Source organism: Erythrolamprus reginae, chromosome Z (genome assembly GCF_031021105.1).
Source record: "Erythrolamprus reginae isolate rEryReg1 chromosome Z, rEryReg1.hap1, whole genome shotgun sequence".
Lineage (NCBI taxonomy): Eukaryota > Metazoa > Chordata > Lepidosauria > Squamata > Dipsadidae > Erythrolamprus > Erythrolamprus reginae.
The window spans coordinates 130,010,261-130,154,439 of record NC_091963.1 but is presented as its reverse complement, the minus strand read 5'-3'; the positions used below and the strand labels follow the sequence as shown (position 1 = coordinate 130,154,439).

Genomic DNA, 144,179 nt, shown 5'->3' with positions numbered 1-144,179 from the left:
GGAATTAGGGTGATTGCAAGTAGGTATGTTTTTCATATTGTTATTATTAATTTTTATTATTAGATTTTAACTTTTTATTGTTGTTGTATTTATTCTGATTGTTAGCTGCTCAGAGTCCGTTTGGAGTGAGCAGCATATAAATACAATGCAATACAATACAATACAATAAATAAATGGAAGGAAGGAAGGAAGGAAGGAAGGAAGGAAGGAAGGAAGGAAGAGACGGAGATAATGAGACAAATGTAAGTCTCCCAAAAGTTAAGATAAGGAAATATGACAAAGGGTATATAGCGCTTGGCTTCACTGTGACTATGGTGGGAGACGAGGAAAGACTGGTATGTTAACTGTATCTAAAAAATGTTGGCAGCGGACAGCATGAAGCCAAAAAAATTAAGGCGTCCCTTAAATACATTACACCCCAAACATACTGATAAGCCACTTGATTTTTTTCAGTGAAATGTGCTGAATATTGCAAACAATTGTCCTGGTGGAGAGTTGGGGGGCCGTGAAATGTTTTCTTTCTTCTAGGGGGGGGGGCTAACAAAATAATTGAGAAGCACTGCCTTAGACTATTTATAATTGACCTCTCTCCATTCCTAAGAGGTCTGTAAGGGGAGTGCATAAGCCCACCATAGTGCCTACGCTCCCTGTCCTGCTGTCCTATTCTCCAAATTTACCTGTACCTACTTTGCTTTTGTTTATGTTTAGACCATACCTGCTATCTTATACATGTTTTGACAAACAAACAAACAAAATAATAAGTTAGGCCAGCATAAGTAAATTTTCTCTTAAAACAAATGTGTCAACTTTAAGGTTTGTGGAGTTCAACTCCCAAAATTCCCCAATCAGCCAGCCATGCTCACCCAGGAGTAAACAAACCAAATTTTAGCTGAAGATGTAATGTGAATTCAGCCACACAAGATAATCTTCCATCAGCAGGAATCTTTCCACCAGCATACCTCACAGAATTGTTTTGCATAGGTTGAAGGGATGACTTTGTGTGATTATACACAAATAAATAAATGTTTAAATTGAAGTGACCTCTGGTAATCTCTCACAAAAATATTGCTATTGATTATTTAGTGTGCATTTGTTTCTTCTTAACAGGCTCATGCATCGTATTATGACTTGAATGTCTGAATTGTTCAGTATTTAAAGAGTTGCACATTACCATAAACATGCTAAAAATTAGCTTATTTATTTATTTATTCGATTTTTATGCCACCCTTCTCCTTAGACTCAGGGCGGCTTACAACATGTTAGCAATAGCACTTTTTAACAGAGCTAGGCTATTGCCCCCACAATCCGGGTCCTCACTGTACCCACCTCGGAAGGATGGAAGGCTGAGTCAACCTTGAGCCAGTGATGAGATTTGAACCGCTGACCTTCAGATCTACAAGTCAGCTTCGGTGGCCTGCAGTACAGCACTCTACCTGCTGCACCACCCCGGCTCTTCAATTAGCTTAATTAGCTCCACAAGTCTTAAAGTTGCCAAGTTTGGAGAACCTGCCCTAAAACATTTTTAGCAGACATGCAGGAAATATTTTATTATTTATTTATTAGATTTGTATGCTGTATTTGTATCATATTTATTAATATGATCTTATAGTGGTGAATTTGTTAATTTTTGTAGTGTGCTTATGATATGTACAATGATATAATTTGGCCAGGGGCCATTTCAATTTAAACATTTATTTATTCCTATATAATCTTCGGAGAGGGGCGGCATATAAATCTAAGTAATAAATAAATAAATAAAATCATCACTCCAAACTATGCAAAACAACCCTCTGAGGTAGGCAGGTGAAGAGATTCCTTCTGATTATTTCATGGCTGAATTCACATATCACTATAAGCTAAAATTTGGTTTGTTTACTTCTGGGTGAGCACAGCAATGCATCCAGGGTGCCATGTCTGCATACACAATATAGAGAGACACACCAAAATACATTAAAGAAGCTTGCTTTGAAGGATGATAACAAAAGACTTAAAGGATAATATGTTCCCACCTGTTCTTATATAAGCCGCTCTACCAGTCTTTTGGAGAATGAGGGAGGGAGGGGAGGTAAAACAGCAAGATAAATTGCTTCAAATAAATCTGAATTTCACATGCCACAGACCTTGCAGAAGCAGTGTGAAATGTCAAAAGTGGATTGCCTTCCCGACTCTGTTTCCAAATTGGCAGTTACAGGTGTGACATTCGCGATTATGATACTAATAGCCTAAAATGACATCAGAAATGCTATGGCTTTTAGACCTGCCTTAAAACCTGCCACAGCTTGTTTTAAATGCTGCTTTCTTCTCCTCTACAGAATCGCACAGACAGGTGAACCCACCCACAACGGGCAAACATTTCTGAGGTTACCTGGACATCCAAGGAGAGTCACTAAGGGTAAGCATGACTGGCACTGTCGGTGCTTTGCAAGATGCTATTATTAGAAAGAAGCTTCTGAAAAGTGCAGGTGGTCCTCAACCGACAACCATAATAGAGCCCAGAACTTCTGTTGCTAAGCAAGAAATTTGAGTCCCATTTTATGACACAGCTGTTAAGTGAATCAGTGCAGTTGTGAAATTAGTTACACAGTTGTTGGGTGAATCTGGCTTACCCATTGACTTCGTTTGGCAGAAGGTTGCAAAAGGGAATTAAATGTCCCTGGGATACTGCAACTGTAAGCCAGTTGCCAAGCAGCTGAGTCAGGATGCGCCCATTGGGATGCTGCAATGGTCAAGCGCATGAGAAACAGTCATGTCAATTTTTTTTCAGTGCTGTTGTATCTTGAAATGGTCACTAAATGAACTGTTTTAAGTCAAGGACTACGTATAGACAGAGGAGAGAGAGAAGAAAGGAAAAAGGAGAGGAGAGGAAAGGAATAAGGAAAGGAAAGGAAAGAAGAATGAAAGGAGGCAGAGGAAGGAAGAAAGAAAGAAAGAAAGAAAGAAAGAAAGAAAGAAAGAACGAACAAGGGAATACAATCTGAAGTTAGTTGGGGGAAAGATCAAAAGGAACATGAGAAAATATTATTTGACTGAAAGAGAAGTAGATGCTTGGAACAAACTTCCAGCCGTGGTTGGTAAATCCACAGAAACTGAATTTAAACATGCCTGGGATAAACATATATCCATTGTAAGATAAAATACAGAAAATAGTATAAGGGCAGACTAGATGGACCATGAGGTCTTTTTCTGCCGTCAGTCTTCTATGTTTCTATGTTTCTAAGAGGAGAAAGAAAAGGAAGAAAAGAAGGAAGGAGATAAAAGATAGAGACCTAGACAAAGGATATGTTATTATTATTTTATTATTTATTAGATTTGTATGCTGCCCCTCTCCGTAGACTCAGGGCGGCTCACAGCATACAATAAAACAATTCATGACAAATCTAATAGATTTTTTTAAAAAAACATTTAAAACCCCCATTATTAAACCAGACATACACACATGGTATGTCCATACATAAATTGTATAGGCCCGGGGGAGAGGGGGGCGGGAATGCCTCAATTCCCCCATGCCTGACGGCAGAGGTGAGTTTTAAGGAGTTTACGGAAGGCAAGGAGGGTGGGGGCAGTTCTAATCTCCGGGGGGAGCTGGTTCCAGAGAGTCGGGGCCGCCACAGAGAAGGCTCTTCCCCTGGGACCCACCAGACGACGGAGAAGGCCAACTCTTTGGGACCTAATCGGTCGCTGGGATTCGTGCGGCAGAAGGCGGTCCCGGAGATATTCTGGTCCGATATATATGTTTTTTCTTTTTTTAAATCATGTCTGACTCTTGGAAACTGCCCCCAAAAATATCTCTGCTGTTTTCGCCGCAATTGTTTTTCAGTAGTTTTGCTTCTTTGACTCTATTTCCTCTTTCTTAGGGTTGAGTCAAAGTAACTGGCCCAAGTGGCATTGTGCTAAAGACAGAGCAAGAATTCCTGGTCTCCCAGTTTCTAGCCTGAGGTTTTAAGTAATACAGTGATCCCTCTATTATCGCGAGGGTTCCGTTCCAAGACCCCTCGCGATAATTGATTTTTCGCGATGTAGGGTTGCGGAAGTAAAAACACCATCTGTGCATGCACGCCCTTTTTTTCTATGGCCGCGCATGCGTAGATGGTGGAGTTTGCGTTCCCCGCCGCCCACGCAAAGGGGAAACCCGATTCGGCTCCTCGCTGCTGCTGCGCTACTGAGCAGATCAGCTGCTGGGCGGCCAAAGGAACCTTCCCTGGGTCTTCCCGGCCGCCCACACAAAGGGGAAACCCCGGCTCCTCGCTGATGCCCCCGCTCGCCCGCCCGCCGCCCGCCAGCAAGAGGGGGAGAGATAGAGAAAGAGAGAGAAGGAAAGAAAGAGATGAGAGAGGGAGGAAGAGAGTGTGAGAGAGGAAGAAGCAAGATAGAGAAAGAGAGAGAGAAAGAAAGATGAGAAAGGAAGGAAGAGAGTGACGTCATCGGGTGGAAAAATCGCGATATAGCGTTTCGCGAAGATCGAGATCGCGAAACTCGAGGGATCACTGTATACCAAAATAGTTCCTTATGGGATAGATACTGTATTTGCATATTATTATATATTTACAGTGTGCACGTATGTGGTTATGTATTCAAGATGATGGGGAGAGATAGAGAAGACAGAGTTATGAATAATGTATTTTTCTTGTTCTTTCCCCTTCTCTCATTCCATCCGACCCGCAAGATGGCAGAAGAGTGAGTAGTTTTGTCTTTTGAAAGGCATGTTAGTGGGAGTTGTCCTACATTATGTACCAGAGGGAAGGGGGCACGGGGGGGGGGCACCCTGGCAAAGTTCAGTGAGCAAGACATGGGTTCAAGATCTCCAGGAGGAAAGTGCTGTTCTTTGAACTGGCAGACAAGACTCACTCCTTAGATTAAAAATAATCCTACCAAAATGCTGACAGCAGGGGGGAAGCTCGGAAGCAGCTTAAGGCCCTGAAGGATGTGGGAGCAATCAGGCAAAAAGAAAGAAAAAGAAAAAATAATTATTCAGTCTGATTTGTATCTTTCTGTTGTTGTTTTTCCACAGGGAAGAGATCACCGTAAGTACAAGTGAAGCCGTTTCACCAGAACTGATAAAGAACAGTGTTCTTTGTTTTATACAGGCATCTTTCTCTCTTTTCTCAAGAGCCTTTAATAAATTAGGAAAAAATGTCAAGGTGTTCCCTTCATATGAGTTGAGTAGAAGGTAAATTATCCAGGGAAATGTTACTGTACTGGAGTGGTTCGGGCATTGCAGGCAAGTAAATACCGACACCTTTCACACCTATATGCTTTCTGAAAAGTATTGTGTAAAGCCAGTTTGGTCTACTGGTTAAGAAGCAATGGATGGAAACTAATTAAGGTGAGAAGCAACCTCAAGGAGAAATATCCTGACATTTAGGCGTTTGTTTGTTTGTTTGTTTGTTTGTTTGTTTGTTTGTTTAATATGCTGCCCCTCTTTGAAGACTCGGGGCAGCTTACAACATATAAAAACAACAGAATACAGTAGTTAAATCCAATTGATTAAAATTAAATAAACAATCTAAAATCACCAGTTATACTAAAAAAAAAAAAAAATCAGTCATGCCCATTCAAACAACAACCATACAAACATTCATCAGTTAGGGTCTGAGATCTAATCGGCCCAAGTCTGGCAGTATAAATGAGTCTTAAGACTCTTGCGGAAGGCGAGGAGGGTAGGGGCGGTGCAAATCTCCAGGGGGAGCTGATTCCAGAGGGCCAGGGGCCCACACAGAGAAGGCTTTTCTCCTGGGCCCCGCCAAATGGTATTGTTTAGTTGATGGGAACTGGAGAAAGCCGACTCTGTAGGACCTAACTGGTCGCTGGGATTCATACGGCAGAAGGCAGTCCTGCCAGTAATCTGGCCCGATGCCATGAAGGGCTTTATAGGTCATTGCTAACACTTTGAATTGTGTCCGGAAACCAATCAGCAGCCAATTAATCAGTGGAACAACTTGCTTCTGGACATGTTGGGCGCTCCAATACTGGAGGTTTTTAAGAAGAGATTATACAACCATCTGAAATGGTAGAATGGTAGAAGGTTTCCTACCTGAGCAGGAGTTTGAACAAGTAGACTTCCAAGGCCCTATCTAAATCTGTTATTGTTATTTAAATTAGGTTAGGAGCCAGGGGATTATGAATTCTAGTCCCATTTTAAGCATGAAAGTTGGCTAGGTGACTTTGGACCAATCACTAAGATACTTCTAGATCAGTGTTTCCCAACCTTGGCAACTTGAAGATACCTGGACTTCAACTCCCAGAATTCCCCAGCCAGCATTCGCTGGCTGGGGAATTCTGGGAGTTGAAGTCCAAATATCTTCAAGTTGCCAAGGTTTGGAAACATTGTTCTAGATCCACCTTAAATATGAAAGCCGCGGGGTGACTTTGGACCACTCACCAGGAGACTGTGAATTCTAGTCTAAACGTGACTTTTGGCCAGTCACTTTCGCTCAGCCCAACTCATTGGGTTGTTCTGGTAGTGAAAAAAAAGGAGGAGAAGGAGTTATTCCTTTTGAATTACCTACAAAGTAATAAAAGATTTAAAAAATCTAAATACATAAATAAATGAGCCCTACATCAGGTTTTTTAATCTTGCCACAAGGAACTTGTCTTTCATCACTTAGGATAAACTTGACAAAAGCTTCTTTGTCCAGTCTAAACAGATATTAGCTCCTTTAAAAATTGTTTAAGATAAGCTTTGCAAAATGTCACCAGTGTCACTTCAGATTAAAATCTATAAATAGTGCTTGTTCCTTCATTAAAAAAAACCCCATCTTCATACATGGCAAATTGTGCAGACTTTCCTGTTAACATATTTAAACATTTCATTTCTTAAAAGAAATTATCTCTGCCCAAGCACTCTTGAATTTCCCCTACCCCTGCCCTTCCTATTTGATATCTAGTCAGGGATGTCCACAGATACATAAAAATAATCAAAATGGCGGCTGGGCTTCTGCAATTTAGTTCCTGACCTTTACAGACAACATATACAAATGCTACTGATGTGTTGAGTGCACGGCTCCGTGTCTCCAGCAAGCATGGGTGCGTGTCCAAGTGAGATTTTGCTTTTGCACATGCGCATGAAGCAAAATCTTGCAAGGGGATGCGTTCATGAGAGAGATTTTAGCTTTTTTTTTTTTTGCTTCTGCACATGCACAGAGGCAAAAAAATCACCAAAATCTCTCTCACCGCACATTTCCTCACTAGATTTTGCTTCCTGTGCATGCACAGAAGAAAAATCTCGCTCGGATACGACCCCGCACACACTAGAGATGCCGAGATGCCAGTACGATGGCGTCAACCGTACCAGTAAGAACCTGCTATTGAACATATATAAAAAGGGACACCAACTGAATGTTTAGCTTTTCATTGGATGACCCCAGATATGTTGATCTTCAATTGCCATCCTGCCTAGCTAGTGTGGCCGCTATTAGTGGTAGATCATGCTGGCTGGGAATTCTGGGAGTTGAAGTCCACAGGTCTTAAAATAGGCGAGATTGAGAACCCCTGCTATAGAGCAGTGTTTCTCAACCTTGACCACATTAATAGAATAGAATAGAATAGAATAGAATTTTTATTGGCCAAGTATGATTGGACACACAAGGAATTTGTCTTGGTGCATATGCTCTCAGCGTACAAAAAATAAAATATACATTTGTCAAGAATCATGTGGTACAACACTTAATGATTGTCATAGGGGTCAAATAAGCAATGAGGATGCAATATTAATACAAATCTTAGGATATACGCAACAAGTTACAGTCATACATTCAACATGGGAGGAAATGGGTGATAGGAATGATGAGAAAAACTAGTAGAATAGAAGTGCAGATTTAGTAGAAAGTCTGACAGTGTTGAGGGAACTATTTGTTTAGTAGAGTGATGGCGATCGGAAAAAAACTGTTCTTGTGTCTAGTTGTCTTGGTGTGCAGTGCTCTGTAGCGACGTTTTGAGGGTAGGAGTTGAAACAATTTGTGTTCAGGATGTAAGGGGTCAGTAAATATTTTCCCCGCCCTCTTTAAGCTGCATGGACTCCAATTCCCAGAATTCCCCCAAGGCTGGCTGAGGAATTATGGGAGTTGAAGTCCACAGGTCTTAAAATAGGTGAGATTGAGAACCCCTGCTATAGAGCAGTGTTTCTCAACCTTGACCCCTTTAAGCTGCATGGACTTCAATTCTCAGAATTCCCCCAAGGCTGGCTAGGGAATTCTGGGAGTTGAAGTCCATGCAGCTTAAAGTGGTCAAGGTTGAAAAACATTGCTGTAGTAGAGCAACTGATACAGAAAACATTAATGGGGCAAGGTAGCTCTAGTATACCTCATTTTAGGCCTACAGAGAAAATTCACACTGTATCCACAAGCACCTTTTTGTCCATCACTATGCCCATACCTGATGAAATCACAGCAAAAAAATTGTTGTTTGTTTGTTTATGTGCCGCTCATTCCAAAAAAGACTCAGAGCGGCTAACAAGTAGGATAAATACAACAATAGTAAAATAGAGAAATAGTAAAAAACAATCAGAATAAAATCAATAATATAATAAAACAATATCCTAAAAGAACCATACATACACTACAGTCAATCTAATTCCAGGCCTGCTGGAAAATCCAGGTCTTTACAGCTTTCTGGAAGACCGGTAGGGAGGAGATAGTGCAGGTCTCTGAGGGCAGTTGGCTCCAAAGGGTCGGAGCCAACACAGAGAAGGCCCTTCCCCGAGGTCCCACCAACCGACATTGTTTGGTGGACGGGACCTAAAGAAGGCCGACTCCATGGGCCTTTACTGGCTGCAATGAGGGAAGAGGAAGGAGGGAGGAGGCAGTCCCGTAAATAGTCTGACCCTGAGCCATTTAGGGCTTTAAAGGTAAAAACCAACACCTTGGATTGCGTTTGGAGATTGACTGGCAACCAATGCAGCTCACATAAAGATTGGGTAATGCGGGTGTACCTTGGCACACCTGTTATTGCATGCACCACTGCATTTTGCATCAGCTGAAGTCTCCGAACACTCTTCGAGGGTAGCCCCATGTAGAATGCATTGCAGCAGTCAAGATGAGAGGTGATGTAGAAGCCATTCTGAGGAACCATGAATCTGCAAAGCCAAGAAAAATATTGTAGTTAGTTGAGTCATCAACTAACAATTCATTTAGTAACCATTCAAAGTTACCTAAATGACTTATGACTGTTTTTCACAATTACAATGCTTTGCAGCATCCCCATGGTGGCATAATCAAAATTCTGATGCTTGACCACTGATTCATACATGACAGCTGCAGCGTCCCAGAGTTATGTGGTCTCTTTTTGCAAGTCAATGGGGAAGCCAGATTCCCTTAACAACCAAGTTACTAACTTATCAACTGCATTGATTCACTTAACAACTGTGGCAGGAAATGTCACAAAATGGGGCAAAACTCACTTAACAAATTCTCTCTAAATAGCATAAATTTTGGCCTCGATTATGGACGGAAGCTGAGGACTAACTGAATCTTCCATAATGAATCCAAAATTGAAATTCCGCTCACTCAAGCGCCATCTAGTGGCAAAAATCAGTCTACGCGGAGTTTGAGAAAATAAAGCTACGCATTATTCTTGTTAGTAGCCTTTCTGACTTTTCCATTTTAAAAAAAAATTCATTCTTTTTCCACATGGTATCTGTAAGTACCGTAAAAGGATTTGACAGGAAAATATTGGTAGTTGTCCATTTGCAATCATTTGTTTAGTGCATTCAAAGTGACAAGGGCCCTGAAAAAATGGATTGACAACTGCTCCTCAAACTTACAACAGTTGTTTGTTTGTTTGTTTGTTTGTTTGTTTGTTTGTTTGTTTATTTATTTGATTTGATTTGATTTGATTTGATTTGATTTGATTTGATTTGATTTGATTTGATTTGATTTGATTTGATTTGATTTGATTTGATTTGATTTGATTTGATTTGATTTGATTTGATTTGATTTGATTTGATTTGATTTGATTTGATTTGTATGCCGTCCCTCTCCGCAGACTTAGGGCGGCTCACAACAAAGTGAAACAATTTACAACAAATCTAAATTACAGTTTAAAAATATTTTTAAAAACCCATTTTCTAAACAAACATACATACAGACATACCATTCATAAATTGTATATGCCCGGGGGAGATGTCTCAGTTCCCCCATGCCTGACGACAAAGGTGGGTCTTAAGGAGCTTACGAAAGGCAAGGAGAGTAGGGGCAGTTCTAATCTCCGGGGGGAGTTGGTTCCAGAGGGTCGGGGCCGCCACAGAGAAGGCTCTTCCCCTGGGGCCCGCCAACCAACATTGTTTAGTTGACGGGACCCGGAGAAGGCCCACTCTGAGGGACCTAATCGGTCGCTGGGATTCGTGCGGCAGCAGGCGGTCTCGGAGATATTCTGGTCCAGTGCCATGAAGGGCTTTAAAGGTCATAACCAACACTTTGAATTGTGACCGGAAATTGATCGGCAACCAATGCAGACTGCGGAGTGTTGGTGAAACATGGGCATACCTAGGTAAGCCCATGACTGCTCTCGCAGCTGCATTCTGCACGATCTGAAGTTTCCGAACACTTTTCAAAGGTAGCCCCATGTAGAGAGCATTACAGTAGTCGAACCTCGAGGTGATGAGGGCATGAGTGACTGTGAGCAGTGAGTCCCGGTCCAAATAGGACCAGGACTCGCCACAGCTGAAAGATGGTTCTCTAATGTGAGCTGTGGATCGAGGAGGACGCCCAAGTTGCGGACCCTCTCCGAGGGGGTCAATAATTCCCCCCCCCCAGGGTAATGGAAGGACAGATGGAATTGTCCTTGGGAGGCAAAACCCACAGCCACTCCGTCTTATCCGGGTTGAGTTTGAGTCTGTTGACACCCATCCAGGCCCCAACAGCCTCCAGGCACCCGCACATCACTTCCGCTGCTTTGTTGACTGGACATGGGGTGGAGATGTAAAGCTGGGTATCATCAGCATACTGGTGATACCTCACCCCATGCCCTTGAATGATCTCACCCAGCGGTTTCATGTAGATATTAAATAGCAGGGGGGAGAGGACCGACCCCTGAGGCACCCCACAAGGGAGAGACCTCAGGGTCGACCTCTGGCCCCCCACTAACACCGACTGTGACCGACCGGAGAGGTAGGAGCAGAACCACTGGAGAACAGTGCCTCCCACCCCCAACCCCTCCAGCTGGTGCAGAAGGATACCATGGTCGATGGTATCGAAAGCCGCTGAGAGGTCAAGAAGCACCAGGACAGAGGATAAACCCCTGTCCCAGGCCCGCCAGAGATCATCCATCAACGCGACCCAAGCAGTTTCCGTGCTGTAACCGGGCCTGAAACCCGACTGCTGGGGACCTAGATAATCGGCTTCTTCCAAGGACCGTTGGAGCTGGAGTGCCACCACCTTCTCAACAACCAGTTGCAGCATCCCCACAGTCAGCAGGCGGCGGTTCCACTTACCGGCCACTACCGGTACCCCCTCCAAGATCGTCGTGGGAGCATGCATGTCCAGCAGCCGCGCATGTGCTAGTGTGCTCAAGATTTGATTTCTGCACATGCGCAACAAGCAAACTCTCACATGAGGATGTTCTTGCGCATGAGATTTTGCCTATCTCCAGGGCTTTCTTCACTTCCGTGCATGCACAGAAGCAAAAACCGCCGAAAATCAGCAAAATCTCACGCTTGAGAGTGACCTCAGCCAAATCTCACATGTGCACGCAACAGGGACAAGGAAACGAGTGCGCATCTCAATTTCCACCATCGGAACCCCGAACCCAGCTGTATCAGCTGCAACCCATTACTGACAATCACTTAACCAAAACTTAAAGTACAGTGTTCCCTCGATTTTTGCGGGGGATGCATTCCGAGACCGCCCGCGAAAGTCGAACTTCCGCGAAGTAGAGATGCGGAAGTAAATACACTATTTTTGGCTATGAACAGTATCACAAGCCTTCCCTTAACACTTTAAACCCCTAAACTGCAATTTCTCATTCTCTTAGCAACCATTTAGATTATTACTCACCATGTTTATTTATTAAAGTTTATTAAAAAAAATATTTATTAAAGGTGGACGAAAGTTTGGCGATGACATATGACGTCATCGGGTGGGAAAAACCATGGTATGGGGAAAAAAAACCGCAAAGTATTTTTTAATTAATATTTTTGAAAAACCGTGGTATAGCCGTTTCGCGAAGTTCGAACCCGCGAAAATCGAGGGACCACTGTACTTGGCAACAGGTGTCTATTTATGACAGTTGCAATGTCTCGGGGTCATGTGGTTGCCATTTATAACCTTCCCAGCTGACCTCCAGCAATCAAAGTCAAGCTGGATTTGCTTAACGACTTCATTTCACAACTGCAGTAATTCACTTAATAACTGTGTCCAAAAAAGGTTATAAAATCAGGCCAGTGGTGGGTTGCTGATGTTTCGGACCGGTTTGCCTGTACCATTGGTGGAAATGTGCACCCGCTTGCCAAACCAGCAGCGATGGCCAGATGTCCACACCCTTCCAACCATTTCTCCAGTTGCCGGTGGCTGGCAAAGAATTCTCCGCGCATCCACAGAAATTTTTGCACGATGCAAACCAGTAAGGAAGGTAAGTGGAGCCCAGCCCTGAATCAGGCATGACTCATATAACAATCCCCTTGCTGGGCGGCACAGAAATAATAAATAAATAAATAAACAAATAAACAAACAAACAAACATTCTTTTTCTTTCTCTTTTCCTTCCTCTCTTTTTTCTATCTGTTTCTCTCTCTTCCTCTCTCTCTCCTTCCCTCTCACTCCCTCTCGGCTTCTGGGCAGGTTTGGAAAACTCTGAGTTGATGATGATTTTTAAGTGAGCGATTGCTCACTGCTCAGCTTGGAAGGAACTATGGTGGTCATAAGTTGAGGACTAGCTGTAGGACAATGAAAATCAGCAATTAAAATGCAAAGGACTTAAATGAACAGGAGCAAGTTTGTACCATTTCCCTCACTTACCTAAATACCTTGTCTCAAAATCTGGAATTTGGGGGCCAGAGCAGCAAGGGCAGTTGGTCTTTATATGTCTTAAAACATGGCTGCAGGAAGCATTTTGGAAATAATACATTATTTAAATCTGCAGTATGAGGAGGAAGAAGAGGAGGAATACATAGAGGAGGAAGCACAGGAAACCATTGTGGAGACAAAAAAGGCACCGGTGGCTTCTAAACCCGCCCCTCCTCCTGCAACGGTGCCTCCTTTACGCCGAAAATCATCTGCCAATTACCGGGCCTATGCCATTGAGCCACATGACAAGGTAAGTGCCAGTCACCTTTCAAGTTCAATTGAAAAAGAGAACTACAGAAATACCCAGGGCAAGATTAAGAATGAAGGGCTCAAAAAAATCAAAGGGAAACCCAAAGGGAGAAAAAAATGCAGAAATGGCATTAATAGAACACCATGTGTTTGTTTGTGTCTGTGTATCTCCGTATTTTCGGAAAACAATGCAAATTTATCATCATGCATGAAAACAATGCACCTAGATGATGTCAAGGATTAGTTCAATCCTAGGTGATATTCCCTTATGTTACCATATAAGGTAAAAGAAGCATGTTAAACAGTAATGAATGCTGAGTCATAGGCTGTAAACTGCAACCTGATTGGGCCAGAGCATTACAAAATTCAAAGCAACTTTACAATGATCGTTAGTTGTTAGCTGTTGGCTGTTGGTGTTCCTTAATTGCCACACTATAAATTCTGATTATCTTGTCAAGTCTTGCTGTGTAGCTCTGTATATCCAGACAGATGAAGTCAGGATAAATTTGCATGTCTCTCCCAGTGTAAGCTCAATGTGCTATTTAGAAGTTGGTCTGCTTTGTCTCAGATCCGACACTCACCTTTGTGCATTTTCTGACACAGAATTGGGTGTCCAGTCTTCATGCTTAGCATCTCAAGTTTCCTTCTCATTTTAGGATGTTTCTGTTCCTTAAAATCTGTTCAAATCTTTCAAAAACATAGGGGCTATGTGAGACCTTTTCAAAATTGTCCCTGTTAGAAATTGAGTAAATACAAGGCACCTCTCAGAGCAAATAAAAAGTACAGTCACTATACGCTTTACTGCTCAACTATATAACTGTAAGAGGAAACTTTACTCAGAACAAAAGAGCATGGAGTATATACCATAGATCCAAACTTGTAAATAACGCCATCTACTGTCTGAATAGTACTGTAATAATTGCATAGAAATATATTCCAACAATGAATTCTCAGAAGGTGGAATTCTGGGTGTCAATTAATCTAAACCAACCTTGGAAACTTTAAGACTTGTGGACTTCAACTCCCAAATTTCCCTAGTCACATTGGCTGAGGAATTCTGAAAGTTGAAGTTTATGGGTCTTAAAGTTTCCAAGGTTGGACACACTTGATTTAAATTGATTCCATCTATTATTTATTTAGAAATAAATTAAACCCATTGGAGAAATCAGATTATACTGTACAGTGTTCCCTCGATTTTCGCGGGGGATGCGTTCCGAGACCGCCCGCGAAAGTTGAATTTCCGCGAAGTAGAGATGCGGAAGTAAATACACTATTTTTGGCTATGAACAGTATCACATGCCATCCCTTAACACTTTAAACCCCTAAATTGCAATTTCACATTCCCTTAGCAACTATTTAGATTATTACTCACCATGTTTCTTTATTAAAGTTTATTAAAAAATATTTATTTAAAGGTGGACGAAAGTTTGGTGATGACATATGACATCATCGGGCGGGAAAAGCCGTGGTATAGGGGGGAAAAACCACAAAGTATTTTTTAATTAATATTTTTGAAAAAACGTGGTATAGACTTTTTGCGAAGTTCGAACCCGCGAAAATCGAGGGAACACTGTATTTTATTTCCTAACTCTTGTTTCCCCTAAGCTATTGTGGTTCTTCCTTTGGAAATGTGTCACTTCATCTGCGATAACCAGACCTAAATCAACGATTCCTTTCTCTCCTTATCTTTAAACTACTCCCCATGTTATGAGCAGGATAAGCAGTTATCACTCTAAATTTAGGAAGTTCCCCTGAGCACCATCCTTATGGAGTGCGAAATATTCCTCTTAATCTCTCTTCTTTTCTTTCACCACAGATAAAAAGCAAGATATCTGCTTCTCGGAAGTTGCAGCTCAAGGTAATGTGGAAACAGTGAGCTTCTGTGTATTGGTATACTTAGCAAAGAGCACAATGTGGTAAACATTTCTGCCAGCACATTGGGCAAGTTTCTAAGAGAAGATAAAACGTAGTACACGTAGCCCTTGATTTACAACCATTGCTTTAATGATCATTTGAAGTTACAAAGCCATTGAAAAAAAGAGACTCTTGCTTACTTTTACAGTTTTTGCAGGATATCTGTGGTCACATGATTAAATTTTTGATTTTTGGCAACTGGCCAACTGTATCTTTGACAGTTGCAACCTTCTGACGGTTCCACATAAAGAGCTGATAGATAAATTAGTGGAGATTAATCCCTGGATAGTTCAATGGATTTGCAGCTGGCTGAAGCGTAGACATCAGAGAGTAATTGTTAATGGCGAGTATTCTGAGCAGGGACAGGTTACAAGCGGTGTGCCACAAGGGTCTGTTCTGGGTCCTATTCTTTTTAATATGTTTGTGAGTGACATAGGGGAAGGTTTGGTAGGGAAGGTTTGCCTATTTGCCGATGACACTAAAGTATGCAATAGGGTTGATATTCCTGGAGGCGTCTGTAATATGGTAAATGATTTAGCTTTACTAGATAAATGGTCAAAGCAATGGAAACTGCAGTTTAATGTTTCCAAATGTAAAATAATGCACTTGGGGAAAAGGAATCCTCAATCTGAGTATTGTATTGGCAGTTCTGTGTTAGCAAAAACTTCAGAAGAAAAGGATTTAGGGGTAGTGATTTCAGACAGTCTCAAAATGGGTGAACAGTACAGTCAGGTGGTAGGGAAAGCAAGTAGGATGCATGGCTGCATAGCTAGAGGTATAACAAGCAGGAAGAGGGAGATTATGATCCTACTATATAGAGTGCTGGTGAGACCACATTTGGAATATTGTACTGTGTTCAGTTCTGGAGACCTCACCTACAAAAAGATATTGACAAAATTGAACGGGTCCAAAGAAGGGCTACAAGAATGGTGGAAGGTCTTAAGCATAAAACGTATCAGGAAAGACTTAATGAACTCAATCTGTATAGTCTGGAGGACAGAAGGAAAAGGGGGGACATGATTGAAACATTTAAATATGTTAAAGGGTTAAATAAGGTCCAGGAGGGAAGTGTTTTTAATAGGAAAGTGAACACAAGAACAAGGGGACACAATCTGAAGTTAGTTGGGGGAAAGATCAAAAGCAACATGAGAAAATATTATTTTACTGAAAGAGTACTAGATCCTTGGAACAAACTTCCAGCAGACGTGGTAGATAAATCCACAGTAACTGAATTTAAACATGCCTGGGATAAACATATATCCATTGTAAGATAAAATACAGGAAATAGTAGAAGGGCAGACTAGATGGACCATGAGGTCTTTTTCTGCTGTCAGACTTCTATGTTTCTATGTTTCTGACAAGCAAAGCCCATAGGAAAGCCAGATTCACTTGATTGATTGATTGATTGATTGATTGTATTTATATGCCGCTCACTCCAAAACGGACTCTGAGCGGCTGACAGTAGGAATAAATACAACAATAAAAACAGTTAAAATCTAATAATTAAAAAAACAATACAATAAAGCAATAATAACATAAAAAACCATACATACTTGCAATCAACTTAATTCCAGACCTGCCAGAAAAGCTATGTCTTAATGGCTTTCCGGAAGACCGGTAGGGTGGAGATAATGCAGATCTCTGAGGGTAGTTGGTTCCAAAGGGTCAGAGCCACCACAGAGAAGGCCCTTCCCCGAGGTCCCGCCAACTGATACTGTTCGGTGGACGGGACATGGAGAAAGACAACTTGTGGGCCCTTACTGGCCACAGTGAGATATGAGGGAGGAGGCGGTCTCACAGATAGTCTGGCCCTGAGCCATGTAGGGCTTTAAAGGTGATAACCAACACCTTGAATTGTGTTCGGAGACTGATTGGCAACCAATGCAGCTCATGTAAAGTTGAAGTAATGCGGGCATACCTTGGTACACCTGTTATTGCACACGCTGCTGCATTCTGCACCAGCTGAAGTCTCCGAACGCTGTTCAAGGGTAGCCCCATGTAGAGCACATTGCAATAGTCAAGACATAACAGTCATGGAAACTTCAGATCGTGCAGAATGCAGCTGCGAGAGCAGTCATGGGCTTTTCCAAATATGCCCATGTTACACCAACACTCTGCAGTCTGCATTGGTTGTCGATCAGTTTCTGGTCACAATTCAAAGTGTTGGTTATGACCTATAAAGCCCTTCATGGCATGGGACCAGAATATCTCAGGGACCGCCTTCTGCCGCACGAATCGCAGCAACCAGTTAGGTCCCACAGAGTGGGTCTTCTCCGGGTCCCGTCAACTAAACAATGCTGCTTGGCGGGACCCAGGGAAAGAGCCTTCTCTGTGGCGGCCCCGGCCCTCTGGAACCAACTCCCCCCAGAGATTGAATTGCCCCCACCCTCCTTGCCTTTCGTAAGGTACTTAAAACCTATCTCTGCCGCCAGGCATGGGGGAATTGAGATACCCTTTCCCCCAGGCCTTTACAATTTTATGCATGGTATGTCTGTATGTATGTTTGGTTTTTTTATTATAATGGGTTTTAAATTGTTTTTAGTATTGGATTATTGTTATGCGCTGTCTTGTTATTGCTGTTAGCCGCCCCGAGTCTCCAGAGAGGGGTGGCATACAAGTCAAATAAATAAATAAATAAATAAATAAATAAATAAATAAATAAATAAATAAATAAATAAATAAATAAATAAATAAATAAATAAATAAATAAATAAATAAATAAATAAATAAAATATTACTAATTTAATAACTGCAGTGATTCACTTAACAATTATGGCAAGAAAGGCCATAAAATGGGTCAAAACTCATTTAGGAACAGAGGTTTGGGGTTTCAGTTTATTAATCGAGGACTATGTATCGAACTTTGTAGAAAAGACGCACAGTAGATCAGATTCCAAGAGAAGAGAACAACACACATCCAACACAACCATAACCACCTGTGTTTGATGTAAATACTCATTAGGAAGGAACATCTGAGAAAATGGACATGCCCAACATGAATGCCCTCCAGATGTGTAATTCAACTCCCAGAATTGTGGATTAGTATGACCACTATTCTTGGGGTCCATACTCTTGGGATCCATCCGTACTTCTGCAGAGTCCCTTGGAAGGGAAAAGCTATCTTAAGCCATGGTATATTTATTTGTTTGAGGGTTTTTTTTTTTGTTTGTTTGTTTAGTTAGTTAGTTAGTCCAATACATAATACATATTGAAGAAAATAGATATGTAGTAATATAAATAAAGAAAAGAATAGAAGAAAAGATATAAAAGTATAGGTGAACAAATTTGAAAGGAATAAAAGATAAATGAGATAAGGAGAGACAATTGGACAGGGGACGGAAGGCACACTGGTGCACTTATGCACGCCCCTTACTGACCTCTAAGGAACCTGGAGAGGTCAATCGTGGATAGTCTAAGGGAAAAATGTTGGGGGTTAGGGGTTGACACTACTGAGTCAGGTAATGAGTTCCATGCTTCGACAACTTGGTTGCTGAAGTCATATTTTTTACAGTCAAGTTTGGAGCGGTTAATATTAAGTTTGAATCTGTTGCGTGCTCTTGTGTTGTTGCGATTGAAGCTGAAGTAGTCATTGACAGGTAGAACGTTGCAGCATATGATCTTGTGGGCAATACTTATATCGTGTTTTAGGCGACGTAATTCTAAGCTTTCTAGACCTAGGATTGATAGTCTGCTTTCGTAGGGTATTCTGTTTCGAGTGGAGGAGTGAAGGGCTCATATTCATGGTGTTTAAGGAACGCAAGCAAGCTATAAACCTAGTCTATTGATGTCAAACTCTTGTCTTTTCAACCAGTCGCTGATGCTCCAAGTGGCTATGAGAGAAATGGAAAAGGAAGAAAATGACCGCTCCCAGGACAAAGAGCGATTTCTCTCTGACCGCTGCATCCCCTTAGAAGTGGCAGGACTCAGCCCCACGGAACTGCAGGTCAGCATAGAAGTGGGGAGAATGGGGGAGAGAGAAAGCAGACCAAACTGGAGAGGATCTGCTTCGTGGGTTTAGTGAAGTCAGTCTTCTCTTGACCGGTTGCTCTCCAGATGTGTCTCTAGTTTGGAGAAAGATAAAGAAAGGTGCCGGATAAAAGGAAAACTCTAAAGTGTATCTTTGACCTTCAGGATAAACCTAGCTTTGAAACAGTGCTTCTCAATTATTTTCTGTTATGCCCCCCAGCAGGAAAAAGTAAATATTCCCCCTCTTCCGGGACAATTGTTTGCAATATTCGGCAGGTTTTCACTGAAAAAACTCAAGTTCCTTATCAGTGTGATTGGGGTGGAATATGTTTAAATGATGCCTTAATTTATTTAGCTTCATGCTGTCCACTGCCAACATTTTTAGACACATTAAACATACTGGACTTTCCTCGTCTCCCAATGTAGTCACAGTGAAGCTTCATCATATTTTCTCATCTTAGTTTTCAGGAGACTGACGTTTGTCTCATTATCTCCGTCTCTCTCCTTCTTTCTTTTCATCCCTGTTAAATATTTTTTCCATGGTGTCGCTTAAGGGTTTGTTATCTGCACTTCCTATCTCCTACTCTGTGCTGTGTGCTATTGTTCGGTGCAAAAATTACCTTCTTCCTGAAAAAGCACATTCCCTGGGGTCACTCACCCCCCTGGCATCGCTCCACCCCCCCCCAGGGATCCCACCCATGGGTGGGCTACTGCCCAGAGGGGATGAACACAGTAGGGTAGCGAAAATGAAGCTCCACCCCAGAGCACCCAATTTGCACTGAAAGATGTTGAAAGAAAATGTAGGGCATCCTGCCTAAGCCACACGGTCACAGTGTGGTAGTAAAAGTTTTGGTAGCCCTTACTCTGGTACCACCCCACTATTTGAGAAACACTGCTTTAGAAGAAGCCACTCCATTAAAATTCTCATGTAAGCCTATATTCCAAATTAGCTTTCTTCAAACAGTTGCACTCCAGATGTATGAAATAGACATGAGGTTTGAAGAACAACACAACTGGAAGGGCAGCTGATTGGAAAAGACCATTCTAAGAGACGTTTTAGCTTTGAGAAAAATATATAATTGTGGATATTAATGGGAACTAAATCTCCAGCATATCTGGAGATATTGGATTGTTTCAAAATTGTTGTCTTTTACATTCTCCTGTTGGACTATTCTCATTCGAGTGGTTAATGTCTAAAAATGTCAGCACTGTGGCTCATTTCTCAATAGCCTTGAAAAATGCACTTTGCATTTTTTTCAGGAATACCCTGCTTTTTATTGAATTTGATGATTGATTGGTCTTAAACAATGCCATCTGGCCGGATCTGGGGGTAGAGCCTTCTCTGTGGCGGCCCCAGCCCTCTGGAATCAACTGCCTCCAGAGATTCGAATTGCCCCCAACCTCCTCACCTTCCATAAGATGTTAAAGACCCATTTATGCCTCCAGACATGGGGGGACAAATCCCCTCCCCTCTATCTTTTCTGACCCTAGCATTTGAGAATGGTGTGGTTGTGCAGAATTGAATGTTTTTAGTAATAATGGGTTTTTTAATTAGTTTTAATATTGGATTTGTATCATATTGCTTTAATATTGGATTTATATCATATTGTATTTTGTTGCTGTTGTGAGCCACTCCGAGTCCTCGGAGAGGGACGGCATACAAATCTAATAAATTATTATTATTATTATTATTATTATTATTATTATTATTATTATTATTATTATTTTTGTTGTTGTTGTTATACTACCTTATTTACTATAGGAGCTATGTCGGCAGTTGCATACACAAATCGACAAAATTGATGAGGAGCGTTATGACACAGAAGCCCGGGTCAATAAGAACATCAATGAGGTGAGCTTCTGAGTATGGGCCTTGGGTGGGACATGGGCCACAATTGTCTTTACAGGGTACTTGTGGGTCCTGATCATGGGACCATATCTCAGGGACCGTCTTCTGCTACACGAATCCCAGCGACCGGTTAGGTCCCACAGAGTGGGTCTTCTCCGGGTCCCGTCAACTAAACAATGCCGCGTGGCGGGACCCAGGGGAAGAGCCTTCTCTGTGGCGGCCCTGACCCTCTGGAACCAACTCCCCCAGAGATTAGAATTGCCCCCACCCTCCTTGCCTTTCGTAAGCTACTTAAAACCCACCTCTTCCGCCAGGCATGGGGGAATTGAGATGCTCTTTCCCCCTGGGCCTTTACAATTTCATGTATGGTATGTCTGTATGTATGTTTGGTTTTTTATATTAATGGGTTTTTAATCTTTTTTAGTATTTATTGGATTATTATTGTACATTGTTTTATTATTGCTGTTAGCAGCCCCGAGTTTCCGGAGAGGGGCGGCATACAAATCCAATGAATGAATGAATGAATGAATGAATGAATGAATGAATGAATGAATGAATGAATGAATGAATGAATGAATGAATAATATAAAATAGAAAAAGAGCTAAGTGTATTTCTGATTAAGGCTTTAGCCGATGGAATTTGGCATTTTAATGGCAGTAAAAGGGAAATGCAAAACACAGCCTTGTCTTTTTCCCCCAGCTTAAAAAAAAATCACTTAGGGAAAAGTGGAACATGTGCTACTCTGATGTTCTTGGGAAGAAGGGTGTCTTTTAAAACAACTACAATATGCCCATTGCACCAGGTTTGCAAAGTGCAGAAAAGGAGTAAAACATAATAAGCGAAAGAAACAAATGACACGAGATAAGAAGAATAAAAGGGAATCTAGATAAACCTTCCCATATCATTCAATCCAGGCGAGGTAGATCCTAACTTGCCTTTCATGCCAGGGCACTTCCTCCCGCACTGCATGAGTGTGGCTCAGTGCCAATTAAAAAAAAATTCCAAGAAAAGCCAAAAGCAAAGTTATGACTCATGCACAGTTCCAAAAACTTGGCTTCTGTGCATGCGCAGAGGAAAAAAACATAAACATGGATTTGTTGTCGTTAAAATTAGCTGTACTTTAAACCTAGAGGTTATATAGTGTAGTTGTATTGCATAGTTTTTTTCTTGTTTACATTTTGTGTATATGTCTTCTTTTGTTGTTTTTAAATATAAATAAGTCAATAAAAACTATTTTTTAAAAAAGATACTAGAATTCCCAGTCGCAATAACCTAATCTATGTACCTGGAGAGCATCCAGTTGGGGAAAAATTGTGAAGCGAATTTTGGTGCTTGGCTACTAAATTCCAAAGGTGTTAACAGGTTGTCTATTCTGATTCCAGATCCAAGATTTGAACCAGAAGATTTTTGACCTGCGAGGCAAATTTAAGCGCCCTGCTCTTCGCCGGGTGCGTCTCTCAGCTGATGCCATGATGCAGGCCTTGCTTGGCTCCAAGCACAAGGTCTCTATGGATCTGCGGGCCAACCTCAAACAGGTCAAGAAAGATGACACAGAAAAGGTGAGCCTGGGAGGATCAGCAGCCAAGAATGTGAGGGAGGGGAGAGGAAGTGAGCAGATAGCGGCTTCAAAGTCATTCATTTCCTTCATTTAGGAAGAGACTGGGCAATCTTTGTTAGCTAGAGCAGTGTTTTTCAACCAATGTGCCGCAAAGAAGGAAGCTCAGGTTCCAGTCTCACAACTTTTTGCTGAGAGCGCAAAGAGCAAAAAGTTGTGAGACCGGACACTAAGCTTCCTTCTTCGCGCCTTCCAAGTTTTCCTGCAGCTGCAGCACCCTGCCCGGCTGGAGCTTCCCTGGCAGTGGTGGCAGGTGAACTTTGGGTCCGGAGGGAGGGCGCCGGCAGCAGTGACACTGGGCAGTAGCCACAGGGCGGCGGGTGCGAGCGGTCGGCAACAGTGTACACCACGCCAGCAACAGCAGCATCGGGCAGTAGCCAGGGGATGGTGGCAGGGCGGTCGGCTGCGAGCGGGAGCTCCAGGGCAGAGGCACCGACGGCGGTGGCTGGACGTGTTGCTGGACGCCGTACATGCTGGCGCTGCTGGGCTGGCACTGGCCCGCTGGTTGGGCTGGGACGGATGTGCCAGCCCCGCGCCCATGCCCAGCGTACTGGTTGAAAAACACTGTCTTAAAGTGTCATTTTGTGTCATTTTGGTTGGTGGTGTACCCCAGGATTTTGTAAATGTAAAAAATATGCCGCGGTTCAAAAAAGGTTGAAAATCACTGAGCTAGAGACTTTGAAGTTGGTTTGGGTTTTTTAAAAGTGGATTAAGAGTCATTTAAGCTCCCACTCACCCCTTGAAGAGCAAAATTAGTCCTTTTGGATAATTTGAATATTTTTTATCCCTCGAACCTCTTCTGTGGAGTCTCTGAAGACCATAAATGGGGTTTTACATCCCCTTGTGGCCTCCAAAAATTTCCCATTCCTGGCCTAGGATTGGTGTGGGGTGACTGAAGTTCTGAGATGACTAAACTGCCCAAACTTTGCATACAGTACAGTACTTGCCTGCTTATTCACTTACAGCCTGACTGATTATTAATTGGAGGTGAATAATTTCCAGGCACAAATTTTCCATCACTGACGTTGTATGTCAAAGTGTTAAATTTAGTTCTTGGCACCTTGGGCTACATTTTACCACCATTGCAGTAGCAACCTTTTATTTTTATTACTCATATATAGCAATCTAAAAGTTCACTTGGGAAGAAGAAAGTTGATTTAGATGGCCAGGGAACCCGTTCTCCAATTCCTGGTTTTCGTAAAAAGTTCAACGCTACTTCGAAAACCGCAGGACAGTTCACAGGGAAGGGGTCAAAAATGTCAAAATGGCAGCCAAAGCAAAATACAAAAATTTATTTTGCGACCATGATCACATCTTTTTTAAAATTATTCCTTCCTGGAGGACAGCCTTGCAAAACTTTTTTTTTTCTAGGACATTACTTGCAAGTGTGTAAAGGAGGGTTTCTCAACCATAGCAATTTTAAGATATGTGGACTTCAACTTCCAGAATTCTCCTGCCATTTTCATGCTGGCTGGGGAATTCTGGGAGTTGAAGTCTGTTCATCTTACAGTTGTCAAGGTTGGGAAACTCTGGTAGAAAGGAACATGTATAAAGTCTTCTTGGGAAAAGGGGAATAGCTGGGCTGATTTTTAGTTTTGAAAAACCTCTGCATTTCAAGAACGCATGTAGTAGTGCCACTCCTTTCCTCAGTCTGAGTATTTGTTCAGTCAAGACTGCAGCTTAGACAATGTGGAAAGAATTCTCATAACAACAGAGATACCTCTGGTGTCATCCGGAGAACTGAACTGTTGGAAGAAATATCCAGGTCCAATCCAGGAGAAAGGCACTGGAGACAAAATAGAGACTGGATGTTGATTGGAAAGAGGGTCCATTTATTGATGAACAGAAGCACATGTTTAAGGTTCTGGTGCAGCTGAAAACATGAAATTAAAAGTGGGGGGCTTTTGTACATTCTCTTGGCCTTGAACTTCATGTTCCTGTGCAAGAACATGTATTGTATTGGCTGTTATCAGACTCCCATGGGACCCTGTTGAGGGTCATGTTTGTCTGAGCTAAGAATGGTTGAAGTTTGGACTGCTAAAGCAATGTCTTTAGGAGATTGTGCCAGGTGGTGAGCTCTGCTGCTAGATGGGTTAATCCTATTATGTCCTGGAGGGTCATGTCTTAATCCCATCACCCTGCAGCAGGAGGTCTTTTGTCTTGAGAATAGAATAGAATAGAGCAGAGCAGAGCAGAGCTGAACAGAATAGAATTCTTAATTAGCCAAGTGTGATTGGACACACAAGGAATTTGTCTTGGTGCATATGCTCTCAGTGTACATAAAAGAAAAGGTACATTTGTCAAGAATCATGAGGTACAACACTTAATGATTATCATAGGGATCAAATAAGCAAAGTCTGGGCCAGACTTTCTTAATGGGCACCAAATACCTGCTGGGAGCAGTGAGTTCCTTTCTGTATTTAAAACATGTTTCTTTTTATTTATTTATTTTATCATCCAGGGAAATATAATATTATGGCTTTTTAAAATATTTCCAATAGATTGCTTTTCTGGAAGAAAGGAAACATTCTCAACAGTAAGAACCTCTCCTAGCTGTGAAAGGAATTCCATTCATTAAAGTTTCCCATGGTTTGCTTTGGTGATTCCAAGAAGCAAGAGGGAACCAGGGCTTCTATGGAATAGTGGTCACAGTGGTGTATTAAGAGCATAGAAATCCAGACTCTAGTCCAATCTCAGCTTTGAGACCTGGGAACGGGCCACGGTCTCCCAACAAATCACATGAGGTTGATGTGGGGAAGAAAATGAGAAAGGAGAACTTTAACAAATTAACAGAGTAGCAGAGTTGAAAGGGACCTTATGGGTCATCTAGTCCAAGCAGGAGACCCTACACCACTTCCGACAAATGGCAGTCCAGTCTCTTCTTGAAAGTCTCCAGTGATGAAACTTCTGAAGGCAACTTCTATTCTATGGGTTGATTGTTCTCACTAGCAGAAAGTACCTTCTTATTTCTAGGCTGAATTTCTCCTTGATCAGTTTTCATTATTCCTTGTCTGGCCTTCAGGTGCTTTGGAAAATAGCTTGATCTTCTCTGTGGCAGCCGCTCAAATATTGAAAGACTGCTATCATGTCTCCCCTGGTCCTTCTCTTCACTAGACTAGCCATGCCCAGTTTCCTGTAACTGCTCTTTAAATGTTTTAGTCTCCCATCCCCTAATCATCCCGGTTGCTCTTCTCTACACGTTTTCTAGAGTCTCAACATCTTTTTTTATAGTGTGCTTACCAAAACTGGATGCAGTTTTGTTATTGTTAAGCTGCTCTAAGAAATAAAAACATACATGAGCTAACAGGACACAAGTTACTCCTCCCACAAAGCCTGGGACTCCACTGATTTACTGGCCCTTGGTCTCTGTTCTGTCGGGCTCTCTGGTAGACTCCTCCCAAAAATTCACAGGTACAAATTTCAGACACACACATGTTTGAAAATTCAAAACAATGTTCTTTATAATGAAAATTCACTTAAACCAAGCCCTCTTTTGGTATAGCAAAGAGCACTCGTCTCCAAACAAACTGGTAATTTATACAAGTCCCTTATCAGTCCTGTGATGCTTAGCTTGCAGTGTGAGGCAATTCACAGTCCTTCTTCTTTCACAAAGTGAAACACACTTTGCTCTGGTTTAGTTTCAAAGCAGGGAAAAATCAGCACACAAAAAGTCAAAGTAAGTAAAGCAGTCATGAAACATAACAAACGATCAGATAATCCTCCACAATGGCCAAACCCAAAGGCTGCTCTTTATAGCAGCCTCACTAATTACCACAGCCCCACCCAACCACAGGTGGCCTCATTTTCTTTGATAATAATCTCTCAGTTGTTGTTGCCTCTGCATTGCTCTCCGCATGCATGGCTGTATCATTAACTTTTGTTCTGAATCCAAGGAGGAGCTAGATAATTGATCTCCTTCTGAGCTGTCTGCCACACTCTCCTCCTCCCTGTCACTCGAGTCTTCGGAGAGGGGCGGCATACAAATCTAAGTAATAAATAATAAAATAAAATAAATGTCTTCTTGGTCAGAGGAGCCTTCATCATCAGATTCCACCGGGGGCAAAACAGGCCTGCAGCATGTGGATGTCTCCCCCACATCCACAGTCCTTGGGGCAGGAGCTGGGCCAGAGCTAACCACAACAGTCTCTCTCTTCCTTCTCTCTCCAGGAGAATCGGGAAGTAGGTGATTGGCGGAAGAATATTGATGCTCTGAGCGGAATGGAAGGGCGCAAGAAAATATTTGAGACTTCAGTGGCCGGGCAAGCCTGAGGCATGCAAGGTGAGAGAAATTCCTTCGGGATGTACGTGTGGAAATACAAATAGTCCTTAACTTACAGCCATTTGTTTAGCGACCATTTGAAATTACAGCAGCACCAAACAAGGCTATTTACAACTGACCCTCACACTTATGACTATTGCGGCATTCTGGAGTCATGTGATTGACATTTGTGACAAACCCATGATTCACTTAACAACTGCAGTGATTCAATTAATAACCATGGCAAAAAATAGTTATAAAACAAGGTGTGATTCACTTTACAACTGCCTTGATTGGCAGCAGAAATTTTAATCCCAATTGTGGTTATAAATCGAGGAATATCTGTTGATGGGTTGCTTGCATGTGAAAGAATAGATATGATGGCTGGTCTAAGCCAAGAGCATCGCTGATATTCAGAGATTGCAACTAGAAAAAGGTCTTTTTCCCTCCCCGATGATTGTCTCTATGTTCAAAGATTGATATGGCCACTCACCTGGTGATACATAATTCACAAGCAATAAAAATAATACAATCAAGAATCAAGAAAAATCTGCTGCCCGACACAACAACTACACCCGTTCATTTCTACAATATTTGGGCTCCAATCTTAATATTTTAGCCCCCGGGAGCTGGAGACCTCTGCAGTTCTTTAACAGTGATATAACATGGGCAAACTGAGGGATGGCCAATACAGTGTGAGCTGCCAACTTAGGACCAGTTGCAATTTCCAAATGGTCTCCATGGGCAACTCCATGTAAAGATTGTTGTAGTAGTCCCAGCAGAAAGTCACTAAGCCATGAGTGGCCATGTTTTTGGTTGTTCAACACCAGCCTTCCAGAATTCAGTCTCCTCCAAATAGGTTGGCCACGACACTTAAAATTCCTAAACTACTGATAGTCCTTGACTTGCAACAGTGCATTTACTCACTGTTCAAAGTTATAGCATCACTTAAAAAATGACTTATGGCCATTTTTCACTCTTATGACCATTGCAGCATCAAAATTTGGATGCTTGGCAACTGATATTTATAATAATTGCAGTGTCCTCGGGTCAAGTAATCATCTTTTGAGATCTTCTGGCAAATAAGGTCAATGGGGAATCCACATTCACTTAACCAATCCTGTTACTAATTTAACAACTTGCCGTGATTCACATAACAAAGTTAGCAAGATGGTCATAAAATGGGGCAAAATTCACTTAACCACTGTCTCAGCAACATAAATGTTGGGCTCAGTTATGTCATAAGTCGAGGACTACCTATATCTTTATAGTCCTTATCATCCCCAACAATTTTTGCTATGTTAATCCAATTTTGCACAATAATTCTAAATCTGAAGGACTTTAGAAAATTGCTTTTCTTCTGGATGTTCCAAACAGCTTCCTAAACTTCCTCCTATCCTTGTCTCACCCACCCCCTTTTTTTCTTCCCCCTTTTTCAGGTGGTGATACCTGTGTGATCTCTGATCTGTAGATGCCATTCAAACCAGTCCCTTGTGAAACCTTGTCCACTGACCACATTCATCATTGGAGCAAAAAGTTCACCATGGAATTTTGTTGTGCAAAATGTAATTTCCCTTTCTGTTTCTTTGGGGAACATCTAAGCTCTGACCCATGCCACAAGAACAGTGAATTTTAAATTTTAAAGTATGCATTCTTGTATGGATAGTACAAGGACTAGCAAACAATTCTTCTCAAGGGCACTTTCTCCAATTACTGCCAAAAGGAATGCAGTTGGATCGTGCATTTTGCTTCCCGGTTCTGATCACTTTCACTTTCTTGGGAATTCCCGTCAGTTTATTTTGGGAAAACCAATCAACCTTTGGTCCCTTGGCAACAGCAGTTGGCTCTTTGTCTAACATGGCTCCAGGGCATCTCCCTTGGCACAAGCCAGCTTCCTATACCACACGAGTTTTGGAATTAAGATTTATTCAATGCTAGGTAATTCACAACTGTTTCTAGCCTCATTTCTATCCGCAAAAAAAAAATATTCCTTGGGCCCTATACCAGGGCCCCCCAATCTTGGCAACTTTAAGACATGTTGACTTCAATTGAAATCCACAAATCTTAACATTGCCAAGTTTGAAGATCTCTGCCTTATACAGACAACATAAATGGTGGCTGGTCTAAGGTCTATCTTAGTTTGGAAAGATGTCCCCACCTCCACCCAGAGAGAACCAGCATTAGAAACTGGTTTAGGAGAAGGGGGATCCAGCTTCAAGTCCACTCTCAGCCCTTCAGTGGGTGAATTTGAGCCATTCTCAAGGCTGTTGTGAGGGTAAAATAGAAGAGGGAGCACTGATCATGTCATCTTGAACTTCTGAGGGACGGAATTCCAGCCGATAAATAAAATAAAAGACTAAAGTGAACTGGGAATATTGTGGGCCTTTCGTGGAGGCTGATAGGAAGCAATTTTGTGAAAGCACCCACAAGGTGTTTTCCCCAGCTTACACAAGACATATTCTGAAAATTATAATGGGTTGGAGGAGGATCAAACTGTAAATGTTGTAAACTGATAAAATGATGATCTTTGGATGTTAGAAACATTTCAGATCTTGTGTAAGAGCTATTGAAAGCAGTATTGAATTGATGGAATTGAATTCGGACTGGTGACTTCTGAGTAACTGCAAAGAACCCTGCCTGGGAGGGTTTGTCCACCAGAGTGAGTTGCAAGTGTCAAAATGGTGGCTATGATGGAAACCCCGCCCCTTTTTAACATATCTGATACTCCAAAAGAGTTGAGAATTTCTTGCACCATTGGGACAGTCTAACTTTTTTTCCCCTCCCTGCTGACATCCTCTATTTTTATTTTCTCATTGATTACTGTTCCCAATGAAAACATTTCTAAGAACTAGTTTATTTGCCATCAATTAATTGCTTCTTTTTCTTTAAAAAAATGCCTTTTATTTATGTTCACATTAAAAATACACCATTCATGCTTCATCCCACTGACAGTTAAAACTGGTCACAATTCAAGCACAAGGAAACATGTATTTTTATATAAATAATAATAATAATGAAGAAACAGAAAGAGAATACAACAATTTGCAGATTTGTGTCGGTGAATTGTCAATAGAGCAACATGTTTGACCAAATAGCTGCTGCTGAAACACACACAGCAGAGGCACATTCTTTTAATGACAATATAATATATATCTTATAAATAAATAAACATTCATAATCAATACATGTGCATTTCACTTTGTTTTCCTTATTAGAGTTCTCTTTTAATCGGTCAGATGGCTTACAGGCCAATACAAGCTTTTTTTTAAAAAAAGGCAAATAATAATGGGGCTCAAAGGGGATTTTGGCCACTTTTGATTCATAAACCTCATTGTGAGGGAGTCTGTAAAGGTCAAAAAAGTCAAGATGGTGGATATGATGGAAAGCTTGCCTTGTTTTTACATGCCGTGCCCAATCTCTTTGCATCCATTGCTACAGCTCATTGATTTTTGCAGAAACAGGACTCGAAAAAATACAGAAGAGGGAGGCGAATAGACATCAGGCATAAAATCATGATCATATATGCAATTCAGATTTAAATTTCAGTTGGCTGGTCCTCGCCAGAAAGTGAAATAAATATGCAGGCAGAAAATATACACACATAAACCGTTGCATATAAATAACAATATATAAATATCTGTGCACAAAAGATTTTCACATCATTGCCTTTCCTTCCTACTCCCTCCTATCGATTTAGCTTACTTCAATAAATAAACTTCATATAATATATAAGTTACTTAAATAGATGGATAAATAGAAATAAAACATTGGAAATTTTTTAGCAAGATTAGCAATGGGAAACTGAAAAGTTGAAGTGATTCAGACAGAACAGGAATTCCGTGTCTGTTTTGGGATTTGGGAGTCCCACAAGGCTTCAGTCAATTGCATCCATTCTCCTCATCATTCTACTTCTTTACCCTGGTTTGTCTTCCGCATATTTACTCTTCATATTAATGCAATAAAATAGAGGTGGCTAAGCTTGTCCTGCTCTATTTGAAGGCAAAACTTGGGCTTCTCAAATCCTGATTTTGGCTCATTAGGTTGAAGGGATCATGCGATTCAATGTCGTGTCTCTGTTGAAGGTATCCATACTCCTCAATCGTGGGTTCAAGGGGAATCTTGTTTACTAAAGGTAAGAACTGGGAGAAAGGGGGGAGCCGGTGGCTTTGGCCCAAATTCTCCATCATGCTGAGGCTCACGGGAAGATTGTAGGCCTCTGAATAGTACACGTTATAGCCATCCTGAAGAACTATCTCGCGGAAGTTACAGGCCTGTTCTGAGTACAGCAGCTGCAAAGGGGGAAAAATATGGATTATTAGGCCTTCAAGAATGCAGAGCCTTTACAGGCAGCCAAGAATAAAGAAGCAAAAACGACTGAATTTCATTTCATTTACCTTCAATGAGTCTAGGCTTAAAGTTAGTTTATAGTTACCTTGGTCCTATAATTGCTTCCTACAGTATGTATTAAATTTTCTTGTGTCACATTAAAAAATAAAACTCAAGCAGCAATGGTTCAATTCAATTCAATTTATTAGATTTGTATGCTGCCCCTCTCTGAAGACTCGGGGCGGCTCACAACAGTAATAAAACAATATTATAGCGAAACAAATATAATATTAAAAGAAGCATATAAAACCCTATCATATTAAAAAGCAAACAGCACATACATACCAAACATAAATATAAAAATATATAAAAGCTTGGGGGGAATAGGAGGGTCTTGAGTAATTTACGGAAGACAAGAAGGGTGGGGGCAGTTCTAATCTCCAGGGGGAGTTGATTCCAGAGGGCTGGGGCCACCACAGAGAAGGCTTTTACCCTGGGGCCCACCAAACAACATTGTTTAGTCGACGGGATCCGGAGAAGGCCAACTCTGTGGAACCTTATCGGTCGCTGGGATTCGTGCGGTAACAGGCGCTTCCGAAGGTACTCTGGTCCACTGCTATGTAGAGCTTTAAAGGTCATAACCAACACTTTGAATTGTGACCGGAAACTGAGGCAGCCAATGCAGGCCACAGAGTGTTGTAGAAACGTGGGCGAATCTGGGAATCCCCACAATGGCTCTCGCGGCCGCGTTCTGCATGATCTGAAGTTTCCAAACACTTTTCAAAGGTAGCCCCATGTAGAGAGCGTTGCAGTAATTGAACCTCAAGGTGATGAGGGCATGAGCGACTGTGAGCAATGACTCCCTGTCCAAATAGGGTTTAGGGGGCCACTGAAGGCCACATCAAGATTTTGGATATCAGCAACCATTTGACATTTACAGCGGACTCAAAAAATGGGACATTTTGACCCTGCTCCAATTTTACCTCTCCCACAGTCCCAGGATTCCAATTGGGCGCTTTGGCAATTAGCCTGCATTTGCGTATGGTGTTTTAGCAAAAACTGCTCCGCAACAAACAGGTTTTGCTTAACAACTGCTGCAAAAAAGGACATCCAATCAGGTCCATTCACACAGTGACCTACTTTACGACTGTCATTATATATGATGGTAATTGCAGGCTCTGTTACAGGTGTAATTCTAAGACATGGATGTCAAACTTGATCAAGTCATGTGATATATCGTGATTTCTTTTTTGCCTTTGCAGAGCCGGGATGGGTGTGGCCTGCACATGGACCCATCCGGCCTACAGGCCGCCAGTTTGACATCCCTGCTCTAGGACTACCTATTGCCAAGTGATTGTATGGTATGGGCCACAGCCACCACACCATAGCTCTGGTAGCGAAAATCAGGCTGCGCATACATCCCTCACAAGATTTTGCTTCCTGTGTATGCGCAGATTGGTCACCCAGAGCTGCGTGTGGAGCGCACCAGTAGTGGCGGTGAGTAGAAACCCCCACCTGAGAATCATATCAATTTGGGGGGGAAATTTATACAATCTTCTGCCATCATCTCTGTTCTGTTATTTCTTGTAACTTCAGTTACTATGTACTTCCTACTATTGCATTTTAAGCTAAGACAATAATTTCTATAGTAAATCTTTTCTACTGTCAGACAATTCTTATCACCAAGAACTTTCTCATAGCATCTAGTGAAACCTGACTGCGCATAATTAGGATTAACTCAGAAATTCAAGATCATATAATCCATAGGTATATGTAGTCCTCGATTTACGACCACCATTGAGCCCAAAATTTCTATGGTTAAGTGAGACATATTTTAAGTGAATTTTGTCTCATTTTACAAACTTTCTTGCCACAATTGTTACGTGCATCACTACAGTCGATGTTAATAACACGGTTGTTAAATGAATCTGGCTTCCCCATTGACTTTGCTTATCAGAAAGGTCGCAAAAGCTGATCACATGACCTTGGGACATAGCAATGGTCATAAAGATGAACCAGTTGCCAAGCTTCTGAATTTTGATCCCATGAACATCCAGATGTTGCAAACATCATAACTTTGAAAAACAGTCATAAGTCACATTTTTCAGTCGTGTTGTAACTATGAACAGTCATAAATAAGTGTTATTGTTATTAAACAAACTGTGGCAAGGACTACCTGTAATTCAGCCCTATATACATTGCCGAACCTAATCTAGGAATTCAAACTACACCAAAACAAAAATCGATTCCAGTGAAAGAAATGCAATTTTCATTGCTCAGCATTTATAGCAATAGAGAATGTAGTGTTGTATTATCAACAAATGTGCAGTTTCCCCACTCAGGCTCGGAATTTGGCTTGAACTCTGCAATGTTAACATCTTTACCACTTCTTTATTTGGAACGTTTATACCCCGAGCATCTGCCAAAAATTTCTATTTCTATGCACTGCGGTGAACTTGTTGCACCATACAAGTTCAAATTTCAGAAGTCAAAGAAGTTGAATTGCAATTTGCAACCTGTACTATTTATCCCCTTCGTTTTCATAGACACGATGATTCAAAATAAGGAACATTTATTCAAATTGTTTTTCTCCCTTCACAAGGTATTTCTATTTCACTGGCCCAGTAATTAAATTTTTAACTCAAAAACACACTCTCCTCTTCTATCTGTAGCATGCTAGAAAACCCATTGTTTTCAGAGATAAATCCTTTGGAGATGCCTCAATACCTTCAACAATGACCGACCTTCTAATAATAAATTTGAAAAGTTCCAGAGAGATATTCAGTGTTATATCTCCTTTCAAATTAGCTCATGTTGAACTGTAGAACACAGTCAAACATCAACACACAAAACATTTTATGACATTTTCCATGATGTCATAAAACACTTCATGATCATTTTTAGATCTTAAAATGTTTTTTTTTCCGATTTCCAAATTTCACAAGAGTCACGAGTCTCAAATTTTGGATGCATTCTAGAAGTAAGCCCATTTGAGATATCTCGGGTGAAAACGTTTAAACTGTATGATGTATCATTTCAGTTAAAGGTTACAGAATGAGAGTTTTATTATAGATAGATGCAGGTAGTCCTTGACTTACAACCATTCCATTTAATGACCATTCAAAGTTACAATGACACTCAAAAGTGACTTACAACTATTCCTCGCACTTATGACCACCATCTCATTCCCATGATCATGAGATATAAATTCAGATGCTTGGCAACCAGCATTCATTTATGAAGTTTTGTAGCATCCTACATATGCAACTTTCCCAGCTGGCTTCTGGCAAGCAAAGTCAATGGAGGAAGCCAGATTTGCTTAATAACCACATGGCTCATTGAATGTAGTGATTCCCTTAACAAACATACGAAAAAAAATGTAATAAAGTTGAGCGTGACTCATTTAACAAACGCCTTGCTTAACAATTGAAATTCCGATCTCTGTTGTTGTAATTCGAGGCACTACCTGTAATAAACATGCCAGAGTATATGAAGGACCCCCTTTTCTTTTTTATCATAAAAGATACAGTATACTGCATGTCTCAGTTTTTATTTCTATTTAATTTTCTTTTTAAAAAATTGTTTCAACTGTTTTAATTGCTTTTATGAATCACTATTCAGAGTCATCAGTTTCAGATAGGCAGCTATGCAAATTGAATGAATAAATAAATATAGGAGGCAGCAAACATAAATGCTGCTATGACTTTATAAAGAAAGATGGACAATTTCTTAATGGATGTCGCCACATTTTAGTTTGTCCCTAAAAATGTAGCCTTTTTATTATGATTTCAGAATATATCTACTAATCTGCGAAGTCCCCTCAGCATCAAGAAAATTAAAATGGCCCAGTCTGCAAGAACAGTTTGCTTCTGATTTTAATAAAGTACTATCACATATTATTTTGGGGTGTGCATGATTTTGGGGGTGCACACTTAATTTGTGAATGAAAACAACTTGGCTATCTCTGGGAAACACCTGTGTCAGTAACAGGTGATTGAGTGTTCTGAATGGCAGACTTAAAGTTGTCATTATGTGATGTGTGAGATGATCCCCCAAAAATGCATATTTTTGGAAATGGGTGAACTCATTATCAGACAAGTGGATCTTTCCATGTATAGCTTTATTTTACCCCATTGATCCTTCACTTTAAACCAGTGTTTCTTCTTTAGAGATTCCCAGATGTGTGGACTCCCAATTCCCAGAATTCTCCAACCAGCATTCTAGCTGGAGGATTCTGGAGGAAGTGCCACATCCGAAAGCTGTCGAGATTGAGAAACACAGCTGTCAACACAGATACGTAATCCAGATAATTATACTTACTGAGCCATATAGATGTCCTTCAGAATCCATGCAAAGATATCTAGAGGTTTCCTTAGCCAATATATGAATGACCCCCAACTTTACTGCTTTGATTTCCATCAAACCTGCAGATTGGTGGGGAAAAGAATGAAAATTACTTGTGAAAAAGGAGAATTCTTTAGAATGGTTATTACTCTAATATCTGTCAACCTCGTCAGTCTTGACTTGTAACATCTGTAAGTATAATATAATCTGTGATGGGCCACTAGAACAACTTCTCCGGTTCCTGTTTCTAGTAATTGTTTTACTCTGAAAGTTTAATGTGACCATCTGCAGCGGAGGGCAAAGTTAACATTTGTTTTACAGATAACACATGTGTTAAGAAGCTACGTGTTCTGAAATGTCCTCTCCTGGAAAACCATATTTCACGATCTAGTACCCGGTCCTTCCCAAAAGAACCCAGCTGACTGTGCCCCAATTCCACACATAATTCTGGAAAAAATCATCCAGAGTGATTCATTTCCCAAATACTCACTGAAGACGTTCTGGTATCTGGAGCCACGCACGGTGCCATCGGAGAAGATCTCCAGGTGGAGGTTGGTCCGGTCATTGGACGTGTAGAGATGCCGAAGCCGGACTTGCCCAAGAAACTGGTACAGAGGGTTGGAATCTTGCACTGGAAAGGCCACAGTCCTGGGGACCAACACAGCCCAGAAAAGCAGGTTAATTGGAAGCAGAAAATAACCACTGCGTTGAAGAAGAACTGAAATGGACAACATTGCTCAAGGATGGCCGATCCAGGCAAAATGTCGTTCTGGGATGGCAAAGACAGTCTTGCTCTCAGAAGAAATTCAAAGAGGAAACTCAAGGTTCAAGATCTTAGCCTAGTATTGCCAGCCACTGGATTCTATTGTTTTGAGGGAAGACTATAAAGAATTCTGGATTCCTGCCCTTATTGGCCTCACACAGAAATTAAGTCCAGAATTCACAAAGAAATGAGTCCAGAATTTCTGAAGGTTGTTGTTCTTGGGATGGGATCTGGGAAGTCTAGTAACCTTCCAGTCACCCAATCAATGGGGTTAGTCAGAACAAGGACAGTGTCTTGCTCAGACCTGTGCCAGGTTTTGCTCCAAATCAGCAAACTCACCCATATATATACACACACACGCTCTACAACAGAGGTAAACGACCTTCCCCTTGACTTTTGTCTGGCCTACAACTCTCCACCCACTTCCATTTCCCCACACGCTCACTAGGTTCCCCAAGAGTGAGTCACGGGGTGCCTCTTGCTCCTACTGCTCCTAACATGGGGTCACGAGGACGCCAAAGTCTAAATATTATCGTTCTGCAGCTGCTTTCAAGCTACCGACAGGAAAAGATGATGTAATTCTCAGGGAATACAAGAAAATGATGGCCAGGATGGGGGAGAGAAGAAGGAGGGGGAGAGGAGAAAGGGGAGGGAGATGATGGAAAGGCTAGGATTGCCCAAGCATCCTGGAACTACTCTCTGACTTATCCAACCTGCCCTGTGATTCTATTAACTTTTCTAAATTGTCTCTTGACTATTTATGCTCTGGACTCAGGCAGTTCTCAGCTATAGGGGCAGCCATACAGTCATGCTCTGTGTAACTCCCACGGGCCTTATTCTGCAGAAACGGATCATATGCTTCAGATGCCAAAGACCTCTGGTTCAATTCAGTTCAGTTTGAGCAGAGCACAAATCCTGCTGCAAACTCTGGGAAGCAAATTGCAGTAGCATTTAGCACTTAGCACTTATATACCATTTCATCAGGCTTTACAGCTCTCTCTCTAAGCAGTTTACAATGGCAGTGTATTGTATCCAACAATTCATTTTACTGACCTCGGAAGGATGAAAGACTGAGCCAACCTTGGGCCAGTCAGTATCGAACGGCTGACGGTGTACAGAGTCAACCTGAAATATGATATTGTAACCACTATGCCACCACGGCTCTACTTGGAGAAGCCAGTTATGATAGACCAGTACTTCTCAAATAGTGGAGCAGCCCCCCCTGGGGGTGTGCAGAACAATGCCTGGGGAGGAGGGTGTGACCCCAGGGGACATGCTTTTTTTGCACTAACAATAACACTCAGCACAGAGCAGGAGATATGAAGTGCAGATAACAAACTCTTAAGAGACACCATGGAAAAATATTTAACAGGGATGAAAAGAGAGGAGGAGAGAGACGGAGATAATGAGACAAACGTAAGTCTCCCAAAAACTAAGATGAGGAAATATGACGAAGCATTTGTAGAGCTTGGCTTCACTGTGACTACGGTGGTAGACGAGGAAAGACTGGTATGTTTACTGATGGCAGTGAACAGCAGGGAGCCAAATAAATTAAGGTGTCCCTTAAATCCATTACATCCCAATCATGCTGATAAACCACTTTATTTTTTTCAGCGAAATGTGCCAAATATTGCAAACAATTGTCCCAGTGGAGAGTTTGGGGTGTGTGTGTGAAATGTTTGCTTTTTTCTAGGGGGAGCCTAACAGAAAATAATTGAGCAGCACTGCCATAGACAGTGGTAGATAGGTCAGAATCTACCGGTAGATCTCAGGTTGTTGATAATTTAGGGGTTCTGATCCTTCGATTGTGCTTCCACTTAAAGATTTGCTACAAAGAGATTCTCATAAATGAAAGAAAGAAGAAATAATGAAGTGCCTGCAGATGTTCATCACAGCAGTTATAAGTAGAAATATTATTTAGTCTCTACTATTGCATCATCTTACTCTTCTTTCTATAACATATCATACAGTCTGCATTGGTTGGCGATCAGTTTCCGGTCACAATTCAAAGTGTTGGTTATGACCTATAAAGCCCTTCATGGCACCGGACCAGATTACCTCAGGGACCGCCTTCTGCCGCACGAATCCCAGCGACCGGTTAGGTCCCACAGAGTGGATCTTCTCCGGGTCCCGTCAACTAAGCAATGTCGCCTGGCAGGACCCAGGGGAAGAGCCTTCTCTGTGGTGGCCCCAGCCCTCTGGAACCAACTCCCCCCAGAGATTAGAACTGCCCCCACCCTCCTTGCCTTTCGTAAACAATTTAAAACCCACCTCTGCTGCCAGGCATGGGGGAATTGAGATCCTCTTTCCCCCTAGGCCTTTACAATTCTATGCATGGTATGTATGTATGTATGTTTGGTTTTTATATTAATTGATTTTTAAGCATCAATACCAAATTACTATTGTACACTGTTTTATTGTCGCTGTTAGCCGCCCCGAGTCTCTGGAGAGGGACGGCATACAAATCCAATAAATAAATAAATAGATAGATAGATAGATAGATAGATAGATAGATAGATAGATAGATAGATAGATAGATAGATAGATAGATAGATAGATAAATAAATAAATACCTAATGATCCAAACTATAAATTTCATTTTTATGGAAAATATCCATAACAGGCTTCCAGTCATCAATAAATGTAGGTCATGATTTTTCTCTAATCAAAAAAGTCAGTTTATCAATTTCAGCAAAATCTATCAACTTCATCAATCCATTCCTCCATAATGGGTAGTTCCATATCTTTCCATCTTTGTGCATATAGTAATCTCTTTTCAGTAACCATATTAAAATAAATATTATTCCCTCTATTTATTGTGACATTTTGCCCGGCAATCACAAGGTACAAAATACCATTTGTTAGCTGTATGGAAGTGTCTACACCACACATCAGTGTAGCACAGAATACGACATAAACAGAATATGACATAAACATACGACACCATGGCAATTTGATTTTAAAGCCTTAAATGGATCTGGCTATCTAGAGATTGCCTTCCCCAGACAGATTTTTTTCTCATTTGGACAGCTACCAAGCTCCTAAGAACTCCCTTTATTCCTGCTCTATGTGTTCTTAATATTTATAATTATAACCCAATTACAATCATTTGGATGGGAAACTCTACTCAGAAAAAAAAGGAACACTAAATTAAAATCATAGCTGCAAAACTAAACATTGCCATCTACAGGCTGAATAATTCTGTAGCTGTTGCAATACAAAAATACATTGTTGTTGCAATACAAAATACATTTCTAACATGTATTCCACAATAGGTAAGCATTATTTTGGGCCCTTCTGTGAAATTCTGTAATCTGGTGGGACCACCGAAGTGGGCCTTTTCCATAGCTGCCTCTACCTTATGGAACTACCCACTCCCTGGTAATTTTACAGGCTCCCAATTTTTAGCTTTTACACCTGGCTTGAGAAGTAGATGAAGGCAACAATCCTCAACATTGCAGGATTCTCAGAAACAGTAATAGAATATTAGTTATTTTCCTTATGATTGGCAATATATTCCTATCCGCAAGCTATACAGTAGTACCTCTAGATACGAGTTTAATTCGTTCCAGAATCGAGCTCGTATGTCGATCAACTCATATCTTGAACGAATGCCTTTAGACTTTGCTTTTCCCTGGCCGAGATAACCAGAAGCAAGGATTCTTGTGCCACCTAGTGGAAGCTTGGCTCTTATCCCGAATTTGAGCTCGAGTGTCGAACAGAAATTTCGCTCCCGTTGTGGCTCGTAACTTGAAATACTCGCATGTGGAGCAGCTCGTATCTAGAGGTACTACTGTACTGTATATTTAAAGATCTCAAGATGGTTAGCATCAGAAATGTATTTGTCAGATAAATAATGTTTATTTTTATATATGTACTATGTTCCTTCTTGCTTCAAATGCTCTACTATCATCCCAGTGCCGAAGAAGCCCTCCATCAAGGAACTGAATGACTATAGACCAATTTCTCTAATATCTGTAAACCTTTGAAAGACTAGTGCTGCCCCACTTCAAAACCATCACAGATCCACTGTTAGACCCCCTGCAATTTGTATTCTGAGCAAACAGATCAAAGATAATGCTGTTAATATGGCTCTGCACTACATCCTACAACACCTTGAATCTCCAAAGAGCTACACAAGAGACCTCTTTGTAGACTTTAGTTCAGCATTCAATGTGTTCTGCTGGCGTGTCTCAACCGCCTGTAATTACAGGGTAATTAGTCCAGGAAGACACACACCACACGATAAAAGGAAAACCCAAAAGTTTTTATAAACAGATAAACAGAAACAGCTCCCTTTTTAAATGTCAAAGGGATTTTCTGGTACACACAAGGCACTGGTTAAATGCAGTCCAATTGCTCACCCAATAACTGGGAAATTGAGTCCAATTCTAAAGTCCAGGGAGTCCACACACACAACCCTGAACAGCAAAAACCACAATCTTGACGAAACAATGAATCAGATAAATTGCCATGAGGCTAAAACAGCAGGCTGCACTTTTATCTGTAGCACTAATTACAGCAGCCCCACCCAACCACAGGTGGCCTCATTTTCTCTTGTAATAATCCTTCAGTTGTTGTCTCCTATGCATCACTCTACGCATGCGTGGATGTGTCATTAATTCTTGTTCAGAATCCAGGGATGATACAGATGACTGATCTCCTCCTGGGCTGTCTGCCAAACTCCCCTCTTCCCTGTCACTCACGCTTCCTTGGTCAGAGGAGACTTTGTCGTCAGATTCTACTGGGAGCAAAACAGGCCTGCGGCATGTGGATGTCTCCCCCACATCCACCTCCACATTCCTTGGGGCAGGAGCTGGGCCAGAGCTAACCACAGCACAATGCCATCATTCCAGACCCTCTTTTAACTAAGCTGAAGCAGCTAGCGATACCTGAACATACGTTTAAGTGGATCATAGGCTTCCTAACAAACAGGAAGCAGCAGGTGAAGCTAAGTGGAATCACATCAGATATCTGTATAATTAACACAGGGACCCCCCAAGGCTCTATGCTCTCTCTACTTCCATATACCAATAACTGGATCTCTAATGATCCATCTGTAAATTACTGAAGTTGACAAATGACAGTGATCAGACTCATTCAAGCAGATGGGGGGGGACGCAGTGGGGTAGCGAAAATGGAGCTCCCCCCCAGAGCACCCAATTTGCACTGAAATATGTTGAAAAAAAATGCAGGGCGTCCTGCATAATAATAATAATAATAATAATAATAATAATAATAATAATAATAATAATAATAATAATTTATTAGATTTGTATGCCGCCCCTCTCCGAAGACTCGGGGCGGCTCACAACAAGCGATAAAACAATATTGTACAGGCACAAATCTAATATTAAGAAAAAAACTAAAAACCCTATCAATTTAAAAAACCAAACAACACATACATACCAAACATAAATTATAATAAGCCTGGGGGAAAGGTGTCTCAAATCCCCCATGCCTGGCGGTATAGATGGGTCTTAAGTAGTTTACGGAAGACAAGGAGGGTGGGAGCAGTTCTAATCTCCGGGGGGAGTTGATTCCAGAGGGCCGGGGCCGCCACAGAGAAGGCTCTTCCCCTGGGGCCCGCCAGACGACATTGTTTAGTCGACGGGACCCGGAGAAGGCCGACTCTGTGGGACCTTATTGGCCGCTGGGATTCGTGCGGTAGTAGGCGGTTCCGGAGGTATTCTGGTCCAATGCCATGTAGGGCTTTAAAGGTCATGACCAACACTTTGAATTGTGACCGGAAACTGATCGGCAGCCAATGCAGGCCACGGAGTGTTGTAGAAACGTGGGCGAATCTGGGAAGCCCCACGATGGCTCTCGCGGCTGCGTTCTGCACGATCTGAAGTTTCCGAACACTTTTCAAAGGTAGCCCCATGTAGAGAGCGTTGCAGTAATCGAACCTCGAGGTGATAAGGGCATGAGTGACTGTGAGTAATGACTCCCTGTCCAAATAGGGCCGCAACTGGTGCACCAGGCGAACCTGGGCAAACGCCCTCCTCGCCACAGCCGAAAGATGATGTTCCAATGTCAGCTGTGGGTCGAGGAGGATGCCCAAGTTGCACACCCTCTCTGAGGGGGTCAGTAGTTCCCCCCCCAGGGTAATGGATGGACAGATGGAATTGTCCTTGGGAGGCAACACCCACAGCCACTCCGTCTTGTCTGGATTGAGTTTGAGTTTGTTGACACCCATCCAGTCCCCAACAGCCTCCAGGCACCGGCACATCACTTCCACTGCTTCGCTGACTGGACATGGGGTGGAGATGTACAACTGGCTATCATCCACATATTGATGATACCTCACCCCATGCCCTTGGATGATCTCACCCAGCGGTTTCATGTAGATATTAAATAGCAGGGGGGAGAGGACCGACCCCTGAGGCACCCCACAAGGGAGAGACCTCGGAGTCGACCTCTGACCCCCCCACTAACACCGACTGCGACCGACCGGAGAGGTAGGAGGAGAACCACTGGAGAACAGTGCCTCCCACTCCCAACCCCTCCAGTCGGCGCAGAAGGATACCATGGTCGATGGTATCGAAAGCCGCTGAGAGGTCAAGAAGCACCAGGACAGAGGACAAGCCCCTGTCCCGGGCCCGCCAGAGATCATCCATCAACGCGACCAAAGCAGTTTCTGTGCTGTAACTGGGCCTGAAACCCGACTGTTGAGGCCCTAGATAATCGGCTTCTTCCAAGGACCGCTGGAGTCCACGCCCACAGTGTGGTAGTAAAAATTTTGATAGCCCTTCGCTGCATTCAAGACAATGATTAATCCGCATACAGATGGGAGGTTGAACAACTAACTTTGTGGTGCAACCATAACAATCTGGAACTGAGCACACTCAAAACTGCAGAAATGGTGGTAAATTTTAGGAGAAACCCTTCCATCCTTCCACTCCTCACAATACTAGACAACACAATAGCAACAGTAGAGATCTGCAAATTTCTAGGTTCAACCATATTGCAAGATCTACAATGGACACCTAACATCAAACACAACAAAAAATGCTCTTTCTGCGCCAACTCATACAGTTCTACAGAGGAATCATTGAGTCTGTCATCTGCACTTCTATAACTGTCTGACTTTACTCTGCAACCCAACAAGACAGACATAGATTTCAGAGGGTAATTAGAACTACAGAAAAAACAATCGCTAACAACCTGCCTTCCATTGAGGACATGTATATTGCACGATTAAAAAAGAGGGCTGTGGAAATATTTACGGACACCTCACATCCTGGACACTAGCTGCATCGACTCCTATCCTCAAAATGATGTTATAGAACACTGTACATCAGAACAACTGGACATAAGAATACTTTTTTCCCGAACGTCATCACTCTGCTAAACAAATATTTCCCTCAATGCTGTCAAACTATTTACTAAATCTGCACTACTATTAATCTCATTGTTCCTACCACCCATCTCCTCCAGCAAATAAATGTATGACTGTAGCTTTGCTACTTGTATCCTTACAATTTATATTGACTGGTTCCTAATATGATTGGATTGCTTTTTTTTTTTTAATTTATTCATTCATTCATTCATTTGTCTAATACACAAATACATAAGAAGAAAAATAGACATGTAGTAATATATATAAGGGTAAAAGTGAACTTAGAGGAGAGGATATATGAAAGAAAGAAAATATATATGACAAGTGAGAGAAAGGAAAGACAATTGGACAGGGGACGAAAGGCACACCAGTGCACTTATGTACGCCCCTTACTGGCCTCTTAGGAACCTGGAGAGGTCAATCGTGGAGAGTCTAAGGGAGAAATGTTGGGGGTTAGGAGTTGACACAATTGAGTCCGGGAATGAGTTCCACGCTTCGAAAACTCGATTGTTGAAATCATATTTTTTACAGTCAAGTTTGGAGCGGTTCGTATTAAGTTTGAATCTGCTGCGTGCTCTTGTGTTGTTGTGGTTGAAGCTGAAGTAGTCATTGACCGGTAGGACGTTGCAGCATATGATCTTGTGGGCAATATTCAAATCGTGTTTTAGGCAGACTATCATTAAGTATTGTACCATATGATTCTTGACAAATGTATCTTTTTCTTTTATGTACACTGAGAGCATATGCACCAAGACAAATTTATTGTGTGTCCAATCACACTTAGTCAATAAATAATTCTGTCCTGTCCTGTTCTGTTCTATATGCAGAACGCATGGCCTACTTATACCATGCATTTTCTTCAAATTAAAAAAACATTTTCTTAGGAAATACCCCATAGTTACGCCAATGAACATACGCAAGCTGTAAATATAGAAGCAGAATAACAAAGGCCTGAAATAATTTCACGGCTGTGATTGATATTTCCTAGGAATGAGCAAAGGGTTTGTTCTGTATACAATGAGTATCTGAATATGTAAAAGGAAAAGTGTGTGTTTTTTTCTGGGAGTGATGCACAAAATAGAAAGGAGAAAATGCAGTTTTTCCTAAAGATTATTTATAATTCGCAGCTGCACATGAGGGGGAAAGATCAAGGAAATTAATCAGGACTGGCCCCTTGGGAGAGAACTGTTTTTCTATTGGCATGAGGCCAGCAAATGGTGTTGTCCTTATTTACAATGTAGAGGGCATATTAAGGACAGGGATTGGTGAATTCCCCTGGTTTTATTTTTCTCCCCTTCTATTGGCAGCCCATGGGAAAGTATCAACCAATTACTGATGAGAGGGGGAGCCTGAGGAACAAGCAGGTATTTACAAATGGCTAGAGGAATAGAAGAAAACAAAGATCATGGCATCCGGCCCTCTCAATTTGTAGCAAATAGACGGGGAAGAAATGGAGGTAGTGACAGGTTTTATTTTTCTGGGCTCCAACATCACTGCAGATGGAGACCTCAGCCAAGAAAGTAAAAGACGCTTGCTCCTGGGTCTAGAAAGCTTAGAACTACGGCGCCTAAAACACGATTTAAGTATTGCCCACAAGATCATATGCTGCAACATCCTACCGGTCAATGACTATTTCAGCTTCAACCGCAACAACACAAGAGCACGCAACAGACTCAAACTTAATATTAACCGCTCCAAACTTGACTGTAAAAAATATGACTTTAACAATTGAGTTGTCGAAGCGTGGAACTCATTACCGGACTCAATAGTCTCAACCCCTAACCCCCAACATTTCTCCCTTAGACTATCCACGATTGACCTCTCCAGGTTCCTAAGAGGCCAGTAAGGGGCGTACATAAGTGCACTGGAGTGCCTTTCGTCCCCTGTCCAATTGTCTTTCCTTTATCTCATATATATTTTCTTCCTTTCATATATCTTCTCTATTTTTACATATTATGTTTATATATATTACTTCATGTCTATTCTCTTCCATATGTATTGTGTATTGGACAAATGAATAAATAAATAAATAATAAATAAATAAATAAATAAAAGCTATGGCAAATAATAGACAGCATACTTAAAAGCAGAGACATCACTCTGCCAACAAAAATGTGTATAATCGAGGCTATGGTTTTCCCAGTTGCAATGTACAGATGTAAAAGTTGGACCATAAGAAAGGCTGAGCGCCAAAGAATTGAGGCCTTTGCACTATGGGGCTGGAGAAGACATCTGTGAATTCCTTGGGTTGCAAGGTGAACAAAGCAGTCAGTCCCAGAAGGCCAGATCCTGAAGATGAAGCTCAAATACTTTGTTAATACTTTGAGAAGGAAGGACCCACTGGAGAAGAGCCTAATGCTGGGAACGATTGAGGGCAAAAGAAGAACGGGACGACAGAGAATGAGGTGACTGGATTGAGCCACTGAAGCAATCAGTGATTAAATGGGGATAGTAGAAGACAGGAAGGGGTTGTGATGGGTAGGACATGACTTCGCAACTAATGACAACAACGCAGTGCATAAGTGCGCCAGTGTGCCTTCCATCCCCTGTCCAATTGTCTCTCCTTATCTCATTTATCTTTTCTTCCTTTCAAATATGTTCACCTATACTTTTATATCTTTTCTTCTAGTCTTTTCTTTACTTATATTATTACATATCTATTCTCTTCAATGTGTATTATGTATTGGACTAAATAAATAAATAAATAAATAAATAAATAATAAATGCAGAGAAAAGTAAAATCTTACACCTAGATAATAAAAACCAAAGATATGCAGTGGGTGGGTGAAACCACACTCAATAGCAGCGACGTTGAGAGGGATCTTGGAGTCTTGGTGGACAACCAACTAAATATGAGACAGCAATGTGCAATGGCAGCCAAAAAAGTCAATGCAATCCTGCATTGATAGAGAGATACAATCTAGGACTTGGACAATGCATCGGTAGAGAACAGTGCACTGCGCATGCAGCTTCAGTTATCTTGCCTGTTCACATCCCGGCATGTTTTTGCTCCTGCACATGCGCAGGAAGCAAAATCTCATGAGGGGATGCACACACATATGAGGTTTTGGAAAATTTTTGGCTTATTGTATAGGTGTGGCTTGATGGTCATGTGACCAGGTAGGAGTGGCTTGCCAGCCATGTGATCAGGTGGGAGTGGCTTGACAATCATGTGACCAGGGTGGCTTAGAGGTCATTTGACTGGGACCAAGATAAGTTTTCAAATAAGTGCTTGGATTCTTTTTCAGTTGATTAAGTCACATTATTTGAATAGCCACAAAAAGGACAAATGATAGACAGCATTATTTGTTGAAGAGCACAGTCACATTTTAAGGTTTTGTACTAAACCCACAAGGTTCAGTATGAGAACAGATTAGTCAAGTACCTCAATTTTCTTTCATTGCTATAAAAGTTCAGAGTTCTAGATAATGATTTAAATGATTAAGTTAATCATTTTAATGGGTAAAAACCTACTATTTAATTATTTCCTATTTTAAAAGTAATTAAGGATCATACTAAGGTACTAGAGAAGGAAGAACAATTTAAAAAACTATTAAGTATTCAATAAATAGTGAATAAACTTACTAAACCCACTGCATCTCGCCCCCCCCCCCCCCACCCTGGTGGTGAGTAGCAGCCCATTAGTGGACGTGTCCCCCGACCCAGTTCTGGTTTTTCCCAATACTGCATTTTACCATGGAGATACTGCAAATGTCTGAAGTGTGAAAAAGAGCCGGAAGTCACTTTTTTCAGGGCCATTGTAACTTTGAATGGTAACTAAACAAACTATTGTAAGTTGAGGACTACTGTAGTGCCCCAAAACTCTCCCCATTTAAATAGGCCACTTCAAACCCCTTGTGTCAAAGCAGAGTGGAATATGTGGGCCCTTCTGGACTACAGATGGGCTGTTCCCATCATTTGGGATGATGCATTTAGAGTGCTATATTTCCATTATTAAGTCGCAATAAGTGAAAGTGCATTTCTTTCCCGCAATGCTCAGAAAGTTGGAATTATACAAGACTGGCTCCGATACAATATTATCCAGAAATGCCGCTCCCAGCAGCTTACATAGCCTTTTATAACATTTCTAAGAAACAATTCTCATTTGGCAAAAGATCTGCGACCTTCTATAAGAATGATAGGGAAGTTGTGAAATAATTACACCTTTGGCGGGGGAACAGATTGAGAGAGCTTTTCTTTGGGTTTCTTTCCTTGAGAAATGTTGCTTGAAGAAAGGAAGGAAGCCAAACATTGTCTATCCATACAAACACTTCCTGGCAATGACTTGCTTAGAATCTTCCCCAAAGACAAGTAAGACGGAGTGGCTGTGGGTTTTGCCTCCCAAGGACAATTCCATCTGTCCGTCCATTACCCTGGGGGGGGAATTATTGACCCCCTCAGAGAGGGTCCGCAACTTGGGCGTCCTCCTCGATCCACAGCTCACATTAGAAAACCATCTCTCAGCTGTGGCGAGGGGGGCGTTTGCCCAGGTTCGCCTGGTGCACCAGTTGCGGCCCTATTTGGACCGGGATTCATTGCTCACAGTCACTCACGCCCTCATCACCTCGAGATTCGACTACTGTAACGCTCTCTACATGGGGCTACCTTTGAAAAGTGTTCGGAAACTTCAGATCGTGCAGAATGCAGCTGCGAGAGCAGTCATGGGCTTACCTAGGTATGCCCATGTTTCACCATCACTCCGCAGTCTGCATTGGCTGCCGATCAATTTCCGGTCACAATTCAAAGTGTTGGTTATGACCTTTAAAGCCCTTCATGGCATCGGACCAGAATATCTCCGAGACCGCCTTCTGCCGCACGAATCCCAGCGACCGATTAGGTCCCACAGAGTGGGCCTTCTCCGGGTCCCGTCAACTAAACAATGTTGGTTGGCGGGCCCCAGGGGAAGAGCCTTCTCTGTGGCGGCCCCGGCCCTCTGGAACCAACTCCCCACGGAGATTAGAACTGCCCCTACTCTCCCTGCCTTCCGTAAAGCTCTTAAAACCCACCTTTGTCGTCAGGCATGGGGGAACTGAAACACCTCCCCCGGCCACGTACAATTTATGTATGGTATGTTTGTGTGTGTGCTTGTTAATATAGTGGGGTTCTTTTTAAAACTATTTTAAATACTTAAATTTATTGAATTTATTTGGATTTGTACGATTGTTTATATTTTTTGTTGTGAGCCGCCCCGAGTTCGCGGAGAGGGGCGGCATACAAATCTAAATAATAAATAAATAAATAAATAAATAAATAAAATGTTAGCATCATCATTTTTCATTTTTTTTAACCTCCCCTCCATTGACCGCTCTGCCCTCATCCCTGTAAGGGTGGAGAATGTTTGGTGTAGGGAAATATATAAAATATGTCAACAATCTTGGGCTTAGACCACTTAGAACTACGTCGCCTTCGAACCAATCTAAATGTAGTTCATGAAATCATCCGCCACAATGTCCTATCTGTCAATGATTACTTCAGCTTCAACCGCAACAATACATGAGCACACAATAGCTGCAAACTTGACTGCAGAAAATACGACTTCTGCCACACAGTGATCAAGGCATGGAATCTCTGTGGTTTCTTCCCTAAAACCCCAAAACTTTAATCTTAGATTGCCTACAGTTGATCTCACCCCATTCCTAAGGGTCTTTAAGGGGCATGAGTAAGAGGACCATCGTGCCTACCGTCCCTGTCCTACTGTCCTATTATTCTCATTTATCTTTACTTACTTGGCTTGTGTTTATGTTTATATCTATACTTGCTAACTTGTACATGTTTGGCAAACAAATAGAATAGAATAGAATAGAATAGAATAGAATAGAATAGAATAGAATAGAATAGAATAGAATAGAATTTTATTGGCCAAGTGTGATTGGACACACAAGGAATTTGTCTTGGTGCATATGCTCTCAACGTACATAAAATAAAATATACATTTGTCAAGAATCATGTGGTACAACACTTAATGATTGTCATAGGGGTCAAATAAGCAATGAAGAAGCAATATTAATAAAAACCTTAGGATATACGCAACAAGTTATAGTCATACAGTCAACATGGGAGGAAATGGGTGATAGGAATGATGAGAAAAACTAGTAGAATAGAAGTGCAGATTTAGTAGAAAGTCTGACAGTGTTGAGGGAATTATTTATTTATTTATTAACCAAACAAACAAACCTTTGGGCCAAGAGCCACAGATGTCCAACCCTCAGTACTCTTTGTGCTGTCACAATCCTTTGGAGTGGACTGATCCAAAAACTTACTTCCGACTCTTTTTATCTGTTGCTCTTCTTATCCCTTCCCACTTTTGGAGAATAAGAGAAATACTAAAGCTTTTACAGAAGTACCTGCGGCTGCTGATGTTATCAATTCAGTTGAGTCTAATTGTTGATGATTCCGTAGACCAGGTCTCTCCATGTCTTTCAATCTTGCAATGCTTCTTTGAGCTTTTCTATGTGTGCCTGGCGTCACCTTTGGCAGCATCAAATCGCTGGGTTCTTCAATGGCCTAGTTTCCTTTTACCACCAACCATAGTTCCCTCTAAGCTGAGCAGTGAGCAATCGCTCACTTAAAAATCATCATCAACTCAGAGTTTCCCAAACCTGCCCAGAAGCCGAGAGGGAAAGAGTGAGAGGGAAGGAGAGAGAGAGGAAGAGAGGAAGAGAGAGAAACAGATAGAAAAAAGAGAGGAAGGAAAAGATAAAGAAAAAGAATGGAAGTAAGGAAGAGAGAAAGAAAATCAAAATCTAGTTTGAAACTAGCTCAACTATTTAAGTGGCATTTTGATATTGATAGAGTTTCCCTATTATGAGCTCACTGTTATAGACACACAGTACAGTATTTTATTTTGAAATTCTCTGAGGCAAAACAGGGTGGGTTTTTTATTTGTTTGTTTGTTTGTTTATTTATTTATTTATTTATTATTTCTGTGCCGCCCAGTCCCGAAGGGACTGCCGCTCAGACACTATACTTTTCCGCCCACCCCCCCCCAAAAAATTAGAGGGAACACTGCCACCAACCAAGGGTGGGTTCTACCTTACCTCGCTGCCGGATCACTTCCTCCATGCAGCTTGGGTGCACCTCGTGGGCGTGCACCCGTGAAGGGCTACCCAAATTTTTACTACCACGCTGCGGGCGTGGCTTATGCAGGACGCCCTGCATTTTCTCTCAACATCTTCCAGTGCAAATTGGGTGCTCTGGGGTGGAGCTCCATTTTCTCTACCCCACTGTGTTCCCCCTCCCCAGCCCCCCAGTCTGGGCAGTAGCCCACCCCTGGCATGCATGTACTTTGCACAGGCACGCATGTGCAGTGCTGGAAAAAATCTAAAGAAAATAAAAATTAAAAGCCAAAAACAAGAGGGCAACGCATGCGCAGTGCTGGAAACTCTGCTTCTTTGCATGTGCAGAAGAAAAAAAATAGAAAAAAATCCCCCCCCCCCCATGGAATCCAGGAAGTGATCACTTTGGTGTCCTTAGCAACCTGCCGGTGTACGTGATGTCAAAGCTCCACCCCCGGAATCTCTTTGTGGGATTCCCCACCTCCTTTTGTGCCTCCCTCCCAGCCTCCCGACCGTCTGACAGCTCCCCGGTGTTCACCTTCCTCCGCCGCCACCGGCGCCCGGCTCTTCCTCCTCTTCTCAGCAGATGACAGCCAGGCGGTGGCTTTCGCAATATTCAGCACAAACGCCGAACTAAAGCACAATTTTTTTTAAAGATTCGGGTTCGGGTCTGGCATGGCAAACACCACAAAATTCAGTACGGACCTGAATTGTGCGGGTTCAGTTCGCCCAACACTATGAGTGATGCAAATAATTTTAGTTCTCCAACATGTGAAGATCACCAAGCCCCCCCCGCATCCCTGTTTGAAAACTGTGCTAAAGTTTTAAGACTGACATTAAGCAATGGAAAATTTCTGCCTTCTTAAATATTCTGAAAGCTATACTGCCCTTGATATCTATGTAGACTCCCCTTAACAACATAAACAATAGTCTTAAACTTAAAACAGCATAATAAATACAATACAATGTGTATATATACTACAAAACATAGAAACATAGAAGATTGATAGTAGAAAAAGACCTCATGGTCCATCTGGTCTGCCCTTATACTATTTCCTGTATTTTATCTTAGGATGGATATATGTTAATTCCAGGCATGTTTAAATTCAGTTACTGTGGATTTACCAATTTTGTCTGCTGGAAATTTGCTAACAAAATTTCTTCTAAAAAAGCATCCATCTATCCCAACAGAGTCATCCACATTCATCCAGTCCAGTCACTCACAGCATTGACTGGAGCCGATCTCACCGCTCATGGCCCCCATGCCCAACAGCAGAGATAGGTCTTCAAAGCTTTGCGAAAGACCAGGAAGAAGGGGGCAGTATGTATCTCTAGAGGGAGTTCATTCCAAAGGGCCGGAGCTGCCACAGAGAAGGCTCTTCCCCTAGGTCCCGCCAGATGACATTGTCTGACCGATGGGACCTGGACATGGCCAACTCTGAGACCTAACGGGCTGCTAGGATGCATGAGGCAGAAATTGGTCCTGTAGGTAATCTTATCCTAAACTATATAGGGCTTTATAGGTCATAACCAATAATTTGAATTGTTCCCAGAGACCGATCGGCAAACAATGCAGCTCATGGGTGGTGTTGAAATGTGGGCAAATCTTGGAAGCCCCACAATAGCTCGTGTGGCTGCATTTTGCACAATTTTCAGTTTCCGAAAACTTTTCAAAGGCAGCCCCATGTAGAGAGCATTGCAGTAGTCGAACCTCAAGGTGATAAGATAAGACCAAGTTTAGTGACCATTCAAAATCACAACAGCACTGAAAAAAAATGACTTATGACCCCTTTTCATACTTGCAACCATTGCAGCATCCTCTGTGGTCACATGATCAAAATTTTGATCTTTGGCTTCTAGGTCAAATTTATGACAGTTGAACTTTCCGGAGATCACGTGATCACCTTTTGCAACCTTCTGACAAGCAAAGTCAATGGGCAAGCCAGATTTAATTCTGGCGTATGAGTCCCAGCAACAGGTTAGATCCCACAGTCAGCCTTCTCCAGGTCCCATCAACTAGACAATGTCGCTTGGCGGGGCCTAAGGGAAGGGCCTTCTCTGCATGGGCCCCACCTTCTGCAATCAGCTCCCCCCAGAGAACTGCGCTGCCCCCATCCTCCTTACTTTCCGCAAGAGACTCATCTATGCTGCCAGGCTTGGGGCGATTAGATCTTAGCCCTCTAGCCAATGAATATTATGCATGATTGGTGTCTGAATAGGTATGATTGATTTTTTTTTAATAAAATTGGAAGTTTTAGATTAGTTTTAATTAATTGGCTTCAGCCTTTGTACTTTCATTGTTTCCTTTTATATGTTGTGAGCTGCCCCAAGTCCTAAATGAATGAATGAATGAATGAATGAATGAATGAATTGAATGGATGGATGGATGGATGGATGGATGGAATGAATGAATGAATGGAATGAATGAATGAATGGAATGAATGAATGAATGAATGAATGAATGAATGAATGGAATGAATGGAATGAATGGAATGAATGGAATGAATGAATGAATGAATGGAATGAATGAATAAATGAATGAATGGAATGAATGAATAAATGAATGAATGAATGAATAAATGAATGAATGGAATGAATGGAATGAATGAACGAACAAACAAACAAACAAACAATATTTTAACAACTGCACTGATTCACTTAAGAACTGCAACAAGAAAGGTAGCAAAATGGCCCCAAACTCAAGTAACAACTATTTCACTTAATAATGAAAATTTTGGGCTCTGTTATGGTCATAAGCTGAGGACTACCTGTATTTGGAAAGGTGATTTTGACTTTCCTCATGGCATTTCTCAGAAGGCAGAATTTGGTAACCTGTGATACACTTATCAAAGGATGCCATTGACCACAATAGGATATACTTCCAAGGGAACCTGTTAGTTAATGATAAGCCTCTTTCTTCACTTATTCCCAATTCCTGAGCCTGTACAGGAAACACATTCACATTGCTTAGTAGTTAGTCAGATTCTGTTCCCAGTTTCGGTGGTGATGGAAGTCTTGTTTCTTTCTCTTATTTCTTTTTTTCATCTCTTGTGAAATTCTGCTGTGCAGTACTTCAAGGCGGGGGGAAAGGAAATGAGTAAGAAGACAGTAAAAAAAAGAAAAGAAAAAGGATATTCAGGAGCTGACAGTGATGTGCAAGAATTTTGGGTTACTTCCAGTTGAGAAAGTAATTGCGTAATGATTCTACCGCCTCTTATCGTTCACTGTCTCCCACCTGTAATTCTCCCATGTCATCTGACAATATCTTCCATTGTTTCATTTTCCAGAGATAATTAACAAGGGGTTTAGAGGGGCAGGGAGAATGAGAGAAGACAAACTACATACTGTACGGGAATCCCTTTAACAAGCAGTCTTTCTAATATGGATCACACTTAGTTGAAAAGAAGAATGAATGAAGAATGACATTTTCAGAATTAAATGCTCCATTGTATGAAGAAATGGTATTTGTGAATGTAAAACAGTGCTCACGTTAGCAGTACTGTACACATAGTAGTCTACTTACAACAGTTTATTTAATGACCATTCAAAGTACCATATTTTTGGAGTATAAGACGCACTCCCCCCCCCGCCCCTAAAAGAGGGTGGAGATGTTGGTGCATCTTATACACTGAATTCAGCCATTTTGGTTGCCCCGAAGCCCTGCCCCTGCATCCTATTTTTTGGACAGAGGGTATGGGAAGCCTGCAGAGAGCTCCTTAGTGCTGGGGGAGTTGGCAAAAATGCCTCTGTACTTGTGAAAAACAGGGCATTTTTCATCCATTTTTTTACAAAAATTGGTGAGCAAAGGGTCTGGGGAGCCTGCAGAGAGCTCCCGGGGCCTGAGGAAAGGCAAAAATGCCCCCATTTTTGTAGGAAAATGTGTGAAAAATGGCCCATGATGAAGGGGGAGAGACAGAGAGAGAGAGAGAGAGAGAAGGGAGGGAGAGAGAAAAAGGGGGAGAGAGACAAAGAAAAAGGGACATAGAGAAATTTCTGGCGTTCCTTGGGGCTGAGAAGAATTGCTGCAAAACTGAGTTTTCTGAAATGGTCTACTAGACTCCTAAACAACTGAAAAAATGATCTAGTAAAAAGAAAAGGCATCCAAAAGAGCAACATTCAAACAAAATCAAATAAATCTCCCCCAGGAGCAAAACAAATTAAAGTTTAATTTGTGTGCATTGTTCAATCGACAGTTAAAATGGCCACGCCTACCTAGTCACATGATCACCTAGCTACACCCACCCAGCTGATTTCATCTCCCCCTTTTAACAGTCTGAGGGGCCTTGAATTGGCCCTCTTTTTTAAAAACGTTTGAGGACCCCTGCTCTTCAGCACAGTGATTCTTAAACTTTGCAGTATTGTAATACAACTGCCACACTAAGAGCCAGTTTGATATAATGGTAGAAACATAGAAACATAGAAGACTGATGGCAGAAAAAGACCTCATGATCCATCGAGTCTGCCCTTATACAATTTTTTGTATTTTATCTTAGGATGGATATACAGTATGTTTATCCCAGGCGTGTTTAAATTCCGTTACTGTGGATTTACAAACCACGTCTGCTAGAAGTTTGTTCCAAGGATCTACTACTCTTTCATGGTATATATTTAATATATACAATGGTATATATTTTGGCACAAAGACAGCTGAAGGACTTTGAGCCAGTCTGTCTTTCTCAGCCCTAGGAAGCAAGCAATGTCAAACTGCCTCTGAAAAATTTTGCCAAGAAAACTACAAGGACTTGTCCAGGGGATTGCCAATATTTTTTTTAAATGGACACAAAAAAACTGAAACTTTGCACAAAAGTGTTCAACACGGAAAGCTCATTTGTTTGGCTTTGGTTAGGCATCAACTGAGAAACCTGTCTGCCAGCTGCTACCTCTCCTCATCTCTGTTTATGGGGTGATAACATGGATGCCCTTTGCTGTCTTTCCAGGTTTGAAATACATTATGGAAATGGAGCAGCCATTCTCCTAGAAGGCAGTGGCTTGAAAGTGACACTGACGTCATACGCATTTCCCTGGCCTTGTTAATGGACAATGTGTATTATTTTGTTTTGCCAATTTCCGTTGTTTATTTACCAACCCCTGAAAGAGGTCATTCTCCGCCTCCCTCTGCGGTTTTGTTACTAAGTTGAGATCTGAGAAGGGCACAGAAAGTGTTGGAAAAATAAACCTAATAAAACAAAACTATTCCAAACTCAGTAGCAGCAAAAGAATCGTTTGAAAAAGAGAAGAAACAAAATCACAGAGGTGGAGTCTAGGACAACTCACCATGGCCAACTCACTGCAGTCAACTTGTGTGGCCAACGCATTGCAGGACAATTTGCCCGTGGGACAAGAGTTACACTAATATAGAAGAAATGGAGGAGTAGAACCATTAAAGAAAAGACACAAAAGAAGGACAAAATGAAATGTGAATGACCAAAAATAAAACTTTTATTTAATTATTTTAAATAATTAAATTAAATTGTTGAATTGCCCTGCAGTGAATTGGCCTAGGGAGAATTGACTGTGGTGAATTGTTCCATTCTGCAGAGGTGAATTGTAAAATGAAAAGGAAAAAATGAAAAGGAAAAAAATGTATTCCACTGTTGGCCTAAGAACAAGAACAAAGATGATTAGGTATTATTTGTTTGTTTGTTTGTTTGTTTGTTTGTTTGTTTGTTTGTTTGTTTAATTTGTCAACAAAGTATAGGATAGTAGTTTATATAAACCTAACATAGAAAGTAATTATAACAAAAGGCAATAGGACAGTAAGACAGGGATGGTAGGCACAATGGTGCATTTATACATGCCCCTTCAGACCTCTTAGGAAAGGGGAGAGGTCAACTGTAGACAATCAAACTTGAAGATTTTGTCATTTGGGGAAGAAACAACAGAGTCGGGTAGTGAATTCCAGGCATTGATCCCTCTATTGCTGAAGTCGTATTTTCTGCAGTCTAGTTTGGAGTGGTTTAAATATAGTTTGAATCTGTTACATGCTCGTGTGTTATTGCGGTTGAAGGTGCTTCAACTTAGTTAAACTTAGTTAGTTAGTGAAGATTATTTAACTTAGCTCATCTAAATTAAATAATTGTACATGTGCCTAGTGCTTCTTTAAGAGTCAGTTTGGTGTAGAGGTTAAGGCACAAGTCTAGAAACCAGGAGACCATGAGTTCTAGTCCTGCCTTGGGCAGAAAGCGAGCTGCATGACTTGGAACCACTCATTCTCTCTCCCCAGGAAGAAGGCAAATTGGTTCTGAAAATACAGTTGTCCTGCCCTCCCCAAAAAAAACCTTTGCCCACCTGATTTGCACAGACAAATCAAAGAGCAAAGCCCAGAAGATGTATTAAGAGTTCTTGCACTGTGTCAACATGAGACCAATAAGATTTTTAAACAATGCAGGCCCCTCTAAGTGGCTCTTGACCCTCCTTCCAAACTTCCAAACCATCCACTGAACATCCAAGTTCTAAGTTTAGAGAGACAATAGGGAAACACCTGACCTGATTCTAATTTAATCCTATTTAATCCTTTAGTCTAAACTGGGAAACCGCTATGAGTTGTCTCCTGTTTATCTTATGTTCCGCTTAGCCTTAACCAATAGACCATGGTTCCTGCTTTATTTCAAAATGAGCAGATGTGACTCTTAAGGAAAAAACTGATCTCAACCTCATGGCACGCCAGTGACTTCAGCAGAGTACCAACCACGTCATGTCAAGAATTGTGTTATATTTGTACCCAAACAACGCACTTGAAATTAATGGGCTATGTCAGTAATAATTTTAATAGGCCAGGAACGATTGCAGCTTCTGTCAAATGAGTTTAGAGAAAGTGAAACTAGTTACCTCTAAGAAACGCCTGTGGTCTAAACATGCTTGTAAACGTATGAATTGGAAGGACATCATGAGATAGAAACGGTTTCTTTTCTGGGAAATGCTATCGCTAATCCAGGAAAGGTGGCGTCTGGTTCCCAGCCAAGAGAAAGGCAAAATTTAGAGAGTAAATTGTGGCTAAGGATGTGAGCTGTCACCAAGTCCTTAGCCATAGTGCTTTCTTTTCCAAAGTACAACTACAAAGATAGAGATGATTACATTGGCAAGGTAGGAAGAATATTTGGAATTTGGCAACTCCAAATCTCAACCAAAAAAAATGCTCTATCCTACACATTGGCAAAAAGAATCAGAACATCAAATACAAGCTGAAAAGACAAGACCTTACAGACAACCCTCACTCCGTAAAAGACCTGGGAATACTCATATCAAATGACCTAAGTGCCAAAGCCCACGGCAATAACATTGCCAAAAAGGCTTCCAGAGTTGTTAATCTAATCCTACGCAGTTTCTGCTCCGGTAATCTCACACTACTAACCAGAGCATACAAAACTTTCACCAGACCAATCCTTGAATACAGCTCATTTGTCTGGAACCCACACAGTATTTCGGACATATGCACTCTAGAAGATGTCCAGAGATATTTTATTAGAAGAGCCCTCTACTCCTCCACTTGCAACAGAATACCCTACACAACTATCCTAGATTTAGAATGATAAGAACTACATTGTCTTAAACATGACCGAAGCATAGCCCATAAAATCATCTCCTACAACATCCTACCTGTCAACGACTACTTCAGTTTCAACCACAACAATTCATACAAACTGAAAGTAAACAGATACAAACTTAAAGTAAACTATACTAAACTTGACTGCAAAAAACATGACTTTAGTAACCGAATAATTGATGCATGGTGTTAGTAGATGGTACATAATGGTATTTGTGGTTGCCATGTATGTTAAACTACCAATTGTAGTTTGTATTTTTACAGTTGCAATATCTCTTTAAGGACTTTGGCTGGTTCGCCATAAGAGGGCGCCAGCACTCTCTCCTGTTGATGACGCTAGATAGTTCATTCACCTTTTTTGCCTTTACCTTGTGGGGAAGTATTTTGCTTCGTGCAGCTTTGTGCGGTTTGTTGTTTGATGTATAACCATGCTGGCCATATGACCAGGGAAATTTCTTTGGACAACACTGGCTCCTTCAGCCAAGAAATAGAGAAGAGCGCCACCTGCTAGTTGGACATCACTGGACAATGGAAACCTATTCCTTTATCTTTATATAGTAGGCCTCATCACTGTTTCCAAACACTGATTCATTCATTGACTGATTCATTTATTCATGCATACATCAAGCTTCTGCCCTACCATAATCAAATTAACTTTACCAGGATACATAAAATATAAGACAAATGAAAACATCCACAATCTGATTAAATCTTATTACCCTAAATCACAATCTGATTAAAGCCCATCATAATCACAGTTGGAACTACAGCCCAAACTTAGATCAACAAAACCAACATCAAGGATAAAAATACAAAGTATAGGGTTTGTCTGTTTTTTTATCCTTACTTACAGTATGTTTTAGATTTATCACCCATATAAAAGCTGTATTAACATACGTAGAGAAGTAAATGTTCTATTCTGTGATTTATTCTGCTAGTAGTTAAAATATATAATAGTATCTATTTGTTTTACTCTAGTATTTGTCTTTTAAATTTGTGCTAGCCATTGCCTAAATAAATATTATTGAGTGAATAAAAAGTAGGAAACAAAAAAAAATAGAAGGCAGTGCCATATATAAATTTAAGAGAATACCCGACAAAATAGTTGTTAATTTCTCCTAAAAATCAACAAAGGCAGAAGGTTAATTTAGTCTCCATTGGGAGACTGTTCTCAAATACCAGGACTTTCCTAGAATAGCAAATACAGTATGTGGAACTATAAATAGCTTCTCCATGGATGTAATAATAATAATAATAATAATAATAATAATAATAATAATAATAATAATAATAACAACAACAACAACAAAACAACAACAATAATAATAATAATAATAATAATAATAATAATAATAATAATAATTTATTAGATTTGTATGCCGCCCTTCTCCAAGAACTTGGGTGGCTCACAACAATAATAACAAAGTACAAATCCAATCTCTTAAAACACAAAAACCCTTATTAATAAAATCACACAACCCAATCAAACCGTACATAAAACAGTAGTTAGGGGAGGTGTCAATTTCCCCATTCCTGGCAGCAAAGGTGAGTTTTCAACAACTTACAAAAGGCAAGGAGGGTGAGGGCGGATCTGATCTCCGGGGGGAGTTGGTTCCAGAGGCCCAGGGCCGCCACAGAGAAGGCTCTTCCCCTGGGCCCCGCCAGATGACATTGCTTAGTCGACGGGACCCGGAGAAGGCCCATTCTGTGGGACCTAATCGGCCCCTGGGATTGGTGCGGCAGAAGACAGTCCCGAATATTCTGGTCCGATGGCATGTAGGGCTTTATAGGTCAAAACCAACACTTTGAATTGTGACTGGAAACTAAGATAAAATACAGGAAATAGTATAAGGGCAGTCTAGATGGACCATGAGGTCTTTTTCTGCCGTCAATCTTCTTTCTTTCTTTCTTTCTTTCTTTCTTTCTTTCTTTCTTCTTTCTTTCTAACTCTTTCCTCTCCCTCCCCCTCTCATTCTTTCTTTCTCTTTCTCTCTTCCCTCTCTCCTTCCCTCCCTCTTTTATTCTTTCTCTTGACCTCCCTCCATCTCTCTTTCGTCTTTCTTTTTTCTTACCCACTCTCTCTTCTCTCCCTCACTCCCTTCCTCTCTCTCTCTCTTTCTCTTTCTTTCTCTCCCCCTCTCTTTTTCACTTTCTTACTTTCTTTTCTCTCCAACCAAGAGACATGGACAAATAGCTTTTGCCAGTAATTTGCTAGTTTATTGAATCTAGGCCACAGGTCACATGGAAACTAGGCTAAAAGAAGCAGATGGCCCACTCTTGGTCTGAGTCCTCATTAAGAGTCTGAGCAGTCTGCAGACAGATGTTCTGTTTTCTTCTCACTTAAATCAAAACCAGTGTAATTTTTTTTTCTTCGGGGTTTTGGGTTTTTTTGAACACTGAATTTCAAAGTCGGTAAACAGAAGCATGTGAAAATATTGGAATAACGTTTTGGATTATATTTTAATCCCACTTTGGGGGTTGTTTTGGGCTGGTAAAGAGGGCAGAGAGGAAAGGGAGGATTCAGAAAGGAGAAAGACTGCATCAGATAACTCCTTTTTAAAGATTTTAAGGGTGGTTTTGAGAACTTGCGTTAAGCAATGAGCAGCCTGTGAAGAGGGTTGGAGTTGTTTTATTATTATTATTATTATTATTATTATTATTTTATTATTATTATTATTTTTTAAGGAATCAGGGTCCTCTTTTGACATACTGTTTGTTCTCAATCACAGTCTCCCTCTGTTACAACATTTGTCCCTGTCTCTTCTCCCACACTGTTTCTTCAGTGTTTGGATGAATGAGTGGATTCCCATCTTTTTTCTCTGCAACATCAGCCAGCTGCCAAATGTTTGCACCCTGAAGCCTTAAATGCAGCAAAAGGCATCCGTTTCCACATCCAAATAGTTATGAGAAATACAAACAGAAAACTTGGCTGTTATGGATTGAAGTGGCCAGTGGGAACATCTGCATCATGTTTGGTACATGTGAAAGTGGGATGCAAAAGGTTCATCAGAGTGCTGGAGACTGCGTGAGAGCCAGAAAACTGGTTTTTCAGGAGGAAACTGAACTTTCTTGGAAAGTGGGGAACAACGATACTCCAAAAGGGTGCAAATGAAATGGTAATCCATTACTCCTTGCAGCAAAGTCTGAACAAAGGCAGATTAGCCCTCCCAGTGATGGGCTTCTATGGGTACGGTCAGGTACGCAGAACCGGTAGAAAGATTTTGGTCAGTGTTCTGTCTGGGTCCCCCCAGACGCCAACACCAACCAAAAAGAGTCACCAGACACACTGGTAAAAAGCAAAGGCAGTTTATATAATTCAAAGCAAACACAGGTAACAAAAACTGTTCTTACAGACAGGAACACTATGAAGCTTCACAGAGGTTTCATGAAGGCCAGGCAATAAAACAGGATTCTTGCTGGCAAAAACAACGCTGGAGATAATAAAACCCACGCCTCCCCCAAGTCTTCCAGACTTCTAGGCCACAAGCCAAGATCAGAGACGCCGAGAATCGAAGCAAGGTCACAGGACTCCTAGTTGATAACTCTCCACAAGACTGTAAGGGCGGGCCTGCCTTTTCAACCCTGCTGAGGAGAACCACACCCAAACCCAGCTGTTGCCAATTCAGGGATGGAAATACCTTTCTAATTGGCCCCGTCTTTGAGCTGCACGTCGCTGCCTCATGTCTATTATAGCCTGTGCGTCTTCATCCAATGAATCCAGGCTACTAGCTGGGGAGAGCCCCCCCCCGGGGGTCCCAGGCTGCTCTCCCTCCTCCTCTTCCTGACGTTCCTCTCCCCCGTCTGCCTGGTCCTCCCCCTCCTGTTCACTGTCCTCCTCCTCTGGGCATGGATCCGGCAGAGATCCAGCCGGTCCCTGAGGAGCCTCAGGCTGAATCACAACAGTCAGGTACACAGTACCGGGAGAAAAAGTTTGAATTTTTTCTTTCTTTCCCTTCTGGTCCCTGGGTATGTTTTTTCTATAGCAGTAAATGAGATTGAATGTGTATAATTTTAGAAGAGCTGTGAGTGCATGTGTTTGAGTATATACACATAAATTTATATAGTAGATAATATATATTTTTGTGTGCCTGTGTGTAATATGTATGTATGCATACATAGAATTAAATAGTATATTTTGGATGTTCAGTAATAGTAAATAGGAAAATTGTATCTCTTTGAGGTGAGGAGAGGGCAAGCACTCTAACCCTAATCCAAACCTTTGACGTGAGTGACATCAAGTTGGCCACCTTTAAGCCAGTCACATGACCTTTAAGCCTCCCCGGTCACATGATCGGCAAGCCACTCCCACCTGGTCACATGGCTGGCAAGCCACACCCACAACATAAGCCACGCCAACCGTGTGGTAGTAAAAAAATGTTGCAGGCCTTCACTGGCCCTCACCCAAGAGCCAAAACAGGGCAAACCATTAAACAAAAATTAGAACTATTGCATCACCCTCAAAAAACTTCAACTAAACCTAGCTCAGACAAACACCAAGCAATCAAATCATATTAGGAACCAGTCAATATAAATTGTAAGGATACAAGCAACAAAGTTACAGTCATGAAGTCATTTGTCGGAGAAGATGGGTGATGGGACCTATGAAAAGATTAATAGTAGTGCAGACTTAGTAAATAGTTTGGCAGCGTTAAGGGAATTATTTGTTTAGCAGAGTGATGGCATTTGGGAAAAAGCTGGTCTTGTGTGTGCTCTATAGTGTCGTTTTGAGGATAGGAGTTGAAACAGTTTGTGTCCAGGATATGAGGAGTCTAAATTTATTTTATTATTTTTATTTTATTATTTGGACTTCTAGGCCAATAGCAATAGTTATAACTAGGAATAAATGAATAGCTAGGAATAAATGAGGGGGAATATAATGTTGTAACTTCAGCAGTTGGCATTCATTCTGCCTATCCAGTTGGCCCCAGGTCTCCTCAATAGCCTAACCGTAGACTCAGGGCGGCTTACAACACAAGAGTACATACATGCCAGTTGCCAAGCACCCAAATTTTGATGCTGCAAATGGTTAATCCTATTGCAGAACTTTTTCTTGCTTTCTAGCTCAAAATGGAGACCCAATTTTCATCAGGAACATCAGTGGAATCTCTAGGGCCACAAACTCACCCTACCATGGGATCCTACCATGGGATCAAGAGAGACACATTTAAGTTAAAGATCGTTTTGGAATTCTAGAGTCCATCTTTCTCTTCCATCCAACCTTTCCGGTTTGATCCTGCTTGAAGATGTTGGCATTGTGTTCAAATGTGTTGTGTGTAGGCCTGGAAGGATGATCTATATGAAGTCACATTTACTAGAAGAGCCACAGATCGGAAAAACAGCAGCTGCAAACATCTTGAGCAGCAGTCTGGTTTCCAGCTTCACTTGGACCGCTCCTCAGTTTCCAAAAAAAGAATTTTGGTTTCTTTTCCCCAACCCCATTTAAGAAAAAAGAATTCTCCTGTAAAATGAGGTCATCGTTAAGTGGGAATATGTCTAGTAGCAATCATTTATATTTCCACCCCCAGCCCAGCACAAACAGGAAGAGTGCAGCTGCATGGACAAAATTTAATAGAAAAGAAATAGCAAAGAGCAACCCCAAGAAAGCAGAACAGTGAGAGCCATTTGCTTCTTTTTCTATTCAAAAGGAGGATGGTTAGTATGTTCTGCACTTAAGATGATTTATATCATCATTGTCATCATTTTTAATGTCCCCATAATCGCTTGTGGGGTGGAATCTGAGCAACACTACCAGAGAATTTAATGGGTGGATGCGCTTCCTGTTGCCGATACTTAAGATAGTTGATATAAGGATCCAAATTTGGAGTTTCAGTAAATTAGAAGAATTAGGTCTAAATTCATAAGATTAATATTAGGCTTATACACACAGTGTTGAGATTAGAAATAGGCTTTTCATCAAAAATATAAAGGTAATGAAAGAAATAATCTTTATAATAGGAGACTAGTTCTCACGCCCAATACTTATTTGACCAAACAATGCCTCCACAAACAATTTAGCAGTAATAGACGGGTGAATTTGTGTCTAAAACTGTCTCATACCTCATTAGATCAGGAACTGCTGACTGACACAAAGTACACACTTTTGAGAGGCTACTTATTTTTTAAAGATTTTAAAAATGACAGACAGAGATATGTAAGCTTAAATATAGCCAAGAAGGCTTCAAGAGTTGTAAACCTAATCCTACGTAGCTTCTGCTCTGGCAATCTCACACTATTTACCAGAGCTTACAAAACTTTTGCCAGACCCATCCTCGAATACAGCTCATCTGTTTGGAACCCATATCGCATCTCAGACATTAACACCCTTGAAAATGTCCAAAGATACTTCATCAGAAGAGCCCTTCACTCCTCCACTCGAAACAGAATACCCTACGAGACTAGACTTTCAATCCTGGGCCTAAAAAGTTTAGAACTAAGACACCTTAAACAAGATATAACTATTGACCACAAGATCATATGCTGCAACGTCCTGCCTGTCGGCGACTATTCAGCTTCAACCACAACAACAAAAGAGCACACAACAGATTTAAACTTAATATTAATCGCTCCAAACTTGATTGTAAAAAATATGACTTCAGTAACCGAGTTGTTGGTGTGGAACTCATTACCGGACTCCATAGTGTCATCCCCAAGCCCCCAACACTTTACCCTTAGATTATCTACGGTTGACCTATCCAGATTCCTAAGAGGTCAGTAAAGGGCGAGTACAAGTGCACTAGAGTGCCTTCCGTCCCCTGTCCTATTGCTCTCCTATACTGTATCTCCTATACCTTTCGTCTATTCCTATATCTCTTCTTCTATTCTTTCATTGATATGTTCTATTACTATACCTTCTTTTCTATTATTTCTTAGATATATTTTACTATGAGTATCTCCTCTATAACCTTCATCATGTATTTTACTATGTGTATATAGATATATATACCCACTAAAACCCTCATTGTGTATTGGACAAAATAAATAAATAAAATAAATAAAAATAAATTTGTTAAGTGGTAAGTATTTTAAAGAAAACAAGGAATGTCCTATTGTTAGAAATTCTGTTTTATATAAAGCACCACTGAGCCAACAAAGAGTACAGTCACCAGTTGCTTTACTGCTCAGCTATTTAACTGTAACAGGAAACAGGAAATTCTACTTAGAACAAAATAGTATAGAATCAGGGGTGTCAAACTGGTGGCCCATGGGCCGGATGCATCATGCGCAGGCCATGTCCACCCCAACTCTATGAAGAGGAAAACATAGAGCCAAGGTGGTGCAGCAGTACTGCAGGCCACTGAAGCTGACTGCTAGATCTGCAGGTTAGCGGTTCAAATCTCATCACCAGCTCAAGGTTGACTCAGCCTTTCATCCTTCCAAGGTGGGTAAAATGTGGATCCGGATTGTGGGGAAAATATGCTGGCTCTGTTAAAAAGTGCTATTGCTAATATGTTGTAAGCCACTCTGAGTCTAAGGAGAAGGCGGCATTTAAAAAAATGAATAAATAAATAAATAAAAATAAAATCACATGATGGCAATGTGATGCTGCAAGTTTGATACACATGGTATAGAGGAGTATATACTATAGATCAAAACTTATAACTACTACCTGAATATCTGGCTGAATATTAGTGTAGTTGTTGCATAGAAGTACATTCCAACAATGAATTCCAAACATACTGACAAATAATGGCTTTCAAATAATGCCAACAGCCTATCTGGATGGAAGATAAATGATTACCAATTACACACAAGTAGAAGATTTGACTCATTGCTAATTACATTGCAAACTTTATCAAGAACCTATAGCTAGGTTCATTAGATCCTTGTTGATCTCATATTACTTCTAATCTTTCCCCCAATGAATGAATGATATTGATAGTTTTTAATTAGAATTTTAAGATTGTTTTTTAAGGTATAATTGGATTGTTATTATTGTTTCCTGTCTTTCTGTACACGCTGTGAGCCGCCCCGAGTCCTCGGAGAGGAGCGGCATATAAATCCAATTAAATAAATAAATAAACTAACCTCAGATTGTGCCCCCTTGTTCTTGTGTTCACTTTCCTATTAAAAACACTTCCCTCCTGAACCTTATTTAACCCTTTAATATATTTAAATGTTTCGATCGTGTCCCCCCTTTCCCTTCTGTCCTCCAGACTATACAGATTGAGTTCATGAAGTCTTCCCTGATACGTTTTATGCTTAAGACCTTCCACCATTCTTGTAGCCTGTCTTTGGACCCGTTCAATTTTATCAATATCTTTTTGTAGGCGAGATCTCCAAAACTGAACACAGGATTCCAAATGTGGTCTCACCATTAAATAAATAAAATAAATAAATAAATATTGATTAAGGAATTTTGATCTCCTTCTTCCCCAGGCCTGGCGCAATAGTCTCGCAACAGGGATTCCTTTTCCACAATCGCCGCTGAAGGAAGGAAGTGGCCATATCCAACCAACGTCATTTTTTTCCCCAGACCATCCCTGGAGGGCAAACTAGATGACTCATTGGCTTTGATGTTGTTGATTTTTCCCCCCTTCCATTTTTTACAGGTATTTGCTGAAGAATGAGATAGGGGCCGATGCTGCAACAAAAATCACATTCTAGGCTGGCGCCTGACCGGGGCTCTTCATGTGACGAAAGTTATTCCCAGTTTACTGCAAATATGTATAGATCTCTAGTTGTGTCAATGGAGTGGTTGAGTTTTAGAAACCCTTTTGCACGATGAGGGTTCTTTTCTACAAATACTATTGGAGTTGGGGAATGAGAGTCAAACGTCAGGACGGCCCTTTACCCACATTCTGAATTATGGGACTTTTTTCAGTTTCCTTGAATAGGCAAAATCAAAATTTCTGTTCTCTTGGTCCTCTTTCCTATGTCTGTTTCAAATCATTTCAGCCAAAAGAGGCGAGGTGATTGGTGCCAAAGCTTCAATTGATTTTGTACAGCATAATAATCCGGGATCTGATCATTTATTATCAGAAACATTATCAGAAAAATGCACACCAAAACAACTAAACACAAGGACAGTTTTCCCCTCTGTGCTATCACCTTGCTAAACTAATTCCTACAACTCTGTCAAACTACCTAGTAGGGCTGTACTATTATTATTATCATTATCATTATTATTATTATTATTATTATTATTATTATTATTATTATTATTATTATTATTATGTCAATACAACACAGCAAACAAGATCACTATGGTGGATTTCGTATTTCATCACCAGTCAGGCACTTCCGAAGCACCTAGGACTGTGTGATGTAGCGGCGAATTATGTTTGCCGATCCCAGTAAAGCGGCCTTTTGCAATTGACAGATGGAGATTTTGTCAATTCTGATGGTTTTCAAATGTCCACTGAGATCCTTTGGCACTGCGCCCAGCGTGCCAAGTACCACTGGGGCCACTTTCACTGGCTTATGCCAGAGTCGTTGCAGCTCGATTTTTAGATCTTCGTATTTCACTAATTTCTCTAGCTGCTTCTCCTCAACTCTGCTGTCCCCTGGGATTGCGATGTCGATGATCCATACTTTCTTTTTCTCCACAATCAGGATGTCTGGTGTGTTATGCTTCAGAATTCGGTCAGTCTGAAGTCGGAAGTCCCACAGTAGTTTTGCTTGCTCATTTTTTACCACTTTTTCAGGCTTATGATCCCACCAGTTCTTTGCCACTGGTAAATGGTAGTTCTGGCATTATTATTATTATTATTATTATTATTATTATTATTATTATTATTATTATTATTATGTCAATACAACTCAGCAAATGAGATCAATGAATTCGGTCAGTCTGAAATCGGAAATCCATCAGTAGTTTTGCTTGCTCATTTCCGACCACTTTTTCGGGCTTATGATCCCACCAGTTCTTTGCCACTGGTAAATGGTAGTTCCGGCACAAGTTCCAGTGGATCATCTGTGCCACAGCATCATGTCTATGCTTGTATTATTATTGTTGTTGTTGTTGTTGTTGTTGTTGTTATTATCCTTCTCTTCTTTCTTTTTGATTCCCCATCCCTGTGCATTCACTCATGATCCCTTGCACCTCCTAGCACTTGTGTGCATGAGTGCGCAACCCCCTGCATTCCCCTAACAACCCTGCGCATGCACGCATGACCCTCCTCTATGCTCCTCCTCCTGCACTTCACCGTGCAAGCTTGTCCATCCCATTTTCAGCCTAGCAGACCTCCATGCAGCCTTCGGGGACCAAAAGGCTTCCAAGGGAGGGTGCCGCACCCCACCACACTCACACACATTGCAGCTTTCTGGGCCCAAAAACAGCCACAGTTCTCCCACCCCCATGCATGCATGATCTCCCTCGTGCATGTGCGCATCTTCCACATTCGCCAGACCCTCCGTTCATGCATGGCAGATACTTGAAAATCAACTGGCCGGCAGCAGGCGCACATACATGCACGTGGAGCTAAGCTGGGCGATGGCTCACAACGGATGTCACCTGTTGCATACGTGACATAGGTTCACCAACACTGGACTAGACCTACCTAGTTCCCTCAATCATTCATTGCATGATTTAGCATCCAGAGCCCTTATTATCTTTTTTTGCTCTTCTCTAGGGCAGTGATGGCAAACCTATGGCACGGATGCCACAGGTGGCACATGGAGTCATATCAGCTAGCATGCGAACCATTGCCCTAGCTCAGCTCTAACGTGCATGTATGTGCTGGCCAAATTATTTTTAGCTTGCACAGAGGCTCTGGGAGGGCGTTTTTGGCTTCCAGAGAACCTCCAGGGGGTTGGGGGAGGATTTTTACCCTCCCCCGGCTCCAGGGAAGCCTTTGGAGCCTGGAGAGGGCGAAACATGAGCCTACTGGGCCCACCAGAAGTTGGGACACAGTCCGTTTCCAGCCTCCAAAGGGCCTCTGGAGAGTGGGGGAAGCTGTTTTCGCCCTGTTTTTGCATTGAATGATGGATGTGGGTACTGGTGGCATGCACGATAGCATGCACAAATGCTCTTTTGGCACCCGGGGGGAAAAAGGTTCACCATCACTGTTCTAGGGCTTTCAGCATCTTTTTGTCTATTGTGGTCACCAGAAGTGATGCAGTATATTCCATGTGGGGCCTCACCAATACAGTGTAAAGCAGAACTCTTACATGATCTTGAACCTACAGAACCTCTCCAGGTCAGGAGTAGGCAAGGTTGGCTCTTCTATGACATATGGACTTCAACTCCCAGAATTCCTGAGCTAGCATGATTGGCACAGGAGTTTGGGGAGCTGAAGTCCATATATCATGGAAAGAACCAACTTTGCCTATCCCTGTTCTAGGTCCATGATGGTGAATCTTTTTTTGTCTGTGTGCAGTAGCGCATGTGCCAGTGCCCACACCCACAATGCAATGCCTTCCCCCCATAGCATGCACTCACAACCTCCCCACCATTGTGCACAGACCTCACTGAAGCCTCCGAAATTCCAGGAGGCCCATTGCACCCATTTTTAGCCATCCAAAGTTGGAAGGGACCTTGGAGGTCTTCTAGTCCAACCCCTGCTTAGGCAGCAAACCCTACACTACTTCAGACAAAAGGTTACTGTATGTATGCATTTTGTTTTACTCATTGTTTTAGTACTGACCATGCCTCCTGGAACTAATTAACAATGAGCACCAAGGTACCACTGTATTGATGAGTTTAAAATATATAATGTATATATCAGCTATATATTCAACCTGAAATGCAATCATCATTTTCAGATTTTGTCAGTTTTTTTATACCAGAAATCACCATTTGCAACTTTTCTATATGGTTTCCAACAAAGTCAATTGGGGAAACTTGATTTCCTTAACAACTGCATGATTCATGTAAGAATTAAAATGACTCATTTAACCAGGACCAAAACAAAAGGTTATAAAATTGGGTGCAATTCACAAGAACCAATTTGCTTAGTGTTCTGTCTGGGTCCCCCCAGACGCCAACACCAACCAAAAAGAGTATCCAGACACACTGGTAAAAAGCAAAGGCAGTTTATATACTTGAAAGCAAACACAGGTAACAAAAACTGTTCTTACAGACAGGAACACTATGAAGCTTCACAGAGGTTTCACGAAGGCCAGGCAATAAAACAGGATTCTTGCTGGCAAAAACAATGCTGGAGATAAGAAAACCCACGCCTCCCCCAAGTCTTCCAGACTTCTAGGCCACAAGCCAAGATCAGAGATGCCAAGAATCGAAGCAAGGTCACAGGACTCCCAGTTGATAACTCTCCACAAGACTGTAAGGGCGGGCCTGCCTTTTCAACCCTGCTGAGGAGAACCACACCCAAACCCAGCTGTTGCCAATTCAGGGATGGAAATACCTTTCTAATTGGCCCCGTCTTTGAGCTGCACGTCGCTGCCTCTTGTCTATTATAGCCTGTGCGTCTTCATCCAATGAATCCAGGCTACTAGCTGGGGAGAGGGCCCCCCCCGGGGGTCTCAAGCTGCTCTCCCTCCTCTTCTTCCTGACGTTCCTCTCCCCCATCTGCCTGGTCCTCCCCCTCCTGGTCACTGTCCTCCTCCTCTGGGCATGGATCCGGCAGAGCTCCAGCCGGTCCCTGAGGAGCCTCAGGCTGAATCACAACACTTAGCAATGGAAATTTTCATCCCAGCTGTATTTATAGGTTGAGGACTACATGCATGAGGTTAAAAATTACATTTGATGCTTCCAGATATGGTGTTCTTCTGAATAACTCATTCCGAGGAATTTACAGTAGGTTTAAATCAGGACAGGCAGATGTTAGATTGCAAGGTATTGGCAGATCTCTGGGTAGTTGGATGCAATTCAGGAAAAATACTTGATTTCTAATGAATGTAGAACAAAAATATTATCTTCTGACCTAAATTATTCTGCTGAAGGAATTTTGGGGCATAACCAAAAATGAATTTTAATGCATAAGGACCACGATTGCTATTTTGGTCTAGAGCTTAGAGCATTATTGCTGGATTCAAATAAAATGTATCATCTTGTACATTTCAGGATAGAAAATAATGAGCTTCTAATAATATTTTTAAAAGTTAGTTCTTGCATGTCAGTCCACATTTCGTGTAGACATCAGCTCATTTTCCATCCCATTACTTTTTTATTATTCTTTTCATGTTTTGTTTAAAAAGATAAACACAACAAAACTCAAGTGAGATAGATGAGTTGGGACTATATACACAACGTTTTGGCTGAAAATACCAAGATCCTTCCATCTACTCTCGCACAGGTTTTACAAAGTTCCAAAAGGCACCGGATGTGCACCATATACTATGAGCTATGTGGTTTGCAAGAATAGAAATCTTCTTTATCTCTTCCTAGCATATGCCAGAATCCTTCTTGTGTTATCTTCTTAGGAGAGTCATCACCTCCACAGGTTGGGGAAATTGTAAATTTTATTCAGAAATCTCCAGTGGCAGCTTCCAAAATGTTTCTATTTCCCAATGTTCAGACCTGTTTGTTGCACAATGTGTAAAGGTCTTCTTAAAATGTTGTGCTCTCCAAGTTCATCCTAAATTACATGTCTGTTTCCAACCTGAATTATTTTATGAATCCCATGCTATAATAGCAACTCTTCACTGGACAAGAACAATCCTCGGCCAAAAAAAAAAAATTGCAGATAGAGAAGGCAAGTGTTTAGGTGGATAGTAGAAGAGATAATAGCTGTAAATAAAAATCCAATGTTCCTAGAATTAACTTTATTTATAAAATTATGACATATAGCAATAATTTAACCTTGGTTTTACTAGAACTATAGAACAATCGTACAATAACCGCTGATGTTATAGGCCATATAAGTTCATAAAGAATGAATTGTGTAGATAACAGTTCAAATGGGGGGGGGGTTGTGTTGTTTTGTTGTCTGTCTTATAAGACGTAAGTACATTATTTAAACAAACAAGTATGTTGTAAAAGGATGGATCATGCACTGTCTTATTTTTAATGTTTATACAATAAAAATTATTTTTAAAAAAAGAGAGAGAGAGAGAAAGCAAGTGGATGTTTAGCCTAGTGAAATTCCTTTTTTTTTTTAAAGATAATCACATTTTTAAAAATACTTTTCTTTTGGGTTTACTTGACCAGGATCACAGATTGACTTAGCCAGCACATTGACTTAGCCAGCACATTTAAACTAACGTACTTAGATCTAATCCAGTGATGGCAAACCATTTTTTCCTCGGGTGCCGGAAGTGCGTGTGCGTGTGTGCTAACGTGCATGTGTGAATGCCCACACCCATAATTCAGTGCCTGGAGAGGGTGAAAATGGCTTCCCCCGCCCCTACCCAGAGGCCCTCTGGAGGCCAGAAATGGCCTGTTTCCTTACTTCTGATGGGCCTGGTAGGCCTGTTTTTCGCTCTCCCCAGGTGCCAGAGGCTTCCCTGGAGCCTGGGTGTTGTGGTTAGCTCTGGCCCAGCTCCTGCCCCAAGGACTGTGGATGTGGGGGAGACAGCCACATGCTGCAGGCCTGTTTTGCCCCCATTGGAATCTGCTGATGAAGGCTCCTCTGACCAAGAAAACATGAGTGACAGGGAGGAGGAGAGTGTGGCAGACAGCTCAGAAGGAGATCAATTATCTAGCTCCTCCTTGGATTCACAACAAGAGTTAATGATACAGCCACGCATGCAGAGAGCGATGCATAGGCAACAGCAACTGAGAGATTATTATCAAAGAAAATGAGGCCACCTGTGGTTGGGTGGGGCTGTGGTAATTAGTGAGGCTGCTATAAATAGCAGCCTGTGGGTTTGGCCATTGTGGAGGATTATCTGATCTTTGTGTTTCGTGACTGCTTTACTGACTTTGACCTTTTGTGTGTTGATTTTTCCCCGCTTTGAAACTAAACCAGAGCAAAGTGTGTTTCACTTTGTGAAAGAAGGACTGTGAATGGCCTCACAGCTGCAAGCTAAGTATCACAGAACTGATAAGGGACTTGTACAAATTACCAGTTTGTTTGGAGACCAATGCTCTTTGCTATACCAAAAGAGGGCTTGGTTTAAGTGAATTTTCATTATAAAGAACATTGTTTTGAATTTTCAAAGGTGTGTATGTCTGAAATTTGTACCTGTGAATTTTTGGGAGGAGTCTACCAGAGAGCCCGACAGAACACTGGGCAGGGTGACAATTCTCTCCTTCCACCCCCAGATGCCCTCCAGAAGCTGAAATTGCTCTCCCAGAGCCTCCGTGTGATCTGAAAACCAGCTGTCCGGCACACACATGCTCACTGAAGCTGAACTAGGGCAATGGCTCGTATGCCAGCAGACATGGCTCCGCGTGCCACCTGTGGCTCACGTGCCATAGGTTCGCCATCTTTGACCTAATCAATCCTCAATGAACACCCTTAGTTAGGACCGGAATTTCCATTGCTAAGTGAAATGATTGTTTCATGACTGTACCACTTCGCAACAGTAATTCCAGTTGTTCATACTGCAGTCATGAGGTGAGGACCATGCCGTTGTTAGGCGAGGACCTCAAGTTTTTCTGCCCTGCTCTTCCAATTCACACTGCCTCACAAAGGGCCAGCAGCTGTCTTGGCTTAACTCAGTGATTTTCAACCTTTTTTGAGCAGCGGCACATTTTTTACATTTACAAAATCCTGGGGCACACCACCAACCAAAACGACACAAAACAACACTCTAACACAGTACATATTATACATATAGATAACATTGTGATGCATTGTATATCACCCTCTGCGGGGGCCTCTTATAAAAAGAAAAAGGTCAAATATCTATATATCTATCAGGAGAGACATAACGAGCTGAGGCTAAGGCTTCATCTAGTGGTGGCAACATTTACCTCCAGTCCTGACCAGGATTAGAAATCGGGACCACGGGGAAGAGTAGCAGCTTCAACTACTCACCGCGGCCACACAATGACAAGTGCGCGGCAGCCCAAGTGGGGACCTTCCTGGGTGTGGATGAGAGGTGGCCTGCTATTGGTTCATCGCTAGTGGTCGGGATGCACCCTAGAAGGTGATTGGTCAGTGAGTGTTCCCTGTGCCTCCACTCTTCCTGTCGCTGATAGCTGGAGGGATTGTGAGGGGAATGTTTATGTTCGGATGGAGGCGGCTGGCAGCGGACCAGATAAATGGCATCTGCGGGCCGTATCTGGCATGCAGGCCGTAGTTTGGGGACCCATGTTTAATTTCCCCATGGCACAGCTGACCATGTCTCACGACACACTAGTGTGCCGCGGCACACTGGTTGAAAAACACTGGCCTAACTAGCTGTAAAAGGAAGAAAACACGTCAGCTGAGGACAGCAGAGATTGGCAGGGGTTGGCAACAGGGCAGGATAGAGGTGTGAGGGGAGATAACTGGAGGGCAGCTGAAGTGTGGGCACATTTCAAAAGAAACCGTTCCAGTACAATTAATGGCTACCAGACTTGCACCCCCCAATAAGAAAAACGCTGTCCCACCATCACCTTTAGCCTCCTACCACTCCAAACGTCCTTTCTTGGTGGTGGTGGTGGTGGTGTTTTTTCCTAGACAGCTAGGCCCTTTCCATACCTGTAGCAATAGTCATCCAATAACTTTATTTTCCAATAATGCCTAAAATGAACTTCTAGAATTCTTCCTGGAAAATATGGAGGGTGCTTTACTGTACATCAGTCTTCTTTCTTTCTTTTTTTAAGTTGAAAGATCTTTCTGCCGTCAGTCTTCTATGTTTCTATGTTTCTAATAGTCAGAGGAGACAGCCTAGTACAGTGATGGCAACCCTTTTTTTATTCATGTCCCAAAAAGGTGTGTGTGTGTGCGCTAGCATGTGTGTATGTGTCCACAGCCCTTTCCCCCCAATGCGCACACACCCATGCTGCCCCCACGCAGGAACACAGGCCTCACTGAAGCCTGGAACGTGAAAAAACAGCCAAAAGGGCAGAAATTCGGAAAAAGGGACTTCCAGTTTGCCCATTTTTCTGTTTTTTGCACTCTGGAGGGTTCAAGGAGGCTTCCTGAACCCTCCGGAGTGCAAAAAAATAGCACAATGGGCAAACCGGAAATCCATTTTCCAAACTTCCGGTTTGCCTATTGGGTGGGGTTTTTTGCACTCTGGGGCTTCCGGGAAGCCTCCAGAGGGCAAAATGGGCTTTCCCAAGGCCAAAAATCAGCTGGCCAGCACACGCACGTGCACTGAAGCTATCATAGAGCAAGGTCTCGCCTTCCCTCTGAAGTGGCTCCGCATGCCACCTGTGGCATGCGTGCCATAGTTTCGTCATCATGGGACTAGTACAACGATGGCAAACCTTTTTTCCCTCGGGTGCCGAAAGTGCAAGCGTATGCGCTTTCACACACATACATATGCCCTCACCCATAATTCAATGCCCCTGTGCCCAACCCCCTGCACATGTACACACGACCCTCCATGCTCCCCCACGCATGTTTCCCAACTTCTAATAGGCGTGTTTTTCGCTCTCCTCAGGCTTCAGAGGCTTTCCTAGAGCTTAGAGAGGGCAAAAAAGCCTCCCCTACCCATCCCGGAAGCCCTCTGGAGGCTGGAAATGGCCTGTTTTCTGACTTCCAGTGGGCCCTCTCCAGGCCCCAGAGGCTTCCTTGGAGCCTGGGAAGAGTGAAAAAGGCCTCCCTCACTTCCTCCAAGGCCCTCTGGAGGTTGAAAATGCCTTCCCAGAGCCTCTGTGCAAGCCAAAAATGAGTTGGGCAGTGTGCACATGTGTGCTGGAGCTGCTCTAGGGCAACAGCTCGAGTGCCAGCAAGTATGGCATGAATGTAATAGGTTCACCATCATGGGTCTAGTAGGTACCAAGTGTGATCCCCAACTTTATGAGATATGTGTATTACAGGTAATCCTTGACGTACAACAGTTATTTAGTGACCATTTGGAGTTACAACTTAGGACTAGTGATGGGTGAACCCAACAGTGCTCGGGTTCAGCAAGTTCGACCGAACTTTACACAAAATTCGGCCGAACCCGAACTCGAACGGGGAATCCCTCCCACAAAGAGATTCCGGGGACGGAGCTTTGATGTCACCGGCAGGTTGCTAAGGACGCCAAGGTGATCACTTCCTGGATTCCATGGAATCCAGGAAGTGATCACCTTGGCATCCTTAGCAACCTGCCGGTGACGTCAAAGCTCCGAACGCTGAACACAACCCCGAACTTTGCCCAAAGTTTGAAAAAAATTCGGGTTCGTTTTCGGCATACCGAACTCCGCAAAATTCAGTACGGATCCAAATTGTGCGGGTTCGGTTCGCCCATCACTATTTAGGACCAATTTTAACAATTACAACCATTTGCCACATCTCCATGGTCACGTGATCAAAATTCAGACACTTGGCAACTCATTCATACTTATGATAATTGCAATGTCCTGGGGTCATGTGATCCTCTTTTGCGACTTTTTGATGAGCCAAGTCAATGGGGAAACAACGGTGCTACTATCTTAACAACCGCAATGATTCACTTAACCACTATGGAAGGAAAGTGTCCAAGAATAGTACAAGGGCAGAGTAGATGGACCATAAGGTCTTTTTCTGCTGTCAATCTTCTATGTTTTTCTATGTTTCTATGAAAGGTCATAAAATGGGGAAAACTCATTTAGAAACATAGAACATGGCAGAAAAAGACCTCATGGTCCACCTAGTCTGCCCTTATACTATTTCCTGTATTTTATCTTAGGATGGATATATGTTTATCCCAGGCATGTTTAAATTCAGTTACTGTGGATTGACCAACCACATCTGCTGGAAGTTTGTTCCAAGGATCTACTACTCTTTCAGAGTAGTTTAACAAATGTTTCACATAGTAACATAAATCTGGAGCTCAATTGCAATCGTAAGACAAGGACGTATCTGCGCAACCTTCGTGATAATGCAGAAAAAAATGTTTTCCCCCCCTGCAAAGAATCTTTAGTCAAGAAAAAGTTTGTTCAAATAACTGGGAATTCGGGGAAATCATCACATGATTTAGAATTAATTTACACTACACAGTGTCTCTTCTCAGAAGTGGGCGGCTATATAAATTTGATAAACAAACAAATTCGCCCAAACTACATTCCTCATAGAGCATTGTTTTTAAACCTTAGCAACTTTAAGATGTGGTCAACTTCAGCTCCCAGAGTTCCATAGTTACCTAGCTGAGAGTTGGAAGTATACACTTATTAAAATTGCCAAAGTTGAGACATACTAGAATAGACATTGCTTACTACCCAGAACAAGAAAGTCAGACATGGGTGACTGGAGCCTTCTCCAACAGGCAGTTTAATTTTGTTTATTTATTAAATTTATATACCATCCTTCTCGCTGTCACATCACTTTTGAATCACCTTTAAAAGCCAACCGTGACTGCAAATTGTAGCTCCGTGTTTTATTCTGGAGATCCAAGGCTTCTTTTATCTATCCATCAGATTTAACTTTAAAGAGTGAAAAGTCATCCACACGAAACAAAAAGTTCACGTTTCCGGTCATGTTCATTTTAAGATACAAGAGCCAAAATTTTAAAGTTTGGCCCCATTCAATAAAAATACTAAAATGAAAAAAAAACTTTTATAAGAGCAATATGATTTAGATTACACTTTTGTTTTTACATGTGCTTCTACATGAATTCAAGCAATGTTTTTTTTTAAAAAAAAATTGGCAATCATGCACATGAAATATTAGAGCTTTGCGAACACCCCACATTCCTTCTTTTTCTTCCACTCTCTCTCGATATTGCACTTAAAAAGCAAAAAGCAGCCGGGTTTTGGAGTGGAGAGAGAGAAGCAGAGCAAGCCACTTGGAGTTCAAAGCTTTGTTTCCATTGCAAAGAGGTTGATCTAGTATTCTTCTCAGTCCTGGATCAGGGCAGGCCTTCCCGGTATGGAGTGTTTCAAAGCCATAAAGGGCCTGGGTTTATATCAGGGAAACTGTAGTTCTCCCAACTAGGCAGAGGGTCAGTCGAAACGGAAGGCAAAGTTGGAATAAGTTTTGGAACCGTGTCATAAATACAGCTGTGGTGAAGAGAGTGAAGATGAACAAGAACAGGAAAGTCTTCAGCAAACCGCCTGGGCCCAGTCACTTGGGGTGCGTCCGTACTGTGAAGGACCCCAAAAAAATACAATCAGGTTTTGTGGCTGTAGCCTCTCAAAATATAAAGCAGAAGCAGAGCTAATCCTCATCACCTCGAGGTTCGACTACTGTAATGCTCTCTACATGGGGCTACCTTTGAAGAGTGTTCGGAAACTTCAGATCGTGCAGAATGCAGATGCGAGAGCAATCATGGGCTTCCCCAAATATGCCCATGTTACAACAACACTCTGCAGTCTGCATTGGTTGCCGATCAATTTCCGGTCACAATTCAAAGTGTTGCTATAAAGCCCTTCATGGCATTGGACCAGAATATCTCCAAGACCGCCTTCTGCCGCATGAATCCCAGCGACCGGTTAGGTCCCACAGAGTTGGTCTTCTCTGGGTCCCGTCGACTAAACAATGTCGTCTGGCCGGACCCAGGGGAAGAGCCTTCTCTGTGGCGACCCCGACCCTCTGGAATCAATTCCCCCTGGAGATTAGGATTGCCCCCACCCTCCTTGCCGTTTGTAAACTTTTTAAAACCCATCTCTGTCATCAGGCATGGGAGAATTGATCCCTCTGGACCGTTTTCCATTTTATGTATGGTTTATATGAGATGTATGATTGCTTTTTACATTAAGGCTTTTAAATTGTTTTAATCATTGGATTTGTACTGTTTCACGTTGTGAGCCGCTCCGAGTCTCCGGAGAGGGGCGGCATACAAATCTAATTAATTTATAAATAATCAATGAATCAATGAATCAATGAATCAATGAATTAATGAAATAAATGAATGAATGAATGAATAAATAAATAAATAAATGAATAAATGATTCAATGAATGAATGAATCAATGAAATAAATAAATGAATCAATGAATCAATGAAATAAATGAATAAATAAATGAAATAAATAAATCAATGAATCACTGAATCAATGAAATAAATGAATGAATAAATGAATAAATAAATAAATGAATGAATAAATGAATCAATGAAATAAATAAATAATCCAAATTCCCTTCCCCACCATAAGCAATGATAGAGAAGGAGAGATATTGTCATTTTTCAGTCCAGATCAGATTTTTGTTTCCAACAACTTTAGTTACTGTTATTGGAATAATTGATCTTCACCTCACTTGTTTATTTATTTTTAAAGGGGCTATTCATAAAATTGAACTACTCGGTGGTCCCAATTTACCACCAGTCAGTGGTGAGTTCCTACAGTGCAATCTGGTGCTGCGCACCGATAGGAGCCCGGTGATGATGTAATTTTCAGCTACTTTTTCCAGGTTTAGATAGATTCTGTGCGTCGAAAAAAACCCGCCCACTGGTCCTCACGTTAATGGCGACCTTTATTCTTCGTCCGAAGCACAGCTGAGAAACTGCTCAGTTGGGTTTCAGCTTGCAATGTTATCCTAAGCATGCGCGGAAGTGAAATCACGCGATGGGATATGCAGGTATGCGCGGATGCGCACCTGTAGCAAAATGTAACTGGAACCCACCCCTGCCACTAGTGTATCTTGAACAAATTCCTAAAAATGTGGGAGGGAGAAAATTAAGAACTACTGTACTATCCCGTACAGCAGAGGTCTTCAAACTTGGCAACATTAAGACTTGTGGACTTCAACTCCCAGAGTTCTGGCTGGAGAATTCTGGGAGTTGAAGTCCATAAGTCTTAAAGTTGCCAAGTTTGGGGAGCCCTGCCGTACAGGGAGTCCTCAAAGTAAGACAAACTCTTGCAAAAGTGCTGACATGTACTTACTTACTTATTTGACACAGTCCAATCCCGAAGGACTCAAGGTGGCATAGAAATCGAATAAATAAATTCCTGGTTCCACAGTTCCAAAGGCAAATATTCCCCTCACAATCACATGACCAGGGATGGGCTACTGCCCGGACAGGGGGGAATGCAGAGGGGTAGTGAAAATGGAGCTCCATCCCAGAGCACCCAATTTGCACTGAAAGATGTTGAAAGAAAATGCATAAATTGTATAAGCCTAGGGGGAAGGGAATATCTCAGTCCCCCCATGCCTGATGACAGAGGTGGGTTTTAAGGAGCTTACAAAAGGCAAGGAGGGTGGGGGGCAACTCTGATAACTGGGGGGAGTTGGTTCCAGAGGGTCGGGGCCGCCACAGAGAAGGTTCTTCCTCTGGGTCCTGCCAAATGACATTGTTTAGTCGACGGGACCCGGAGAAGGCCAACTCTGTGAGACCTAACTGGTCGCTGGGATTCGTGCGGCAGAAGGCGGTCCCAGAGATCCAGGAGATGGTGAGTTCCACGCCGCCTTAGGCGTGAAGCGAGCTGGCTGATTTGGGGCCAGTCACTCTCTCTCAGCCCTGCAAAGGAGGTGATGGCAAGCTACTTTTGAAATGCTGCCCAGGCAATCTTCCTCAGGTGTCAACACTGAGGATAAAAAAGGCCCACAAGGCAAACCTTCCATCACAAGGCCATTCTGCCCTCTTGTGGCCCAATTGGGGAAAGACAGGATAAGCAAAATTCTGCTTTCATTTTAAAGTAGGGCTTAAAAATGAAAACTAATCTAGGAACATATATTGAAGTAACTTAGTAAAGTGAATATGTACAGTTTTCTTTGTTAATCTGTATATTGGGATGGGTAATCTAACCTAGCATGGGGACCCTATTTTAGTGTTTGGATTTGGTATGTATTTATATCTTAGTACAGATAAGAGTCGCCCCGAGTCTGCGGAGAGGGGCGGCATACAAATCTAATAAATAAATAAATAAAATAAATAAGATCTGTAATGATTTGATTCATGGATGCCTAGTGTATCGGTGGTTATTGAAATGGATGTCCAAGTGCCACCTCTATGTTGGTTGAGGCAGGCAGGATTCCCTTGGGTACCATTTGTTGGGGGTCAAGGGAAAGAGAGGGTCTTGCCTTCTCTTTCTGCTCAAGATCCCCATGGACAATTGGTGGGACACAGAATGTTGGACTCGATGGGCTTTGGCCCGATTCAGCATGGCTCTTCTTAAGTTCTTATCTATTTTTCTCAATAACAACCACCCTGTGAGGATACTTGGGATGAGAGGGCTTGACTGGCTCAAAGTCTTGCAATGACCTTTGTGGTGGAGAGCGAACTAAAACCTGGGTCTTCCCACTCCTAATCAAATACAGTGATACCTCGTCTTACAAACGCCTCGTCATACAAACTTTTCAAGATACAAACTCGGGGTTTAAGATTTTTTTGCCTCTTCTTACAAACTATTTTCACCTTACAAACCCACTGCCACCACTGGGATGCCCCGCCTCCGGACTTCCGTTGCCAGCGAAGCGCCCATTTTTGCACTGCTGGGATTCCCGAGGCTCCCCTCCATGGGAAACCCCACCTCCGGACTTCTGTGTTTTTGTGATGGTGCAGGGGAATCCCAGCAGGGGAATCCCAGTAGCGCAAAAACGGGCGCTTCGCTGGCAACGGAAGTCCAGAGGTGGTGTTTCCCAGTGAGGGGAGCCTCAGTGAAATCGCAGCATCGCAAAAACACAGAGGTCCGGAGGTGGGGTTTCGAGAACTTCGGTGTTTTTGCGATACTGCGATTTCACTGAGGCTCCCCTCGCTGGGAAACACCACCTCTGGACTTCCGTTGCCAGCAAAGTGCTCATTTTTGCGATGCTGGGATTCCCCTGCTGGGATTGCCCTGCAACATCGCAAAAACACAGAAGTCCGGAGGTGGGGTTTCCCATGGAGGGGAGCCTCAGGGGAATCCCAGCAGCGCAAAAACGGGCGCTTCGGTTGGCAAAAGGGGTGAATTTTGGGCTTGCACACATTAATCGCTTTTCCATTGATTCCTATGGGAAACATTGTTTCATCTTACAAACTTTTCACCTTAAGAACCTCGTCCCGGAACCAATTAAGTTTGTAAGACAAGGTATCACTGTATTTTGTTCACAACACCACAGTGCTTGGAAAGGAAAAACAGATTACTTCAATTGTGTAAGGCAGTGTTTCTCAACCTTGGCAACTTGAAGATATTTGGACTTCAACTCCCAGAATTCCCCAGCCAGCGAAGTTACAGTACAAACAGATGGTACACTCAAAGAATCTAACATCCAGGGCAGGAATCAGCATGGAAATGTTTCGTTTTTGACAGAGGATATGAGGAAAAAATAGCCCCCTTTTGCCTTACCAAGGCCAAGTGCAACAAAATGTTGAATTGGGTCTTTTTCAAATGCAAATCAATGCAGAAAAAAGACAGAATGAATTTAAAATTGGAAACGTGGAAAACCAATGAAACACAACCTGTCAGATCTGTTTTTCTGCCTCCCGCTGAGAATTTTACCTGAATATCTGTCAACTCCTTCAGAAACCGTTTTGCTATCTCAGGTCCATTTTCCATTGTGGGGATATGATAATTCTGTGCCAAGAGAGACAGAAATACAGTTTGTATCGAGAGGAACAAAATAGGTGTAGGATAACCAGAAAGTTGGGAACGTCCCATTAATTCTCACCTTGCCCTGGTAGAGAATTCTGTCCACCGGACACACAACACAGGCTGTGCCTGAGCCAAATACCTCCTTCACCCTTTTCTCTTCCAAACCTTTAATCAGGTCAGACATGGTGATGACTCTCTCTGAAACCTTGAATTCCCCCTGGGCACAAAGAGAGGCAAACACATTTAAATCCTGCTGTCAGCCGTTTTTTAAAATGCAGAAAGATTGAATTTTGAATGAAGGCAAATATGTGTCCCAGGATGACGTTGCAAGATTGAATCTGGGTCAGTCACTAGGACCAGCTTTCGAAAGGAAACAACAGCCAATCACCAGCCATCAGCACACAAATCAACCACATAAGGCACCATGTAAATACCACTCACAGAACAGCCCACACAATTCAAAGTGTTGGTTATGACCTATGAAGCCCTACATGGCATGAGACCAGTATACTTCCGAGACCGCCTACTGCCGCATGAATCCCACCGTCCCACAGAGTTGGCCTTCTCCAACTCTTCTCCATCAATAGACAATATTGTAGGGGAAGGGGAAGGGCCTTCTCTGTGGGGGCCCCAGCCCTCTGGAATCAGCTCTCCCCAGAGATTCATACTGCCCCCACCCTCCTCGCCTTCCGCAAGAGTCTGAAGACTCATTTATGCCACCAGGCTTGGGGCCATTAGATTCTTGCCCTCCGGCTGATGAATATGTTGAGAAAAAGTTGATTGAATGGAATGATTTGGGGTTTTAATGCTTTTTTGGAGTTTTAGATTTTTAATTAATTAATTAGATTCAAGATATTGTATATTGTGAGTCGCCCCGAGTCCTTGGAGAAGGGCAGCATAGAAATCCAATTAATAATAATAATATTCCAATAGAGAGAGGTTCTCTCAGGATGGATTCCAGTGTGAGCTCAAAATCTTGTAAGATTTTGGTCCTGGTGACCAATCCAGATTTGATCTTGTAACTGAATTTTGAGTCCAATCCATCTATTTCAGAACCAGTTCTTGGTTGCACTGCACAGGCATTGCATACAGAACATCTCACTCAAGCTATTCTATCTATAATTAATAATAGTGATAATGATAATGATAATGATAATAATAATAATAATAATAATAATAATAATAATAATAATAATATTTGTATGCCACCCCTCTCCGCAAACTCAGGGCGGCTCACAACAATAATAATAACAATGTGCAATGTAATAAATCTAATATTTAAACGAAAGTACTGGATCTTAAAACCCATCATTTAAAACCATACAACACAAGCATACCATACATAAAACTATATAAGCCTGGGGGAGATGTCTCAAATCCCCCATGCCTGGTGATATAGGTGGGTCTTAAGCAATTTACGGAATCTCTGGGGGGAGTTGATTCCAGAGGGTTGGGGCCACCACAGGGAAGGCTCTTCCCCTAGGTCATTGTTTAGTCGACGAGACCCGGAGAAGGCCAACTCTGTGGGACCTTATCGGCCGCTGGGATTCATGCGGCAGAAGATGGTCCCGGAGGTATTCTGGTCCGATGCCATGTAGGGTTTTATAGGTCATTACCAACACTTTGAATTTAAAGTGGTCTGAGAAAAAAATAATCTAAATCTTGGGGGTCACTACCAATCAAGGAAGACTAGGGAGTAGGGACCAGAGGTCCCTGGAGTCTCCTCATCCCATCACTGCAAATTTGGGTGGAAAGAAGGTTAAACATTCTTAGTAAAGCTTCCTACCATGTCAAAAACACTTGAAAATTATCCTGTAAGACCGACAATCGATGAAATAGTTATTGTTATTCAATAGCACAAAAACTCCATCCCACTAGAAGCACCAACAGAGTGAAAAAGTTTCTGCAACTTTGCAATCAACGTTTTTTTTGTATGTTGCTAATAGTGAAAGGTGTTTTAGTTGTACAGTTGCAACCACTATTTTGACTTGTTTGACCTCTCTCACCCCCCAACTGACATCTTCACACCCTTTAGAAAAATGGGAAAATCCCCAACCTTCCTCCCTTTACAATATTGTGTGTTTCTATGGTCCTAAGTCAGTGATTTTCAACCTTTTTTGAGCTGCGGCACATTTTTTACATTTACAAAACCATGGGGCACATTGAGGGGGGGGGGGCTAAAAAAATATTGGACAAAAAAATTCTCTCTTCCTCCCTTTCGCTCTGTTTCTCTCTCCCTCTTTCTCCCCCTTCCTCTTTTTTTCTCTCTCTCCATCCCTCTTTCTTTCTCTCTTCCTTCTTTCCTCTTTTGCTCTTTCTCTCTCCTTCCCTCCCTCCCTCTATGTCTTTCTCTCTCCCACCTTCCCTCCCTCTCTTTCTCTCTCTCTCTTGCTCTCTCTCTTGCTTTCTTTCTCTCTTGTTCTCTTTCTCTCTCTCTTTCTCTCTTTCTTTCTCTCTGTTGCTTGCTTTCTCTCTTGTTCTTTTTCTCTCTTGCTTGCTTTCTCTTTCTTTCTTTCTTTCTCTCTCTCTTGTTTTCTTTCTCTGAGCTTCGCGGCACACCTGACAATGTCTCGCGGCACACTAGTGTGCCACGGCACACTGGTTGAAAAATACTGTCCTAAGTCACCCCACTAAAATGTAGAATGTGACTCTCTCTTTAACTCAGGATTTGACGTCAACAGCCTTATTTTTATTCAGCAAATTGTTCTCCCTGATGCTCCCTCAATTTATTCTTGGGTGCAAGAATGAATACTAAAAAAAGAAATCTTGCAAAGGGGGGAGAAAAAAGCAGCCTTTCAATAAGGGACGTGCAATCTCCCCATAAGTGGCAGGGCTACCCCACACTCCTGCGTACTCACCCATTTGCAGGCCAAATCCAGAAGGCTTTGTCGTGTCACACCAGGTAAAATGATTCCATTAAGTGGAGGGGTGACCAGCTCCATATCTGAAAAGCGGGCATTATAGTTACACATTTCCAGGGGTGGCTGCATGGCATAGCATTAAAATATTTCTGAAGCCCCAAAAGGTAGAATTAACTGAGCGGTGGGAATGCAATTATTATTAAAAGAGAAAATCATGCCTGTCAGCTTTAAAAAGCCATGGGTTGCGTGAGAACTAAGTCCTATACAGAGTTTATTTATCAATCCAAAGGGCAGAAAGTTGTCATGGATAAGTTCCACTGGTTTCAATTGTCAATTCTGCACATAACTCTGGATCCAACCACTAACTACGTTTAATCAGAGAACAGCAACAAAAAAAATATACACGTCTTATTTTCATAAATGACATTGGTATAATATTTAATATACATCCTGTCAGACTTTCAAGAGATTTAAATGTTTGAAACGTGAAGTGCAGCAACACTTACGTTAAGTTTTCATTTTCTTTTAAATTATTTAAAATTTCAGGACAAGGGTAAAGATGGATGGATGGAGTGAGATGATGAATGGGTGGGTGGGTGGGTGGGTAGGTATGTGGATAGATAGATAGATAGATAGATGGATGGATGGATGGATGGATGGATGGGAGAGAGAGAGAGAGAGAGAGAGACAGACAGACAGACAGACAGACAGACAAATAGATGGATGGATGGATGGATGGATGGATGGATGGACGGACAGACAGACAGACAGACAGATAGATAGATAGAGCAAGCAAGCAAGCATCAAAGATTAAGGAATCTTAACTAATGTGGCCGTTCTTCTCAATTAATCAGTTTTAATCTGCATAAATTTGCATCTGGGAAACAAAATGCAAGCAGCCCTCAACTTAAAATCACAATAACAATAATGGGGGTGTGCATAAGCGCACCAGTGTGCCTACCATTCCTGTCCTATTGTCTCTATTTATCTGTATTTATTTCCTTCATTCATGTCGATATTCACATTTATACCTGCTATCTTGCACTTGTTTGACAAACTAAGAAATAAAATAAATAAATAAATAAACAATTGGGGCCAGAATTTCCATTGCTAAGCAAGGCAGTTATTAAAAGAGTCAACACCCAATTTTTTGGCTGTTAAGCGAATTACCACATCATTGAGTGAATCATGTGGTTGTCAAGTAAACCCAGCTTCTCCCCTTGACTTTGCTTGTTGAAAGTTGGCTGGGAAGATCACAAATGGTGATCACATGATCCCAGGAGACTGCAACCATTGTAAATACATCCTGGCTGGCCAAGCACCTGAATTCTGATCACGTGGCCTGCAATGGTAGCAAGATTGGGCACCTGTTGTAAGTCACTTTTTCAGTACCATTGTAATTTCAAATGGCTGTAAGTCAAGGACCTACAAAGACTAAAGGAAAAACTCAAAACAAATGTCTCCTAATGCCACTGGGTATCCTTGCAATCATGTTAAAAAGTGATACTCCTTTCTCTACAGGCACAAGAAAATAAAGCCACTTGTCATACTTTGCATTGAGTACAGTACTAATTTAATATGTTTTAAAACCCACAAATCCAAAGACCGCATGGCTTGGATGTTAAAACATTTTTAAAGATTCACCAATGTTGCCTTTTCCTCCTTTTTTGCAATGATGGGTGTCTGCAGGAACGTGGCAAACAAAAAATACACATCATGACACAATCTTTGCCCTTGCATGCAAGTACCACAGTGCAAATATGAAAGTACAAGTTGGCAGGGCTATATATTTGGTGGCAACTGTTTCGTCATTGCACAGGCAATCCTTTTCCCATCCTCGTCGCCACTGTTAAATCAGAAGCTGGAGGCCGAGGAAGGTTAACAGCTCTTTATTGGCAATCAGGAACAGTTGAAGTGACCAGCTCGCAAGTAGGAAGTGACTGTTGGCTACCGGCTAAAGTTGCGCCTTATATACCATGCTGGCGTGGGGAAACAGAGCCTTCTCTGTGGCGGCCCCGGCCCTCTGGAACCAACTCCCCCCAGAGATTAGAATTGCCCCCACCCTCCTTGCCTTTCATAAGCTACTTAAAACCCACCTCTGCCGCCAGGCATGGGGGAATTAAGACTTTTTTCTCCCCCTAGGCCGTTACAACTGTATACATGGTATGTTTGTATGTATGTTTGGTTTTTATATATTAAGGGGTTTTAATTTGCTTTTAGTATTAGATTTTATTGTATATTTTCATGATTGTTGTTAGCCGCCCCGAGTTTTCGGAGAGGGGCGGCATATAAATCCAATAAAACTTGAAACTAAACTTGAGTTCCTCTTTTTTAAACTTTCGCGCCAAGGTTTCCCTTGGCCGCGACTTAAGCCAATCAGCGGTCACCTTTATTTAAAAGTACAAACATAACACTTGGCTTATGACTAAGTCACTAAAAGACTATTGTTCAAAGAAGGATGGACCCTTCCCAAAAGGTACTGACGGCCCAATTTCAAAGTGGCAATGACCACAATACCACCTCTCCAGTCACATGATCACATTCTGGACACTTGGCAACTGGCTCAGTTTTATAGAAGTTTACAATGTCCTGCAGTCACATACCCACAATTTTTGACATTTTTTGTCTGTGTCTGGTATTAACTTCAGATTCCCGACAAAAAAAATATCCATTGGGTATAATGGATTCACTTAATGACCACAGCATTCAGTTAACAGACTGCCATTAAGCATGTTATGAAGTTGGGTCTAGCCGCATGGTGACCCACTTAATGACCACAATGAGTTACAATTATAATTCCGGGCTCAATTGTGGTTCTAAGTTGAGGACTAACTGGCAATTAGGCACGATCCCCAATAAATATATCCAGGAGATGAGGACAAAAGATTGAACAATTTCAGATGAAAAACCAAGGCACGTTTTTTGGGCAAATGAAGGAACTTCCCTAATAGAAACATAGAAACATAGAAGACTGAAGGCAGAAAAAGACCTCACGGTCCATCTAGTCTGCCCTTATACTATTTCTTGTATTTTATCTTACAATGGATATATGTTTATCCCAGGCATGTTTAAATTCAGTTCCTGTGGATTTATCAACCACGTCTGCTGGAAGTTTGTTCCAAGGATCTACTACTCTTTCAGTAAAATAATATTTTCTCATGTTGCTTTTGATCTTTCCCCCAACTAACTTCAGATTGTGTCCCCTTGTTATTGTGTTCACTTTCCTATTAAAAACACTTCCCTCCTGAACCTTATTTAACCCTTTAACATATTTAAATGTTTCGATCATGTCCCCCCTTTTCCTTCTGTCCTCCAGACTATACAAATGGAGTTCATTAAGTCTTTCCTGATACGTTTTATGCTTAATGGTAATTTATTTTAGGAATCGGGAATTAATATTTAATCAATACGCTGAATCAGCCTTACCACAGGACTATGTTGTCTTCTATGTATTGTGTATTGGACAAAATGAATGAATGAATGAATGAAAATGTTCCCACCCCAAAGCCTAAAACAATGGACCTACCACTGCCCAGAGATAAAATTCCTTACCTCCCTCTTGGTTCTTCCAAAACAAGAAAATATTCATGGTCCCAACTTCAGTGATTTGGTGGTCATCTCCATACAGCCACAAAACCTGCTGGCAACCCAGTTTGGCAGCCTCTCCTTGCACATATATGGTGGGGCCATAGTTGCTAAGGGGCGACATAACAGCAGGACAAGTCTCTGATCAGATACAAGGGCATTTATTCCTTGACCAACATGGATGCAAAGCCAGCCTGAGAGACTAAAAGGGAAAGAAGGAAGGGACAACAGATCGGAGGATCAAACAGATCTCCAAGTATACCAAGGGCCTTGTTGGAAAGAGGCATCCAACAAGGCTTCTCTAAATACCTAGTTGAACATCCCCAAACTCTTCTCCGCCCCAAAACATTTCCTCCAGTCAAGGGCTAGTTGTGGTTATTCTATTCCAGAAGTGAAATCTACTTACCTTTTCTACCAGTTCGGAAGCGTGAGATTTTTCACCTTCTGCACATGTGCAGAGGGTTTTGCACATGCACAGAAGGTTAAAAAAGGATAATGGCAACATCTGGGCAAATGGACGGAGCCTCACACTGCCATAGCTACCAGTTCTCCAGTTCTTTAGCTACCGCTACAGGGTCTAACCGGTAGCATCTCACCCCTGCTCTATTCCTGTGCATTTTGAAAAATGGGCCACTATTTAAATATTAAAACAGAGGTGGAACATCTGTAGCCTGCCTATGGCAATCCTCACTTTTTTCAGTGTCACTCAAGAGCCTATAACAGAATAACTGAGTTGGAAGTGAAGTCTTCTAGTTCAACCCCCTGCTTAGGTAGGAAATCCTATAACAGTGATGGAGAACCTATGGCACGTCTGCTACCTGTGGCACATGGAGCTATATCAGAGAACACGCCCTATGTCAGCTCCAGCATGTGCTGGCCAGCTGATTTTTGAGCTTGGGGAAAGGCCGTTTTTGCCCTCTGGAGGCTTCAGGAAGTGCAAAAAACAGCACAACATGCAACATAGAGCCGGAGTGGTGCAGCAGGTAGAGTGCTGTACTGTAGGCCACTGAAGCTGACTGTAGATCTATAGGTCAGTGGTTCAAATCTCAGCACCGGCTCAAAGTTGACTCAGCCTTCCATCCTTCCGAGGTGGGTCAAATGAGGACCCGGATTGTGGAGGCAATATGCTGGCTCTGTTAAAAAGTGCTATTGCTAACATATTGCAAGCCACCCTGAGTCTAAGGAGAAGGGCGGCATAAAAATCGAATAAATAAATAACAAATCGAATAAATAAACTGAAAGTTCAGAAAAATGTTCCAGTTTGCCCACTGTGCCATTTTCTGAACTCTGGGGCTTCAGGAAACTTCCCCCAAAGCCTCTGGAGTGCGAAAAACAGAACAACAGGCAAACCGGAAGTCTGTTTTTCCGAACTTCCAGTTTGCCTGTTTTTCACCATCCCAGGGCTGCGTGGTGGCAGTGTGTGTGTGTTCATGTGCAGGAGCAGTGGAGGGGAGGGAATGGGTGTGGGTACATGCACGCACACACAAACACACACACCTTTTTGGCACGTGAACCAAAAAAGGTTCGTCACCACTGCCCGATACCATTTTGGACAAATGGTTATCCAATCTCTCTTAAAGGTTTCCAGTTGTTGGAACAGTCACAATTTTCAAAGGCAATTGTGATTGCACTGATTAATTGTACTAACTGTTGGGAAATTTCTCCTAAGTTACTTCTCTCCTAGTTTAGTTTCCACCCATTGCTTCTTGTCCTACCCTCAGGTGCTTTGGAGAATAGGTTGTCTCTTTCTTCCCCTGAGTTATTGGAACTCTGCTATCATGTCTCCCCTAGTCCTTCTTTTCATTAAACTAGATGTACTAATCATTTTTGTATGAAATTGAAATATGTTGCCAAATTGGCCATTTTCAGGGGTGAAGAAGTTATAAAGTTTACGGTTAGGGAAAAGACTGTGTTTTGAATAGGATGCCTACTCCATTTTGATGCCACAACCTCTCCAGTGTCACCTTATCACAAATTTCTGCAATCCTCAAGGGCTTTCATGAAATTCAAAAACGAAAAAAGTCCAATTCTTGTCTCAAGGAAAATGTCCCCAAAATAAGTTGGGCTAAAGTAAAATGTTCCATCTCTACAAAACAAATTGGGCTAAAGTAGCCTTGCTCTACCTATACACTTTCCAGAACTGTCGACCTCAAGACTGGGAATTCTCCAGAAATTGCCAAGAATGTTTGTCTATCTGGAAAATGCCCAGGTTAGGAAAATCTGACTTAAAACTGTAGAGTTCCATCTACTCACTTAGGTTAAAACAGAAACCCTAGACTTACCCGCCCAGTTTGAAATTGCCAACACCACCTATCCAGGCACGGACATACTGGGGATCAGCCAAGAGGGAAACGGGATTGAAGCTTCCGGTGGTAAAATAAGGACCCACAGGGCCCAAGATCACAAAGAGCAGGGCGTGATTGGAAATGGTGACCCCCAAGGAAGGCTGCAGAGGGCAGAAGGGGAGAAGGCCACATAAGAGGCTGATCAGCAAACATGGTTAGAATCAGCAGATCTATAAAGTCATGGCAGCTGAACTACTCTTCTTTTGACAAGGGTCGCCCAGAAAGTAATGCACCCCATTTTTTCCCTCAGCCTACAGTAATGATACGAATGCGAAACTTTAGATATACATTATTTGAATTGTCAGGAGTGCGTGTGTAAATTTTGTGTTTCTTCAGACAGATGGCATAGATGCAGCAGTGTTTCGAAATGGCGTCTCTAAGAGATGTACGCGTTGTCATTGAATTTGTCTCTGCGGAGAAAGAAACTGTTGGGAACATTCACAAATGTTTGTGTACAGTGTATGGAGAATCTGCAGTCGACAGAAGTACGGTTAGTCGCGGAAGACATTTTGAGGATGACAAAGAGATGATTCACACAGTGCAGAAATGGCTTCGTGACCAGAACAGGGAATGATACCGACAGGGCATACACGCCCTTGTGTCTCAATGGGGGAAGGCTATAGAACGGGACAGAGATTACGTGGAAAAATAGCGAGTGTTGAAGAAACATCATTCTTTCTTTCATTGCTTCATTTCTTTCAATGAAACATTGTAAGTTTCATTGTGTTCAATAAATAATTGTTGAAGAAAAAAATGTGGTGCACTATTTTCTGGGCGATCCTGGTAGTTTGGAATAGTCCTCTTAATCCAGTGTTTCGCAACCTTGGCAACTTGAAGATATCTGGACTTCAACTCCCAGAATTCCCCAGCCAGCATTCGCTGGCTGGGGAATTCTGGGAGTTGAAGTCCAGATATCTCCAAGTTGCCAAGGTTGCGAAACACTGTCCTAATCGACTTGCTCAGCTACCTAGATAAGCGGCGAAACGTTTCAAACCAAAATGAAAAGAAGTCCATGACTCAGCTTCCAGACAACTCTACACAGATGGCTGGGAATCTCCATTGACGGATTTATCAATGTTAGCAACTGGCCAATTTTGTCACCTGAGAAGCTAAGCAAAGCCAGGCCTACTCGGTGGTGGAGAATCAGACCACCAGTTATCCACGGGCCTGAGGTAGAAGTTTCGAAACTATGTGGAAAAATTATACCAGCAAACTATTTCCATGCTATGGCCAAGAATATTGTGTGAAGCTGACTTCAACATCTCCGGAAACTGAGCTGTACGGAAAGGAGAGTCAACATTTTTAACACTATTTCTTTTATCTTCACTCTACACCCAACTGGATTGACTTGCTACCAAGATAAAGCTTGCCTGATAGGATCGTAAGTCTTAATGGTCATAGAATGGGTTGATCATGTGACCAATGCAACTTTATCCCTATTTTTTTTGCGGCAGTCACTAAACAGCAAGCATAAAATAGCCACCGCGGTCATTAAGAGAATGCCACGATCATTTGGTGAAGTAATGGTTCCCTACGAGTAGAGTTCGGGGATGGGTTCTTCCCAGTTCGGACTGGTTCACCAGAACAGGAAGTGACCCGCTGGTGACATCATGATGATGTCACCAAATCAGTCGGTGCCAGTCTGTGGGCGCCACCATTTTGTTTTGGGGGTTTTTTTGTTTTGCATTTTTTTGGAATGTTTTATTTTTTTCCTTCTGAGCATGTGCAGAAGCCGAGTTCCAGCACTGTGCATGCGCTTGACATCTTGTTTTTGGCTTTGTTTTTTCCCCCAAAAATTTTCATTAGTGTGCATGTGTGCATGAGTGAAGCGCATGTGCGCCCGTGTGGCGCAGGAGGGAGCGAACCAGCAGCGAGAAATGTTGGAACCCAGCCCTGGTGCAGATTTAATGAAAACTAAGAAATAAATGGCTAGTTTGGGGCAAAATCATCATAAAGCATGGTCATGTGACTGTCAGATGCTACAAATGGATGCGAATGCAGCCCAGTTGCTAAATGTTCAAAGTTTGTTGGTTCCGTGATTGAGGAAGGGGAGTAGGAAGTGGTAACCATCAGAACTTTGAAACTGGTCATAAGTAGCCTTCTGATATAATATATCACAATATCAAAAGGTTACAAAATGGCAGGCGATATGTCAAGAACTATCTGTAAAAACATAGGACATGTATTTATATATGCTAATCTTAGTTAGTTTGAAGCATAGCTAGCTTTTATGGCTTACAATGTGCACAGCCAGCCTGTTTGATGGGTGAATGAAGTACACTGCTCAAAAAAATTAAGGGAACACTTAAACAACACAATATACAGGGGGCGGACAAAAAACTGGAAACACCTTGCAGCTCTTCCGTGGAATCCAGATTTGTGAACAGTTTTTGTGGAAACTGGGTTCTGTACGTGTCTATTGAGCTCTGCAGTAATTTTAGGAGCTGCGGTCTTGCGATCCACTCCAATAATTCACTTTCAATTCACTGAGAGAGACCGTCGGACTCTCTCAGACAACTTCGACTTTCGACCAGACCTGTGCTTGGCTGAGGACGTTTTCCCTTCTCTTTCAAAAGCAGTCATTACTTTTGAGACATTACCTCTTGAAACGTCAAACATTCAGGCACTTTCTGTTACACTAGCGCCTGCCATTCTAGCACCAACAATTTGGCCTCTTTGAAAGTCTAAGAAGTCTGCCATTTCTAGGTTATAACCAATTTCCTTAAATTTCTGTTTTAAAAAAGGTAGTTTAAAAAAACATATCAAATAACAGAATTAAAACAAAAAACAAAAAAAACATTAAAATATGTCAAGTTTTGATTGATTTGAACATGTTCAAACATTACGATGCCAAAAAGTCAAGTGTTTCCATTTTTTTGTCCACCCCCTGTAACTCCAAGTAAATCAAACTTCTGTGAAATCAAACTCTCCACTTAGGAAGCAACACTGATTGGCAATCAGTTTTTACATGTGCTGTTGTCCACAGTCAACATTGTACAGAACAAAGTATTCAATGAGAATTTTTCATTCATTCAGATCTAGGATATGTTATTTGAGTATTCCCTTTATTTATTTTTTTGAGCAGTATACATGTTTAAAATTCATAAAAACAGTTTCATTACTGAAATTAATGAGTTAAACAAGAACGAAAGTGAGAAATAGGAAATGGAAACTCAATTATTTCTGATAAATGAGAAATAATGGGAACGCAGTTATTCCTGAGTCTATCCATGACCTTGTTTTGATGAAAAGGGATCAGATTTTGGAAATCGGAAGGAAATGACAACACTTAGAAATGGCAACCCTGCTTGAATAACCGTTAGCATCAGATTATGGAAATCCTTAAGACGTCTGCCGCCTAAAGCATCTAAAATTGGAAGCACTCGTACCCACCTCGGTGCCAATCAAGATGGGGCGGATGTAGAGGCTGGCCGTGCTGGAGTGTGGGACCCAATCTTGGTCCACGCGGATCAGCTGCCGGATGCATTCGAGCAATTCAGACTGATCAAAAGCCTGCAAGAAGACAATAAACACGATGTTCCTGCTGTTTGTCCTTGCACAGAGAATAAAAGACTGTGAAAGATCCAGCTAGATAGAACAAACCTCCACCTAGTCTCTAGCATCCCTTCCCCCAATGGAAACAGGGAGGCACACCTGGGAAACCCAGAAACCAGGTGTCAGGTCAAAAGCCACATGATGGCCTTTGGCCTGCCACAGTAACACAGCATAAGGGAAATTAGGAGGGGTAGTTTAAAGAGAGAGAGGTTAATAGCCACAACAAATTCCTTTCTCAGAGTCCAAGGTCATATTTTATTCTGCGTCAACTGAACAAAAGAGGAAGTCAGTGAATCCCTGCACTCGGACTGGTCCTCGTGATATACTTGTGGATGTGGGGATGTGAGATTAACCTTAACCTGGGTGGAGTACTGGAGAGAAGTTAGTATCGGAATGGCCGAAATGTAACCAACATGACTCTTCTAATAAATCGAACTTTATGTGAGACAACTGGAGTGGAATCTGCTTTATTTCTCAGATGCTATTTCAGATGTTGACAGCAGACTTTGTAACCAGTATCGGGTTGCTACGCGTACAAATAAGAACGTCACTCCGGTAGCATAAATTGAGCTGCACACACAGCTTGTAGGGAGTGCAAAACATTGACCTTCACCCTTATCCTTAAACCCGAGCTACAGACATTTGCCACTATTGCATATTAATAGCAATAGCATTTAGACTTATATACCGCTTCATAGTGCTTTTACAACCCTCTGTAATCTGTTTACAGAATCAGCATATTGCCCCCAACAATCCGGGTCCTCATTTTACCCATCTCGGAAGGAGGGAAGGCTGAGTCAACCTTGAGCCGGTGGTGAGATTTGAACTGCTGAACTACAGCTAGCAGTCAGCTGAAGTAGCCTGCAGTGCTGCAGGGCAATATGCTGATTCTGTAAACGGATTAGAGAGGGTTGTAAAAGCACTATGATCTAATCACTGCACCAACCCCAGCTCTTAAGAGTTGTTAAAAGCATTGGACGTTGCCTCCCACTAAGCAAATGATGGAATCAGCTTGATTAAAATACATCTCACATAAAACACTCCACTTCTCCATATTCATGTGCCAACTACCTGGGTGGAAATTATAATGCTAGGAAGCCAAATAGCAGAAGTATACACTAAATTGTGGTGTATTTCAATTGCCAACCCCACCCCCAAGGTTGCAGGGAGAGACTTCGCCCAGTCTTTCTTGAAATATATGTCAGGATTGAGCAATATCCTGAGGAAATATCCCAATGCAGAAGGAAGGACTGCAAAGAGAATGCCGAGTCATTCTGAGGTAATTAAGCATGCAGCAACCTGATTGGGTGATAAATGTATAAATATGTAAGAGCGTTCATATTGTATTTGCATTGGGAGGATTCCTTTTATTGAACTCCGTTTCCGAGTTTCCTCAGGAAAAAGGCCATAGCTTAACAGGTAGCTGATCCTGGATTTAGGGCAAAGGGGGAGAACAAGAGGTTGCTTTACAGACTCACAGGCAAACAAGCTCGACGAGAGGATTGTAACATGCGATTCATGTTGAGCATGGGTCGAAAAAGCCGGATGCGCTGATCGAAGCCCCGGAAAGCTTTCATTCCTTCAAAAAGCTAGATAAGGGAAGGAGGAGGAAGAGGAAGAGGAAGGGGAGATTAAAACAAAAAAGTAAAGTGAATTATGTGGCAGAGATCATCTCCTGATACATGACCTAGGCGTAAACTTTAGCAGGTTAATGAAACACAATGGCTTTGTTCATATGACATTATTATGGCTTAATGCAAAAATGGGCAATTAATATTTCCCCTACAACCCGCCCACCAGTCAGCTTGAAGTGTTCACACAGCTCCATTTTTCCAAGCACAAGTGCGTACTTGAATGTACCGGCTGCAGCCCAATCCTGGAGGGTATACAGTGGTACCTCATGATACGAACCCCTCGTCTTACGAACAACCCGAGATACGAACCCGGGGTTCAGAATTTTTTTGCCTCTTCTTACAAACTTTTTCCTTCTTACGAACCTGCCGCCGCCGCCGCCCGGCTGTCACTTTTTGAAACAGCTGGGGGGCTTCCCAGCGTCCTCCTGAACCCGAACGCCAAACCCGAACTTCCGGGTTCGGCATTCAGGAGGCCGCCGAGAAGCCCCCCGGCTGTTTTAAAAGGTGACAGCCGGGCAGCGGGGCTTCTCGGCGGCCTCCCGAACGCCGAACCCGGAAATTCGGCAAAAGTTCGGGTTCAGGAGGCCGCTGGGAAGCCCCTCCGCCCGGCTGTCACCTTTTAAAACAGCCGGGGGGCTTCCCAGCGTCCTCCTGAACCCGAAAGCCAAACCCGAACTTCTGGGTTCGGCATTCGGGAGGCTGCAGAGAAGCCCCCCGGCTGTTTTAAAAGGTGACAGCCGGGCGGCGGTAGTTTTTTGCGTTTTTTTTCCTTGCACAGATTAATTGATTTTACATTGTTTCCTATGGGAAACAATGTTTCATCTTACGAACTTTTCGTCTTACGAACCTCCCCCGGGAACCAATTAGGTTCGTAAGACAAGGTATTACTGTATATCTATAACTCTTTAGATGGGAAACCATTTACCTCCACTGAGTAATGCAGGGCTGAAGTGGCTGGGTGCAGAGAGAGATTCTGGAAAGGTTTGATGTGTGGGTTTCCCCAGCCATTTTCTTTGCTCCACTCCACAGTGAGCATATGGTCCGTGAAATTTTTCCCAAAGACCAGCTTGCTAGAATCTGGTTTCGGCTTTGGATGTTTGTTCAATTCAATCTGGAGATCTGAGGCCTGGAAGAAATTCAAGGTTATCACTGTCTCGACTTTTCCCCCCCTCCCCTCAAATGTCAAATTAAAAATTGAAAGTTTCCCCAAACATCTGGGTTTGTGTTCTACCCACTTCTCCCCAACAAAGAAACATAGAAGATTGACGGCAGAAAAAGACCTCATGGTCCACCTAGTCTGCCCTTATACTATTTCTTGTATTTTATCTTACAATGGAGATATGTTTATCCCAGGCATGTTTAAATTCAGTTACTGTGAATTTACCAACCACGTCTGCTGGAAGTTTGTTCCAAGGATCTACTACTCTTTCAGTAAAATAATATTTTCTCATGTTACTTCTAATCTTTCCCCCAACTAACCTCAGATTGTGTCCCCTTGTTCTTGTGTTCACTTTCCTATTAAAAACACTTCCCTCCTGAACCTTATTTAATCCTTTAACATATTTAAATGTTTCGATCACGTCCCCCCTTTCCCTTCTGTCCTCCAGACTATACAGATTGAGTTCATTAAATCTTTCCTGACAAGGTTTACACTTAAGACCAAAGATCAAAAGCAACGTGAGAAAATATTATTTTACTGAAAGAGTAGTAGATCCTTGAAACAAACTTCCAGCAGACGTGGTTGGTAAATCCACAGTAAGTGAATTTAAACATGCCTGAGATAAACATATATCCATTGTAAGATAAAATACAGGAAATAGTATAAGGACAGACTAGATGGACCATGAGATCTTTTTCTGCCGTCAGTCTTCTATGTTTCTATGTTCCTAAGACCTTCTACCATTTTTGTAGTCTGTCTTTGGACCCGTTCAGTTTTATCAATATCTTTTTGTAGGTGAGGTCTCCAGAACTGAACACAGTACTCCAAATGGGGTCTCACCAGCCCTCTATACAGCGGGATCACAATCTCCCTCTTCCTGCTTGTTATACCTCTAACTATGCAGCCAAGCATCCTACTTGCTTTCCCTTCTGCCTACATGGAACAGATACGATGTGATGGTGTGAAAATTTCTCACCTTGAACGTCGCACTGAAAAATCTCTGAGGAGCCAGAAGTAGAAAACCTCCAGCTTTTCGCCTCAAAACCTAGAAGGAAATGGGGGGGGGAAGGAAACACGAATCTGAATGAATATCTGCCCCCTCGAAATATGGAAGCCGTCCTGCAAATATCCTTTTTCTAAACTGCATGACTTAAGCAGCTGTGCCTGTTAAATCTCTGAAGCAGATGTGCAGGTGTACTGCTTGGTTTGTTTGTCAATTACCCTGGAGCTTTCCCCATTTCAGGGGGGAAAAAACCATTGTAAGAAATTAGCACATGCTTTGTTGCGTGCTAGTGACCCTCACTGAAACCTTCTGGTTAAAATAATCTCAGACAGTTTGCTGGGAAAGACCGTTTTGTCCCCAGTATCTCTGGAGAAGAAACGTAGTTAGTCAGGATGGACACAGTGAAGAACAGATGGTCCACTGGCTAAATTAAGCCAGAACATTTAACAAAACGGCTAATCACTGACGCTTGTTTTCCAACCCACGAACAAGCATTTATGTGCCCAGTTCTAATTTCAAAAGACCGTGATTGGTGTTAGAGAGCTGCTAGAGGAAAATGCCAATAACCAGACAAGAAAACAAAAAATTAAATTGCTTCATTTAATTTCCATTGATTCTCACCATGGATACCAAAGATCTGGGTTTTATTTTTAAAGTTTCAACTCCTTTATGGATTGTGATTAACTGAGAAGGTCAACTAAATTATAGGCAATCACATGTAGTCTTATTCCTCCTTCACTGACAAAGACCGCTGGAAACTGACAAGATCTATTCCGGCCATTTTGAGGCAGGAAATATGTGGAAACCATAGTATAGATCAGGGGTGTCAAACTCGATTTCACTGAGGGCCGCCTCAGGGTTGTATTTGCCCTTGGAGGGGCGGGGTTGCTGTGGCCAGGGTGGGCGTGGCCAGCTCGACATCACTAACGTTAGGGGTATCTTGGTTGCCCAAGCACTCTACTAACAAAAACAGACTCCTGAGTTCCGTTTTCGGCTGCGACGGCCTCCTGCAACCTTCTGCCAATGAAAATGGAGCCCTCGCAACCTCCATTTTTGCCAGCAGAGGCACTGCAGGCTTGTCTTTTGCTATTTCCAGGGTGGCCCCACAGGCTGGATCTAAGCCCCGGGCTGTGAGTTTGGCACCCCAGGTATAGATACAGTCAAATCGTGGGTGGGCGGGCGGGCGGACGGACGGACAGACGGATAGATAGATAGACTCCTCAAAAAATAAAGGGAACACTTAAACAACACAATATAACTCCAAGTAAATCAAACTTCTGTGAAATCAAAGTGTCCACTTAGGAAGCAACACTGATTGACCATCAATTTCACATTCAACTTTGTTCAATGAGTATTCAATGAGAATATTTCATTCATTCAGACTTAGGGTGTGTTATTTATTATTATTATTATTATTATTATTATTATTATTATTATTATTATTATATTTGTATGCTGCCCCTCTCTGTAGACTATTTGAGTGTTCCCTTTATATTTTTGATCAAGATGGATGGGTGGGTAGATAGATAGATAGATAGATAGATAGATAGATAGATAGATAGATAGATAGATAGATAGATAGATAGATAGATTAATGCAATGTAATAATATAATATAATATAATATAATATAATATAATATAATATAATATAATATAATATAATATAATATAATATAATATTCAGTACCAAAGAGTCTCAGTGGCACAATTACCTTCCTGCAGCATGAGTTGTTCAGCTAAAATCTCTGCACTGATATAAACAAAGACCCAACATTCTTAAGCAAACAACTTTAGTTAATATGTAATTCACAAAGATAAACAGAAGGAGGGTGATGGGGGAGCGGTGGGTGACATCTCACTCGAGTTGTGTAGTGGGAAGGGGAGACTTTTGTCCAGTTCTGCGTTATTTGTTCTGCCTGGACCGAGATGGCAACTGCTGCACAGTATCCGGGAGGACAGCCTTTGCCAGGTTTCATTGGCAAGGCCCATGCACAAAGGGCACAATTGATGAGGCAGGCGTGAGAAACGTATTTCTTGCATAGAGGAGTTTCTGCCAATCAGAGGCTGGAGCAGATTCTCCCCCCACCCCCAACACCCCTTTCAACCCGGACTGAACTTTAATCCTGTTGAATCACAACTGACAAGAGCCTGGATGCAAAACTACATCAGAAGGAAGAGGCTGCCGTGACTAAAATGTTCTCTTCCTGGGGAAAATAAAACTGCAGCTTTCTCAGTTGGTGACGAAAACAAGGCAAATCAAAACAAGGTAAGTCTGCATGGATCTCGGGAAGAATAAACCATTACCTTTTCTCTTCCCATCTGCCCTGTTCCTGCCTCGACTGGGAATTGTGCAATTTGTGAGAAAGTGAGAAAGCAAAGAGAGGCTTTTTCAAAGAGAGGCTTGCAGAGAAAATTTAAAAAACAACAACAGTGTGCTGTAAGTTAAAAAATATATATGCTGCAGTGAATTCCTCACCGTAATTAGGATTAATTAGCATTAGTTAACAGTAGTAATTAGATATTACAGGAGTTCCCCAAAGTGGCTAAAGAGGGTTGGAAATTCTGGGAGAAATTGTTGCAGTTCATCTAGAGATTTATTTCATTGGAGCAGGAGATATTCAAGGTTTAAAATAGCTTTAAAGTAAAAGGAGGTGATTCCCTCTCCCTGCCAGAAGAAATGCAAAGGTAGGATTCATGTTTCTCAACCTTGCCCCCCAGAAGATGTGCGGACTTCAACTCCCAGAATTCCCCAGCCAGTCTTGCCTCTTTGGGAACTCCTTGCTTGCTGGGGAATTCTGGGAGTTGAAGTCCGCACATCTATGCTTTAACAACAGTTAACAAGCCACAACTCGCTGAGTTCATACATCACACAATGCTGTAAATGACAAACCATGGCTTACAGTTCACAACAGCCAGATGAACAATGTCAAGGCGGGGGGGGGGGCAGGTGACACTCAACCAAAGAATATCACAATGCTTAAATTAAACTGCTAAACAAGCAAACAAACAAAACCAGTATTAAAGCTACCCTGGATTTTGATTGAATGCTTTTAAATGCTTTCAATGCTTGGTGCCAAAAGAGCTTGTGTGCATGCTATCATGCATGTGCGAGTGCCCACACCCATAATTCAATGCCTGGGGAGGGCGAAAACAGATTTCACCACCCTCTCAGAGGCCCTCTGGAATCTGGAAACGGCCTGTTTCTCAACTTCTGGTCGGCCCATTAGGCTTGTTTTTCACCTGGAGCTAGGGTAGGATAAAAACATCTCCCTCGGAGGCTCTCTGGAAGCCAAAAATGCCCTCCCAGAGCCTGTGTGCGAGCCAAAAATCAGCTCGCTGGCACACACATGCATATTGGAGTTGAACTAGTACAATGGCTCGTGTGCCAGCAAATATGGCTCCGCATGCCGCCTGTGGCACCCGTGGCCATATAATATATCAGTGATGGCAAACCTTTTTATCCTGGAGTGCTGAAATAGTGCACATGTGCACTATTGCACACCTGTGTATGCCCACACCCATAATTCAAAGCCACCCACTCGCCCCATCCCCCTGAGCATGTTTGTGCGATCCCCTCCCATTCCCCCATTTCCCAATTTCCAGTGAGCCCAGTAGGCCCATTTTTCACCTACCCCAGACTCCAGCGGCTTTCCTGGAGCTTGGAGAGGGCGAAAACGCTTTCCCTACAACACCCTGGAGGCCCTCTGGAAGCCTAAACCACCCTTCCAGAGCCTCCGTGCGAGCCAACAATAAGCTGGAGGGCACGCACATGTACGCTGCAACTGAGCTACGGCAACAGCTCACGTGCCGGCAGATATGGCTCCAAATGCCACCGGTGGAACATGTGATTCGCCATCAGGGCAGGTTCCTCCTGGTATGGTTGACGCCATCATATGGGTGGCAAAAATTGAGCTGTGCACACAGTTCTACATCTCCGGAGTGTGCGCGCATCCAAGCAAGATGTTGCTTCTGCGCATGCGCAGGAGGCAAATCTCACGAGGGGATGTGCCTGTGTGCGAGATTTTGTCCATTTTTTGCTTCTGCACGTGGGCGGAAGCAAAAAATCCACCAAAATCTCATATGTATGCACGGCCACTTGTAGGATTTTGCTTCCTGCGCATGCACAGAAGCAAAATCTCGCTCAGATCTGTGCATACACCGGAGACGCAAACCAGTGAAGGGCTGCCCATCACCGGTGCTCCTGTTGCGCTCCCGTTGGCAGACGTCCTTACACGAGATTTCGCTTCCTGCACATGCGCCGGTGAATCTCACCCGTGCGCACGCATGCATGCATCACAGCACGGAGATGAGTGTGCATCCCCATTTTTCCAAATGGGACTGTGCACCTGACCGTTTCCGGCTGCAGCCCGCTGCTGTTCAGACCTGCACGCGCAGTGCACTTGTTGCGGTAGGAGGGGCAACCCCCACCTGCATCAGGGATATACACCAGTAATGGCAAACCTTTTATCCCTCGGGTGCCGAAAGAGTGTGGGCATGTACAATCGTGCATGAGCGAGTGGCCACACCCACAATTCAATGCCTGGGGAGGGCGAAAACAGCTTCTCCTTACCCCCCGGAGGCCCCTTGCGGGTCGGAAACAGCCTGTTTCCCAACTTCTGGTGGACCCATTAACCTCGTGTTTCACCCTCCCCGGGTTCCAGAGGCTTCGCTGGAGCAAGGGGAGGATAAAAACGCCCTCCCCATCCTCCCCGAAGACTCTCTAGAAGCCAGAAATGCCCTCCTGGAGCCTCTCTGTGTGAACCAGAAATGAGCTGGCTGGCACATACATGCACGTTGGAATTGAGCTAGGGCAACAGATCGTGTGCCAACAGATATGGCTCTGCATGCCACCTGTGCCATAGGTTTGCCATCACTGGTATACTGTATACTATTCCAGACAAGTGGCTGTCCACCCTTGTCTAAAAGGTCTCCAGTGACAGGGCTTCTGAAAGCAAGTTCTGTCTGTGATTGATTATGATGGGTGAGCTAAAAGCAGCTGACCCACGTTTATCTGTTCAGTTTCCTTGAAAAGCAGAGATTTGAACTCTGATCTCCCGCCTTTGGTGAGTAAAGTCCAGTTTTCTATTGAGATTAGAAGTTTTGAGTGCCTGCCAGAGGAGCTGCAAAGCTTGAGTGGCAACCTTCAGGGCTGAAGTTCAGCCCTGAGATTTTTAAACAGATCACAAGGACGAAGGCAGGGGAGGCGGAATCTGCTCCCCTTCTCAAAGGAAAGGCCACAGCCTTGCCTACCTCCCAGGGTTGTCGTTGTTGTGAAGGGGGAAAAATGGGGGGAAATTACTATGTACACTGCCAGAAGGAAAAGCAGGATAAACTCAAATAAACAGACAAACTGAAGAGGCGTTAAGAGCACCGAAATGAGGCAAGAACAGCTGAGAAGCCACAATACCATTAATTATTCCATGCCACACTTGGATCACACACACACCTCTCAAAAAAAGAGAGAGGCAATTTGCTTAATGATTAAAGCACCAGGCTAGAAAGCAAGGGATCGTGAGTTCAAGTCATGCCTTAACCGTGAAAACCATCTTTGAGTCTGTCATCTGCACCTCTATAACTGTCTGGTTTGGTTCTGCAACCCAACAAGACCGACACAGGCTTCAGAGGACAATCAGAACTGCAGAAAAAACAATTGCTGCCAACCTGCCTTCCATGGAGGACCTGTATACTGCACGAGTCAAAAAGAGGGCGGGGAAAATATTTACTGACTCCTCACATTCTGGACACAAATTGTTTCAACTCCTACCCTCAAAACGTCGCCACAGAGCACTGCACACCAAGACAACTAGACACAAGAACAGTTTTTTTTTCTGAACGCCATCACTCTACTAAACAAATAATTCCCTCAACACTGTCAGACTTTCTACTAAATCTGCACTTCTATTCTACTAGTTTTTCTCATCATTCCTTTCACCCATTTCCTCCCATGTTGACTGTATGACTGTAACTTGTTGCTTATATCCTAAGATTTTTATTAATATTGCTTCTTCATTGCTTATTTGACCCCTATGACAATCATTAAGTGTTGTACCACATGATTCTTGACAAATGTATATTTTATTTTATGTATACTGAGAGCATATGCACCAAGACAAATTCCTTGTGTGTCCAATCACACTTGGCCAATAAAAAAATTATATTCTATTCTATTCTATTATCTCACAGTTGTGGGGAAAATAGAAGGAGAAAGGCGCATTAATATATTCATTGCCACATTATAAATCAATCCATCAATAAGGCAGCTGAACTTTAAAAAAATTCCCCTTGGAGTCTCCCAAAATTTCTCTGGGTCCATTAACTTCTGGATCAGTCAATAATCAATTGATCAAGGCAGTGAAGGGCTGCAAAAAAATTTACTACCACACTGTGGCCATGGCTTATTGTGTGGGTGTGGATTGATGGTCATGTAACCAGAAAGGAGTGGCTTGCTAGGCTTGTGACGAAATGGGAGTGGCTTTACAATCATGTGACTGGGGGAGTGGCTTAAAGGTCATTTGACTGGGTGGGAGTGGCTTACCAACCAAGATAAGTTTTCAAAAAGGTGCTTAGACTCTTTTTCAGTTGACTAAGTCACATTATTTGAATAGCCACAAAAAGGACAAATGACGGACAGCATTATTTGTTGAGGAGCACAGATTTTAAGATTTTTTAACTGAACCCACAAGGTTCAGTATGATAACAGATTAGGCAAGTAGCTCAATTTTCTTTGATTGCTATAAAAGTTCAGTTCTAGATAATGATTAAAATGATTAAAGCGCTTATGGGTAAAAACATACTATTTAATTACTGTATTTCCTACTTTAAAAGTAATTAAGAATCATAGTAAGCTACTAGAGAAGTAAGAAGAATAAAAGAACTATTAAGTTAAGTATTCAATAAATACTTAATAGTGAATAAACTTACTACCCCCCATTGCGTCCCCCCCCTCCCATGGGGACAGCAGCCCATTCCAAAGGGTGGGAAATTGGATGGCAAAGAGGGTTTCTCATTGATTTCTTGCCTAAGCCTTTTCAACCTGGAGATCCCATGGAACATTCCCTGGGCAAAACAAGTATTGAATCCCTTAATTTTCCATGACAGGTTGTGCTTTGAAATCGGGTGGAAGAGAAGGACATGGGAACCCTTTTTTTTTTTTAAGGTAAGTTGTAGGTCTAAGATTTTATATTCATATAATTCTCTACTTTTACTGCAGTACAGTGATCCCTCGATTATCGCGAGGGTTCCGTTCCAAGACCCCTCGCGATAATCGATTTTTCGCGATGTAGGGTTGCGGAAGTAAAAACACCATCTGCGCATGCGCGCCCTTTTTCCATGGCCGCGCATGCGCAGATGGTGGAGTTTGCGTGGGCGGCGGGGAAACCCCGATCTTCGTCTGCTCGCTGCTGCTGCGGCCGCCCAGCAGCTGATCTGCTCGGCAGCGCAGCAGCAGCGAGCAGACGAAGATCGGGGTTTCCCCGCCGCCCACGCAAAGGGGAAACCCCGGCTCCTCGCTGATGCCCCCACTCGCCCGCTCCGCCCGCCGCCCGCCAGCAAGAGGGGGAGAGATAGAGAAAGAGAGAGAAGGAAAGAAAGAGATGAGAGAGGGAGGAAGAGAGTGTGAGAGAGGAAGAAGCAAGATAGAGAAAGAGAGAGAGAAAGAAAGATGAGAAAGGAAGGAAGAGAGTGACGTCATCGGGTGGGAAAAATCGCGATATAGCGTTTCGCGAAGATCAAGATCGCGAAAATCGAGGGATCACTGTATATATATTCTGTGCAATATTTTCAGTTATTTTGGCCACCAGGAGGCACTACTTTTCCTATTATGGGTGACACCTAGTTAGAATGAAAGTGGTGTGCACCTCCTGATGGCCAATATACGGTACTCATCAAACTCCAACAGTGTTTAGAGTAGGGTAGGGTAGGGTATTGTAGGGTAGGGTAGGGTAGGGTAGGGTACTGTAGGGTAGGGTAGGGTACTGTAGGGTAGGGTAGGGTAGAGTAGGGTAGAGTAGAGTAGAATAGAATAGGATAGAATAGAATAGAATAGAATAATGGAATGGAATTCTTTATTCGCCAAGTGTGATTGGGAAACACAAGAAATTTGTCATTGGTATATGTTTAGTGATGGTTCAAAGTTACAATGAGACTGAAAAATATGACTTATAACTGTTTTTCACACTTACAACCTTTGCAACATCCTTTTGATCATGGGATCAAAATTCAAATGCTTGGCAACTGGTTTGTATTTATGACTGTTGCTGTGGCCCAAGATCACGTTATCATGACCTTCTGCAATCTTCTGACAAGCAAGGTCAAATTCATTTAACAGCCAGACTATTGACTTTTTCTACTGCAATGATTCACTTAACACAGAAGTCCCAAAACTTTAAGACTTGTGGACTTCAACTCCCAGAATTCTCCAGCCAGAAGTCCACAAGTCTTAAAGTTGCCAAGTTTGAAGACCTCTGACTTAACAGATGGCAAAAAAAAGTCATAAAAGAAAGCAAAACTCAACTTAAAAAGCATCTCACTTAATAACAGAAACATAGGGCTCAATGTTGGCCGTATGTTGAGGACTACCTGTAATTGCAAGCAATAGAGTTTTAAATACATTGTGCCAACAGATAATCCAACAATGGATGGAAATAATTTCTCGATTGAAATGAGAGATTGTAAAGCTTTTTTTAAAAAAAAAAATGTTGCAACATGAAATATTGTACTTCCAAAGGATGAGTACTCTCAAAAGATCCCTTCTGGATAGGGAGATAGAAGGCATGTAATTCTAATGCTATTGATTTTGCCAGTCAATAGCATTTGAAAGCATGTAGACAACTCATTCAACAGTAGAGGGCAGCAAAATACAAACCACACAGACAAGTCTTCCCTGCATAAAAATATAATCTACATTCCATCTGCTTTAACTGCTTTAAACAACCACTTTCTTCCTGTTTTAAGAAGGTTTGAGTAGCCTGGAGAAAATTTAACTTCCTGCAGGTGATAAGGCAAATATTTATTACAACCTCGCCCAAAGCATTTCTCTCTCTTTCTCTCTCTCTCCTTCTTCCTTCTTGGATGGATGGATGGATGGATGGACGGACATACAGAAAGACAGACAGATAGATAGATGTCTTTCTCTGCCAATATGTATATCATCTATCTATCTATCTATCTATCTATCTATCTATCTATCTATCTATCTATCTATCTATCTATCTATTTATCTATCAATCACCTATCATCTATGTATCTATCTATCAGACAGCCTCTGTCTTTCAGCTATCTCTCTTTCTCTCTTTCTCTCTTTGTGTCTGCCTCCCATTCTGTATTTGCCTTTATCTCTGTCTGCCTCCCATTCTGTCTTTGCCTGTCTGTCAGTCTGTTTTTCTGCCTCTTTCTCTAAGCACTAGAAAGTTGTGATTAATTTTAAGATTCAACATCTCACATTTCGCTCTAAACACTTTACTTGAATAGCAAACCTATTTACCTGTAGATTATCCTGCCCTTGGGAAAATCAGTGACAGGCACAGAAGGACTGACTAAACCAGTTTCTTCCCTTCCAAATTGGTATCTGGGATCTCAGCCAGCGAACAATGACATTTCCCCTTGCCTAAAGCAAAGGCTCAGTTTAGAAGTACACCAGATGGATTTGTAGTGAATTAGACAGACTCTGCCTGCACCCTTCTAAGAGAAACAGAAGAAGCATTAACAATGGCAACACACAGTCAATGTCAATGACAGAACATGAGCATGCAAGTAGAGGCAGAGAACCCCAAATATTCCAGTGTAGAGGTTTTGAGTCTAAGGAGCCTGAACTGAAATCCTACCTCAGCTACCCATTACGAGGCATCGGTTTCAATTTACTTACTCTCTGTAAAATAGTCTCGCAATCCTTTTAGGTTTACAACAACTGCCTCACCATTTACCTAACCTCTCCCTCAATGTGTACTCTGCTTTAAGCCACAGAGTTGTTAAAGAGTACGTTTATTAAATTTCTACACCTCCGCTAAGTGCCCCTGGCGACATCCACAACATCATAAGAAAACCATAAATAAAACACAAATTAAAAACAGTGGTAGGAACAAATTATAACTTACAAGTAAAAAATAAAAAAATTCAGAAGGTTAATTAATTTGACCTCCAGGGCAAATTCAAAATTCCTCAGGGGAAAGGGAAAGCAGAGAAAGCAAAACCCCAGGAAAGATTGTACAGGCAGCTGCCATAGATAGCCACGTGGCAGGGGGCAAATCATTTCTACAGCCCAGTGAAATCCTATCCCCGGTGTATCCTGACAGTCTTTAATTAAAGGGATTAGAAAGCAAACAGGAGATTAACAGTCTCAAGAGAGTCTGCTTAATGTCTTCTAGGAAACCAGACACCTCACTACCCATCTCTTGGGGGGAAATCTAAAAATCCAGTTTAGATGAGTTGCTCAGAGCCAATAGAGGTACAATTTCAAGTGGTTCTTGCACATATGTCAATCTTCTTAGCCTTGTTCTCTATTTTTCCTTTCCATTTCTTTCTAAGAAAGCTTAACCAAACGGAGCATTATGGGAAAACTGTTCTGTTTTGCTTTCCCTTCAATTGTCAATTCTCTAAAGTCCTAATAGTGCCTTTAACAGTAAAGTAAGATTTGACCATTATGTAGGTTTAGGGAACTGACTTTAGCACTGTTATTCTAAACTTCGCCAACCAGAGTCAGATACCAATGGATCATTAATTCAAGGTATTAGAATCAATCCCCTGAACACCCATAGATCAGAGGTCTCCAAACTTGACAACTTTAAGACACAGCTGGCTGGAGAATTCTGGGAGTTGAAGTCCACAAGTCTTAAAGTTGCCTAGTTTGGGGACCCCTACCATAGATTATGTCGAGATGCAGTTGCAAATGTGATTTCTTATAAATCCAGAATTTCAACAATTCCTTTTTGGAAAACTAACTTTTAGGACTTATTTATAAACTAAAATTTTGAATCTGATAGTAGTTGACAGGATTTCCTTCATGACTTACATTTCTAAGGAATGCAAGTATGCAATCAAACATACCCCCTCACCTCCAATGCTCAATTTAGCAATAGGAGACATTGTAGGAAATTGATAAGGATCATAGAATCCATAGAGCTGGAAGGAGATATGGGAGGTCTTTTAGTGAAATCCACTGCCCAAGGCAATTATGTAAGTTTGCAAAACACAGTAACAATGGAAAAAGTTTGCCAGGGTATTTTGTGCAGCCCTCCCCACCCAGTTTGAGACAATCCTATGAATTACTCTTCCCCCACCTCATGTAAATTAACCTGAATTTATTCTCCACAGGATTGAGATTCCTTCTTTTAAAAATGTGCATACTCTTGCATGCAAACTATAAAGAATTGGGTTTAGTAATGTAATACTAAGGGAGACACAGATTTCCTGATCCTAACAGAGAGACATAGAAGCAACTTCAATAATAATAACTACCCTGATTCTTGGTCTTTCAAAATTTTGGCCTTCTTTACATTCCTGGCAAGTAATAACACATTGATTCTCCTCCCTTTCAGTAGACAGAAACCTGATCATGCCAACTCCTGCGAATCATCTTTATTCTTCAGGAAGTTTCAATTCTCCTAAGCTGAATGTCAAAAAGTCAAAGGTGAGGAAATAATAAATAAATAAAAAGAACATGATGTTCCAAATATGAGTAGCTTACATTTTAAAAAGCATCTTGCACACAGTTGAAAGATTACAACCATCAAAGGAAGACCAGGACTTGAGAAAACAGATCTGAAGTTTACAACAATGCAACAGCACCGGGAAGAGAATTACTGTACTATTAAATTTATGGTAAAATGTTCATCAACCCACTATGACTAATGATCAGCAGTTACAAGAGTTGTATCACAAACATCTGGCAGAAACAATATGTGATTGAGTTCAAAATATCAAGTTTTTCCAGATGTTATGGGCCCTGATATATGTCCCTTAAAGATGTCTTCCCCAACTCCTTACAACAAAGTTGGAATTGAAGCTCTCAGAATTTCAAACTGCATGAGCAAAGGCTTTGGGCTAACCTGTACTTTCTGAAAATGGTGTTATGGCATTTGCCACAAGTTTTAATGAGGACCACAAATTGTTGTTGGCTAAGAATTCTGGGTGTTGCAGTAAGGAGGATGCCCCATTGGCTAAATCTATCTTCAGTACGATTTTCTAAACTGCACATTTACAGATTACCGGTTTGAGAAAAGATGTCTCAGTTCAGCCTAAGACCTATTATTCGGCCCATCCAGGCTAGGAACATGCACTGAAAGAAGTATGTTTGTAGATGGAGTGTGCTTTCTTTGAAAAATGTATAAAGAAAAATCATGACATTGTCTTTGTGAGTTTAAGACTTTTTAGAAGAAAGTTCAGCTTAAGAAATCCCTCAGAGTTGCGCTGTACTGCAAGTCATCTTTTGTGTAGATTTAGTTGTTATATATTCTAAGAAATGAATAAAGAATTATTTTCCCCAAAGTGCAACTGCCGTAACTCTTATTATCAAACCCACAGGAAGGTGTAAATTTCTTCATTGTTAGCATAAGAAACATAACTTGAAGAAGAAGGTTTATTTATTTTTTTGTTCAGAACCTTTTACCAAAATCCAGTTAAACAAGAAGAGAAACCAGGAAAAAAACCAGAAGGGAATTAGTATTTTTCCATTCCATTTTTCCAGTATTTAGTTATTCATAAGAAACTAAGACTATTTTGCAGAATGGCTTAAGAGGATAACTGTATAAACATTGGGGGGTGGGGGAGAATCTAACTTCATCCAGGAAGAATTTTGAGCTGAAGGGCTCAAATGAGTGTAATTGAAAGGAATACTATCTTAAGGAAATGTTGGGGAAATTCCACCGACTTAAAAGAAACAAAAGCATCTGTTCAAATCACAAACGAAAAAAATCTATTTGACAGAAGTATCTATGGAGAGGGCAAAGTAATTCAGGCAATTCCACCTGGGAGAGTCTTTCCCCACCATCATCACTCCCAATCCAAGAAGCAACATATTCAGAGGTGTATAAGTTCTACATCTCCTTCCCGAAGATTATAAAACTTTTTCCTGGTGGGAAAACAAAAGGAGGGGCATTTCGTTCCCACCATCCTTCTCAGTCAATCCCTTTGAGAAATTGCAGGGCGGAAATCAAGTGCATCTGAGATGTTTGCTTCGGTGGGCAAAAGGGGGGCAGAGCTCTTTTTTTGGGGGGGGGGAGCCAAGAAAGGGGCATAGAGAGAAGAGGAAGGCAGAAAGCAGAGAGTTGTTTTGCGAAGATGACAAAAACCTAGTCCGGGGTTATCCAGGGGAAGGGCACAAACTGTGGGAATCGAGGGAGGCAAGACTGGTAGTGATGCAGAAAACGACCTCACACCTGGGATGACGTGAGGAAGCCACTTTGGGGACAGCGGAGAGAAAGGAGGGAGGAAGAAGAAAGAAAAAAAGAATCCCAAAGGGGGGCATTTGGGAAAGGGAGGGAGCATTATCTATCAGCAACGTTTCCGCCCGGAGCTATTTATAAACTGAACCGGAAACGTCGGGGGCCCCCTCCTTTTATCCCTCCCCCACCGCCGTTTCCTGTACCCCCAACTTACCTGCCGCAAGCACCCCTGGACTCCCATGGTAACTGCCATGCTGTTGTTGTTAAGGCTGTGGTTTAATGAGGCTGGGCGGGGCCTGCGCGAGGCCAGGCCCCCAAAGGGTCCCGCCCCCCCCCCCGGCCCGCCTCTGGCGACGCCTCGTTTGGCCGATCCCGGAGGCTGTTTTGAGTTGGAGTGTGGGTGGGGTTGCGTGGCTGGGATGCAACTTTTGGGGGTCGGGCTTCTGTTGTAGGAAAGAGCACCGCTGAGCATGTACAGAGCGTCGCGCTTCTCGCTTGCTTTTTTTTCTTTTTGCTTTCAGGCTGAAAATGGTATAAGGTCTCCTGCTTGAGAAGATCTCCAAGGTCCCTTCCAACCGTGTACTCCGCCTGGACAAAATCCTGGAGTTTTTCCTGGCAGTATTATTTTTTTTTTTTTTTTTTTTTTTTTTTGCAAGTGGTGTTCACTCGCCTTTGGGGACTGGCTGAAGGTCACCCAGCTGGCTTTGTGTGCCTAAGGCAGGACTGGAACTCACAACCTTCCGGTTTGTAGCCTGGTACCTTAACCACTACACCAGCAGGTAATGTGAGATACTTCTGCCAGGGGGCTCCTTCTTATGCAATGGCTATCCATACTTCTGGAGAGAAAAAACGTATAAGATTTTGCTTGGGTGATTCCACTTAATGCAATCTCCTTGTCTTGAAAGTTGAATCAAAAATAGAATCAAAATAGAAATCAAATCAAAGTAGCCTGCCTCCTGTTGAAAAGAGGCAATTTAGTGGAGCAGATAATGGCCGAGTGCATGATGTCCCAAATACAGGGGGGGAAACAAAAAAAGAGGCTGTGGCTGGAAGTTGGGAAGTATCTCTGAGGGGCACTTACAAGGTATTTTGTACATAGATTGTTAATTGCTTGCTTTTGTTTACTTGCACTACATAGTCAAGGGGTGGGGGGCACAGCCAATCACGGCCAAGTCCTCTTTACACACCCTTTAACACAGCCAATAACATGGCTGGCATGTGCACCCTTCAAGGAACACATAGGTTTGTTTCTGCCTAAACTTATGCTGGGCAAACAACAGCTGCTCTGGCACACAGCCCGTAGGTGAGGCACCAGGAAACTCTATATCTCATCTGGCTGTGCATTGTTTGCTTAATTTTATAGCCTTTCCAAAAACAGGACACGCTGAAGAAGAAATGAGAAAACACATCCCACATCAATTCCGACCTAAAATCAATGCAGACTTGAAAACATTAAAAGGAAGCCAAATGATCTCCTGCTGGACCAAATACAACCACAAAATGCTATTGTTTTTTTTTTAAATGATTCTAAGTAGTTTTTTTTAATGCTCCTGAGAATCTGCTGAATTATATTCCGTTGAATAGACATGTGCGTTATGTCTCCAGTCTTAGCCTGAATTCTATTTAAATATTGTTTTGTTCAAAGTATAAATGATGAGTTGGAAACCTCCTGCTTGATCCAGAATAACTGAATCTTAGCCTCACAAAAAAGGAGGAGAATAAGCACAACTGCACCCTTCCGTAAAAGGTGATTTTACTTCAAAAAAATTGAAATCCACTACAAAAAGATTCTAATCACTTACAAACATCTAAATGCTAAACTTCATCCACTTCTCTTGCTTCATTATGTCCTTGAACAAATCATAACAAATCATAATACAACAGCCTCATCCATTAAGTAGTAAAAGTGAACAACTTCGAATGATTTGTGAGATAAATGAGGAGGAAGGTTAAAAGGAATTAGAAAATACTAAAAATGCTTTTGAATGATTTATATTTTTACTAAGGTAATCTCTATTTCAAGTCAATTGAAAATATGCCATACAAGACTGTAACCTTCCAGAGAAATAGAGGAAGTTTGGCAGACAAAGACTATTCTGAAAACTGCTTCATTTCATAGAAACATAGAAGATTGTTGGCAGAAAAAGACCTCATGATCCATCTAGTCTGCCCCTATACTGTTTCCTGTATTTTATCTTAGGATGGATATATGTTTATCCCAGGCATGTTTAAATTCAGTTACTGTGGATTTACAAACCATGTCTGCTGGAAGTTTTGTTCCAAGCATCTACTACTCTTTCAGCAAAATAATATTTTCTCACGTTACTTCTAATCTTTCCCCCAACTAACCTCAGATTGTGCCCCCTTGTTCTTGTGTTCACTTTCTTATTAAAAACACTTCCCTCCTGAACTTTATTTAACCCCTTAACATATTTAAAAGTTTCAATAATTTCCCCCCTTTCCCTTCTGTCCTCCAGACTATACAGATTCAGTTCATTAAGTCTTTCCTGATAAGTTTTATGCTTAAGACCTTCCACCATTTTTGTAGCCCATCTTTGGACCTGTTCAATTTTATCAATATCTTTTTGTAGGTGAGGTCTCCAGAACTGAACACAGTTCTGAACATCTCGACTCTCACGTGGCATTCATAGGACCTCTACCATCATGAGCCCTGTAGAAACAATCCCTGAAATATCCATTTAATCTCTTTTTTAAAAACAAAAATGTACCTTTGGATTGTCAATGTCACTTTTAAGCTTTTTTGGCAAGATTGGGGCCTTAAAGGTGGCACAATAATGACTGATTTGACTGATTTTTTGGTATTGTTTTTTTATTTTTCTCCACATTTAATTCATATACAGCATCTCATAATCACTGATTTAATTCACTTTATTTTGGGAGTTCCTGCTGATTTTTCTTCCCTAAGAACTCTGAGATACATCTGAAAAATGTCTTGACATTTACAACAATTAATCAGTGGAACAATTTGCCTCCAGAAGATGTGGGTTCTCCAACACAGGAGATTTTTAAGAAGATATTTGTCTGAAATGGTATACAGGCTTTCCTGCTTAAAGAAGTCTAAGGTACTTTCTAACTCTTATTCTAACCCAAAATCATCCACTGAACTTTCATGGCTAAAAGTGGACTACTCTATAATCTTGGGCTCCTTGGTGTGGGCCCAATATCTTAAGCATTGTGCCATCACAATGATAATACAGATACTCCTTGATTTATGACTACAATTGAGCCCAACATTTCTGTTATTAAATGAGACATTTACTTTTTTTAGTGCCGTTTTAATTTGAACAATCACTAAGCTGTTGTCACGGACTACTTGTAACAGCAGAAGTCATTTTTATTTATTTGAGTTGGAAAGGACCTTGCAGGTCATCAAGTCCAATTCCCCACTAAAGCAGGAGTTCCTATACCATTTGAGACAGATGGCAGTCCAATCTCCCCTTGAAGGTCGCAAGTGTTGGGGCTCTCACAACTTCAGCTGGCAAACTGTTCCACTGGTTGATTGCTTTCACATCAAAGTTTTTCCTCACTTCGAGGCTGAATCTCTCCTTGGTCATTTTTAAATCAACCATAATATTCTTCCACCATGTATTACTCTTAGTGTTACATCCTAATTATTTGCTCTATGGAACGTTGATAAACCCTCTGCCAGTGAAAACAGAGCTTGGGGGGGGGGGGCTAAGGGAGAGCAGCTGAATGTGGCCTTTCTGAGCTCTGTTTTCGCTGGCAGAGTGTTGCAGGAGGCCATCACAGCCAAAAATGGAGCTTGGGATCCCGTTTTCGGTAGCAGAATTCTTGGGCCACCACAGACAACATCAACACGAGTGACGTTGAGCTAGTCATTCTCACCTCACCCCCATCCCACCCCTGACAAACTCACCCCAATGAGGCCCTCAATAAAATTGAGTTTGATACCTCTGCTCTAGAAGGTTTTGGACATTCACTCCATGGACTTTGCCGTTGCTCACTTAGGGATAGGCCAGCGATCGGCAAAGTTGGCTCTTCTAGGACATGTGGACTTCAACTCCCAGAATTCCTGAGCCAATCATGCTAGCTCAGGAATTCTGGGAGTTGAAGTCCACATGTCATAGAAGAGCCAGCTTTGCTATCCTTGGGCTAGGCTAATAGGAAATAAGATCTAAACATCCATAAATTGACCTACTGGCCCAAGGCAGCTGGAATTCAGCTCTACCCCAAATTGAATCTAAGCCTTTTTTTACAGGCCTCCTTGGAGGATTAAAGAAAAGGACCAAGATTAATATTTTTTTGGAAAAAAGACAGGAACAAAATGTTGATGGCAATAGTATTTTTTGTCATTGTATGCCAACACCAGAACGAGCCAAGGCAAATATAAGCCCCACTTTCTCTACATATTAATCCAGAGAAACATTGGTTGATAAGGCATTTCATGGTCAGGGAAATAACTGACAAGAAGTGGTCAGTTAAACATTTTCACGCTTAATAAAGCAAGCTTTTTTTTTCTTTTTTTTTTAACATATTTAGCCTCAAGGTCTAGTTCACCTTAGGGGCAACTCTGTGAAAAACAGGTCTGGGCTGTTTTCAAAGGCTTAAGTTGCAATGTTCACTGGAGCTGAACTCGGAATTTGTTTTTATTGTTAAGGTCAGGATTTGTGCAGCTTCTGTTCAAAATGTAGTTATTTGAATTGGGGGGGGGGGTGTCATTGAAGGTGCAGTCCCTTTATCTGGTGGGAATCACCAAGGGGAAAACTGATGAAAAGTGAAGTTTAAAAATGATCTTTCTTGACAAATTTCTTCTCCAAGTTCAGGATGAGCAATTCTGAACTACTTTAATGTTTTGTGCTTCGGGATTACCTCGTAAGGTGAGGCAGTGAGATCGAAGACAACGTGGAGTTGATATTTTCAGCCCAATTCTTAGGTTTGGTGGACAGAGGGGGACAATAGAGGGAATTCATTAAAAACAGATTATATATGCTCCCCAAGTTTTGACTAATCTTATTTTGAGTCAGATTTTTTATAACCTCCCAAAGTCACACCGCCAACAACCAGTTAGTACAATTAATCAGTGGAACGACTTGCCTCCAGAAGTTGTGGGTACTCCAACACTGGAACTTTTTAAGAAGAAATTAGACAAACATTTGGTCTGAAATGATATAGGGCAGTGATGGCAAACCTTTTTTTCCTTGGCTGCTGAAAGTGCCCGTGCATGTTCCCACACCCATGATTTAATGCCCCCATGTGCCACAACTCCCCTGCACATGCATATTAGTTTAGTTTAGTTTAGTTTATTTAGATTTGGGGCAGCTAACAACAATGAAGAAAACAATGTAACAAATCTAATATTAAAAAGTAATCTAAAAAACCCCAATTTAAGAGACCAATCATACCAACAAGCATACCATGTATAAATTCTATAAGCCTAGGGGAAAAGGAGAAAAAATTTTCAATTCCTCCATGCCTGACAACAGAGGTTGGTTTTAAGGAGCTTGCGAAAGGCAAGGAGGGTGGGGGCAACTCAGATATTTGGGGGGAGCTGGTTCCAGAGGGTCGGGGCCGCCACAGAGAAGGCTCTTCTCCTGGGTCCCGCCATGCGACTCCCATGTGTTACCCTGCCCGCATCCATGACCCCCATTTCCTGACTTCCTGTAGGCCCATTTTTCACTCTTCACAGGCTTTCCTGGAGCCTTAGGAGGACAAAAATGCCCTCCCCTGCCCCTTCTGGAGGCCGAAAACACCCTCCCAGAGCCTCTTCGTGAGCCAAAAACCAACTGACTGGTGTGCACGCACATGCCGCAGCTGAGCTAGGGCAATGGCTCGCGTGCCACATGTGACATGTGTGCCACAGGTTCGCCATCACGGGTGTAGAGTTTCTTGCCTGGGTGGTGGGATTGGATTGCAAGACCTCCCAGATCCCTTCCAGTTCTGTTATTCTGATATCACTGTTTTTGCTGTTGAATTTTGGTAAGCCAGAGGGACAAAATGCAGCTGCGAGAGCAATCATGGGCTTCCCTAAATATGCCCATGTCACACCAACACTCCGCAGTCTGCATTGGTTGCCGATCAGTTTCCAGTCACAATTCAAAGTGTTGGTTTTGACCTATAAAGCCCTTCATGGCATCGGACCAGATTATCTCCGGGACTGTCTTCTGCCGCACGAATCCCAGCGACCAGTTAGGTCCCACAGAGTTGGCCTTCTCCGGGTCCCGTCAACTAAACAATATCGTTTGGCGGGACCCAGGGGAAGAGCCTTCTCTGTGGCGGCCCGACCCTCTGGAACCAACTCCCCCCAGAGATTAGAATAGCCCCCACCCTCCTTGCCTTTCGTAAGCTCCTTAAAACCTACCTCTGTCGTCAGGCATGGGGGAACTGAGATATTCTTTCCCCCTAGGCTTCTACAATTTATGCATGGTATGTTTGTATGTATGATTGGTTTTTATAACAAGGATTTTTAGCTGTTTTACTATTGGATTGTCACATGCTGTTTTTGCCACTGTTGTTAGCCGCCCCGAGTCCACAGAGAGGGGCGGCATACAAATCAAATAAGTAAGTAAGTAAGTAAGTAAGTAAGTAAGTAAGTAAGTAAGTAAGTAAGTAAGTAAATAAAATGGAATCAGAGACTAAGTAAGTAAGTAAATAAATAAATAAAATGGAATCAGAGACTGAATAAGCACACAAGTTGGCAATTATTTTAGGTCCGTATTTTTCAGGAGTCTGAAATGATGCTAATCCCCCCCCCCATTGTAAAATGGTTTGGGTGCATTACTATTTCAGCCCTGCACATAATTTCACGCATTACCACATCCACACTCCTTTCCCCTCCCCTCAAGCAGCCAATTGCAACCTGCAGTGAAAATTTGGCAAGCAAGGATCTTTTGGCTTCTTGCCATTTAGATATCCTACTGGTCCTGCCGTTATGCCAATCAATGGGAAAAGTGGGTGGGTTCCCGCTTTTGGCCTGCCAGGCCTTTCCTCGCTGAGGACCAGCTGTTCTGCCAATGAATTATTGCTGCCTACCACAACGAGGGCAAGGCAGAGAGGTTTCTGGCGCGAGAAAAGGAGAGAGCCTCTTCAGTTTTGTGGTGGATTAGAAATTTATTGAAACCTCAACAGGTCCCAGAGCTCTTACGGATACAGTATTTTTTACTACCACAAATCAATGCAGCCGTGGAACCGTTCCACATCAGTTTCACGAAGCAGAGCCGAGATCTCCCAATGTGAGTTTGCAATTTGCCAAAATCTGTCCATCTCGGAAGGGTCTTGCTAATCGTCCAAACCAGAATTGGGGTCTTGGTGGCTCTTCCTCCCATAGCCGAGTTCAGCTCCGCCACTGAGGAAAAGGTTGATCCCTGTGCAAAACGTAGCATCCGAAGCGAGATAAAGGGCGGCTTTTGCACACTCTTCTGGAGTCCCCATCCGTCCCATAAGCTGCAATCGTAACAGAGGAGAGAAAAAAGGAAAGCTAAATTCTCTGTCCGAGGAGGAACATACGCTGCCCTGATGCATTTATTTTTACCCATGAATCTTGGACCCTTGAAGAAAAAACAAAGATTCCTGAACTTCTGTGATAAGCTTATGATAAGTCAACAACTAGAACAGTGACCCCAAATCACAGGCTCTAATAGCCACATATTTCTCTCCTTGTACTTGCCAGTGTCAAGTCCGAGGAAAATCAGCAGATCCAGGCAGTTCGAATGGGTATAAAGATTTATTGCAAGTTAAGCTCTCTACAAGAATCTGAATAATGGTCAAAGCAATCCCAGCAACCAGTTAGGTCCCACAGAGTGGGTCCCGTCAACTAAACAATGCCGCTTGGCGGGACCCAGAGGAAGAGCCTTCTCTGTGGCGGCCCCGGCCCTCTGGAAACAACTCCCCCCAGAGATTAGAATTGCCCCCACCCTCCTTGCCTTTTGTAAGCTACTTAAAACCCACCTCTGCCGCCAGGCATGGGGGAATTGAGATACCCTTTCCCCCTAGGCCTTTACAATTTTATGCATGGTATGTCTGTATGTATGATTGGTTTTTTATTATAATGGGTTTTAATTGTTTTTAGTATTGGATTATTGTTATACACTGTCTTATTATTGCTGTTAGCCGCCCCAAGTCTCCGGAGAGGGGCGGCATACAAATCCAATAAATAATAAATGGATAAAATAAAATTTGGCAACAGAGAAGAGTCAAAGGAATTCAAGGTGGACTGGACTTAAAATCTCTTGTGGGCACAAAGAGACTCATACTTGATGACACATTTGACACACACCCTTCGCTCAGCTTAGTATTATTTCACATCTACAGTCTATCCGTGAATTAAATGTTAAGTTCAGATAGTCCTTGACTTCTAACAGTTCATATCGTGACCATTTAAAGTTACAACGGCACTGAAATGACATGACAATTTTTCACACTTATGACCTTTGTACTAGTAGTATCCCCAGGGTCACATGTTCAACATTCAGATGCTTGGCAACTGATTCATATTTAAGACGATTAGAATGTCAAAGTAATCAGTTTTCGCAACCTTCCGTCAACAAAAGTCAATGAGGGGTCCAGAGTCACTTAACCACCCTGTTACTAACTTAACAAATGCAATGCTTCACTTAACAACAGTGGCAACAAAAGTCGTAAAATGAGGCAAACTCACTTAACAAATGTTTTCCTTAGCAACATAAACATTGGGATCAATTGTAATTGAAACTCGAGGACTGCCTGTATATAAACCAGAAGAGTTTATCATCATCTTTACAGATAGTCCTCGACTTACAACAGTTCACTTAGTAACAAGAAAAGCAATTAAGCTAAGATAATATATGCAGATATCCTTAATTTGCACCATGCAAGAATCTTGCTGTTCTTGCTGCAAGAGCTTTGGTTGTATTTTCACAATGTTTATACTTCTACTTAAGAATTTAATTCGTTCTATGACCAGGTTCTTAAGTAGTAATGTTTGTAAGTAGAAGCAATTTGTCCCATAGGAATCAATGTAAAATCAAATAATGTGTGCAAACCCATTAGGAAAGAAATAAAAGCTCTGGATTTGGGTGGGAAGAGGAGGAGGAGGACAGTCGCTGCTGAACAAAAGAAGAAGGTGAGGAGAGGGGAATTTAAAAAAATCCAAAACTTTAAGGCTTTAAAAAAAAAAGAGGGACTCTGAAGTGGCGAGGAGGAGCACGCGCCTCCCATACACCAGTCGCAAGGCTGCCTCCCATACACTGCGCCAGAGAGAGAAACCCAGGGGAAATGGCAGGAAACTGGCTGGGCCTGCATGCTGCTTTCAAATTTCTGGGAAATTTTTCTAGGCTTGGGTTCTTAAGTAGAAAATGGTTCTTTAAAAAAGGCAAAAAAATCTTGAACACCTGGTTCTTATCTAGAAAAGTTCTTAAGTAGAGGCGTTCTTAAGCAGAGGTACCACTGTATATGGACCTCTGAAATATTATCTAGGTTGCCCAACCTTACATTTCCCATTTTCCCACAATGCACTTGCCTGAGCATCTTTGCCTTCCTTGACCATTGCCTCTGCATTGGCTGCCTGGTTTGAAAGCTTTTCCCATCCGGAAGTCCAAATATTGCTGGGCGAGATGCTGCAATTCCAATGGTTAGAGTGTGTTGACGAGGAAAACATTGTGGAAGAGCAACTAAACTGTTCTACTTTTATACCAACCCCCCCCCTCACAATTCCGTATTTTTATTTTTATAAATGTAACCTCATTAAATGAAATCAAAACTGCCTTACATATGCTGGTGCGGAGACTGATCAGTAGTTCCATTCAGACATTAGTTTCAGCCTTACTGTTAGATGGATGGACGGACGGATGGACGGATATAAGACACAGAGAGAGATGATAGAGAAATATGATAGAGTTGAGAAGGATGTAAGACACAGATGATAGAGAAATACAATAGAGTTGAGAAGGATATAAGACACAAAGATGATAGAGAAATATGATAGAGTTGAGAAGGATATAAGACACAGAGAGAGACGATAGAGAAATATGGTAGAGTTGAGAAGGATATAAGGCACACAGAGATGATAGAGAAATACAATAGAGTTGAGAAGGATATGACACAGAGGGAGAGGGGCGGCATATAAATCCAATGAAACTTGAAAAACTTGAAACTCCTTTCTGTGTCGCTTTACTGTTAAGGAATTAGTCCCTGAATTGAGAAGCATATTCAGGCTTCTCTGTGAACACAACCTAGATGACTGAAATGGGGGACAATTGCCTTTTTTTCTAGCAAAGGCTCCATCTCCTTGAAGTAATCTTTTGAGAACTAAAGATCTGATGCTAAGAGCCGCACAAAACCAGCAGGGGCTGCATTTGATCCAAAGTTTTGCAGGTTGTCTGTCCCAGCAGGAGGGAAAACAAACAAGTCTCTAACATTGTTTTGGAAAGAAAAACTATTAACAAATGATTTTTTTTCTTCTTCAAACATTCTTTTTTCTTCCTCAAACCCCTTAACTGATATTGAACCAGGCTGCTTATCACAGAACATTTTGCAAAGGGGTGTATTTGCTAACACTGTAAGGCTGATTGACACCAACCATATTACCTGTTGACTCTGACACCATGTTGGCTCTCATCTATAGCCATAGCTTTAGTCATCGCAATCACAGCACCCTGGAAATTGAAAGCATTGAAAAGTTATAAAGGGGAATCAGCAGCCTGACTGAGCTACATCTTCTTTCCTGCCTATCAGGCCAACTGTTCAAATCACTAGCTTCCATCTGCAATACAACCTCTGTCAAAGCAAAGGTTTGATAGAAAAGTTGATTCTCTCTCTCCCCACCCCTATTAATGATCTTCAAATAGTCTTTGTGAACCCTGATCCTGACATTCACTTACTGTTAAGCTGAAAGTAAGAATCCATCAGTTAATTAAGTGGCTCTAGTCCTTAAAATGAATTTGTGGTGTTATTAAATTATAAGGCAATTTAACCTTCCTGGAATTGAAAGCTTTTTATCTTGCCTTTAGGGTAAAAAGCTCCCCCATGCCGCAATATGGAAAGCAACACTGGCTTTTTAAACAAACTTACCAAAATCAGAGAAATAAATCCAACTGGCCCCTACAGTTCCCTGGAACAGCTTGATTCAGAGAAATGAACAAAAATATTTTCATTGGGGAAGATTTGATGACTTGACAATTCTAGAGGAGAAAATGGACCTATAAGACCGGAACATTTTGCTCTGGATTACCTTGGTTGCCACATACGGTACAGCTAACTTTTGTCCAAAGTGACCAACCATGCTCGCCACATTAATGATGTTTCCCTTTGTTTTCCGGAGGTAAGGCAGCGCAAACTGTTAACAGCCAAATGAAGAGAAGTAAAGAATTACAATAAGAAAGTGCACCAGCTCTAGATATTTATTTAGTATTGATTCAACTGAATTTTTTTAAATGTTAGCCATAATAAAGTAAAGGTGTTTAGCCATTCCTTAAGTAATCACAAAGGCTAGGATACACAAAGAATAGAAATGAGGAAAGGGGCGGGATAGTGGTGGATGGTTCAGTGAACTAGATGGATAGAAAAAGGTAGAAAAGGTCTTGAAATTAAGTAGCAACTTCGTTCAGATCCAGACAGACCTTGACTCCGATTGGATAGCAGAGTTGACTGACAACAAGTCAGTCGAGGTGACTGGGGCCCGTCCTTGTCCACCTGTCTGGGAGGAGTTTGACCTGGTGACACCTAATGAAGTGGACAAGGCTATTGGAGTTGTGAGTTCTGCCACCTGTTTACTGGATCCGTGTCCCTCTTGGCTGGTTTTGGCCAGCAGGGAGGTGACACGGAGCTGGGTCCAGATTGTCAATGCTTCTTTGGGGAGGGGCTCCTTTCTGGCTCCCTACAAGGAGGCACTTGTGCACCCCTTCCTCAAGAAGCCTTCCCTGGACCCAGCCTTACTTAACAACTATCATCCAGTCTCCAATCTTCCCTTTATGGGTGAGGCTGTCGAGAAGGTGATGTCACTCAAGCTCTAGCGGTCCTTGGAAGAAGCCGATTATCTAGTCCCTCAACAGTCAGGATTCAGGCCCGGCTACAGCACGAAAACTGCTTTGGTTGCGCTGATGGATGATCTCTGGCGGGACAGGGGTTTATCCTCTGTCCTGGTGCTTCTTGACCTCTCAGCGGCTTTTGATACAATCGATCATGGTATCCTTCTGTACTGACTGGAGGGGCTGGGAGTGGGAGGCACTGTTCTGCAATGGTTCTCCTCCTACCTCTCCGGTCAGTCACAGTCGGTGTTAGTGGGGGGTCAGAGGTCAATCTCTAGGTCTCTCCCTTGTGGGGTGCCTCAGGTCGGTCCTTTCCCCCTGACTTTTTAACATCTACATGAAACCACTGAGTGAGATCATCCAAGGGCATGGGGTGAGGTATCATCAATATGCAGATGATACCCAGTTATACATCTCCACCCCACATCCAGTCGGTGAAGCAGTGGAAGTGATGTGCCAGTGCCTGGAGGCTTTTAGGGTCTGGATGTCAACAAGCTCAAACTCAACCCAGACAAGACGGAGTGGCTGTGGGTTCTGTCTCCCAAGGACAATCCCATCTGTCCGTCCATTACCCTAGAGGGGGATTGCTGACCCCCTCAGAGAGGGTTCGCAACTTGGGCGTCCTCGATCCACAGCTAACATTGGAGCAACATCTTTCAGCTGTGGCGAGGGGGGTGTTTGCCCAGGTTTGCCTTGTGCACCAGTTGCAACCCTATTTGGACAGGGGGTCATTGCTCACAGTCACTCATGCCCTCATCACCTCGAGGTTCAACTACTGCAATGCTCTCTATATGGGGCTACCTTTGAAGAGTGTTCGGAAACTTCAGATTGTGCAGAATGTGGCCGCGAGAGCTATAGTGGGGCTTCCTAGATTTGCCCATGTCTTATCAACATTCTGCGGCTTGCACTGGCTGCCGATTAGTTTCCGGAAACAATTCAAAGTGTTGATAATGACCTATAAAGCCGTACGTGGCATCGGACCAGAATACCTACGGGACCGCCTTCTGCCGCGCGAATCCTAGTGGCCGATTAGGTCCCACAGAGTGGGCCTTCTCCAGGTCCCATTGACTAAACAATGTCATCAACTCCCACTTTTTCTTAGGGCCTAAGGCTGTCCAGACGCATTGGGACTACAATTCCCAGGATCCCAAGCCAACAATAGTGTTTCTAATCACTATAAAGCCAATACTAGGAAGAGTACCAGTATAAAGAAGCAAAATAAGATAGAGATGAAAAGATGAAACTTGGCCTCTTTCATTTGCAAACCCCACCACCCCACCCAAAATACTTCATCATGCATCTGGAGTAATTCTCCACAAAGCTGTTTCCAGAAAAGCTGCTAAAATTGAATTCCAGCTTCAAACATGATCCTGAAATATTTCATTCCCCGCTCTCCACTCATTCCTCTGAGATGAAATGTGGATTTTAAAGGCAAAGTGGAGACAGATTTTATCTCTCGGACAGCAGGAGCCTGTAACCATGGAAATGCATAGGCTGATCAGAACCAATCCCGAAAGCCTCAGGGGAGGGGTTGCTCTTCAGAAGATATGAAATTGAGATTTTCAATTGGACATTTGGTAAAGTGTAAATGAATGAGTCAGAGTGTTATTCTTGCCACTTTGACAGGCCCGTTTCCTCACTATGGAGAGTATAGATAGGAATCTAGGCAAGAAGAAAGAAGGACCCATCAAGGATTCTGCGTTGCGCTCTCTCCCAAAACTTTGCACCAATCCTTGATCTACAACTGCAGGGGCATGGGTAGGCTCCAAAATTTTCAGCAATGGGTTCTCTGCCCGATTGCTAGGGGGGTGCAGGGGGCTGGGTGGACATTTTCACCTTCCCCAGAAGTTTCCATGAGAAGTGGAAAATTTTTAATGAAGGGTTGGTCGTTGGTTTATGGAATTCACTTCCAGAAGAGGTCATGACAGCTGTCAGCCTTGATAGCTTCAAGGCAGGATTAGACAGATTCATGGATGCCAAGCATATAGATGGTTATTGAAACGGATGTCCAAGTGCCGCCTCTATGTTGGTAGAGGCAGGCAGGATTCCCTTGAGAACCATTTGTTGGGGGTCAAGGGAAAGGGAGGGTCTTGCCTTCTCTTTCTGCTCAAGATCCCCATGGACAATTGGTGGGCCACTGTGTGACACAGAATGCTGGACTCGATGGGCTTTCAGCATGGCTCTTCTTATGATCTTATGTTCTTAAGTGCAGGGCTCATGCAGAGGCTCGGGAAGGGCGAAAACTGCTTTCACCAGGTTCTGGAGGCCAGAAATTTTCAGACTTCCAGAACTTCTGGGATGCCCACTTTTTGCCGTCCCCAAGCCTCTGCACAGGTCCTGCACTTACCTCGCATCCACATGGGCCGCGTGGAGACTCCTGGAAGGGAAGGAGCGGGGTGGGTGGGGCCAGCCAGGGGTGAGATTTGGCGATTTGCTGAACCGGCCATAATGTTACTACGGGTTCACACAAATCCGTAGCAGTCCACTCCCGCTGCAGGATAAGAAATTAAATGTAGACAATATCAGTGTGGTAAAAAGCCATCTTGAATGCATATGCTTTGCCCCTAGTCCTCGGAGAAGGGTGGCACATAAATCTAATTTAATAATAATAATAATAATAATAATAATAATAATAATAATAATAATAATAATAGTAATAATAGTAATAATAGTAATAATAGTAATAATAGTAATAATAGTAATAATAATAACAGTACAGCAGTACAACACAGCAAACGAGATCACTATGCTGGATTTCGTATTTTATCACCAGTAGGGCGCTTCCCAAGCACCTAGGACTGCGTGATGTAGCGGCGAATTATGTTTATAATAATAGTAATAGTAATAATAATAATAATAACAAGAAGAAGAAGAAGAAGAAGAAGAAGAAGAAGAAGAAGAAGAAGAATATAGAAGAAGAATATAGAAGAAGAATATAGAAGAAGAATATAGAAGAATATATATAATTCAAATAAATATATCTGAAAAGCTACCTTGGCCATTAAGAAACCGCTGACAACATTGAGGTCCATGAGATTACGGAATTCTTGGGCAGATACATCATCGATTCTTTGATCAGGGGGATCTATTTGGCAGAGAAAGAGAGAGAGGATATTGCATAAATCAATATAGATTGCCTTCTTGCTCCCCGGTGGATGTATTTTGCTTTTCTAGGTGCTTATTCCAAATCAATCCTGAGGACCATGCATCACCTAGGTCAGTTTGCGCACCAAATAAAAGCCATGCTTAATCAACTTCGCCAATGTTATCCTTGCTGGCTCGGTCTTGTTTCTCCAAAGTGATGACAGAGGAGATCCAGTTCAATTGGTTCAACTGGTTAATTACATTCTCTGTCTATCCAATTCTCTTACAGGGTTGCTATGGAGATAAAACTGGAGAGACTTTCACAGGTTGATGGAAGTTGTAACCTAACCCATAGGGGAGCGTCGGGTTGAGGAAAGTAATTTATCCCGCTCATAAAAATTGACAGATGCCTTTACAGAAATCTACAGGGACGCAATGTGATAAAACCAACCTCAAACAAGTTAGAAACAATTGAAAAAAAAATTAAATAAATAAGAATGAAGGTGGAGGTTCATTCTCCGAGCCTGTGAGTTGGTTTCCGAATTTTTTCATTTCCAGGCTAGGTGATATCTTCAGCAGAGTTTAGGAGATATCAACGCTCTTCTGTTTATACCAACTTTGTATGGTTGGTAGGTGATGGAGAAGTCACATCAGGTGAGGGTCTTTGGGGTGGGTCTTGTGATCTTTCCATCACAAGACCTACTGACCACATGAAGAGAAGAACACCGTCATTGGGGGATGGGACTTTTTGCCTCCGCCAGTTGGATGAAGCTCTTTCCTCCGCAGCAGCTGATCGGCCGCTGCCTTCTCTCCCTCGCCCAAAGGCCCCTAGCTCTTCGCCCCAGCCCTTTCGTCACAAAAATCCACATTCAGCCACAGCCTTTTGGCCACATGGGACACTTTGCCACCATCCAATCAGAACAGTTGTTACAAAATGCTACTTTTGGAAGGAAAGAATGGGACAGTTTGCTCTTTCATACACACACCAGTTGAATGATAGAGATGGAAGGGGTCTCAGTGGCCATCTAGTCTGACCCCCCTTCTCATTCAGGAGACTTACAGAATGATAGAGAGGGAAGGGGCCTCAGTGGCCATCTAGTCTGACCCCCCTTCTCATTCAGGAGACTTGCAGAATGATAGAGAGGGAAGGGACCTCAGTGTCCATCTAGTCTGACCCCCCTTCTCATTCAGGAGACTTGTAGATGTGAAGATGTTACCTAGCTTGATAACGTAACGTTTGGAAACCAGCCCACAAGCTTGGAGAACGAACTTCCACCCCGGCACAGATGTCAAGATAAGAGGGTGTCTATGCATATGTTTTTGGGAATCCCCAGTAGTACAGAAATTTTGGAAAGAAGTGCAAGAGGATACTAATAGAATGTTAAATATACAATGGACAATTACAAAGGAAATGGAGATATTTATCAAAAGGAAAAAGATGGGAGAATTTAGAGAAATAAAAGAAGGAGCGATAGAAAGCGCTCAGGTGTTAATAGTCCTAGGCTGGAAGAATGCGACAAAATGGACAATACAAAATTGGTATTGGTACATGGTGGATCATATTCAATTTGAGATTATGGATAAGAGGATGAATTCAGCCAATGAAACTAATCTGCGGGAACTGATGGGACAATGAGACAAGGTAAGAGGATATATGGTTAGTAGAATTCGAGACCAAGGTATAAAGAATAAATTAGAATCACTTTATAATGTGTAAGTAGATATATTGCTCTTGAATTAAAATGTTATATAGAAATTATGCCCCCAATTTGGTGGAGCGGTATGAATGTTGTTTGGTGGTGGGCACTTAACACTGAGCACATTGTTATGTATTGTGTGAATGTTTATTGTTATTATGAAAATCAATTTTAAAAATTTATTTTTTTAAAAAAGGAGAGAATGAACTTCCACCCTCATCCTCCACCCGAGCTACAGATATTCACTACTATCGCATAAATAAGAATTCTGTGAGGATTAGTGGGATAAGTAAGAACATTTTAAATGGTTAGCAAGACAGGCCCAATCATTTTGGAAATGACTCACGCCCGCCAGCATTGTTCACCAGGCAATCTAGTTGTCCATACTGTCCTATGGTCACCGACACCAACCTCTGTAGAGAAGGTATAGGGTAAAAAGAGAAATATTTCAGGAATAGTAGGAGCTGTGGTGGCGCAGTGGTTAGAATGCAGTACTGCAGGCTAATTCTACCCACTGCCAGCAGTTTGTTCTTTAGTGGCTCAAGGTTAACTCGCCTTCCATCTTTCCGAGGTTGGTAAAATGAGCACCCAGATTGTTAGGAGAAAGTGGTATATAAGTCTTATTGCTATGTGGAAGATCAAGAGGAGAATCTGGCTCCTTACAATCTTTTGCAATCTTCTTAAACAACCAAGTCTAAGCATAAACTTTTGTTATCAGCATGAGAAATGTGGGCAGTTGGAGAGTCCTGCAGAAGTAATAAAGGAGGGTAGATTTAAGGCAATTTTCCAAGGATGTGAGCTGTGAAGCTGTGATACAGCCATCTTTCTGAAGCTAAGTAAGTATAAATCTACACAGTATTAGTATTTGGATGGGAACCGTGTGGGAAATGTAAACATCTAGGCAGGGATCACATGTACGTATTTGCACAAAGTAAAGGCTAAAGAGAGATGAAGTATTTGAGTATTGCCCACAAGATCATATGCTGCAAAGTCCTACCAGTCAATGACTACTTCAGTTTCAACCGCAACAACACAAGAGCACGCAACAGATTCAAACTTAATACGAACCGCTCCAAACTTGACTGTAAAAAATATGATTTCAACAATTGAGTTATCGGAGCATGGAACTCATTACCGGACTCAATTGTGTCAACCCCTAACCCCCAACATTTCTCCCTTAGACTCTCCACGATTGACCTCTCCAGGTTCCTAAGAGGCCAGTAAAGGACGTACATAAGTACACTGGTGTGCCTTTCGTCCCCTGTCCAATTGTCTTTCCTTTCTCTCACTTATCATATATATTTTCTTTCTTTCATATATCCTCTCCTCTAAGTTCACTTTACCCTTATATATATTACTACATGTCTATTTTTCTTCCTATGTATTTGTGTGTTGGACAAATGAATAAAATAGATAGATAGATGATAGATAGATAGATAGATAGATAGATAGATAGATAGATAGATAGACAGATAGATGATAGATAGATAGATAGATAGATAGATAGATAGATAGATAGATAGATAGATAGATAGATAGATAGATAGATAGATAGATATACAACCAATGAGAATAGATAAAAGATTTGCCATCTTACCTATTCCTCCATAGCTGTTATTCAGGGGAATGTTTTCCCGAAGTTCCATAGATCATGAATTGCTATTGTTAATTTCAGTGACACTGGTTAGCACTTGTTCTGCACATTTACCCCAAAATAAGGGTAGTGTTGATACAGGTGACCCTTTGAGCCAACCCTGCGCTACCATGTTTCCCTGAAAATAAGACTCTGTCTTATATTTTTTTGAACCCTGAAATAAGCACTTGGCCTTATTGCCATGCACTCAAAAGCCCGATTGGGCTTATTATCAGGGGATGCCTAATTTTGAGGAAATAGAGTAATTTCCACAATGCACAAGGCTTTTTTAAACTACTGTTTGTTGAATAAGCTAGACAAGGCCTCTCTGCTCAGAATACAAAACCAGAAGCCACAATTTACAAACCCGACTGGCTGAGTTTGCATTTTATGCTAAATCAAAACAAAAAATGTCACATGAACATAGTGTGCAGTGTGTGAATCCAATGGTTGTGTTACAACTGCTTTCAACTCAGCATTATATCCAAAACAAAAAATAAGGTGAAGAATTTGGGTTAGGGTTTCCCAACCTTGGCAACTTTAACATGCCTGGACTTCATTTACTAGAATTCCCCAACCGACTGGCTGGTTGGGGTATTCTGGGAGTTGAACACTACCACTTCCTTAAAGTTGCCAAGGTTGGGAATTAACATTTGCATTGGATATATTAGATAGAAGATTGACGGCAGAAAAAGACCTCATGATCTATCTAGTCTGCCCTTATACTATTTCCTGTATTTTATCTAAGGGTGGACATATGTTTATCCCAGGCATGTTTAAATTCAGTTCCTGTGGATTTACCAACCACATTTGCTGGAAGTTTGTTCCAAGCATCTACTACTCTTTCAGTAAAATAATATTTTCTCACGTTACTTCTAATCTTTACCCCATCTAACCTCAGATTGTGCCCCCTTGTTCCTGTGTTTGCTTTCCTCCTGAAACTTATTTAACATATTTAAATGTTTCGATCATGTCCCCCCTTTCCCTTCTGTCCTCCAGACCAGTGATTTTCAACCTTTTTTGAGCCGCGGCACATTTTTTACATTTACAAAACCATGGGGCACGTTGAGTGGGGGGGGGGGCGGCTAAAAAAAGTTTGGACAAAAAAATTCTCTCTCTTCCTCCCTTTCGCTCTATTTCTCTCTCCCTCTTTTTTTCTCTCTCTTTCCATCCCTTTCTTTCTCTCTTCCTTCTTCCCTCTTTTTTGCTCTCTTTCTCTCTCCCTCCCTACTTCCCTCTATGTCTTTCTCTCTCCCACCTTCCCTCCCTCTCTTTCTCTCTCTCTCTCTCTTGCTTTCTTTCTTTCTCTCTCTCTCTTGCTTTCTTTCTCTCTTGTTCTCTTTCTCTCTTGCTTTCTCTCTCTCTTGCTTTCTCTCTTGCTTTTTTTCTCTCTCTTGCTTGCTTTCTCTCTTGTTTTCTTTCTCTCTCTCTCTCTCTCTTGCTCTTTCTTTCTCTCTTTCTCTCTCTTTCTCTCTCTGAGCTTCACGGCACACCTGACCATGTCTTGTGGCACACTAGTGTGCCACGGCACACTGGTTGAAAAACACTGCTCCAGACTATACAGATTGAGTTGTACTTGAGTTGGACTTCAGGGTGAGAAGTTACATTGCAGAAGTGATGGAAAAAATGCAGAAGTTCAAGAAAGCCACAAGAAATAAGCTCCAGATTTAGGAAAGGAACCACCCAGGAAGAGAAGTCCAGCCTACCTTCATGTCTGCTTCACAAAGGACATCACAGACCACAAAGCGACCTTCTCCAGATCCGCCACCTTCTGAAAGTTCCCTCTCAAGACCTTTTCCTATTTCTTCTGCAAAGAGATGCAAAGTGCATGGGGAAATGGAAGGGAAGGATAACCATTTTATCTTTTAGCCCTGCATGGCATTGGACCAGAGTACCTCCGGAACCGCCTGCTACCGCACAAATCACAGCGACCGATAAGGTCCCACAGAGTTGGCCTTCTCCGGGTCCCGTCAACCAAAAAATGTCGTTTGGCGGGCCCCAGGGGAAGAGCCTTCTCTGTGGCAGCCCCAGCCCTCTGGAATCAACTCCCACTGGAGATTAGAACTGCCCCCACACACCTTGTCTTTCGTAAATTACTCAAGACCCATCTATACCGCCAGGCATGGGGGAGTTGAGACACCTTTCCCCCAGGCTTTTTTATATTTATGTTTGGGTGTGTATATGTTGTTTGCTTTTTTAAATATGATAGGGTTTTATGTGCTTTTTAATATTAGTTTTGTTTTCGCTGGAATATTGTTTTTATTATTGTTGTCAGCCGCCCCGAGTCTTCGGAGAGGGGCGGCATACAAATCTAATAAATTTAATTGAATTGAATTGAATCTGAAATTATTACCTGGAGTCTTTAGATGCCTCTCTAGTTTCAAGTAAAATTAACAGGTGTGCCACTCCGACCTGGGAAATTGATTTCCACCAACCCCTGGAAAAGTTTTCACAGCAGGAGTTGAAAACATGTGGCCCAATAGTTTCCACTGTATATTTTTTTAAACTGTTTTAGAATACAGTGGGAATATATCTAGCTATTTCTACTCAATTGGAACTGGTAGTTACAATAATTTTGAATTAAACAAAAAGCATTTTTGCCTTCCCTCAGGCCCCCAGGAGAACTCTACAGACTTCAAAACCTTCTGTGTACCCTGTTTTTTTTGCAAAAATGACTGAAAACGGGTCCATTCTTGCAAAATATATATATATATATATATATATGGGACACGCAGAAAATCTGCAGAATTGGATGCCTGCAGAATGTTCTTCTGGACCAGGAAAGACAAAAACTTTTTTTTCTTACCTCTTTGAAATCTTGATGCGGATATCTGCGAGACCGCCTTCTGCCATACGAATCCCAGCGACCGGTTAGGTCCCACAGAGTTGGCCTTCTCCGGGTCCCGTCGACTAAACAATGTCATCTGGCGGGACCCAGGGAAAGAGCCTTCTCTGTGGTGGCTCCGACCCTCTGGAACCAGCTCCCCCCAGAGATTAGGATTGCCCCCATCCTCCTTGCCTTTCGTAAACTCCTTAAAACCCACCTCTGCCATCAGGCATGGGGGAATTGAAACATCTCCCCCTTGCCCATGTAGTTTTTGTGTATGATTCGATTGTGTGCTTGTTTTTTTATATATTGGGGTTTCTTTTTTGGATTTTTTAACCTAAGACTGTAATTTAGATTGCTAAATATTAGATTTGTTACTGCGTACTGTTTTTTTTTTACCATTGTTGTGAGCCGCCCCGAGTCTGCGGAGAGGGGCGGCATATAAATCCAATAAATCTAATCTAATCTAATCTTATACACCGGTGCATTTTATAGTCTGAAAAATGTGGCACCTTCTCTAATCTAAAAATCTGAATGTGTCCTACAGCACCATGTGAGGTTGATGGATTTCATTAAAATGAATGTGCCACCATGAACTGCAGCATGCTTCATTTGCAATGCATGAAGTTGATCACTTATTCATCTGATTTTTTTTTACTTGCAACTTTCTGTTGTCCAAACATGGTATCTTCTTTTAATCTATCAAACTGATCACCTAATTGGGAGCAGGATTATAAATAATCAAATATAAAGCAAGAGCAAACAGAGCTTTCTAGGTCTTACCTTCAGATGCTGGTGCACAGAAGACCACTTTGGCTCCATGATGAACTGGAAAGGGGAAAAAAACACAAGTGGAATATTTCAAAACAAATCCCAGTGACATCATCTGATGAGAAATACAGAAATGTGATATAGTAAGTTAACAGGTAGTCCTTGACTTATATAACCATTTGTTTGGTGACCATTTGAAGCAACATCAGCACTGGGGAAAAAATGACTTAGGTCACGTGTGGTTCTAATACTTATGGCCAACAAAATTTGGTTGCTTGGCAATCAGCATATGGTTATGATGGTTGCATCATAGAACAGTTGCAGGATCTAGGCATGGCTAGTTTAATAAAAAGAAGGACTAGGGGAGATGTGATGGCAGTGTTCCAATATCTCAGGGGTTGCCACAAAGAAGAAGGAGTCAACCTATTCTCCAAAGCACTTAAGGCTAGAACAAAAAGCAATGGGTGGAAACTAAACCAGGAGAGAAGGAACTTAGAACCAAGGAGAAATTTCCTGACAGCCAGAACAGTTGATCAGTGGAACAGAAGTTGTGAATGCTGCAACACTGGAAGTTTTTAAGAAGATGTTGGATAATCATCTTTCTGAAGTAGTGTAGGGTTTCCTGCCTAAGCAGGGGGTTGAACTAGAAGACCTCCAAGGTTCCTTCCAACTCTGTTGTTGTTGCTGCTGCTGCTGCTGTTGTTATTAACCATTCTGGGAAATATATGATCATCATTTGCAACCTTAGCACTAGTTTCCAACAAGCAAAATTAATGGGAGATGGATTTGCTCAACAAATCCCTCTGATTTATGCAACTGCAGTTACTTGCTTAATGACCATGGGGAAAATGTTGCAAAATCAGGAATGACTCACTTAACAATAATCTTATTTTATTTGTTTGTTTGTTGAGTTGATTTGATTTGATTTGTATGCCGCCCCTCTCCATAGACTTTAACCCAAGGAAATTCTGGTCTTAATTTTTGACATAAATCGAGGACTGTTTCTATAATATTGGTTCCTTTCACCCAATAACAGCTTATAAATATGGAATCTATTATGTGTCAGACTAGTGTTTTTCAACCTTGACAACTTTCAAAATATGTGGATTCCAATTCTTAGAGTTGAAGTCCACACATCTTACAGTTCCCAAGATCGACTACTGGTCCATTCGGAAAACTTTATAATTTTTCAGAAGAAAGGAGGCAGCATTTGTGGAAGGATAAATACGAAAAGCAAATGGATAATTATTGTATTATAATGTAGACGGAAGTATTGAACATGTTTTTGAGTGGGGGGGGGGGAAATTAACCCGGTGGGGAAAAAAGCCTATTCAATAGAAACTTTCCTTTATATATATGATTACTCTATTTTTCATAGTACACACCTTAGTTTTTGGGGAGGAAAATGTGGGTGAATCTGCCTACTAGATATTCATTTGCCTAGCATGCTTAGTCTGGTCAGCTTCAGCACATTATTTTATCCCCTGGTTAGGGCTGGAAAAAACATTATTTAGAGCAAGTAGCAATGAAAAAAAAAAGCCTGCAAAGAGTTAGGGTGGGAAAAAACATTCGAGAGAGTAGCAATGAAAAAAGCCTGCAAGCCAGTAAGAGCTGAGAAGATTGTTAGTCCCTCCTTAGGGCTGAAAATAAAAGTTCAAAAAAGCTACATTCATAGTATAAGACACACCCAAATTTTCAGGCGGGGAAAATACCTTTTTTTTTTTGAAGGCAGAAGAAGAAACTAATAAGAGGGGCGGCATACAAATCTAAATAAATAAATAAATTTTAACTCACTTTCAAGCTATAGTGAAAAACTGGGGGCTGAAGGTGAACTGAAAAAAATGTCAAAGGTAATTCATTAAAATTTATTTAGAAACATAGAAACATAGAAGTCTGACGGCAGAAAAAGACCTCATGGTCCATCTAGTCTGCCCTTATACTATTTTCTGTATTTTATCTTAGGATGGATATATGTTTATCCCAGGCATGTTTAAATTCAGTTACTGTGGATTTATCTACCACGTCTGCTGGAAGTTTGTTCCAAGGATCTACTACTCTTTCAGTAAAATAATATTTTCTCATGTTGCTTTTGATCTTACCCCCAACTAACTTCAGATTGTGTCCCCTTGTTCTTGTGTTCACTTTCCTATTAAAAACACTTCCCTCCTGGACCTTATTTAACCCTTTAATATATTTAAATGTTTCGATCATGTCCCCCCTTTTCCTTCTGTCCTCCAGACTATACAGATTGAGTTCATTAAGTCTTTCCTGATACGTTTTATGCTTAAGACCTTCCACCATTCTTGTAGCCCGTCTTTGGACCCGTTCAATTTTGTCAATATCTTTTTGTAGGTGAGGTCTCCAGAACTGAACACAGTATTCCAAATGTGGTCTCACCAGCATTCTATATAGCGGGATCATAATCTCCCTCTTCCTGCTTGTTATACCTCTAGCTATGCAGCCAAACATCCTACTTGCTTTCCCTACCACCTGACTGCACTGTTCACCCATTTTGAGACTGTCAGAAATCACTACCCCTAAATCCTTTTCTTTTGAAGTATTTGCTAACACAGAACTGCCAATACAATACTCAGATTGAGGATTCCTTTTCCCCAAGTGCATTATTTTACATTTGGAAACATTAAACTGCAGTTTCCATTGCTTTGATCATTTATCTAGTAAAGCTAAATCATTTACCATATTACAGACGCCACCAGGAATATCAACCCTATTGCACACTTTAGAGTCATCGGCAAATAGGCAAACCTTCCCTACCAAACCTTCCCCTATGTCACTCACAAACATATTAAAAAGAATAGGACCCAGAACAGACCCTTGTGGCACACCCGCTTGTAACCTGACTCTGTTCAGAATACTCGCCATTAACAATAACTCTCTGATGTCTACGCTTCAGCCAGCTGCAAATCCATTGATCTATCCAGGGATTAAAGTCCAATCTTCACTAATTTATCTATCAGCTCTTTATGTGGAACCGTATCAAAGGCTTTGCTGAAGTCCAGGTAGGCAATATCCATGGCACCACCTTCATCCAACACCTTTGTGACATAGTCAAAGAAATCAATGAGATTAGTCTGACATGATTTGCCTTCAGTAAAGCCATGCTGATTTGGGTCCAATAAGTTATTGTTTTTTAGGTGCTGATTTATCCTCTTTTTGAGTAGAGTCTCCATCATTTTAACTACAACTGATGTCAAGCTAACTGGCCTGTAGTTACCAGCTTCTTCTCTACTGCCCTTCTTGTGGATAGGCACAACACTGGCCATTCTCCAATCCTCAGGAACATCTCCTGTTAACAAGGATTGGTTAAACAAATCAGTCAGGGGGGTAGCAATGACAGATCTGAGTTCTTTAAGAACTCTGGGGTGGATGCCATCTGGACCCATTGCCTTATTTATCTTTAATCGTTCTACCTTTGAAATATGAAAAAGTAAAAAAAAATACAGATGGCCCTCAAAACTTAAATAGTCCATTTAGTGGTCATTGGAAGTTATAATGGCACTGGAAAAAAATGACTTTTCAATCTTATGACTATTGCAGCATCTCCATGGTCAAAATTCAGATGCTTGGCAACGGAATCATATTTATGATGGTTGCAATAATCTGAGGTCATGTGATCTTTTGTGATCCTCTGCCAAGCAAAATTAATGAGCAAGCCAGATTCACTTAACAAATGTGTTACGAGAATAGAATAGAATTCTTTATTGGAGAAGCGTGATTGGACACACAAGGAATTTGTCTTTGGTGCAGGTGCTCTCAGCGTACATAAAAGAAAAGATACATCTGTCAAGAATCATGATGTACAACACTTAGTGATTGTCATAGGGCCAAATAAACAAGGAAACAATCAATATTAATAAAAAACGCTAGGGATACAAGCAACAGGTTAAGTCATACAGTCATAAGTGGGAGAAGATAGGTCATAGGAATGATGAGAAAAAACTAGTAATAATATTAATGCAGACTTAGTGAATAGTTTGACCGTCTGGAGGGAATTATTTATTTAGCAGAGTGATGGTGTTTGGGAAAAAGTGTTCTTGTGTCTATTTTTCTTAGTGTGTAGTGCTCTGTAGTGACGTTTTGAGGATAGGACTTGAAACTGTTTATGTCCAGGATGCGAGGGATCTGTAAATATTTTCACCACCCTCTTTTTGACTTGTGCAGTATACAGGTCCTCAATGGAAGGCAGGTTGGCAGCAATTGTTTTTTCCTCTGAAGTCTGTGTGGCTCATGTTGGGTTGCAGAACCAAACTAATTTAATTACAGCAATGGGGCACCTAACTGTGGCAAGGAAGATAATAAAATGTGGCCAGTTTCAATTAACAAATGTCTTTCTTAGCAACAGAAATATTGGGTTCAGTTGTGGTCCTCAATTGAGGAGTATGGGTGCTATAAATATAAAGAGAGAGTGAGAGTCTCCAGAAACCCAGTTTTCTGAATTTAGTTTGTTCCTCATTTGGTAACATGGACACAATCTGTTTGTGTGCCCTTCAGAAAGACAGGATGTTGTTTCAGTCTGTTTCCTGGATGGAAGGGCCATTTTGACACAGCAGGCAGAATTTATTTTGTTTTAGTGAAACTTTTCTCAACATTTCTCAACCTTAGCGACTTTAAACTGTTTGGACTTCAACTCCCAAAATCTTCCCAGCTGATTGAGCTGCACTGCCCAATCAGAGTGGTTCAAGCTAAGAAGGCTGAACTCTGACACAAAATCTGATATTAGGTAAAGTTACACATTCCAAAGTCCTGCAGTTTAAACAATGGTTGGATTCACATAAAGCACTAAACCCACTGATTGCAATAGGGAGTTTCGTGTTTCCCAAAAAACATGATTCTTTCATTTTCTTTTATAGCTTCCTAAAAGGATTTTAGGAATTTATATATGCTAAAGGAATTTATATATATATGCTAAAGGAATTTACATATGCCAAACTAAATGGCAATGAGACAGAGAGAGAGAGAGAGAGAGAGAGAGACAGAGAGAGAGAGAGAGAGAGGAGAGAGAGAGGGAGAGAGGGAGGGAGGGAGAGAGAGAGAGAGTGAGTGAGAGAGAGAGAGAGAGAGAGAGAGAGAGAATCTGCTAAATAATTTATATATGCTAAATTAAACAGCAATTCTGTTCAGGGGTAGTCCCGGATAGCAGATGTTGCTGAGGGCGGGGAGACGAGATTTATTTGATTCTAGACATCTGAGTATATACAGAGGTCTCGTTCTAAATATTATTTAGAATAGACCTACTTCAGTTCAACACATTAACTTTGAGGCTAAACCTTCATGCCAGACTGCACTGAAGATACGAAGACTTTTTTCTCTTGTAAAATCTCCCTGCTTCTCTTCCCACGCCCCACTCCATCTCCCTAATCTCACCAAATTCTCTCACGATGCCTTCGCCAATGCCGCGGGTACCCCCTGTCACTATGACGACCTTGCCCGGGTACCGCTGCCCACTTGCCATCCCGATCAAAATCAGTCTCGATTTCCAAGCGATCCAGCTAATCTTTGGACACAAAGTTTCAGCCTCCTGAAGTTTTGACGTTTACGCATGCTCCATCTCCAGCGGCATGCTGGGAAATGGAGTCTTTTTTGTTTTCTGTTGTTTTCATTGGCGGGGTGGGATGGGAGATATCATAATTCACTTCCGCGTGTCCGGAGCAGTAAGTGGAATAGAATGGAATAGAATGGAATAGAATGGAATAGAATAGAATTTTATTGGCCAAGTGTGATTGGACACACTAGGAAATTATCTTGCATATTGGTATAATGAATTTGCCTTGGAAATAGGACTGCAGTAAATTTATTTCATTCTTTATGTACAATCATAAATTATGGTACAGAGTTAAAATATATAAAAATAAAAACAGACTGAACAACCATTTGACTGGGATGGTATAAGGTCCCCTGCCTCAAGCAGGGGGGTTAGACTAGAATATCTCCATGGTTCCCTTCCAGCCCTATGATTCCAGGTTCTATGCTTGCTGGGGAATTCTGTGTATCAAAGTTCCAGGTAACATCCAAAATTAAATCAGAGCCCAAGTCAAGGTATTCCTCGAAGTTCCAATTTATTTCCTGAGCCATCCTGGCACCTCCACTGGGGAACCCGAATCTGCTCTTCCCACCCAGTTGAAACTTCACATGACTTGCCCCCCACCCACAAACTTGTCGCTTTGCCCACTCAGGTTGGGCCAGGGTGGCTACTCCTTCTGCTTCCACCCAGGTGGTGGACATATGATGGCCTTGAACTTCTCAAAAAAATGCTTTGGGGCTGCATCTGCACCCCTCCCGAGTTCCCATAAACATCAGGCCTTCTTCAGATAGTGTGGCAAGCCATTGATTTATCACCAACTTCTGCACCGGTTTGACACTAGGAGTTGAAGTCAATACATCTTAAAATTGGCACAGTTAAGAAACTTGCTCTATACTAGTTGCAATTTTATAAGTCTTATAAAACTGGAGTACAGTATATGGCATAAATGGATTCAAAAAAGATACATGACAGAAGAAACGTAAGCCTAAGGTTACACTTGTACTGAATCAATTGACTATCTCACTATAAGGTTTATTAGGCAATAGGGGTTTATGTTAAAAATTATTCTTCTTTTCTCTTCCTCTCTCTTTTTCTTTATTACTAATACATATTAACCAAGATTGATGTAAGCTCCGTTTTCCCATCATTTGTTTTTATCTATGTGCTATTTTAAAAAAAACTAAGAATGCATACCAAAAACGGGTAGCAATCTGCAAATAGATGTATGTATTTTTACTTGTAATAAAAAACCAAAATAAAACAGAAAAAAACCCTGGAGTTTCATGGGCCCCAGATAACTGCAGGTCTTGAGGCCCACGCTCAGGGATTTCCAGAAGATGCCACTAAATTGGAATCTTTATTATACCAGAGAAATTTTATTAAATAAATGGGAAACAATGTTGACTGCATTAATTTCACCTTAATGAAACTCACATGAAAAATGGTGTGGAATGAAGTTTAATTTTGTCCTGACAATATCTATCTTTTGGAATATGGACTCCAACATTCCATTCAAGGCTGTGCTGCTGCTAACTCTCCAAAAGTTGTGTGTTCCTGGTTGTTGACATCATTACATCAAATATCAATGAAAAGGAATGAGAAAAAAAAGAGAGGAAGCTTCTTACTTATAAGAGGGTTATCTGGAAAGTTAGGTTACAAGGTACATAGCTGTTGTGGGAAATGTTCGTGGGGGAAATTGGTATTACTCTCGTGTAGCGGGAAGCCAGCGGAAGAAAACGAGCAGTTCCAATGGTCAGTAGATCATTGACTGGCATTGTGGTGAAGGTTGGACATGGGCGTCCTCATTCCTTTTCCCTCCAGGTGGGAAGTGAGCGCTATAATATGCTACCTGAATGTTAAGGGCATGAACACGGCTATAATGGGTGCCCAAGTTTTTTCTCACTGATTGCTGAGTTTTGAATTTTTTGGCTGAAGGAGAATGGGTATAGCGCCACTGCATTGATTGACGTTTGCTCTCTGGAGCATGGTGATAAGCCCAGTTTCATCTCCTGTCACTATACAGTTGAAAAAAGCCTCGCCTTCAATCTTGAAACGGTCAAGAAATTCCCAGTCGGCATTGGCTGTTGATTTTGTGTGCTTCAGTAAGCATCCTGGGCCCCCATCGCAGCAGCGTTCATGGCCTTAGTATTCATATTTGGACCGGGAGTCACTGCTCACAGTCACTCATGCCCTCATCACCTTGAGGCGCGACTACTGTAACGCTCTCTACATGGGGCTACCTTTGAAGAGTGTTCGGAAACTCCAGATCGTGCAGAATGCAGCTGCGAGAGCAATCATGGGCTTTCCCAAATATGCCCATGTTACTCCAACACTCCGCAGTCTGCATTGGTTGCCGATCGGTTTCCGGTCACAATTCAAAGTGTTCCGGGACCGCCTTCTGCCGCACAAATCCCAGCGACCGGTTAGGTCCCACAGAGTTGGCCTTCTCCGGGTCCCGTCGACTAAACAATGTTGTTTGGCAGGACCCAGGGGAAGAGCCTTCTCTGTGGCGGCCCCGACCCTATGGAACCAACTCCCCCCAGATATCAGAGTTGCCCCCAACCTCCTTGCCTTTCGTAAGCTCTTAAAAACCCACCTCTGTCGTCAGGCATGGTGGAATTGAAATATTCCCTTCCTCTAGGCTTATAAAATTTATGTATGGTATGACTATATGTATGACTGATCTCTTAAATTGGGGTTTTTAGATTTTTTTTAATATTAGATTTGTTTACGTTGTCTTTTTACTGTTGTTAGCCACCCCGAGTCTGCGGAGAGGGGCGGCATACAAACCTAATAAATAGATAGATAGATAGATAGATAGATAGATAGATAGATAGATAGATAGATAGATAGATAGACAGACAGACAGACAGACAGACAGACAGACAGACAGACAGACAGACAGACAGACAGACAGACAGACAGACAGACAAACACGTACGTACGTACATACATACATACATACATACATACATAAATACATAAATACATAAATTCAGGTAATGTATAACAGCACACATTTCCCACTTGGAGGGAAACCGAATACGGACACTCATCTCTAACCTTTACCACAATGCTAGTCAATGATCTATTGACCAGTGACACTGCTTGGTCTCTTCCACTGGTTTCCTGCTACATGATATTAATACCAACTTCCCCCAGGAACATTCCCCACGAGAGCTACCTTCAGTGGAGAGGGGAAGAGAGAATAGCTTTGATAATCACCAAAGAAAACCAAAGCAAAAGTAGGATTTTTGAACTGCAATGTATATAGTCCAGGATATCACCTGTTCAATGCTCATTTTCCTTGCCTTCAGTTCTAATTTCTATAATTCTCTCTCTTCATTGATTATGATTACATAAGGACTAATTTCACTATATGTGTATTGATTAATATTAGTGCAATTTAAATGAAGTACCAATATTTTAGGGAATGAATAGAAAATTTCAGGAGGTAGTAGACTGGAAAAGAGAGAGATCATGAAACTGCAAATAAATAAGCTGCGTGAATAAACAAGGTCTTTTGAAAAACTGGAAATTAGGACTCTAGAAAAACTTTAAAGCTGGCAATACGAAGAGGAGAAACCAAGAGATTCTAATGGAATGTTCTCTGTAAAGTAATTGGCCAAGAGTTCAAATAATAGTATTTTAGTATGCAAACCATGCTTTTCAGCAAATAATAGACTGTATGATGCAATTAGGAGTAGGATTATTTATTAAGACCTAATGTATTTTTCGGAGTATAGGAAGCACTGGAGTATAAGACACACCTTAGTTTTTGGGGAGGAAAATAAAGAAAAGAATCTGGCTAGCATTCTTAGTCAGTACATTAGCGTATCCCCTGGTTAGGGCTTTTAAAAAATTATATTCAGAGAGAATAACAATGAAAGAGCTTGAAAGCCAATAAGAGCTGGGAACATCATTAGCACCTGGACAGAAACATTCGGAGCAAGTAGAGCAATGGGGGGAAAAACCTGCAGACTTAGGGCTTGGAAAACATTCTTCACAGAGAGAAACAATGAAAAAGCCTGCAAGGGAAGAGCTGGGAAGATCGTTAGCAGCTAGTTAGGGCTGGGGAACAAAAGCTACTTTCAGAATAGAAGACACATCCAAATTATCAGCCTCACCCATCACTCAAGTGCTGTATTTTCACATGCGTGGAGCTTCTCTCATGCAAGTGTTTACTGCTCACACAAGTGGAGCTTTGCACATGAGTACAACCCAGCGATGGGTTCGTACAGGTACAGAAAGGTACACAGAACCGGTAGAAAAAAATTGATTTTTTTTCTTTTTTTCCCCTTCTGGGTTCTAGGTATGTTTTTTCTATCGCAGTAAATGAGGTTGAATGTGTATAATTTTAGAAGAGCTGTGCGTGCCTGTGTGTGTACACATGCTTTATATAGTGTCATCCCCAAACCCCCAACACTTTACCCTTAGATTATCTACGGTTGACCTATCCAGATTCCTAAGAGGTCAGTTAGGGGCGAGTAAAAAGGCACTAGAGTGCCTTCCGTCCCCTGTCCTATTGCTCTCCTATATCTCCTATACCT

At 41.9% G+C, this 144,179-nt stretch overlaps 4 protein-coding genes and 1 long non-coding RNA gene across 7 annotated transcripts in view; 2 read left to right on the top strand and 3 right to left on the bottom strand.

Annotated features, from left to right (window-relative positions):
* The window catches only part of TNNI3 (troponin I3, cardiac type), a 32,763-nt gene extending 3,932 nt beyond the window's left edge, over positions 1-28,831 (top strand). The window contains exons 2-9 of one of the 2 annotated variants that reach the window (XM_070730096.1): positions 2,313-2,410; positions 13,071-13,244; positions 15,060-15,101; positions 18,969-19,100; positions 20,886-20,975; positions 22,356-22,532; positions 26,756-26,867; positions 28,286-28,831. In XM_070730096.1, the coding sequence (XP_070586197.1) occupies positions 2,399-2,410; positions 13,071-13,244; positions 15,060-15,101; positions 18,969-19,100; positions 20,886-20,975; positions 22,356-22,532; positions 26,756-26,857 (729 nt within the window). In that variant the 5' untranslated portion in view covers positions 2,313-2,398 and the 3' untranslated portion in view covers positions 26,858-26,867; positions 28,286-28,831. Of the gene's footprint in view, positions 1-2,312; positions 2,411-12,944; positions 13,245-15,059; positions 15,102-18,968; positions 19,101-20,885; positions 20,976-22,355; positions 22,533-26,755; positions 26,868-28,285 lie in introns of those variants that run through there. The other variant, XM_070730095.1, reaches the window with a different exon arrangement.
* Positions 28,832-29,724: 893 nt separating this feature from the next.
* On the bottom strand, positions 29,725-36,602 carry FGF21 (fibroblast growth factor 21). Its single transcript, XM_070730098.1, has 3 exons — positions 36,007-36,602; positions 35,493-35,596; positions 29,725-31,135 (listed from the first exon to the last, which is right to left on the bottom strand). The coding sequence occupies exons 1-3, from the start codon at positions 36,248-36,250 to the stop codon at positions 30,836-30,838; spliced, it is 648 nt and encodes a 215-aa protein (XP_070586199.1). The 5' UTR covers positions 36,251-36,602; the 3' UTR covers positions 29,725-30,835.
* Positions 36,603-77,391: 40,789 nt separating this feature from the next.
* Positions 77,392-112,447, bottom strand: BCAT2 (branched chain amino acid transaminase 2). Its single transcript, XM_070730092.1, has 11 exons — positions 112,309-112,447; positions 98,691-98,759; positions 97,481-97,681; positions 96,400-96,510; positions 94,760-94,879; positions 91,304-91,467; positions 88,989-89,131; positions 85,434-85,519; positions 82,652-82,792; positions 82,483-82,557; positions 77,392-78,209 (listed from the first exon to the last, which is right to left on the bottom strand). The coding sequence occupies exons 1-11, from the start codon at positions 112,345-112,347 to the stop codon at positions 78,168-78,170; spliced, it is 1,191 nt and encodes a 396-aa protein (XP_070586193.1). The 5' UTR covers positions 112,348-112,447; the 3' UTR covers positions 77,392-78,167.
* Positions 100,847-112,873, top strand: LOC139154958 (uncharacterized). Of its 2 annotated transcripts, XR_011556996.1 has the most exons (4): positions 100,847-100,984; positions 105,817-105,874; positions 110,253-110,341; positions 112,616-112,873. It is a non-coding gene; the product is annotated as an uncharacterized lncRNA (long non-coding RNA). The 2 variants fall into 2 exon arrangements; XR_011556995.1 differs by lacking the exon at positions 112,616-112,873 and having other exon boundaries at positions 110,250-110,319.
* A 6,290-nt stretch (positions 112,874-119,163) lies between these two features.
* HSD17B14 (hydroxysteroid 17-beta dehydrogenase 14) lies at positions 119,164-139,622 on the bottom strand. The gene is made up of 9 exons (XM_070728145.1): positions 139,473-139,622; positions 134,100-134,144; positions 132,196-132,296; positions 129,203-129,269; positions 127,069-127,160; positions 123,280-123,384; positions 122,637-122,704; positions 121,570-121,666; positions 119,164-119,516 (listed from the first exon to the last, which is right to left on the bottom strand). The coding sequence occupies exons 1-9, from the start codon at positions 139,558-139,560 to the stop codon at positions 119,352-119,354; spliced, it is 828 nt and encodes a 275-aa protein (XP_070584246.1). The 5' UTR covers positions 139,561-139,622; the 3' UTR covers positions 119,164-119,351.
* Between the last annotated feature and the right edge of the window lie 4,557 nt (positions 139,623-144,179).

Coding starts and splice junctions, on each gene's coding strand:
- BCAT2 (XM_070730092.1), bottom strand. CDS start 112,347: ATGGCAGTTACCATGGGAGTCCAGGGGTGCTTGCGGCAG. Junction 94,880..96,399: donor CTCGTCGAGCTTGTTTGCCT/GTGAGTCTGTAA, acceptor GTCTTCTTGCAG/GCTTTTGATCAGTCTGAATT. Junction 82,558..82,651: donor GAATTCTCTACCAGGGCAAG/GTGAGAATTAAT, acceptor CTCTTGGCACAG/AATTATCATATCCCCACAAT.
- FGF21 (XM_070730098.1), bottom strand. CDS start 36,250: ATGTTGTCCATTTCAGTTCTTCTTCAACGCAGTGGTTATTTTCTGCTT. Junction 35,597..36,006: donor CAGATACCAGAACGTCTTCA/GTGAGTATTTGG, acceptor ACCAATCTGCAG/GTTTGATGGAAATCAAAGCA. Junction 31,136..35,492: donor AAGGACATCTATATGGCTCA/GTAAGTATAATT, acceptor CCCCCTTTGCAG/CTGCTGTACTCAGAACAGGC.
- HSD17B14 (XM_070728145.1), bottom strand. CDS start 139,560: ATGGCAAGTGGGCAGCGGTACCCGGGCAAGGTCGTCATAGTGACAGGG. Junction 127,161..129,202: donor GGTGAACAATGCTGGCGGGC/GTGAGTCATTTC, acceptor TCTGCCAAATAG/ATCCCCCTGATCAAAGAATC. Junction 122,705..123,279: donor TACCGTATGTGGCAACCAAG/GTAATCCAGAGC, acceptor TTCAATTTCCAG/GGTGCTGTGATTGCGATGAC.